Consider the following 144,179-nt stretch of genomic DNA (forward strand, 5'->3'; position numbering starts at 1 on the left):
CTGTAACCTCCTTCTGTATATGAACATTCAGAAACACTCTGTAACCAACAACTGTATATAAACATTCAAAAACACGCTGTAACCTCCTACAGTAAGAAAATATTCAAAAACTCTCTGTAACCTACTACTGTATGTAAACTGTCAAAAACACGCTGTGACCTCCTAAAGTCTATAATGATTGAAGAACACTCTGTAACCTCCTACAGTATATAGACATTCAAAAACACGCTGTTACCTCCTACAGTATATAAACATTCAAAAACACAGTGTAACCTCCTACAGTATATAAATATTCCAAAACACACTGTAACCTCCTACAGTATAAAAACATTCAAAAACACTCCGTAACATCCTACAGTATATAATCATTCAAAAACACTCCGTAACATCCTACATTATATAAACATTCAAAAACACTCCGTAACATCCTACAGTATATAAACATTCAAAAACACGCTGTTACCTCCTACAGTATATAAACATTCAAAAACACACTGTAACCTACTGCTGTATGTAAACATTCAAAAACAATCTGTAAACTCCTACAGTATATAAACATTCAAAAACACACTGTAACATCCTACAGTATATAAACATTCAAAAACACGCTGTTACCTCCTACAGTATATAAACATTCAAAAACACGCTGTTACCTCCTACAGTATATAAACATTCAAAAACACACTGTTACCTCCAACAGTATATAAACATTCAAAAACAATCTGTAAACTCCTACAGTATATAAACATTCAAAAACACACTGTAACATCCTACAGTATATAAACATTCAAAAACACGCTGTTACCTCCTACAGTATATAAACATTCAAAAACACACTGTAACCTACTGCTGTATGTAAACATTCAAAAACAATCTGTAAACTCCTACAGTATATAAACATTCAAAAACACACTGCAACCTCCTACAGTATATAAACATTCAAAAACACTCTGTAACCTCCTACAGTATATAAACATTCAGAACTCGCTGTAAACTCCAACAGTACATAAACATTCAAAAACACACTGTAACCTCCTACAGTGTGAAAATTCAAAAACACTCTGTAACCTCCAACAGTATATAAATATTCAAAAACATGATGCAACCTCCTACAGTATAAAAACATTCAAAAATACTCTGTAACCACCTACTGCATATAAACATTCAAAAACACACTGTAACCGCCGACAGTATATAATCCTTCACAAATACTCTGTAACGTCCTACAGTATATAAACATTCAAAAACACTATGTAACCTCCTACAGTATATAAACAGTCAAAAACACACTGTAACCTCCTACTCTATATAAACATTCAGAAACACTCTGTAGCCTCCTACAGTATATAAACATTCAAAAACATGCTGTAACCTCCTACAATATTTAAACAATCAAATACACGCTGTAACCTCCTACAGTATATAAACATTCAAAAACATGCTGTAACCTCCTACAATATATAAACAATCAAATACACTCTGTAACCTCCTACTGTATATAAACATTCAAAAACACGCTGCAACCTCCTACAGGAAATAAAAATTCAAAAACACTCTCTCACCTCCTACAGTATATAAACATTCCAAAACACACTGTAACCTCCTACAGTATAAAACATTCAAAAACACACTGTAACCTCCGACAGTATAAAAACATTCAAAAACACTCAGTAACATGCTACAGTATATAAACATTCAAAAACACACTGTAACCTCCTATCGGGTATAAACCTGCAAAAACACTCTGTAACCTTCTCCAGTATATAAACATTCAAAAACACACTGTAACGTCCTACAGTATATAAACATTCAAAAACACTATGTAACGTCCTACAGTATATAAACAGTCAAAAACATACTGTAACCTCCTACTCTATATAAACATTCAACAACACTCTGTAACCTCCTACAGTATAAAGACATTCAAAAACAATCTGTAACATCCGACAATATATAAACATTCAAAAACACAATATACCCTCCGAGAGGGTATAAACCTGCAAAAGCACTCTGTAACCTGCTCCAGTATATAAACATTCAAAAACACACTGTAACGTCCTACTCTATATAAACATTCAGAAACACTCTGTAGCCTCCGACAGTATATAAACATTCAAAAACATGCTGTAACCTCCTACAATATATAAACAATCAAATACACGCTGTAACCTCCTACAGTATATAAACATTCAAAAACATGCTGTAACCTCCTACAATATATAAACAATCAAATACACGCTGTAACCTCCTACTGTATATAAACATTCAAAAACACGCTGCAACCTCCTACAGTATATAAACATTCAGAAACACTCTGTAAACTCCTACAGTGTATAAACATTAAAAAACGTGCTGAAACCTTCTACAGTATATAAACATTCAAAAACACGCTGTGACCTCCTACAATATATAAATATTCAAAAGCACACTGTAATCTCCTATAGTATATAAACAATCAGAAACAGTCTTTAACCTCCTACAGTATATAAACATATAAAAACACACTGTAACCTCCTACTGTATATAAATATTCAAAAACACGCTGTAACCTCCTCCAGTATATAAACATTCAGAAACACTCTGTAACCTCGTACTGTATATACACATTCAAAAACACGCTGTAACCTCCTACACTATATAAACATTCAGAAATACTCTGTAAACTCTTACAGTAAATAAACATTAAAAAACGTGCTGTAACCTCCCACAGTATATAAACATTCAAAAACACGCTGTGACCTCCTACAGTATATAAATATTCAAAAGCACACTGTAACCTCCTATAGTATATAAACAGATAATAACACACTGTAACCTCCTACAGTATATAAACATTCAAAAACACGCTGTAACCTCCTACAGTATATAAACATTCAGAAACACTCTGTAAACTCCTACAGTATATAAACATTCAAAAACACTCTGTAACCACCTACAGTATGTAAACATTCAAAAACACACTGTAATCTCCTACAGTATATAAACATTCAAAACCAGTCTGTAAACTCCTACAGTATATAAACATTCAAAAACAATCTGTTACCTCCTACAGTACATAAGCACTCAAAAACACGCTGTAATGTCCGACAGTATATAAACGTTCAAAAACCTGCTGTAACCACCTACAGTATGTAAACATTCAAAAACACGCTGTAAGCTCCGACAGTATATAAACATTCAAAAACACTTTGTAACCTCCTACAGTATAGAAACATTCAAAAACACGCTGTAATCTCCTACAGTATATAAATATTCAAAAACACGCTGTTACACCCTACAGTATGTAAACATTCAAAAACACGCTGTAACCTCCGACAGTATATAAACATTCAAAAACACTTTGTAACCTCCTACAGTATAGAAACATTCAAAAACACGCTGTAATCTCCTACAGTATATAAATATTCAAAAACACGCTGTTACACCCTACAGTATGTAAACATTCAAAAACACGCTGTAACCTCCTACAGTATATAAACAGTCAAAAACACACTGTAACCTCCAACAGTATATACACATTCAAAAACACACTGTAACCTCCTATAGTATATAAACATTCAAAAACACTCTGTAACCTCCTTCTGTATATGAACATTCAGAAACACTCTGCAACCACCAACTGTATATAAACATTCAAAAACACGCTGTAACCTCCTACAGTAAGAAAACATTCAAAAACTCTCTGTAACCTACTACTGTATGTAAACTTTCAAAAACACGCTGTGCCCTCCTATAGTCTATAATGATTGAAAAACACTCTGTAACCTCCTACAGTATATAAACAGTCAAAAACACACTGTAACCTCCTACTGTATATAAACATTTAAAAACACTCTGTAACCTCCTACAGTATAAAGACATTCAAAAACACTCTGTAACATCCTACAATATATAAACATTCAAAAACAGAATGTAACCTCCTATAGTGTATAAACCTGCAAAAACACTCTGTAACCTGCTACAGTATATAAACATTCAAAAACACACTGTAACCTCCGACAGTATATAAACATTCAAAAACACGCTGTTACCTCCTGCAGTATATAAACATTCCAAAACACACTGTAACCTCCTACAGTATAAAACATTCAAAAACACACTGTAACCTCCTACAGTATAAAAACATTCAAAAACACTCAGTAACATGCTACAGTATATAAACATTCAAAAGCACACTGTAACCGCCTACAGTATATAATCCTTCACAAACACTCCGTAACGTCCTACAGTATATAAACATTCAAAAACACACTGTAACCTCCGACAGTATATAAACATTCAAAAACACGCTGTTACCTCCTACAGTATATAAACATTCCAAAACACACTGTAACCTCCTACAGTATAAAACATTCAAAAACACACTGTAACCTCCTACAGTATAAAAACATTCAAAAACACTCAGTAACATGCTACAGTATATAAACATTCAAAACAACACTGTAACCTCCTACAGTATATAAACAGTCAAAAACACACTGTAACCTCCTACTCTATAAAAACATTCAAAAACACTCAGTAACATGCTACAGTATATAAACATTCAAAACAACACTGTAACCACCTACAGTATATAAACATTCAAAAACACACTGTAACCTCCGACAGTATATAAACATTCAAAAACACTCTGTAACCTCCTACAGTACAAAGACATTCAAAAACAATCTGTAACATCCGACAATATATAAACATTCAAAAACACAATATAACCTCCTATAGGGTATAAACCTGCAAAAGCACTCTGTAACCTGCTCCAGTATATAAACATTCAAAAACACACTGTAACGTCCTACAGTATATAAACATTCAAAAACACGATGTAACCTCCTACAGTATATAAACAGTCAAAAACACACTGTAACCTCCTACTCTATATAAACATTCAGAAACACTCTGTAGCCTCCTACAGTATATAAACATTCAAAAACATGCTGTAACCTCCTACAATATATAAACAATCAAATACACGCTGTAACCTCCTACAGTATATAAACATTCAAAAACATGCTGTAACCTCCTACAATATATAAACAATCAAATACACTCTGTAACCTCCTACTGTATATAAACATTCAAAAACACGCTGCAACCTCCTACAGTATATAAAAATTCAAAAACACTCTCTCACCTCCTACAGTATATAAACATTCCAAAACACACTGTAACCTCCTACAGTATAAAACATTCAAAAACACACTGTAACCCCCTACAGTATAAAAACATTCAAAAACACTCAGTAACATGCTACAGTATATAAACATTCAAAAACACACTGTAACCTCCTATCGGGTATAAACCTGCAAAAACACTCTGTAACCATCTCCAGTATATAAACATTCAAAAACACACTGTAACGTCCTACAGTATATAAACATTCAAAAACACTATGTAACCTCCTACAGTATATAAACATTCAAAAACACACTGTAACCTCCTACTCTATATAAACATTCAAAAACACTCTGTAACCTCCTACGGTATAAAGACATTCAAAAACAATCTGTAACATCCGACAATATATAAACATTCAAAAACACAATATACCCTCCTATAGGGTATAAACCTGCAAAAGCACTCTGTAACCTGCTCCAGTATATAAACATTCAAAAACACACTGTTACGTCCTACAGTATATAAACATTCAAAAACACTATGTAACCTCCTACAGTATATAAACAGTCAAAAACACGCTGTAACCTCCTACTCTATATAAACATTCAGAAACACTCTGTAGCCTCCTACAGTATATAAACATTCAAAAACATGCTGTAACCTCCTACAATATATAAACAATCAAATACACGCTGTAACCTCCTACAGTATATAAACATTCAAAAACATGCTGTAACCTCCTACAATATATAAACAATCAAATACACGCTGTAACCTCCTACTGTATATAAACATTCAAAAACACACTGTAACCTCCTACTGTATATAAACATTCAAAAACACGCTGCAACCTCCGACAGTATATAAACATTCAAAAACACTCTGTAAACTCCTACAGTGTATAAACATTAAAAAACGTGCTGTAACCTCCTACAGTATATAAACATTCAAAAACACGCTGTGACCTCCTACAATATATAAATATTCAAAAGCACACTGTAATCTCCTATAGTATATAAACATTCAGAAACAGTCTTTAACCTCCTACAGTATATAAACATATAAAAACACACTGTAACCTCCTACTGTATATAAATATTCAAAAACACGCTGTAACCTCCTCCAGTATATAAACATTCAGAAACACTCTGTAACCTCGTACTGTATATACACATTCAAAAACACGCTGTAACCTCCTACACTATATAAACATTCAGAAATACTCTGTAAACTCCTATAGTAAATAAACATTAAAAAACGTGCTGTAACCTCCCACAGTATATAAACATTCAAAAACACGCTGTGACCTCCTACAGTATATAAATATTCAAAAGCACACTGTAACCTCCTATAGTATATAAACAGATAATAACACACTGTAACCTCCTACAGTATATTAACATTCAAAAACACGCTGTAACCTCCTACAGTATATAAACATTCAGAAACACTCTGTAAACTCCTACAGTATATAAACATTCAAAAACACGCTGTGACCTCCTACAATATATAAATATTCAAAAGCACACTGTAATCTCCTATAGTATATAAACATTCAGAAACAGTCTTTAACCTCCTACAGTATATAAACATATAAAAACACACTGTAACCTCCTACTGTATATAAATATTCAAAAACACGCTGTAACCTCCTCCAGTATATAAACATTCAAAAACACACTGTAATCTCCTACAGTATATACACATTCAAAAACAATCTGTTACCTCCTACAGTACATAAGCACTCAAAAACACGCTGTAATGTCCGACAGTATATAAAAGTTCAAAAACCTGCTGTAACCACCTACAGTATGTAAACATTCAAAAACACGCTGTAACCTCCGACAGTATGTAAACATTCAAAAACACTTTGTAACCTCCTACAGTATAGAAACATTCAAAAACACGCTGTAATCTCCTACAGTATATAAATATTCAAAAACACGCTGTTACACCCTACAGTATGTAAACATTTAAAAACACGCTGTAACCTCCGACAGTATGTAAACATTCAAAAACACTTTGTAACCTCCTACAGTATAGAAACATTCAAAAACACGCTGTAATCTCCTACAGTATATAAATATTCAAAAACACGCTGTTACACCCTACAGTATGTAAACATTCAAAAACACGCTGTAACCTCCTACAGTATAGAAACATTCAAAAACACGCTGTAATCTCCTACAGTATATAAATATTCAAAAACACGCTGTTACACCCTACAGTATATAAACATTTAAAAACACGCTGTAACCTCCGACACTATATAAACATTCAAAAACACGCTGTAACCTCCTACAGTATATAAACAGTCAAAAACACACTGTAACCTCCAACAGTATATACACATTCAAAAACACACTGTAACCTCCTATAGTAGATAAACCTTCAAAAACACTCTGTAACCTCCTTCTGTATATGAACATTCAGAAACACTCTGCAACCACCAACTGTAAATAAACATTCAAAAACACGCTGTAACCTCCTACAGTAAGAAAACATTCAAAAACTCTCTGTAACCTACTACTGTATGTAAACTTTCAAAAACACGCTGTGCCCTCCTATAGTCTATAATGATTGAAAAACACTCTGTAACCTCCTACAGTATATAAACAGTCAAAAACACACTGTAACCTCCTACTGTATATAAACATTTAAAAACACTCTGTAACCTCCTACAGTATATAAACATTCAAAAACACTCTGTAACCACCGACAGTATGTAAACATTCAAAAACACACTGTAATCTCCTACAGTATATAAACATTCAAAAACACTCTGTTACCTCCTACAGTACATAAACACTCAAAAATACGCTGTAATGTCCGACAGTATATAAACGTTCAAAAACCTGCTGTAACCTCCTACAGTATATAAATATTCAAAAACACTCTGTAACCTCCGACAGTATATAAACATTCAAAAACACGCTGTAACCTCCTACATTATATAAACATTCAAAAACACACTGCAACCTCCTACAGTATAGAAACATTCAAAAACACGCTGTAACCCCCTACAGTATATTAACATTCAAAAATATGCTGTAACCTCCGACAGAAAATAAACATTCGAAGCCACACAGTAACCTCCTACAGTATATAAACTTTCAAAAACGCACTGAAACCTACTACTGTACGTAAACATTCAGAAACACTCTGTAACCTCCATAGTACATAAACATAAAAACACACTGTGACCTCCTACAGTATAGAAACATTCTGAAACAGTCTGCAACCTACTACAGTATATAAACATTCAAAAACACACTGTAACCTACTGCTGTATGTCAATATTCAAAAACAATCTGTAAAGTCCTATTGTATATAAACATTCAAAAACACACTCTAATCTCCTACAGTCTGAAATTCAAAAACACTCTGTAACCTCCTACAGTATATAAATATTCAAAAACATGATGCAACCTCCTACAGTATAAAAACATTCAAAAATACTCTGTAACCACCTACTGTATATAAACATTCAACAACACACTGTAACCGCCTACAGTATATAATCCTTCACAAATACTCTGTAACGTCCTACAATATATAAACATTCAAAAACACTCATAACCTCCGACAGTGTATAAAGATTCAAAAACACACTGTAATCTCCTATAGTACATAAACATTCAAAAACACGCTGTAACCTCCTACAGTATATAAACATTCAAAAACACACTGTAACCTACTGCTGTATGTAAACATTCAAAAACACGCTGTGACCTCCTAAAGTCTATAATGATTGAAAAACACTCTGTAACCTCCTACAGTATATAAACATTCAAAAACACGCTGCTACCTTCTACAGTATATAAACATTCAAAAACACGCTGTAACCTCCTACAGTATATAACCATTCAAAAACACATTGTAACCTCCTACAGTATATAAACATTCAAAAACAGGCTGTAAGCTCCTTCTGTATATAAACATTCAAAAAACTCTGTAACCTCCTACAGTATATAAACATTCAAAACCACCCTGTAACCTCCTACAGTAAATAAACATTCAAAAACACACTTTAACCCCCTATTGTATGTATACATTCAAAGACTCTCTGTAACCTCCTCCTGTATATAAACATTCAACAGCACTCAAACCTCCTATAGTATGTAAACATTCAAAAACACACTGTAATCTCCTACAGTATATAAAACTTCAAAACCACCCTATAGATCTCCGACAGTATATAAACATTGAAAAACACATTGTAACCTCCGACAGTATATAAACATTCAAAAACACGCTGTAACCTCCAATAGTACATAAACATTCAAAAACACGATGTAACCTGCTACAGTATATAAACACTCAAAAACACACTGTAACCTCCTACGTTATATAAACATTCAAAAACAGACTGTAACCTCTTACAGAATAATAACATTCAAAAACACAATGTAACATCCAACAGTATATAAACATTCAAAAACACACTGTAACCTCCTACAGTATATAAACATTCAAAAACACGCTGTAACCTCCTACAGTATATACACAGTCAAAAACACGCTGTAACTTCCGACAGAATATAAACATTCAAAAACACTCTGTAACCTCCTACAGTATATAAACATTCAAAACCACACTATAACCTCCTACAGTATATAAACCTTCAAAAACACTCTGTAACCTCCTACAGTATATGAACATTCAGAAACACTCTGTAACCAACAACTGTATATAAACATTCAAAAACACGCTGTAACCTCCTACAGTAAGAAAATATTCAAAAACTCTCTGTAACCTACTACTGTATGTAAACTGTCAAAAACACGCTGTGACCTCCTAAAGTCTATAATGATTGAAAAACACTCTGTAACCTCCTACAGTATATAAACATTCAAAAACACGCTGTAACCTCCTACAGTATATAAATATTCCAAAACACACTGTAACCTCCTACAGTATAAAAACATTCAAAAACACTCCGTAACATCCTACAGTATATAAACATTCAAAAACACTCCGTAACATCCTACAGTATATAAACATTCAAAAACACTCCATAACATCCTACAGTATATAAACATTCAAAAACACGCTGTTACCTCCTACAGTATATAAACATTCAAAAACACACTGTAACCTACTGCTGTATGTAAACATTCAAAAACAATCTGTAAACTCCTACAGTATATAAACATTCAAAAACACACTAACATCCTACAGTATATAAACATTCAAAAACACGCTGTTACCTCCTACAGTATATAAACATTCAAAAACACGCTGTTACCTCCTACAGTATATAAACATTCAAAAACACACTGTTACCTCCAACAGTATATAAACATTCAAAAACAATCTGTAAACTCCTACAGTATATAAACATTCAAAAACACACTGTAACATCCTACAGTATATAAACATTCAAAAACACGCTGTTACCTCCTACAGTATATAAACATTCAAAAACACACTGTAACCTACTGCTGTATGTAAACATTCAAAAACAATCTGTAAACTCCTACAGTATATAAACATTCAAAAACACACTGTAACCTCCTACAGTATATAAACATTCAAAAACACTCTGTAACCTCCTACAGTATATAAACATTCAGAACTCGCTGTAAACTCCAACAGTACATAAACATTCAAAAACACACTGTAACCTCCTACAGTGTGAAAATTCAAAAACACTCTGTAACCTCCAACAGTATATAAATATTCAAAAACATGATGCAACCTCCTACAGTATAAAAACATTCAAAAATACTCTGTAACCACCTACTGCATATAAACATTCAAAAACACACTGTAACCGCCGACAGTATATAATCCTTCACAAATACTCTGTAACGTCCTACAATATATAAACATTCATAAACACTCATAACCTCCGACAGTATATAAAGATTCAAAAACACACTGTAATCTCCTATAGTACATAAACATTCAAAAACACTCTGGAACCTACTACAGTATATAAACATTCAAAAACACACTGTAACCACCAACTTCGCATAAACAGTCAAAAACACACTGTAACTTCCGACAATATATAAACATTCAAAAGCACACTGTAACCGCCTACAGTATATAATCCTTCACAAACACTCTGTAACGTCCTACAGTATATAAACATTCAAAAACACTCTGTAATGTCCTACAGTATATAAACATTCAAAAACACTCTGTAACCACCAACTGCACATAAACATTCAAAAACACACTGTAACCTCCGACAATATATAAACATTCAAAAGCACACTGTAACCGCCTACAGTATATAATCCTTCACAAACACTCTGTAACGTCCTACAGTATATAAACATTCAAAAACACTCTGTAATGTCCGACAGTATATAAACATTCAAAAACACTCATAACCTCTGACAGAATATAATGATTCAAAAACACACTGTAATATCCTACAGTATATAAACATTCAAAAACACTCTGGAACCTACTACTGTTTATAAACATTCAAAAACACGCTGTTACCTCCGACAGTATATAAACATTCAAAAACATGGTGTAATCTCCTACAGTATATAAACATTCAAAAACACACTGTAACCTCCTACAATATACATAAACATTCAACAACACACTGTAACATCCTACAGTACATAAACATTCAGAAACATTCTGTAACCTCCTACAGTATATAACCATTCAAAAACACATTGTAACCTCCTACAGTATATAAACATTTAAAAATAGGCTGTAAGCTCCTTCTGTATATAAACATTCAAAAAACTCTGTAACCTCCTACAGTATATAAACATTCATAACCACCCTGTAACCTCCTACAGTAAATAAACATTCAAAAACTCTCTGTAACCTACTACTGTATGTAAACTTTCAAAAACACGCTGTGACCTCCTAAAGTCTATAATGATTGAAAAACACTCTGTAACCTCCTGCAGTATATAAACAGTCAAAAACACACTGTAACCTCCTACTGTATATAAACATTCAAAAAGACTCTGTAACCTCCTACAGTATAAAGACATTAAAAAACACTCTGTAACATCCTACAATATATAAACATTCAAAAACTCACTGTAACCTCCTATAGGGTATAAACCTGCAAAAACACTCTGTAACCTGCTTTGGTATATAAACATTCAAAAACACGCTGTTACCTCCTACAGTATATAAATATTCCAAAACACACTGTAACCTCCTACAGTATAAAAACGTTCAAAAACACGCTGTTACCTCCTACAGTATATAAACATTCCAAAACACACTGTAACCTCCTACAGTATACAAACATTCAAAAACACACTGTAACATCCTACAGTATATAAACATTCAAAAACACACTGTAACCTCCTATAGTGGAAAAACCTGCAAAAACACTCTGTAACCTCCTACAGTATATAAACATTCAAAAACACACTGTAACCTCCTACAGTATATAAACATTCAAAAACACGCTGTTACCTCCTACAGTATATAAACATTCAAAAACACGCTGTTACCTCCAACAGTATATAAACATTCAAAAACACACTGTAACCTACTGCTGTATGTAAACATTCGAAAACAATCTGTAAACTCCTACAGTATATAAACATTCAAAAACACACTGTAACATCCTACAGTATATAAACATTCAAAAACACTCTGTAACCTCCTACAGTATATAAACATTCAAAAACACGCTGTAACCTCCTACAGTGTATAAATATTCCAAAACACACTGTAACCTCCTACAGTATAAAAACATTCAAAAACACTCCGTAACATCCTACAGTATATAAACATTCAAAAACACTCCGTAACATCCTACAGTATATAAACATTCAAAAACACGCTGTTACCTCCTACAGTATATAAACATTCAAAAACACGCTGTTACCTCCAACAGTATATAAACATTCAAAAACACACTGTAACCTACTGCTGTATGTAAACATTCAAAAACAATCTGTAAACTCCTACAGTATATAAACATTCAAAAACACACTGTAACATCCTACAGTATATAAACATTCAAAAACACGCTGTTACCTCCTACAGTATATAAACATTCAAAAACACACTGTAACCTACTGCTGTATGTAAACATTCAAAAACAATCTGTAAACTCCTACAGTATATAAACATTCAAAAACACACTGTAACCTCCTACAGTATATAAACATTCAAAAACACTCTGTAACCTCCTACAGTATATAAACATTCAGAACTCGCTGTAAACTCCAACAGTACATAAACATTCAAAAACACTCTGTAACCTCCAACAGTCTGAAAATTCAAAAACACTCTGTAACCTCCTGCAGTATATAAACAGTCAAAAACACACTGTAACCTCCTACTGTATATAAACATTCAAAAAGACTCTGTAACCTCCTACAGTATAAAGACATTCAAAAACACTCTGTAACATCCTACAATATATAAACATTCAAAAACTCACTGAAACCTCCTATAGGGTATAAACCTGCAAAAACACTCTGTAACCTGCTTTGGTATATAAACATTCAAAAACACACTGTAACCTCCTACAGTATAAAAACATTCAAAAACACTCTGTAACATCCTACAGTATATAAACATTCAAAAACACGCTGTTACCTCCTACAGTATATAAACATTCCAAAACACACTGTAACCTCCTACAGTATATAAACATTCAAAAACTCACTGTATCCTCCTACAGTATATAAACATTCAAAAACACGCTGTAACCTCCGACAGAATATAAACATTCAAAAACACTCTGTAACCTCCTACAGTATATAAACATTAAAAACCACACTGTAACCTCCTACAGTATATAAACATTCAAAAACACGCTGTAACCTCCGACAGAATATAAACATTCAAAAACACTCTGTAACCTCCTACAGTATATAAACATTAAAAACCACACTGTAACCTCCTACAGTATATAAACATTCAAAAACCCTCTGTAACCTCCTACAGTATATAAACATTCAAAACCACACTGTAACCTCCTACAGTATATAAACATTCAAAAACTCACTGTAACCTCCTATAGTATATAAACCTTCAAAAACACTCTGTAACCTCCTACAGTATATGAACATTCAGAAACACTCTGTAACCACCAACTGTACATAAACATTCAAAAACACGCTGTAACCTCCTACAGTAAGAAAACATTCAAAAACTCTCTGTAACCTACTTCTGTATGTAAACTTTCAAAAACACGCTGTGACCTCCTATAGTCTATAATGATTGAAAAACAATCTGTAACCTCCTACAGTATATAAACAGTCAAAAACACACTGTAACCTCCTACTGTATATAAACATTCAAAAACAATCTGTAACATCCTACAATATATAAACATCCAAAACACACTGTAACCTCCTACAGTATATAAACATTCCAAAACACACTGTAACCTCCTACAGTATAAAAACATTCAAAAACACACTGTAACCTCCTACAGTATATAAACATTCAAAAACACGTTGTAACGTCCGACAGTATATAAACATTCAAAAACAATCTGTAACCACCTACAGTATGTAAACATTCAAAAACACACTGTAATCTCCTACAGTATATAAACATTCAAAACCACTCTGTAAACTCCTACAGTATATAAACATTCAAAAACACGCTGTAACCTCCTACAGTATATAAACATTCAAAAACACGCTGTTACCTCCTACACTATATAAACATTCAAAAACACTCTGTAACCTCCTACAGTATATAAACATTCAAAAACACTCTGTAATATCCTACAGTATATAAACATTCAGAACTCGCTGTAAACTCCAACAGTACATAAACATTCAAAAACACTCTGTAACCTCCTACAGTGTGAAAATTCAAAAACACTCTGTAACCTCCAACAGTATATAAATATTCAAAAACATGATGCAACCTCCTACAGTATAAAAACATTCAAAAATACTCTGTAACCACCTACTGTATATAAACATTCAAAAACACACTGTAACCGCCGACAGTATATAATCCTTCACAAATACTCTGTAACGTCCTACAATATATAAACATTCAAAAACACTCATAACCTCCGACAGTATATAAAGATTCAAAAACACACTGTAACCACCAACTTCGCATAAACATTCAAAAACACACTGTAACTTCCGACAATATATAAACATTCAAAAGCACACTGTAACCGCCTACAGTATATAATCCTTCAAAAACACTCTGTAACGTCCTACAGTATATAAACATTCAAAAACACTCTGTAACCACCAACTGCACATAAACATTCAAAAACACACTGTAACCTCCAACAATATATAAACATTCAAAAGCACAATGTAACCGCCTACAGTATATAATCCTTCAAAAACACTCTGTAACGTCCTAGAGTATATAAACATTCAAAAACACTCATAACCTCTGACAGTATATAAAGATTCAAAAATACACTGTAATCTCCTACAGTATATAAACATTCAAAAACACTCTGGAACCTACTACTGTTTATAAACTTTCAAAAACACGCAGTTACCTCCTACAGTATATAAACATTCAAAAACATGGTGTAACCTCCTACAGTATATAACCATTCAAAAACACATTGTAACCTCCTACAGTATATAAATATTCAAAAACAGGCTGTAAGCTCCTTCTGTATATAAACATTCAAAAAACTCTGTAACCTCCTACAGTATAGAAACATTCAAAACCACCCTGTAACCTCCTACAGTAAATAAACATCCAAAAACACACTGTAACCCCCTATTGTATGTAAACATTCAAAGACTCTCTGTAACCTCCTCCTGTATATAAACATTCAACAGCACTCAAACCAACCACAGTATGTAAACATTCAAAAACACACTGTAATCTCCTACAGTATATAAAAATTCAAAACCACCCTGTAGACCTCCGACAGTATATAAACACATTGTAACCTCCGACATAATGTAAACATTCAAAAACACGCTGAAACCTCCAATAGTACATAAACATTCAAAAACACTTTGTAACCTGCTACAGTATATAAACACTCAAAAACACGCTGTAAACTCTGACAGTATAAAAACATTCAAAAACACTCTGTAACATCCAACAGTATATAAACATTCAAAAACACACTGTAACCTCCTACATTATGTAAACATTCAAAAACACACTGTAACCTCCTACAGAATAAAAACATTCAAAAACACTCTGTAACATCCAACAGTATATAAACATTCAAAAACACACTGTAACCTCCTACAGTATATAAACATTCAAAAACACACTGTAACCTCCTACAGTATATAAACATTCAAAAGCACGCTGTAACCTCCGACAGAATATAAACATACAAAAACAATCTGTAACCTCCTACAGTATATAAACATTCAAAAACTCACTGTATCCTCCAACAGTATATAAACATTCAAAAAGACACTGTAACCTCCTATAGTATATAAACCTTCAAAAACACTCTGTAACCTCCTACAGTATATAAACATTCAAAAACTCACTGTATCCTCCAACAGTATATAAACATTCAAAAAGACACTGTAACCTCCTATAGTATATAAACCTTCAAAAACACACTGTAACCTCCTATGGTGTATAAAACTGCAAAAACACTCTGTAACCTTCTCCAGTATATAAACATTCAGAAACACTCTGTAACGTCCTACAGTATATAAACATTCAAAAACATGCTGTAACCTCGTACTGTATATAAACATTCAAAAACACTATGTAACCTCCTACAGTATATAAACATTCAAAAACACTCTGTAACGTCCTACAGTATATAAACATTCAGAAACACTCTGTAGCCTCCTACAGTATATAAACATTCAAAAACATGCTGTAACCTCGTACTGTATATAAACATTCAAAAACACTATGTAACCTCCTACAGTATATAAACATTCAAAAACACTCTGTAACGTCCTACAGTATATAAACATTCAGAAACACTCTGTAGCCTCCTACAGTATATAAACATTCAAAAACATGCTGTAACCTCGTACTGTATATAAACATTCAAAAACACTATGTAACCTCCTACAGTATATAAACATTCAAAAACACTCTGTAACCTCCTACAGTATGTAAACAATCAAAAGCACACTGTAACCTCCTACAGTATATAAACATTCAGAAACACTCTGTAAAGTCCTACAGTATATAAATATTCAAAAACATGCTGTAACCTCCTCCAGCATATAAACACGAAAACACATTGTAACCTCCTACAGTATATAATCATTCAAAAACACGTAGTAACGTCCGACAGTATATAAACATTCAGAAACACTCTCTAACCTCCTACAGGATATAAACATTCAAAAACATGCTCTATCCACCTACAGTATATAAACATTCAGAAACACTCTGTAAACTCCTACAGTATATAAACATTCAAAAACACTCTGTAACCACCTACAGTATGTAAACATTCAAAAACACACTGTAATCTCCTACAGTGTATAAACATTCAAAACCACTCTGTAAACTCCTACAGTATATAAACATTCAAAAACACTCTGTTACCTCCGACAGTACATAAACACTCAAAAACAGGCTGTAATGTCCGACAGTATAAAAACGTTCAAAAACCTGCTGTAACCACCTACAGTATGTAAACATTCAAAAACATGCTGTAACCTCCTGCAGTGTATAAGTTTTCAAATACACGCTGTAACCTCCGACAGTATATAAACATTCAAAAACACACTGTAACCTCCTACAATATTGAAACATTCAAAAACACGCTGTAACCTCCTACAGTATATAAACATTCAAAAATATGCTGTAACCTCCAACAGAAAATAAACATTCGAAAGCACACAGTAACCTCCTACAGTATATAAACTTTCAAAAACACACTGTAACCTACCAGTGTTTGTAAACATTCAGAAACATCTGTAACCTCCAACAGAACATAAACATATAAAAACACACTGTGACCTCCAACAGTATAGAAACATTCAGAAACAGTCTGCAACCTACTACAGTATGTAAACATTCAAAAACATGCTGTAACCTCCTACAGTATATAAACATTCAAAAACACACTGTAACCTACTGCTGTATGTAAACATTCAAAGACAATCTGTAAAGTCCTATTGTATATAAACAATCAAAAACACACTATAAACTCCTACATTATAAAAAAATTCAAAAACACTCTGTAACCTCATACAGTATATAAACATTCAAAAACACACTGTAACCTCCTACAGTATATAAACATTCAAAAACACACTGTAACCTCCTACAGTATATAAACAGTCAAAAACACTCTGTAACCTCCTACAGTATATAAACATTCAGAACTCGCAGTTATCTCCGACAGTATATAAACATTCAAAATCACTCTGTAACCTCCTACAGTCTATGAAAATTCAAAAACACTCTGTAACCTCCTACAGTATATAAATATTCAAAAACATGATGCAACCTCCTACAGTATAAAAACATTCAAAAACACACTGTAACCGCCTACAGTATATAATCCTTCACAAATACTCTGTAACGTCCTGCAGTATATAAACATTCAAAAACACTCATAACCTCCGACAGTATATAAAGATTCAAAAACACTCTGTAGCCTCCTACAGTATATAAACATTCAAAAACACTCTGTAACCTCCTGCAGTATATAAACATTCAAAGACACACTGTAACCTCCTACACTACATAAACATTCAAAAACACTCTGTAACCTCCTATAGTATATAAACATTCAAAAACACACTGTAAACTCCGACAGTATATAAACATTCAAAAACACACTGTAAACTACAACAGTATAAAAATATTCAAAAACATTCTGTAACCTCCTACAGTACATAAACATTCGAAAACACACTGTAACCTCTAACAGTATACAAGTCAAAAAAACACACTGTAACCTCCTACAGTATATAAACATGCAAAACACAATGTAAACTCCTTCAGTATATGAACATTCAAAAACACAGTGTAATCTCCTATAGAATACAAATATTCAAAACCACTCTGTAACCTCCTACAGTATATAAACAGGCAAAACACACTGTAACCTCCTACAGTATATAAACAGTCAAAGACACTCTGTAACCTACTAGTGTATATAAACATTCAAAATCACACTGTAACCTCCTACAGTATATAAACATTCAAAAACACTCAGTAACCACCTACAGTATATAAACATTCAAAAACACACTGTAACCTCCTACAGTATATAAACATTCAAAAACACACTGTAACCTCCTACAGTATATAAACAGTCAAAGACAATCTGTAACCTCCTACAGTATATAAACAGTCAAAAACACACTGTAACCTCCGACAGTATATAAACATTCAAAATCACACTGTAACCTACTACAGTACATAAACATTCAAATTCAAACGGAAACATCCTACAGTATATAAACATTCAAAAACACTCTGTAACCTCCTATACATTATAAACATTCAAAAACACTCTGTAACTTCCTACAGTATATAAACAGTCAAAATCATACTGTAACCTACTACAGTATATAAACATTCAAAATCACAATGTAACCTCCTACAGTATATAAACATTCAAAAACACACTGTAACCTCCAACAGCATACAAACATTCAAAAACACTCAGTAACCACCTACAGTACATAAACATTCAGAAACACTCTGTAACCTACTACAGTGTATAAACATTCAAAAACACCCTGTATCCTCCTACAGTTTATAAACATTCAGAAACACACTGTAACCTCCTACACAACATCAACATTCAAAAACACTCTGTAACCTCCTATAGTATATAAACATTCAAAAACACTCTGTAACCTCCTACAGTATATAAACAGTCAAAAACACACTGTAACCACCTACAGTATATAAGCATTCAAAAACACACTGTAACCTCCAACAGCTTCCAAATATTCAAAAATACTCAGTAACCACCTACAGTATATAAACATTCAGAAACATTCTGTAACCTATTACAGTATATAAACATTCAGAAACACACTGTAACCTCCGACAGTATATAAACATTCAAAAACACATTGTAAACTACAACAGTATCAAAATATTCAAAAACATTCTGTAACCTCCTACAGTACATAAACATTTGAAAACACTCTGTAACCTCCTACAGTATATAAATGTTCAAAAACACACTGTAACCTCCGACAGTATACAAGTCAAAAACACACTGTAACCTCCCACAGTATATAAACATGCAAAACACACTGTAACCTCCTTCAGTATATAAACATTCAAAAACACACTGTAATCTCCGATAGAATACAAATATTCAAAAACACTCTGTAACCTCCTACAGCATATAAACAGTCAAAAACACACTGTAACCTCCTACAGTATATAAACATTCGGAAACACACTGTAACCTCCTACACTACATAAACATTCAAAAACACTCTGTAACCTCCTATAGTATATAAACATTCAAAAACACGCTGTAACCTCCTACAGTACATAAACATTCAAAAACACTCAGTAACCACCTACAGTACATAAACATTCAGAAACACTCTGTAACCTACTACAGTGTATAAACATTCAAAAACACCCTGTATCCTCCGACAGTTTATAAACATTCAGAAACACACTGTAACCTCCTACACAACATCAACATTCAAAAACACTCTGTAACCTACTACTGTTTATAAACATTCAAAAACACGCTGTTACCTGCTACAGTATATAAACATTCAAAAACATGGTGTAACCTCCTACAGTATATAAACATTCAAAAACACACTGTAACCTCCTACATTATACATAAACATTCAACAACACACTGTAACATCCGACAGTACATAAACATTCAGAAACATTCTGTAACCTCCTACAGTATATAACCATTCAAAAACTGTAATCTCCTATAGTACATAAACATTCAAAAACACTCAGGAACCTACCACAGTATATAAACATTCAAAATCACGGTGTAATCTCCCACAGTATATAAACATTCAAAAACACTCTGTAACCTACGACTGTATGTAAACTTTCAAAAACATGCTGTAAACTCCTACAGGACATAAACATTCAAAAACACTCTGTAACCTCCGACAGTAAATAAACACTCAGAACACACGTAATGTCCTACAGTATATCAACATTCAGAAACACTCTGTAACCTCCTACTTTATATAAACATTCAAAAAGACTCTGTAACTTACTAATGTATGTAAACTTTCAAAAACACGCTGTAAACTCCTACAGTATATAAACATTCAAAAACACTCTGTAACCTGCTGCAGTATATAAACATTTAAAACCACTCTAACCTCCTATAGTATGTAAACATTCAAAAACACACTGTAATCTCCTACAGTATATAAACATTCAAAAACATTCTGTAACCTCCTATTGTATGTAAACTTTCAAAAACACCCTGTAACCCCCTACAGTATGTAAACATTCAAAAACACTCTGTAACCTCCTGCAGTATATAAACATTCAAAAACACTCTGTAGCCTCCTACAGTATATAAACATTCAAAGACACACTGTAACCTCCTACACTACATAAACATTCAAAAACACTCTGTAACCTCCTATAGTATATAAACATTCAAAAACACACTGTAAACTACAACAGTATAAAAATATTCAAAAACATTCTGTAACCTCCTACAGTACTTAAACATTTGAAAACACTCTGTAACCTCCTACAGTATATAAATGTTCAAAAACACACTGTAACCTCTAACAGTATATAAACATTCAAAAACACACTGTTACCTCCAACAGTATATAAACATTCAAAAACACTCTGTAGCCTCCTACAGTATATAAACATTCAAAAACACTCTGTAACCTCCTGCAGTATATAAACATTCAAAGACACACTGTAACCTCCTACACTACATAAACATTCAAAAACACTCTGTAACCTCCTATAGTATATAAACAATCAAAAACACACTGTAAACTACAACAGTATAAAAATATTCAAAAACATTCTGTAACCTCCTACAGTACATAAACATTTGAAAACACTCTGTAACCTCCTAGTGTATATAAACATTCAAAATCACACTGTAACCTCCTACAGTATATAAACATTCAAAAACACACTGGAACCTCCTACAGTATATAAACATTCAAAAACACACTGTTACCTCCTACAGTATATAAACAGTCAAAAACACACTGTAACCTCCTACAGTATATAAACAGTCAAAGACAATCTGTAACCTCCCAGTGTATATAAACATTCAAAATCACACTGTAACCTCCGACAGTATATAAACTTTCAAAAATACTCTGTAACCTCCTACAGTATATAAACAGTCAAAAACACACTGTAACCTCCGACAGTATATAAACATTCAAAATCACACTGTAACCTACTACAGTACATAAACATTGAAATTCACACGGAAACATCCTACAGTATATAAACAGTCAAAGACAATCTGTAACCTCCTACAGTATATAAACAGTCAAAAACACACTGTAACCTCCGACAGTATATAAACATTCAAAATCACACTGTAACCTACTACAGTACATAAACATTCAAATTCAAACGGAAACATCCTACAGTATATAAACATTCAAAAACACTCTGTAACCTCCTATACATTATAAACATTCAAAAACACTCTGTAACTTCCTACAGTATATAAACAGTCAAAATCATACTGTAACCTACTACAGTATATAAACATTCAAAATCACAATGCAACCTCCTACAGTATATAAACATTCAAAAACACACTGTAACCTCCAACAGCATACAAATATTCAAAAACACTCAGTAACCACCTACAGTACATAAACATTCAGAAACACCCTGTAACCTACTACAGTGTATAAACATTCAAAAACACCTTGTATCCTCCTACAGTTTATAAACATTCAGAAACACACTGTAACCTCCTACACAACATCAACATTCAAAAACACTCTGTAACCTCCTATAGTATATAAACATTCAAAAACACTCTGTAACCTCCTACAGTATATAAACAGTCAAAAACACACTGTAACCACCTACAGTATATAAACATTCAAAAACACACTGTAACATCCAACAGCATACAAATATTCAAAAATACTCAGTTACCACCTACAGTATATAAACATTCAGAAACATTCTGTAACCTATTACAGTATATAAACATTCAGAAACACACTGTAACCTCCGACAGTATATAAACATTCAAAAACACACTGTAAACTACAACAGTATCAAAATATTCAAAAACATTCTGTAACCTCCTACAGTACATAAACATTTGAAAACACTCTGTAACCTCCTACAGTATATAAACGTTCAAAAACACACTGTAACCTCCGACAGTATACAAGTCAAAAACACACTGTAACCTCCCACAGTATATAAACATGCAAAACACACTATAACCTCCTTCAGTATATAAACATTCAAAAACACACTGTTATCTCCTATAGAATACAAATATTCAAAAACACTCTGTAACCTCCTACAGCATATAAACAGTCAAAAACACACTGTAACCTCCTACAGTATATAAACAGTCAAAGACACTCTGTAACCTCCTAGTGTATATAAACATTCAAAATCACACTGTAACCTCCTACAGTATATAAAAATTCAGAAACACGCTGTAACCTCCTACACTACATAAACATTCAAAAACACACTGTAACCTCTAACAGCATACAAATATTCAAAAACACTCAGTAACCACCTACAGTATATAAACATTCAGAAACACTCTGTAACATATTACAGGAAAACATTCAGAAACACACTGTAAACTACAACAGTATAAAAATATTCAAAAACATTCTGTGACCTCCTACAGTAAATAAACATTTGAAAACACTCTGTAACTTCCTACAGTATATAAATGTTCAAAAACACACTGTAACCTCCGACAGTATACAAGTCAAAATCACACTGTAACCTCCTACAGTATATAAAAATTCAGAAACACGCTGTAACCTCCTACACTACATAAACATTCAAAAACACTCTGTAACCTCCTACAGTATATAAACATTCAAAAACACACTGTAACCTCTAACAGCATACAAATATTCAAAAACACTCAGTAACCACCTACAGTATATAAACATTCAGAAACACTCTGTAACATATTACAGGAAAACATTCAGAAACACACTGTAAACTACAACAGTATAAAAATATTGAAAAACATTCTGTGACCTCCTACAGTAAATAAACATTTGAAAACACTCTGTAACTTCCTACAGTATATAAATGTTCAAAAACACACTGTAACCTCCGACAGTATACAAGTCAAAAACACACTGTAAACTCCCACAGTATATAAACATGCAAAACACACTGTAAACTCCTTCAGTATATAAACATTCAAAAACACACTGTAATCTCCTATAGAATACAAATATTCAAAAACACTCTGTAACCTCCTACAGTATATAAACAGTCAAAAACACACTGTAACCTCCTACAGTATATAAACAGTCAAAGGCACTCTGTAACCTCCTAGTGTATATAAACATTCAAAATTACACTGTAACCTCCTGCAGTATATAAACATTCAAAAACACACTGGAACTTCCTACAGTATATAAACAGTCAAAAACACTCTGTAACCTCCTACAGTATATAAACATTCAGAAACACACTGTTACCTCCTACAGTATATAAACAGTCAAAAACACACTGTAACCTCCTACAGAATATAAACAGTCAAAGACACTCTGTAACCTCCTACAGTATATAAACATTCAAAAACACACTGTAACCTTCTACAGTATATAAACAGTCAAAAACACACTGTAACCTCCTATAGTATATAAACATTCAAAAACACTCTGTAACTTCCTGCAGTATATAAACAGTCAAAATCACACTGTAACCTACTACAGTATATAAACATTCAAAATCACAATGTAACCTCGTACAGTATATAAACATTCAAAAACACACTGTAACCTCCAACAGCATACAAACATTCAAAAACACTCAGTAACCACCTACAGTATATAAACATTCAGAAACACTCTGTAACCTAATACAGTGTTTAAACATTCAAAAACACCCTGTATCCTCCTACAGTATATAAACATTCAAAAACACTCTGTAACCTCCTACAGTATATAAACAGTCAAAAACACACTGTAACTTCCTACAGTATATAAACAGTCAAAATCACACTGTAACCTACGACAGTATATAAACATTCAAAATCACAATGTAACCTCCTTCAGTATATAAACATTCAAAAACTCACTGTAACCTCCAACAGCATACAAACATTCAAAAACACTCAGTAACCACCTACTGTATATAAACATTCAAAAACACCCTGTATCCTCCTACAGTATATAAACATTCAGAAACACACTGTAACCTCCTACACAACATCAACATTCAAAAACACACTGTAACCTCCTACAGTATATAAACATTCAAAAACATACTGTAACCTCCAACAGCATACAAATATTCAAAAACACTCAGTAACCACCTACAGTATATAAACATTCAGAAACACTCTGTAACCTATAACAGTATATAAACATTCAGAAACACACTGTAACCTCCGACAGTATATAAACATTCAAAATCACACTGTAACCTACTACAGTATATAAACATTCAAAAACACTCTGTAACCTCCTATAGTATATAAACATTCAAAAACACTCTGTAACTTCCTACAGTATATAAACAGTCAAAATCACACTGTAACCTACGACAGTATATAAACATTCAAAATCACAATGTAACCTCCCACAGTATATAAACATTCAAAAACTCACTGTAACCTCCAACAGCATACAAATATTCAAAAACACTCAGTAACCACCTACAGTATATAAACATTCAGAAACACTCTGTAACCTACTACAGTGTATAAAAATTCAGAAACACACTGTAACCTCCTACAGTATATAAACATTCGGAAACACACTGTAACCTCCTACAGTATATAAACATTCAAAAACACACTGTAACCTCCAACAGCATACAAATATTCAAAAACACTCAGTAACCACCTACAGTATATAAACATTCAGAAACACTCTGTAACCTATAACAGTATATAAACATTCAGAAACACACTGTAACCTCCGACAGTATATAAACATTCAAAAACACACTGTAAACTACAACAGTATAAAAGTACTCAAAAACATTCTGTGACCTCCTACAGTACATAAACATTTGAAAACACTCTGTAACCTCCTACAGTATATAAACGTTCAAAAACACACTGTAACCTCCGACAGTATACAAGTCAAAAACACACTGTAACCTCCCACAGTATATAAACATGCAAAACACACTGTAACCTCCTTCAGTATATAAACATTCAAAAACACACTGTAATCTCCTATAGAATACAAATATTCAAAAACACTCTGTAACCTCCTACAGTATATAAACAGTCAAAAACACACTGTAACCTCCTACAGTATATAAACAGTCAAAGACACTCTGTAACCTCCTAGTGTATATAAACATTCAAAATCACACTGTAACCTCCTACAGTATATAAATACATTCAAAAACACACTGGAACCTCCTACAGTATATAAACAGTCAAAACCACTCTGTAACCTCCTACAGTATATAAACAGTCAAAAACACACTGTAACCTCCTACTGTATATAAACAGTCAAAAACACTCTGTAACTTCCTACAGTACATAAACATTCAAAAACACACTGTAACCTCCAAAAGCATACAAATATTCAAAAACACTCTGTAACCTCCTACAGTATATAAACATTCAGAAACACACTGTAACGTCCTACAGTATATAAACATTCAAAAACACTCTGCAACCTCCTACAGTAAATAAACATTCAAAAACACTCTGTAACCTACTACAGTATATAAACATTCAAAATCACACTGTAACCTCATAGAGTATATAAATTTTCAAAAACGCTCTGTAACGTCCTACAGTGTAAAAGCAATGACTGTAGATGCTGGAAACCAGATTCAGAATTAGAGTGCTACTGGAAAAGCACAGCAGTTCAGACAACATCCAAGGAGCAGGAGTATATAAACATTCAAAATCACATTGTAACCTCCTAAAGTATACAAACATTCAAAAACACACTGTAACCTCGTAAAGTGTACAAACATTCAAAACACACACTGTAACCTCCTACAGTATACAAACATTCAAAAACACACTGTAACCTACTACAGTATATAAATATTCAAAATTACTCTGTAACCTCCTACAGTATATAAACGTTGAAAAACACTGTGATTTCCTTCAATATATAAACATGCCAAAACACCCTGTAACCTACTACTGTATATAAAAATTCAGAAACACTCTGTAACCTCCTACAGTATATAAATATTCAGAAACACACTGTAACCTCTTACAGTATATAAACATTCAAAAACACTCTGTAACCTCCTTCTGTATGTAAACATTCAAAAACACTGTAGCCTCCTACAATATATAGACATTCCAAAACACTCTATAACCTACTACAGTATATAAACATTCAGAACATACTTTAACCTCCTACAGTATATAAACATTCAAAATCACACTGTAACCTACTACAGTATATAAATATTCAAAACCACTCTGTAACCTCCTACAGTATAAACATTCAAAACACTGTAACCTCCTACAATATATAAACATTCCAAAACACTCTGTAACCTCCTACAGTATATAAATATTCAAAAACACTCGGTAACCTCCTTCAGTATATAAACATTCAAAAACACTGTAACCTCCCACAATATATAAATATTCAAAAACACTCTGTAACTTCCTACTGTATATAAACATTCAAAAACACTGTAACCTCCTACAGTAGATAAACATTCAGAAACACCTGTAACCTCCTACAGTCTATGAACATTCAAATACCCACCCTTTAACCTCCTCCAGTATATAAACTTCATCAACACTCTCTTACCTCCTATAAATATTCATAAAACAGTGTAACCTCCTAAAGTATATAAACATTCGAAAACACTCTGTAACCTCCCACAGTATATAAACATTCAAAAACACACTGTAACCTCCTATAGTATATAAACGTTCGAAGACACACTGTAACCTCCTACAGTATATAAACATTCCAAAACACCCTGTAACCTCCTACAGTATATAAACATTCAAAAACACTCTGTAACCTCCTACAGTATATAAACATTCAAAAACACTCTGTAACCTCCGACAGTATTTAAATTTTCAAAAATACTCTGTAACCTCCTACAGTATATAAACATGCAGAAACACACTGTAACCTCCTACAGTCTATAAACATTCAAAAACACTCTGTAACCTCCGACAGTATATAAACATGCAGAAACACTCTGTAACCTCCTCCAGTATATAAACATTCAGAAACACCCTGTAACCTCGTACAGTCTATGAACATTCAAATACCCACCCTTTAACCTCCTACAGTATATAAACTTCATCACACTCTCTAACCTCCTATAAATATTCATAAAATAGTATAACTTCCTACAGTATATAAACGTTCAAAAACACACTGTAACCACCTACAGTATACAAGTCGAAAACACTCTGTAACCTCCCACAGTATATAAACATTCAAAAACACACTGTTGCCTCCTACAGTATATAAACATTCAAAAACACTCTGTAACCTCCCACAGTATATAAACATTCAAAAACACACTGTTGCCTCCTACAGTATATAAACCATCAAAATCCCACCCTGTAACCTCCTACAGTATATAAAAATTCAAAAACACTCTGTAACCTCGTAGAGTATATAATCATTCAAAAACACCCTGTAACCTCCCACTGTATATAAACGTTCAAAAACACACTGCAACCTCTTGCTGTATATAAACATTCAGAAACACCACAGCTCTCCAGTGTCAGCCCCATTATCATCCCTTATATTAATCACCCCAACCATCTAAGTCCTGAGCTTTTCTGTTCCTTCTGTAAACTTCTCCGAATCTTGACTTTTCTCACTTGCATATCTTAAAACCTCCTCTTCCATCCAATTTCCTTTGTTCACCTCTCAGATCATCTCTTCCTTTGGCTTGGCATTAAATCCAATCTGATAATGTTGCAATGAAGCTCCTTGGGACATGTTCTTATATTAAAGATGCTATACGAATGCAGCAAAACTTGAAATGTGCAGAAATTACTAAACGTATGATAGTCCAATGAATTAGGAGATCATTACCGAGTTAATGAAAAGACATTAAAAGGGTCAACGATTGAAAATATCCAACATTTATTTTAGATTTCTAACTGTTGTAATTTTTAAAAATTCTGTTTATAATATCATATAAAATCCTTGTTAACTGTGTGTCAAAGGCAATAAACAAACAGATTCCTATGCAACATTAAATGGAGAAGGGTACTTAGTATAGGGTACTTACTGCTAAATGGCCAACTGCAGGCTGTCCAAGAGTGGGTCATGGAAGGGAACCAAATGAATGGGGTCATAGAGGGGATATGAAGTAGCTCATGTGGGTTCAAGCAGAAGGGGTGATAGCAAGATAGTCCATCCGATCTGGTAATTGAGAGAATAGGGGTAATAAAAGGGGAGTCAATCAGATTGGGTAATGGAAGTGAGTTAGGCAAAAAGGGCTAAGAAAGATGACGTTAGGGTGGAAGGGATGTAGTGGGGTCAGGTACTCCAGGTCGGAAAAGTGAAAACCAGTTTATGAAATAGTTACTACACTCTTCAATGGGGTTTGGAAGATGAAGGGAGTAATAACTTATCCTGGGCTGCTATATATTATTCAGGAAAATAGTGTTTTGCTCCTTGCATGGTGATTACACTGGTGGGACTTTTACCATGAGCAGACACCTCAGAGCATCTGGTACTGATTTAGTTCTCAAAGTATTTGGGAAGGATTTTATAATTGAATGGAATTTTACACATAGTTGAGAAGTAGATGATTTGTTGATTGCCAAAACATTCCAACAATTTCATTCGCCTGATGATGAGAGATTAACAAACTCTCACGTACCTGACAATTATTGAAGACTTCCTGAAAGAAATGAATTAATACTGAAGGTGGACGACATAGAGTTTGAGATGAACCAATGGAAAATGAAAATAAATATTCTTCAATCATCAAGTTCAACCTTCCGGAGAATAGAAAATAGGAGCAGGAGTAGGCCATTCGGCCCTTTAATCCTGCTTCACCTTTCAATACGATCATTGGCTGATCATCCAACTCAGTTCCCTGTTCCTGCATTCTCCTCATGACCTTTGATCCCTTTAACCTTTAGAACTATATCCAATTCCTCTTGAAAATGTTCAACATTTGTTATCAATCACTTTCATTGGCAGGTAATTGCACAGGCTCATCGCCCTCTGGGTTAATTGCTGTTAATCTCAGTTCCATTATTTTAATCAGTTTGACTCTGGCAGTTTGTTAATTTCAGTTATAAAACTCATTGTCAGCAAAAGATCATTCAAAATAGAAACGTAGGAACAGAGGTATTAATTTGTCTAGCCATTTCTACCAGTCTACAATATTATTTGTATTTTAATGCTGTTTACCTGACTTTGAGTAAGCTGATTTTATGGTTGAAATACGTAAAAGAACAGTTTTGAAAAGAGAACGTGAGCAGCACGGTGGCACAGTGGTTAGCACTGCTGCCTCACAGCGCCAGAGACCCAGGTTCAATTTCCGCCTCAGGCAACTGTCTGTGTGGAGTTTGCACATTCTCCCCGTGTCTGCGTGGGTTTCCTCCGGGTGCTCCGGTTTCCTCCCACAGTCCAAAGATGTGCAGGTTAGGTGAATTGGCCATGCTAAATTGCCTGTAGTGTTAGGTGAAGGGGTAAATGTAGGGGAATGGGTTTGGGTGGGTTGCTCTTTAGAGGATCGGTGTGGACTTGTTGGGCCGGAGAGCCTGTTTCCACACTGTCAGTAATCTAATCTAATGTCACTGTAAAAGAGCTCCTTAGAAGGATCAAATTCTTCAAATAACATTTACCTGTCTCTGATCCTTATCACTTGTCAATTGTGCCAAATGAAAATATATTGATCACAAAGGTAATACCATTTGACCCAATATCAAACATGTTTAAGGAGAGAATTCCAGAATTTCATTCCCCTTTCTGATTTCAACTCAGAATTAAGTAACTCTCACTTTATGACTGAGCTTCTGGGCTCTTGATTTCCCACCGGAGTAAATTGTTTTGCTGCATTTTCAAAGTCTGCTATAATTTTAAACACCATTTTTTAAGATTTCTTTTAAATCCCTCTATCTCCTAAATTCAATAAAATAGAAGCTTAGTTTATGCAGGTTATGCTCACAATTCAACTCCCTTTATCCCCAGAGTAATTCTGGAGAATCTGATTTGTGCACAGGTTGACTCAATAAAGTGCAATGCAGTTTATCCGCAATAAAAACTGATCCTTCCCCCAACAAGTATCAGCAGCTAACAGTCAACAGCGGAAACCCTGGTTGATTTTGCTGCTTCCTTTATCTGGTAACAGAATTCAGGAGGTTTGGGGTCTTAAATAAGTTGTAGGACCCTTCTGTCACTTGGGTGAGATTAACTAACTCATTGCAGACAGACAATGAATAAAATCTGAGACAAAGAGAAACAGAAATCACTGAAGAAATTCAGCAGATCTGCCAGAATCTGTGGAGAGAGAAACAGAGTTAATGTTTTGAGTCCAGTGACCCTTCTTCAGAACTTGCTGGTTGGTATCTATGAGTCTTGGCACACTGCGTAATATAAAATTATCTTTTTTGGTGCCTTCCAATCATCACCATAAAGAATGTGACCACAAAGTTGGAAATGCTAACTCTCACCCTTGCTCTACATTTGTCAAGATACATCATACTTTGACACAATCTCCATTCTGCTTCAATATCTCAATGGATTTGCTCTCATTAAAACATTGAACATTTCAGAAAAACAAATTACTGGTGGGGACGTCATGTCATGGCTATAAATCTCACTTGATTTCTTTTTTCCGAGAATAAGACACCACATTCCTATTGTCCCAGATATACCCTCCTTCTTCCAATCTGAATGAAGGTTCAACACTGCCCTTGAGTCAGTCCAAATGTATCTCCAAGATGCTGTCTGTGATAAAGTGTAATTATAAATGATTGGAAAATCGCATGCAGTGAACCTGAAATTTGGATACATACAGATGCTTCCCAATGAGGGTACAGAGTCAGAAAATTGTTTCACAGTTAAATTCTTCCTAAGGATTCTTATTCGTAATTGGAGTTGAATAGGTTTCTTCTGAGTCAATATCCTTTTTGATGGAGACAATGCCAGGTTACATTCCATTTGGAGTTATGTATTTGCCTAATTGGAGGGTTGTTTATAAATCTCAGTTCAATCCCCTTCAGCATTCAGTCATTGTTCTCTCCAGCTCTTGTTTTGAGGTGGTATAAATTAGAAGAGCAATGTAATATGAGCTGGCCATTACTGGCCAACCACAAACTACATATTTGTTCCAATGAATAAAATGCTTCTAATTTGGAACTACTCGGACAAAATTCAGCTTTGATGATTTTTCATCCGCCAAAATATTTTCCTGTTAGCCAATCGCTCCGCTCTCCATCCCAACATTCCTGAACTGATTTCAAGTTAGATTTCCAACCAACAAAAAATGCTTGTGGCTGAGGCACTTAGAACTTAGTCATGATTCATAAATGAATACCTTGTAAAGTTCAGATATCATGGTTAATCTTCTGTTTATCCAAGCGAAGAGGTCAGTGGCAGGATTGGACATTTTTGGAAAATGCAGGACGTTTTGGAATGAGTCACATCATCTATCATTCTCAGCTCAATTCAAGATGAGTTAGATGCACAAGTAAAACTGTCCTATCACGACACAGTAAGTATGTACTGGTTCTGCATTCCCAAACTGACATTCTCAATGTACTTAGATATTGTAGAGTCAAGCCTGCTTGGAAGATGTTGCTATATTGGATGTTGGGAATCTGTGCCTCAGATTCCTAATGGTCTCTGTATCTCACAGAAAATATTAGCAGTAGAGGAAGATTAATGGTAAATTATCCTCTGTTATGTCTCACCTTAGAATATAAAGCAACTGGGATATATTGAATGAACCTGCTCACCCCAAGGGAGAGTGAGCCAGAAGATTAACTGTAAAGGTTTTTAACCCTACCTCAGAGGTACAGATGTTACTCCTTATAAGATCGGTGAACGTGCCCGTATGACACCATTGTCAGGTCTGTCATGGGGCTGGTAGTTGTAGAGTATAACTTTCTTTTAGGTGTACTGCTTGGCCTTATCTAAGAAAGCTAGTACTTGTGCAAGATACAGAGACATTCACAGATCGAATGGTCAACCTCATGGCACTAGGCGAAAATGAGGACTGCAGATGCTGGAGATCAGAGTCAAGATTAGAGTGGTGCTGGAAAAGCACAGCAGGTCAGGCAGCGTCCAAGGAACAGGAAAATTGTCGTTTCGGGCAGGAGCCCTTCATCATTCCTGATGAAAGGCTCCTGCCCGAAATGTCGATTTTCCTGCTCCTTGGATGCTGCCTGACCTGCTGTGCTTTTCCAGCACCACTCTAATCTAGACCCTGAACCTGATGACAATTTCTACCTTTCCAGTGTAAGATTGTTACGCTGAGGTTTATGATCTTGTGTTTAGTTGACTTCTAATTGTAAGACTTTGATCAATTGCAGCCAGATTCGGAGCTGGGAGAGCTGGTCAAAAGAGACTTTTAGTTCAGCCATCTGCAGGCCTGGTGAGTATGTGTGTATCTATGCAAACTTACAAAATTTAGTTAAAAATCACACAACACCAGGTTATAGTCCAACATGTTTAATTGGAAGCACACTAGCTTTCGGACGCGAGGAGTGTCGCTCCGAAAGCTAGTGTGCTTCCAATTAAACCTGTTGGACTATAACCTGGTGTTGTGTGATTTTTAACTTTGTACACCCCAGTCCAACACCGGCATCTCCGAATCATTCCAAAATTTATTAAGACTTTCACTGCACATAAACACGATACTTAGCAAACAGCAGTGACGAGCAATTGTGCTCACGGTGGAACTTTAGTTATTGAAGTTTGGCTGACTGTGGCATGGTCTCTTGAGTGAGGTGTATCTTCCTTCTTTCCTTCCTAATGTATGCTGGTTCCATGAGGCATTGCACTCTTACTCCTTTCAGGATACTAGTGCCTCACTGTGCGAACAGGATTAGATTTTGGTTCCACCATTGTTGTCCATCCTGACCATATGACCACAGATGTTATGATACTTTTATTAAGCAAACCAATGTGTTTCAATTGGTCTAATGCAGTTTTCTTTTGTAAATATTTTTACTGAGAAAAAAGATTTTAAATATTTTACAAAATTACAAAATCATTACAAAACAGTATAACAACCTTATAATATAACGACAATAACAGTAAACAAACTACAACTCTACTCCACAACCACTGAGGAGAGAGAGAAAAAAAACTTATAAAAATACAATTCAATAAATAACTTAAAAAATACAAAATTAAATCACGTTGAACCAAGGTAAATTAAATTACATTCCATTAAGTTACCGCAATCCCACCAAAGCTCCCCACCACCGGGAGCATCAGTAAGCAAACTCGTATTTGGTCGGGATTCTTCCTCCCAGGGGCCCCGGGACTGCCAGACATAGCCGTCATGGTTATACAAAGGCCTGATCAATATAGCCGACAAGTCTGCGACTGTATAAGTCAGAAAGCGCCGCCATGTTCTATTAAACATGTCTGTTTTCTGGTGCACCATACTCCTGAGGAAGTCCGGGGAATGTGCTCCATAAATAATCTGCACCAGCCCGAGGGTCCCGGGGAAATTCTCTGACACCCAGCTCTTAGAATGTTCTTCCTCACACAGAATGAACGAATATTAAACAGCTTCTTCCCAAGTGTGTCCAAAGAGGGGAGTTCTGGCAAACTCAAGAGGAGGGACACTGGATCCACCTTGACCTCAGTTCCCAAGACCCCTTCCAAAACATTCGCTATTGCACCCCAATACCTACAAAGCTTGTGGCATGATCACAAGCAATGAGTAAGAGTGCCGACATCTGTTTTATATTTGGGCACACTGGGGATGCTCCTGTCTTAAATTTCACAGGCTGCTCCACTGCCAAATGAGCTCTGTTGAGTACCTTCAATTGCATAACCTGCGTCCTGTTACAAATCAAGATCTTCCTTACATTCTCCCAAATATCCTCCCAAGCCTCTGCCAAGATTTCTACCCCAATTCATGAGTACAGATTCTGCATAGCCACTCAATATCCTTTAAAACATTACCTCCTAACAAGTGATAGATGGTGCTGACCAAGAGAGTGGCCATAGACCGCGGCACTCTCCTCTCCATATCCGGCTTAGAGGGACTAACCATCAATGTAGTCCTTTTCTGTATGAAGTCTCGAACTTGAAAGTAATGAAAGAGGTCCCTCCTAGATAGCTCATATTTCTGACTCAGCAGCTCGAAAGACATCATGACCTCCCCGTCAAATAAATCTCCCAAACCAGAGACTCCTCTATACTCCCAGAGCTTAAAGCCTGAGACCATCGATCCCTGCCAAAATCCTAACATTCCTACTATGGAAGTGAAACGGGAAGTTTTTGTAAGTTGCCATCACCTTGTAGCATCATTCTCCATGCTTTAACCGTGTTAAGGACAATTGGGTTTCTACAATGGCCCATAACAGTCCTCATCTTGTCCAGAAACAATGAATTAACAAGGGGGCATTCTGCCTGGGAGGCCTCAATGTCCAATCAGATTGACCGCGGGTCCTGGCAGGCTCAGTCAGCCACATAGGATAGTGAGGAACTCAATTAATATTTCTTAAAATCCAGGAAATCCAAACTTCCCCCTCCCCTGCGGAAGCTGCAACTTGGCAAGCTTAATAAGAGGCCGCCTATGGTGAAAGATCCAAGCCAACTATACAGCCTCCGTAGTGTATGCCTAGGTAGCATCAAAGGGAGCATGTGGATGGGAAAGAATAAGCGAGGAAGAACATTCATTTTGACCAGAGCTATTCTACCCACCCAGGATATCGGAAAATCCTCCCAGTGCCGAAGATCCTGTCTAATCTTCTTCAGCAACTGCTCAAAGTTAGCTTTATATAAGTGATTGAAGTCTGGGGTGATAAAAATGCCTAAGTACAAGAAACCTCCCTGTGACCACCTGAAAGGGAAACGGGTTCCATCCCCAAGATTGGATATTCTGTAAGGTCCCCCACAGGCATGGCCTCCGACTTCATAAAATTAATGTTATACCCCGAAAATGAATCAAAGAGATTAATCACTTGTATTAAACTGGGCACAGATATCATCGGATTCACATATAAAGAGAAGAATGTCATCCACGTAAAGGATAATCTTATGCCTACCTGACCCTACCTCTGGGGCAATTGTGTTGGGGTCCCTCTGGATGGCCTTCGCTAGCGGCTCAATCACCAATGTAAATAATAGCAGCGAGAGAGGGCACCCTCATTGGCTGCCTCTGCCGGTACTAAGATTGTCTGACCGTATACCATTAGTGAGAACCGCTGCTTTCTGGTCACTGTGTAACACTGCCATCCACCTGGCAAAAACCCCTCCAAGACCAAACCGCTCCAGTACACAAAAGAGATACGGCCACTCCACCCGGTCAAACACTTTCTCTGCATCCAGGCAGACTACCAAGCCCGGAATCAACGCTTGCTGGCATACCTGGACCATGTTTATTGCTCTTCTAATATTATCGGTAGACCTATGACCCTTAATAAAACCTACCTGGTCCTCCTTTGCAATGAAGGGCAAAACTCTCTCCAACCTTAATGCCAGCATTTTCGACAGAATTTTAAAATCCACATTCCGTAACGATATGGGCCTGTATGAAGTGTGATCCTCTGGGACTTCCCCTTTCTTGAGAATAAGAGAAATATTTGCTTTTCTCAGAGAGGGTGGGAGGCTATCCTGACTGTACGAGTAGTTATACATTTCCAACAGTGGCCCCGCCAGCATGTCTATTAACCCCTTGTAAAACTCACTTTGAAATCCATCTGGGCCAGGCGCTTTTCCACTCTGGAGCTGCCTCACTGCCCTCTGTATTTCTTGGATTGTCAAAGGGGCTTTCAGAAAAGACGTCGGCTCTGAAGTTACACCTGAAAGGTCCAGGGTCTTAAAAAAGGACTCCATCTTCATCAATCTGTCCTCACTGCCCTCCTACTGGCACAACTCAAAGTTGAACTTCCTAAATGCTGCATTAATCTTTTTGGCATGGCGAATTAGAGTACCAGCACTCTCTCTGGATGTGATAGATTGGGGGCATTTTCTTTCTGGCCAGGCACACTAGATATCTACCCGGTTTATCACTCAAATAACCTCTGTTTTGCAAAAGAGATTTCCCTCTTTGCTGTCTGGGTGAGCACAGCACTCTTAGTAGCCCTGAGGGCTGTAATCCGCTGCAATTACAGACGGTCTGTCAAAGTCTGCTAATTCAGCTGCCTTCAGGTGAGCCCCAAGCAAACGTTGCTGCTCTCCCCTCTGCAGCTTCCACATCGCCAAGTAAGAAATAATCAAACCCCGTGCATAGGCCTTGGCGGTCTCCCAGAGCACAGACAGATTACTGGACGTACCCAAGTTAATGTCCCAAAAGATTTTAAATTCCCATGAAAAATACTCTATAAACTTGCTATCCTTCAAGAGGAAAGGATCTATGCACCAGTGCTGTGAGCCTGTCCCGTTACCACCGAACTTGACCTCCAAGTACATTGCCGCATGATCAGAAATGGCTATCTCCCCAATTCTGTAAGACAGCATGAATTCAAAAGGTCAATGGGACAAAAAACATGTCAGTTTTGGTGTAGCACTAATGTGGGTTAGAGAAAAAAGGTGAAATCCCGACCTTCAGGGTGAAGATTGTGGGAACTTATCTGCGAGACCCCTAGGCATCCTGTCCATAAGTCGATTAAAGTCTCCCCCTATAATTGTATGAGCCATCAACCTGGAAAGTGTATCTGTTAGAAATTTGAGAGGATGTGTCGGCGGGCAATATGCATTCAAAATCCCATACTCCTCTCCATGTATTAAAGCTTTAAGAATTATAAAGCGCCTATATTCATCCTTAATTTGGTCTAACAGTTGGAATGGAAGATTCTTCTGGATGAGTAGAGCAACTCCTCTACTTTTTGAATTAAAGGATGAGAAAAACACCCATCCGAACCCTCCCTGCTGCAACTTCAGGTGCTCCTTATCGGTTAATTGTGTTTCTTGCAGCAAGGCTACAGAGACCCTCCCTTTTCTCAGGCTTGAAAGTATCTATTTCTCTTAATTGGTGAATGACCATCCTTAACATTCCAGGTGCACCACTTAAACGAATGGTTAGCCATACGAGACAGTTCATGACATCCACCCAGGAAGAAAAACCCCACTCATTGTGCGCCGAGTGAAAACAGCAAACAGTTCATATAAATTTTAAAATACAACTACCAAAATTACCAAATCACTAACACAATTTTTAACATGCATGTGAATACTCTTGAGGAGGAGGTAAGGTCTATATAACTAGCAAGCTGTGATGTTATTTAAATCTTTGAGAGAAAGTGAGGGCTGCAGATGCTGGAGATCAGAGCTGAAAATGTGTTGCTGGAAAAGCGCAGCAGGTCAGGCAGCATCCAAGGAACAGGAGAATCGATGTTTCGGGCATGGATGTTATTTAAATCCCCAACCCTTTAAAAGGCAAAAAATGCTGCCTGTGTCATTGCATGGTTAAAAAAAACCACTCTGTTCTAGCATTGACAATAACCATTTGTTGATATTACCTTAAGGACTATCATTATAATACCATGTTTTTGTGAAAGGGAAATCATGTTTAACCATTTTATTGGAGCTTTATGAGAGTAACATACGCTGTGAATGAAAGGGATCCTGGAGACAGACTATGCTTGGATTTACAGAAAGGGTTTGAGAAGGTGCCACTTCAGTGATTTTTTCCAGAAAATAAAAGCTCATGATGGAGGGAGTAATATATTAGTGTGGGTAATACGGAAAGCTGGCAAAATACAGAGTATAAATGGATGTATTTCTAATTGGCAGGGTGTGATGAGTGGAGTCTGTAAGTGTCTTTGCCCGGCCCTCAACTTTATAGAACAAAGAACAAAGAAAATTTACAGACCTCCAAGCCTGAGCTGATCCAAATCTACTGTCTAAACCTGTCGCCCAATTCCTAAGCATCTGTATCTCTCTGCTCACTACCTACTCTTGCGTCTGTCCGGATGCAATTTAAATAAATCTACCATGCCTACCTCTACCACCTCTGCTGGCAACGCGTTCCAGACGCCCACCACCCTCTGTGTGAAGTACTTGCCGTGTTTATCCCCCTTAAACTTTCCACCTCTCACCTTGAAAGCATGACCTCCCGTTATAGAATCCTTCACCCTGGGAAAAAGCTTGTCTCTATCCACCCTGTCTATACCCTTCGTGATTTTGTAAACCTCAATCAAGTCCCCCCTCAAACTCCATTTTTCTTATGATAGTTAAATTAATGACAAAAGTATCTAGGAAAGTATATTGTGAAGAGGACAGAAGGAGGTTGCGCACCAACATAGATAGGTTGGAGTGAGTGGGCGATTTGCTAAATTAAATATAATATGGAAAAATATGAAGTTGTTGTGTATGGCTGGAAGAATAAACACAGGGCACTTAATTGAATGGAGACTGTGTGTAGAATTCTGAGATGTAGGTGTTAATGGGCTTAATTCGTAAAATGTATGCAGTAATTAATGCAAGTAATTAACAAAACTAATTATGTGCTATTTTTTATAACGAAGAATTGAATATAAAAGTAACAGGTAATGCATCAGTTATGCAGAACACTGGTGAAACCACAGGTCAACACTGTGCAAGTTTGGTCTCCTATTTAAGGAAGGTTGGAAGCCATTCAGAGAAAGTTCACTAGATTGAAACCAGGAATGAGTAGGTATGTCTTTTTTGTCTTCTGAGGAAATGTTGGACAGACTGACTGTTTTTACAGGCTCTGGATTAGAGGTGCTGGAAGAGCACAGCAGTTCAGGCAGCATCCAAGGAGCTTTGAAATCGACGTTTCGGGCAAAAGCCCTTCATCAGGAATAAAGGCAGTGAGCCTGGAGCGTGGAGAGATAAGCTAGAGGAGGGTGGGGGTGGGGAGAAAGTTGCATAGAGTACAATGGGTGAGTGGGGGAGGGGATGAAGGTGATAGGTCAGGGAGGAGAGGGTGGAGTGGATAGGTGGAAAAGGAGATAGGCAGGTAGGACATGTCCGGACAAGTCATGGGGAAAGTGCTGAGCTGCAAGTTTAGAACTAGGGTGAGGTGGGGGAAGGGGAAATGAGGAAACTGTTGAAGTCCACATTGATGCCCTGGGTTGAAGTGTTCCGAGGTGGAAGATGAGGTGTTCTTCCTCCAGGCGTCTGGTGGTGAGGGAGCGGCGGTGAAGGAGGCCCAGGACCTCCATGTCCTCGGCAGAGTAGGAGGGGGAGTTGAAATGTTGGGCCAGCGGGGAAGTGTGGTTGATTGGTGCAGGTGTCTCGGAGATATTCCCTAAAGCGCTCTGCTAGGAGGCGTCCAGTCTCCCCAATGTAGAGGAGACTGCATCGGGAGCAACGGATACAATAAATGATATTAGTGGATGTGCAGGTAAAACTTTGATGGATGTGGAAGGCTCCTTTAGGGCCTTGGATAGAGGTGAGGGAGGAGGTGTGGGCGCAGGTTTTACAGTTCCTGCGGTGGCAGGGGAAAGTGCCAGGATGGGAGGGTGGGCTGTAGGGGGGTGTGGACCTGACCAGGTAGTCACGAAGGGAACGGTCTTTGCGGAAGGCGGAAAGGGGTGGGAGGGAAATAAATCCCTGGTGGTTACAGGCAATTAGAAGATCGAGAGACGATTGATTGAAGTGAATAACCAGAGTGGCCTTAAGTTGAACTTGGAAAGTTTGTTTTCTCTTGTGGGTGAGTATGGACCTAAATGGACATGGTTTTAAAATGATTGGTCTATGTTGCAGGGCAGAGATGATAATTAATATTCTTTCAAAGTGTTATTGCAACTTTTGACCTCTATACTTCAGAAGAATGTGGAGACTGATAGATTCTTGTTGGGGAAGGGAAGCAAAAGTTATTATGCAGAGATGAAAAGGTGGAATTTCAAACACAAATACATCAGCTCTAACTTCACAGAATGATGGAACAGACTTGAGGAGGTGAATAGCCTCCAGCTGGTCCCAGTTCATGTGTTGGTAAAACATTATTTATTTTGGTTGCTTTTCATAACCTTTCATTCTCTCAGCAGGGGTCTCCTACATTCTCCTAAGTTTGATTGACAGCTCAGAGAAATTATTAAAGAATTAGCAGAGCTGATTTGAGGTGATGAATAAAAACCTATTTTCCTAGGTGATTACATACTTGTGTGAATTTGAAAGTTTTGAATGGGCTTTCATAAAGTATTTTTTAATATGGTGAAGGCTGCAATAAATATTTAGAACATAATTTATTAAATCTCAGAATGGCTTGTGTGATCTCCGATTGTGTATTCTGGGTGAGTTGGATTGGATGGTGTAAGAGCAAAAGGTGGCATGTGTGCTGGTATGAGTTGATTTTAAGTTAGCATGGGGTTATAAAGGGCCCTAGGATTGGATGGTTTGGTATAGGTTGGTATCAAGTTGGCATGATAGCTGCAGAGACAGCTGAAGGAAGGTTGGGGAGCAATGTGTCTCATGAAAGGTAGGAGGAGCCATTGTGGATAAATGATGGGAAACCGCAACAAGGATAGAATTCCCCTGGTCCTCACATTCCATCCCATGAATTCCAAATCCAGCGTATCATCCTCTGCCATTTTCACCACCGACAGTCAGACCCCACCACCAAAAATATATTTCCCTCCCCACCCCTATTTGCATTCTGTAGGGACTGGTCCCATGATTCCCTTGTTAGGTCCACACTCTCCACCAATCGCCTCTCCACACCTGGCACTGTCCCCTGCCACTGTAGGAGGTGCAAACCCTGCCCCCACACCTCCCTCTGCACCTCCATCCAAGGTCCAAAAGGATCATTCCAAATCTAGCAGAGATCTATTTGTATATCCTCAAACCTCATTTATTGCAACCATTGCTCTGGATGTAGTCTCCTCTACATCACAGAGACTGAGCGCAAACTCATGGAACATTTCAGGCAACATCTCTAGTCTGTACGCACTAATCAACCCCATCTTCCTGTAGCCAACCATGCCGACTTCCCCTCCCACTCCCCCCATGACTTATCCATTCTGGGCCTCCTCCACCATCTAAACAAAGCCACCCACAAGCCAGTAGAGGAACACTTCATCTTCCATCTTGGGAGTTTACAACCACATGGCCTGAACATCGAATTCACCAGTTTCCAAATGTCCTCTCCACCCGCCCCAACCCAGTTCCAACCCTCTGACTCGACTCTGCCTTCTTGACCTGATCTATCTGTCCATCTTTTTTCCCACCTATCCACTTCACCCTTCCCACTGACTTACCAGAATCACCTCCTATCTTCACCACCTATCACCATCCCGTCTACTTTTCCCCAGCCCCATCCCCCCCATCTATTTCTCAGCTCCCATCCCCTCCCAGTCCTGATGGAGGGTCTTGCCCGAAACGTCGACTCTCCTGCTCCTCAGATGCTGCCTGACCTCCTGTGCATTTCTCTAGTGCCACACTTTATTGAATCTGACTCTCCAACATCTGGCGTCTTCATTATCTCCTATATGCTAGCAGAGTTGAGCATGGGGACTGGGTGATAGGTAGACTGTGTGTGAGAATCGGGGGATGGATGGCCTGAAAGATGAACGAACAGCTGGGACCATGGGGGTGAGTAGGAGGGATCTTTAAACAGTCCATCTTAATACTTGGAAGGTCCATATTTAATCTGTGTCCAGGGGCACAGGCCTGATTCCATTTCACCCATACCCTGGGGCTAAAATTGGAGCTGACTGAGCACTTTTCCCTAAGGCAAGTCGAGAAAGTTGGGAAATTTCCTGACTCTGTTTGCTGCCCTTTGGGAGCAAAAATCCAGCCAAACCTCTCTTTTGCTCTTCACCTTCGGACACACTGACCGTCACCTGTTTTATAACTTTGTTTTTAACTTCATAGATTCTAGTAATTTGCTTTTGGTGGTGACTGGATTGTTTTACTTGACTTAAACAAAATAATTTCTAACTGCTACTTCAGGATTTCTGATGTTAATGTTCATTGCTGACTTGAAACCGTGACTGTGTGCAGAGCATTCTGTTGGCACAGTTTCTCACTTAGCCTCTTGGTTCAATTTTATTTTAACTTGTTTGTGAGATGTGAACATCACTGGCAAAGCCAATATTTGGTGATCGACCATCTTGGACTGTTTTGTAATGCACTGAGAGAAACTCTCTATTGCTAGGTCAACTACGGGCAGCCATTATTGAACTAACTTCACTTACACCTCCTCAACAGATGGGACAACAGAGAGAGCAATATAGCAAAACGGTCAGGTCTTGTAATTTGCTACACAGTCCATATAGTATATATAATAGAGATTAAATGTAATAATAGAGCTGTTAGGCAGGTAGTTTCAGGACTTTGATCCAGTGAGAGTGAAGGAAGGGCATTATCACTCCAAGTCAGGACAGTGGTTCATTTGGAGGGGATCTTTCAGGGTTTGGTGCTTCCATGTGTCTGACACTGCTTTGCTTCTGGGCAGTAGAGATGGTAGGATTGGAAAATGCTGTTGAAGGTGGTTTAACAAGTTGTTGTAGCACATCTAGTACACACAGCTGCCGGAAGGGGATGAGTGAATGTTGAAAGTGGCGGATGTGGTGTCAGTCAAGTGGGTTGCTCTTCTCCTGGATGGTGTCAAGCTTCTTCAGTGTTGCTGCCGCTGCACTCATCCAGGCAACCGGGGACTGTTTTGTCACATAACTAACTTACAATTTGTAGCTGGTGGACAAGTCTTGGCAAGTCAGGAGGTGAGTCACTCATCACAGAGTTCCTATGCTTTGACCTGGTCTTGGAGTTCCAGTATTGATTCAGCTGGTCCAATACACTTTCTGGCTGATGATAACACCTGGGATACAGATCATGCTGAACATCAAGGCAATGGTTCGATTCTCTCTTGTTGGGTATTGCAATTGCGCTGCATGAACATTTGTTATCACTTATCAACCAATCCTAGAAGTCTTGTTGCTTACAGACACAGGCTGCTTCAGTATTTGTGAAGTTTGAAATGGCACTAAAAACTGTGTAATTATCAGTGAACAGCAACTCCATTTCTCCCCTTGCGATGGAGAGGCGGTTATTGATGAAGCAGCCGATGTCGAGCTAAAGGAACACCCACATGATCACCTCGGCTGATTGACCCCAGTCAGTGAAGTTGCCTCCCAGTTCCCATTCACTTCGGTTTACTCTGGCTCTTTGATGTCACTATCCATTTCAAAACAGTATCAGTTTTGTTTTTGTCAAATCGTTTAATTTCTGCCCAGAAACCTTCAAATCGTCCAGGGACGTGGCACCCAATAATCTCACAGTGGCTGTGAGAAAAAGCCTTCTGTGGAGGAGAAAAACACAAGACCATTAACTCACTTTAAAACAGCGATTTCAAAATAATTTGCCAATGATATTTCCGGAGAAGGATTCTGAAAAGGAAATCTGAAAAAGGTTTGCAACGTGTGCGGTCGTCATATTGGATGGTGTCGTTGTTAAAATTACAGAGCAAAGAATTTCAATTACCTTTGTTAGAACAGATTACCATGTGATTCAATGTGCAAGACACATGTATCACTGCTGTAGATGCACTACATTTACAAGGGATATGATCGGACACTGCTGAATACATTCATTTTTATTTTAAAAATTGAAGTCTATTCATGAATTAGACAGGAACCTGAGTCTGAAGGGAAAACACACTTGAACGCTGAGTAATTTTGGAAAATAGGATTAGTCAAACACAATTAGACCTTTCAATAATTATAATTTACAGATAAACTTCAGTCGGATTTTGACTTAAGCAAATTTACACTTGTCAGATTTCAGAATAAGGAGTGGGATAGAAAGGAAAAGGGAAATTTGGACAGAAATAGTGATAGACCCAACATCTCTCACCCTGTCCTCATGTGGTTGAAATTTAATCACTTTGAGTTCAGTGAGACTACAGTGATGGCTATTCATTGAAAGAGAGGGATTGTTCTGGGCAATGGAATGAAGGCTGGACTGGGAGCACTGGTTCTGGTAAAGTTTCACTGTGTTACAGATTTCACTGACAAATTCCCAAATGGTGAACGCTTAGAAGAGTTACTTCACCCTTCCCCCACTCTAGTGCTTTGCTAAGTATGTATAATTTATGAGAAGCAGACTGGACCCACTGAAATCATCTCGTTTTGTTGGTTCAGTCCCATTCATAGCCACCTTCTTAACAACAACCTTTGCTTTTCTTGCATCATATGGGGTGGGCTGTGACCATTTGTGAGTATCATTAAACTGTAATAGCGGGTTCCACCTCTCTCCAGATTTGTACTCCCATCAAATAAGCTGCTAATTAGCTGTCCCTCATTTTGTCTCATCACATAAAGTCAAAATCAACTTCCTGGCCTGTCTTGTCATTTACATCGACTCTGGGGCTGGATTTTACTGCACGCCCTCCCCTTCTTACCAGGCTTATTTTAGAGGATGTATTCCCAGCGCCCCTCCCCCAAATTCCCTCCCCCCTACCTTTTATCTCAGCCCGCTTGGCACACCAGCCTCATTCCAGAAGAAGGGCTTATACCCGAAACGTCGATTCTCCTGCTCCTCGGATGCTGCCTGGCCTGCTGTGTTTTTCCAGCACCACATTTTTCAACTCTGGTACTCCAACATCTCCACTTTCTCCTTACTTTAGAGGATGGCAACATAAAACATGGCAGATAGCTTGCCCACTGCCTTCCCACTCATCCCTGACCAAATCCCTATCATATTGTAGGTGAATGGGTGCTGAAATTGGGCTCCCAACCAGTTGAAGGTTAGCCCTTTAGCCTGTAAATGTTTTAAAACGGCATGGTCCCTCTGACCATGTTTTTCAACCATCTCATCATGAATTAATATGTCATCCCTGTGGTGTATGACACCTTCAAATTCTTGTAATACATTGGACATAGTCCTTAGTAAAGTCTCTGGGGCTGAGGCCCAAATGTCATTGAAGCAAAGTCTTCCAAATAGAGTGCTAAAGAAGGAAACACTCTTGCTCTGTTGTTGATGGCATCTGCCAGAACCCACTGATAGCTTCAAGTGTCATGAAAACCCAGTTTTAAAATAGAGTTACCCAAACGTTCATCCACTGTAGATAGAGGTTGGAGTTTCCCTCTCCACAGGTTGTTGAGTTGTGTTCGGTCGATGTGTATACTGATGGATATCTCATTAATTTGAAGCATGATGCAGGAGCAAATGTTTTATCAGATTCAATACTACAGCTGAAGAAAGAGAGGTTACAGCTCACAGAGATAAAATTATCAGGTATGGGTGGCATAACTCCCACTGAGTATGGGTTGAGACATTACCAATGCCCAAAAACTGCTTACTTGGTTTTGCTATCAGGGAATTGATGTCCATTCTGGTCATTTCCTCAAGTTACTTTGAACTTGATTTATCATTAGATAGTGAGTCTTCCTCCATGTGCTTTCTTCCACAATCTGATCCTCCTATTGAGTTTCCCTATTCTGTGGACATTTTGAGTGTCCCTTTTAGTCCTAAACTGTTCAACTTAGAGTCATAGAATTATAGAGATGTACAGCGCGGAAACAGATCCTTCAGTCCAACATGTCCATGCTGACCATACATCCCACCTGTCCACTACTTTTCGCCATTTATATAAATGATTTGGATGTGTGTATAAGAGTTATAGTTAGTAAGTTTGCCGATGACACTAAAATTGGAGATGTAGTGGACAGCGAAGGGGGTGACCACAGATTACAATGGGATCTTGATCAGCTGGACCAATGGGCTGAAAAGTGGCTTCATTGATCTTTTGAAGAAAATTGATGGCAAAGGATCCATCCTTACAAAAGAGTGATGTTTCTTGATTAATTTTGTTTACAATCAATGCTATCTTACGCCACTGTGGAGTCGCTCATAGCATACCTTTAATCTGAAGCCACTTATACGTTGAATCAAAGAATCCCTTCTGTGTGGAAGCAGGCCATTCAGCTCATCAATCCCACACCCTCCGAAGAGCATTCCACCCAGATCCAGCTCCTTTCCCTGTCCCTGTAACACTGCATCTCCCATGGCAAATCCACTTAACCTGCACGTCTTTGGACAGTGGGACGAAACTGGAGGAAATCCACATAGACACAAAGAGAATGTGCAAATCCCACATGGACAGTCGCCTGAGGCTGGAATTGAACCGGGGTCCCTGGCACTGTGAGGCAGCAGTGCTAACCACTGAGCCACCCTACTGCCCAAACCTTGTAATTTTATCTCTATAGACTATAACTTGTCTTTCTTCAGTTATAGTATTGGATTTGATATAACAGCGACACTTGCCCCGTATCATGTTTCAAATTAGTTAGATGTCCATTGATATAGATATGAGGTTCTACAAGACTTGAGTTGAAGAATGCTTTGGATATCTTCTGTGATGCTGTTGGTTCTATCATATTAATATCTTTGCATGAGTAACCATTTTACATGTTGTTGCTCTGTAACTGAGCTCTAGTCTCACAGATGTAACATTCTTCTGTCATTGCTGAGCCGCCATTGCATTTGTGAGACTTTTCTATTCCATAAAGCTGACACTGGTCCTTAGTATCCGCTGTTCAACCTACATTTTGTATTGGCTTGTCATATGTGGGTTTAAGAGTATTTATATATTACAAAGAAGATAAGCTCGACTGCTCACCAGAAATAAAGTTGTTCTTCTCCTCTCAAGATTGGTCTGCGATTCTTCCTGCTTCTAGCACAAACTGCGTAGTTTCTCCAAAGACAAAACTTCTTTGAACTTTGTCTAAATCTGACAAAGACTTATCAACAATTCTAACACTAATTTGTGTTTTTCATTTTTGATTTCAAAACTCCATTGTCCCAATTTTCCACTAATTTGCAGAGATCATTATTTAAATTATTGATGGATTCTCTGGAGTTCTGAATTACTCTGTTAAATGTTGTTCTTTCAAGATTCTCATTTGCTATCAGACAAAAGTAATTGTCAAAAGCTTGAAGAACTTCTTCAAAGATTATCGGTATCTTCTTTTATATTTTGGCTATTTACACCATTACCTGCTATACATCATATTGAATCAATAGCGTATTTATCAGTTAAGCATGAGGTTTATTATTTGATTTTGATGTAATTTTGTATTATAAGAATTGTTTTCTCCAAGATGTCTAGTTATGTGCTCTATTCACCCTATATCTGAAATTGAGTTCTGCAGCAAATATTATTCCTCCTGTCACATCTTCCTAATGAGACTATTTATTCTTCTTATTTGAAAGCTTTTAAATTCTGAAGTGTATCAATGCTGTTGTAATTTATTTCACTTGCAAAGAGTAATTATACTTTTTCCCCTTAAATATATTTTCTGCAGGTTTTCATGCGTTTTTTTTTTGCATTGAGATTTCCCTCCTCCCGCTGGTAAAATAGAAGCTTTTTTTCACTTTGAAATGAAACATTGCACGTCTTTTATTACAACTTTCCCAAATAATGTCTGGAGCATGTGGCCTTAATAAGTTCTTCCTACAGCAATGTGATTTAAATTATGGATCTTCAGCTCTTATCGCAACCTCAAAAGTCTTCTGCTGTTAGATTCTGTCTGTTGTAGGTTTTAAATTGCCCCTTTTGCTACATTCCCAAAGTATCAAATACTCTATGGCCCTTGATTTCCCTACTGCAGTTGTACCTCTGAGTGTTGCTTGCTTCAGCAGTGAAGCTTATTGTGAGTCCTAAATACACCTTTTGTTACTTCTGTCTTACCAGTCTGATGTTTTGTTACACTACTTGAAAAGCTTTCCCCTCAGTGAACAGGGATTTTCAATTTTACTTACAGAGCTGTGCTACCTAGCTGAATATTTGACTGGCAATGGTGTTACAGTTCCTCACTTTAACTGCGAGGCATTGATGTTTTGCAATTCTTATCAGGTCTGAACTAAAGATTTTAGCCTGGAGTGCTTTTACTCTCTTGAAGGTCAATATTAGTTGCATTAATAATTCCCCCATCAAGGTCAGACTGGATAGCCTCTCATTATTTGGCCTCTCCCTTGCTGAAGAAGGGCTTATGCCCGAAACGTCAATTCTCCTGTTCCTTGGATGCTGCCTGACCTGCTGCGCTTTTCCAGCAACACATTTTCAGCTCTGATCTCCAGCATCTGCAGTCCTCACTTTCTCCTCTCCCTTGCAGCCTTTTTAATAATTGTACCAGGTTTCCAGACCTCTAATCATTTGGTACCTGGCCTTTATTAATTGAGGTTTGGAAAATGATCCTCAAAATACCTACTATTTCTTCATTGGCTTCCTTTAATAGCCTGGGTGCAAATTGTCCATTCCTGCTGACTTATCCATCCTCCTTCAAGGTGAATGATTCCACCAGTAATTTATATCTCATTGCACTTATTTTATCTAAGTGTTCACACTCCTCATCTTTAACTGGAATGTCTACACATTCCTTACCTTTGTGAAGACTGAGACAAAACATTGATTTAGAACTCTGCCAAATCTTCTCTATCTATGTACAACTTATCATGAACATCTCTGATAGGGCTAATCCTTTTCCTCAGTCATTCTCTTGCTCTTAATATAGAAAATAGACAATAGGTGCAGGAGTGGACCATTCGGCCCTTTCAGCCTGCACCACCATTCATTATGATCATGGCTGATCATCCTCAATCAGTATCCTGTTCCTGCCTTATCCCCATGACCCTTGATTCCACTATCCTTAAGAGCTCTATCCAACTCTTTCTTGAAAGTATCCAGAGACTGGGCCTCCACTGCCTTCTGGAGCAGAGCATTCCATATATTCACCACTCTCTGAGTGAAGAAGTTTCTCCTCAACTCTGTTCTAAGTGGCCTACCCCTTACTTTTAAACTGCATCCTCTGGTTCGGGACTCACCCATCAGCTGAAACATGTTTCCTGCCTCCAGAGTGTCCAAACCTTTAATAAGCTTATACGTCTCAATCAGATCCCCTCTCAGCCTTCTAAACTCAAGGGTATACAAGCCCAGTCACTCCAATCTTTCAACATATGATAATCCCACCATTCTGAGAATTGACCTCGTGAACCTACGCTGCATTATATTGATAAAACAGTTTTGGAATTTCCTTAATTTCAATGGCCAATATTTTTTCGTACACTCTCTTTGCACTGCGGGTTTTCTTTCAAACTTCACCCCTGTAACTTCCATAATCTTCAAAGCTTTTCTTCAGATTCCCCTATTTTCTGCTCTAAATTACACAATTTTTTTTTCTGGATGGTGAGGGGACTTCAGGCCTGACAGGACCATTCATTTCATCTGCGGGGACACGTCTGCACTGTGGTGTACCCACCTTCCTGAATCTGCTATCCACGTAGTCCTCAGCCTCGGAATGCTCAGCAATGATTCAATGCTCAAACCTGGAGATTCAGCTTGTGACACTTTCTGCAGATGTGCTCTTTTGGGACACATAGTATGTCCAGACGTACCAGACAATTTACTCTCCACTTGGTCCACCTGGCCTGCCATGTCATTTTAAAATAAATTTATTGGCATTGGAATGGTAGGAAAAATGTACCAGCATTCAACAATCAGCTTCTTTCCCTGTACCCAAGTAACCAACTCCAGGAAGCAGCTCCCCATAAAGAGTCCCTTCTTGGACTTTTTTCCATCACTCCCACCATCCCCCTTTCATGTTGGTTTCAAACCCCTGGGCTGCTTCCTTCTCTCTGTCTCCTCCCACTCCCCGTCAATTTCTCTGCTCTCGATTTAGATTGTGTGGAGCATAGTGCAGTCTCCAACAATGACCCTTTCAGGACTGTTGCCTTCTGCAACAGTCACTGGGTGTGATGCATGGCAGGCCTCCTGTGTTTGGATTCAGAGGGATGTTCATGCTCTTCCCTTTCTCATTTCAATGTTTGGGGCGTGCAGCCCATATCTGTACAGCTGCTACAGAGACACCTGCCCTGATGGTGAAAATCCAGAGTTTCTTAACAAGTTGAAGAGTACAAGGAACAGAGAAACCCCGGGCCTGCTTTCGAAGGTATAATAGTCTCCTCTGTGGTTGATTTGTGAAGTACCCCTTCTGAGGGCTCAGTATGTGCCTGACACCCACTCTCCATGGATATGGACCTGCCATCTGTTGAAATAGGCTCAGACACTTTCAGTTCAGAATGAACTCAGACACTTTCTCAAGGTTGCTAGGAAAGGAAGCGCAACCAGGTAAGAAGCTTGGGACAGGATGAAGGATGGGGTCAATTTGAACTTCAGGATGGAGTTACGTTGTTGGAACTGACAAGGTTGGGGAAGGTTTCAGACAGCATTCAATGGTTTACTGCATCTCTTCCAGCTCCACAGTCAAGTAAACATTTAGAAAAAAATAAACCTACCTTTATGCTGTCAGCCAGCAGCAGTCCGTTTGAGGATGTCAGCTAGACCCTATTGGTCTGCATTCCTTGAAAGGAGCCAACTTTGCACAAGAGACCTCAACTAGCCATTAGGTCAATTATTTGCACATGAATTATATCCAAAAAAACAGCAGAGAGTGATTTCTAGACTGTAACTGAATGCTGAGGTTTCATGCAAGGTTTACAGAGACAGCTGAACTTCTCGATGCATGCACCATCTTATTAGTCATTTCCACCCACACAACCAAAACTATTAGGTAAATAATTCACTCCCTCCCACACCTAACTGCAATACATTACTCACATATTAACTGTCCCGCAAAAAACTGCAAGATTTGGCATCTTTTGGTATCTTCATTTCCAAAGCTCACTGCCTCGGAATGTGAGCACCTGCAGGCTTGGGCAATTACTGACCAGTGAAGTCCTTTGATTCTATACAATCCTGGTTTCTGTATGAAAAAGGGGACTGTATCTTGAATACGTGTCGAGCTTTGGAAGCCAACCCTCAGCCTCTTTTAAAGCAGATCTGTTTGTGTTATGGGGCATTAAAGTTATTGTTGCCACTTCAAAGGCATTGTGTCAAACTAAAGAACTAAATATTGGCGCAAAGCAGCTCAACTGATGGACCCTGCTTAAAGACAACATCCTCATTGCGATGGGCCCTTCAGCATGTCTGAAAAATATCTGTTTATATATGCATTCATTCCCTCATACCACAGGTAGGGTCACTTCAACAGAGAGAGACTATAATCTGCTGTCATTAATCCTCTGACATGGGAACTTGTACAGAAAACGTTTTATATCGGAATCGCATCATTAGAACGGTTAATACCATTTATCGAAGCTTGGATTTTATACTCTCAGCTGCTTCTGGGATAATGGGGATCCACCATTATTCATTATTCTAGCCATAGGCAAACATTCAAAGACTTCTGCTGGTCTCCATTGCTTTACAGTGTTTGACCCTGGGAAAACTGGCAGGTGGGACTGGATTGGGTTGGGGTGACTGGTCAGCATGGACGAGTTGGACCATAGGTTCTGTTTCCGTGCTGTACATCTCTATGACTCTATGACTATGACTCTATGACGACTTTGCTAGGACTGGAGTCACTGAAGTTCCTCTGTCATTGGAGTTCCTCCGTCAGGAAATCCAGGCATCTCCATAGACTGACAGTGAATAAAACGGTTGGAATTGCAGGTTCAGTGTTAACAAATGTGAGCATGAAGAAAATTAGCATGCAGAAGGACAAGAGTGAAAATTCTTTTTATTTCCCATCAGGTGAAATATTTTCAGGGAAGTGACAACATGGAGTTTAAGGGAAACAGCTATTATCTGATCAGTAAAAGACAAGATAAATGAGTCCAACTTCTATGAAGGAGAATTGAAGTTATTTCTCATCATTTGGTTCTGAGTAAGAATTATTGCAAGGAAAGAAGTGAGACATTACATATTGAGGTGAGGATTAAATATTGCTTTCACCATTAAAACTAACAGCATCCTGCAGTCACTACACTACTTTTTGTTCAGTCAAAAATATGTACTTTTCTTTATAACAGTATTCTGTGTCTTTAGAGGCTTCCTAGTATGGCAACTGTACAATTCAAGATCGGAGATGGTTACAGAGAGTGGTGAACTCGGCCCGGACAATCACAAAGGCCAACCTCCCATCTATAGAATCCGTCGACCAGGCTCATTGTCAAGGAAAGGCCGCCAGCATTCTCAAAGATCCATCCCACCCTGACAATGTTTTTCTACCATCTCTATCACCAGGGAGAAGGTACAGGAGCCTGAACACATGCACCAGCCGGTTTTGCAACAGTTTCTACCCTACTGTTGTTAGAATACTGAATGGACTCACAAACTTTTAACATTCGCCTGTACCTGTGTTTTTGTTTTTGCTGCTGTTTACTTATTATTTACTATCTATGCTACTTAACTCTGTGATCTGCCTGTATTGCTCACAAGACAAAGCTTTTCACTGTGCCTCGGTACACATGACAATACATTTAATTCACTTCAATTCAGTTCAATACAGGAAGTCCTTTAAAGGCGTAAAGTTGCTCAGTTACAAAGATCAGCTGAGATAAATCAGAGAGGTACACTGTGGAAATTGCAAGACTATCCCATAATCTCCAAATCCTGCTTAGATACAAGTGATGTGCCAGAGGATTAGAGAATTGCAAATAGCACACCTTGATGATAAATAGATGCAAGTGCAGGTCAATGAATTTTACTACAAAGCTGTTAGAAATAACCACACATAACAAAAGCAGCAGTTACCTGGAGAAATGAAAATTAGTGAATGAAAACCTACATAGATTTATTAAGGGCAAATTTCATTCAATCAATATGTTTGAGTTTTCTGTTGAAATAACAGATAGGGTGGATAAGGATAATGAAATTCATGCAATGAACTGGATGGTTAAAGACAGAGGGTGTTGGTGGAGGGTTGTTTTTCAGACTGGAGGCCTGTGACCAGTGGAGTGCCACAAGGATCAGTTTGGATCCAGTACTTTTTGTCATTTATAAAAATGATTTGAATGTGAACAAAGGAGGTATAGTTAGTAAGTTTGCAGATGACACCAAAATTGGAGGTGTAGTGGACAGCGAAAAGGGTTCCCTCAGATTACAACGGGATCTTGATCAGATGGGCCAATGGGCTGAGAAGCAGCAGATGGATTTTAATTTAGATAAAGGTGAGGTGCTGCATTTTGGGAAAATAAATCAGAGCAGGACGTGCACACTTAATGGTAAGGTCCTGGGGAGTGTTGCTGAACAAAGAGACTTGGGAGTGCAGGTTCATAGCTCCTTGAAAGTGGAGTTGCAGGTAGATAGGATAGAGAAGAAGGCGTATGGTATGCTTTCCTTTATTGGTCAGAGCATTGAGTATAGGAGTTGGGAGGTCATGTTGCGGCTGTGGTTCGGCCACTTTTGGAATGTTGCGTGTAATTCTGGTCTCTTTCCTATCAGGAATCCTTGATTCCTGAAGAAGGGCTAATGCCCGAAACGTCGATTCTCCTGTTCCCTAGATGCTGCCTGACCTGCTGCGCTTTTCCAGCAACACATTTCCATCTCTGATCTCCAGCATCTGCAGACCTCACTTTCTCCTCTTTCCTATCAGAATGATGTTGTTAAACTTGAAAGGTTCAGAACAGATTCATGAGGATGTTGTCAGGGTTGGAGGGTTGAGATATGGGGAGAGACTGAACAGGCTGGGGCTGTTTTTTCTGGAGCGTCGGACACTGAGGGGTGACCTTATAGAGGTTTATAAAATCGTGGGGGGCATGGATAGGATAAATAGACAAAATATTTTCCCTGGGTAGGGGAGTCCAGAACTAGAGGGCATAGGTTTAGGGTGAGAGGGGAAAGATATAAAAGAGACCTAAGGGGAAACTTATCATGCAGAGTGTGGTGTATGTATGGAAGGAGCTGCCAGAGGAAGTGGTGGAGGCTGGTAGAATTACAATACTTAAAAGGCATCTGGATGGGTATATGAATAGGAAGGGTTTGGAAGGATGTGGGCCAAATACCGTCAAACGAGAGTAGATTAGGTTAGGATATTTGGTCGGCATGGACGAGTTGGACCGTACATCTCTATGAATCTATGATTCTAATGTATAAGGACTTCCAAAAGATGTTTAATGAAGTGGTCCTTATGAAGATTTGGCAGCAAAGTCAAAGCGCAAGGAATGAACAGGACAATGGAAACTTGGCAAGGATGCCCTGAGATATGGTATTTTGGCAAGACCATGCAAACACTGTGGGAACAGGTGAATGGACACCATGCAACAATCGCCAGACTGGGATGTTCTCTCCCAGTCGGGAAACACTTCAGCGGTCAGGGGCATCCAGTCTCTGACCTTCAGGTAAGCGAGCTCCAAGGCAGACTTCGAGATACACAACATCGCAGAATCGCCGAGCAGAAACTGATAGCCACGTTCTGTACCTATGAGGACGGTCTCAACAGTGATCTTGGGTACATGTCACACTACATGTGACCCCACTGCACTGTTCTGTATCTGTAAAATTGTCCTTGCTGTCCTGTTTTCATACCATCACCTTGATAAATTGTTATGATCTTTCTACCTTAATTAGTTTGTACAGTTTTGGATTACATATTACTTTGGTTAGACCCTTGACATGCGACTCCTACACCTAACATATTATTCATGCCATTTGGTTTGTCTCCAGCACTAACTTCTTTTTAATTCTTTGTAATTATCTTATTGCCTCTTCTAATCAGATTATAAATCATCCCTTCTCTTGTTATTCAGCTGTTGACACTTTACTCACACTGTCTGACACTCTTGGTCACCTGCAGAGACCTATTATTTGGCCTGTTGACACTCCACTCACACCATTTGTAAACTCTGTGCCTGGGTGTTATCTTCACCTGATGAAGGAGCGGTGCTCTGAAAGCTTGTGAAAACTTGTTGGACTATAACCCAGTGTCACTTGACTTTTGATGTTGTCCACCCCAGCCCAACACGAGCATCTCCACAAAATGGCAACATGGTAATGAAGTTGGCTGAGTGACAGGAAACTAGGGGAAGCTGACTGATTCTGTTTGAAGGTCATTGTCCTGAAATGTTAACACTGTTTCAGCTTCCACATATCGTCTGAATACTTTTCAAATTTGCTGTCTTTATTTCAGATTTCCAGCTTTTGCATCATTTAGTTCTTGTGGAAGTGACAAAATGGGTGTAAGAATTCATGGACCTGGGAATAAATGTGCACACATTGTTGAGGAAGTAATCAGTAAGATCACTGGGCTTTGTAAACAAATACATTCAACAGAAAAGTCAGGAAGTAATGGTGAACCTTTAAAAGACACTGCAACTGGAGTTTCGTGCCTGAATCTGAGCATCGTGCTTTCGGAAGGCTGTAAAGCCATGAAAAATGGAAAAAGTTGAGGTAAAAACATGACAAGAATGGTTCTAACATGCAGTTGTGAAGATAAATTCAAGAAGCTGAGGGTGGTCTTCTCAGAGCAGAAAAGGTTGAGAGAGGATTTGATAACAATGTTCAAGATCATAATGAATCAGAGTAAAAGGAGGGAGACTGTGTCTGATGGCCCAGTAAGTGTGAACCAGACAGCAATGACTTAAGCTGATCAGCAGAGAAACCAAAGGAAATGTGAATATTTTTTGACACGGCAAGGGTTAGCATTTGGAATGCATACCCTGAAAGAGTAGTGGAAGCCCATTCAGTCATGGCTTTCAAAAGGAAACTTGATTAATTATTTAGGGCAAAAATGCAATGGCAAAGGGAAAGTCAGGGGAGTGGGATTAGCTGAACTGATCTTGTAGGGAGGTAACAAAGGCTGAATGGCTTCCCTATGTTGTGTAATCATTCTTAGATATTATCCATCTTCAGTGAATCATAAAGTTAGCTCATGAAGCACTGCCGTCACGTGTTTATGCAGCAGACTCTCTCAGATCCTGCAGCCATTGGAAGTACAGGAAAATATACTCTCAAAAACTTTAGACCAGGAAGCGATCATTAGGTCTGATAAGTGTTTCTTTTGAGATGAATTCCATTTCCACCATATCCCTCAAAGTTTTGTATCTCCAAAAGGATGTCAATTACTTTTGATCATTCTTGTAAAGCCTACACTAATATGCTGCTCCTATAAGTTATTCTGCACCGTTGTATGAAAGAAATAGCCTGTCTGACTCTTTTTCTTCCTCATATCCCTGGTCTCATTTTAAACATAGATTTTCAAAAACTCCATTTGGAGTGCACCCACCTTCTTCACAGGAAGATCAGAGCATTAGCTAAGCTTTCTCTTTGGCTGCTACAAACAAACTGGCAAACAAAAGTCAAAGCTATGTTATTGAAGGTAGTTCAAACAAACATGGAGCTTCAGTCATTTGCCTGCACCTTTGGGCTCAGACTCTCATTAACCGGATGGTTTTGACATTCTCTCATCAGAAATCATTGTGTAGTAGATAACTGGGGAGTCATTTGTACCAGGATAGGCTGTAATGGGTTTTGATGGTCTCCTTTGCACAGAACTGGTTGAGGTAGACATCTAGTCTAAGTATCCTTTGTGTTGACTTGGTGGGAATGTGCCATATTGTTGGAGGTGATGAGTTTATCTTTGCCCTCACAATTGCTGGACATTTACAGTCATATCGATGTACAACAAGGAATCAGATCCTTCGGTGCATGCTGAACAGATATCCTAATCTAATCTGGCCCCATTTGCCAGTATTTGGCCCATATTCCTCTAAACTTTTCAAATACCCATCCAGATGCCTTTTAAATGTTGAAATTGTACCAGCCTCCACCACTTCCTCTGGCAGCTCATTGCATACACGCAGATTGGTTGATGCCAATGACAGAGATAGTGCTGAGTGGGCAGCAACCTTTCAATAACATGACTGAGAATCTGAAAAAGTTAACTTCACTAAACAAACAACCACAGGTTACCTGGAAATGTCTAACCTCAGAAACACAGATTCACAAAGTGTTATGCCACAGAGGCCATTCAGCCCACCATGCTCGCGCAGGCTCTCCAAATAACATCGAGACTTCGTGCCATTTTTGTGCTTTTTGCCTGTAGCCCTGAACATTGTTTCTACATAAGGAATTAACTAATGCCCTCTTGAATCCTTCTCCAATATACTTCCAGGCAATGCATTTCAGACCGAAAACATTTGCTTCTGTTACAAACCACCTTAAATTAGTGTATCCAACTCTTGCTCCATTGACGAGTGGGAACGGTTTCTCCTTACCTCCCCTATCTAGCCTTCTTTTCTACAAACAGATCAGCCCAAACCGCCCCAGTATATCCTTCTATCTAAAGTTCCTCATAGAATCATAGATATGTACAGCACGGATATAAATCCTTTGGTCCAACTTGTCCACGCCGATCAGCTATCCCAAGCTTATCTACTCCCACTTGCTAGCACTCGGCCCAATTCCTGAAGAAGGGCCTGTGCCCGAAACGTCGAATCTCCTGTTCCCTGGATGCTGCCTGACCTGGTGTGCTGTTCCAGCAATAAAGTTTCAACTCGGCCCATATCCCTCTAAACCCCTACTATTCCATCCAGATACCTTTCAAATGTTGCAATTGTACAAGCCTCCACCACTTCCTCTGGCAGTTCATTCCATACACACAACACCCTCTGTGTGGAAAAAGTTGCCTCTAAGGTCTTTTTTATATCTTTCCCCTCTCACCCTAAACCTATGCCTATTGATAATTTTTTCCTGCATTCTCTCCAATGCATTCACATCCTTTCTGAGGCGTGGTGCCCAGAGCTGTACACATTACACCAGGTGAACTCAAAGTAGTGTTTTAGAAGTTTAGCAATAAACTCTTGTTCTTGAACTCTATGTCCCTAGTAATAAATCTCAGAATACCATATGCTTTATTAACAGCTCTCTCCATCTGCCTTGTCTCTTCATTGTCTGTGCACACATACATCCAGGTGCCTTTGCTCCCTTTAAAATTGTATCCCTGATTTCATATTGTCTGTTGGTGTTCTTCCTATCAAAATGCATCACTTCACACTTCTCTGCATTGAACTTCATCTGTCTACCCACTCTACCAACTTGTCGATGTCTTTTTGAAGTTCTAAGCTGTTCCCCTACTGCTTCCAAGTTTTATCTGCAAACTTTGAAATTATCATTTGCTCACCAAAATTGAGATCATTAAAATGTGATAAGAAAAGCAAGGCTCCCAATACTGACCCCTGGGGAATTCCATTACAAGCCTTCCCTCATCCTGAAAAATATCCATTGATCATTACTCTCTGTTTCCCATCACTCAAACAATTTGTATCCATAATGTATTCCATACTCTTATCGTTTTTCTCACAAGTGTGTCTCTGCATTGAAGTCCACTTACAACATGTCAAAAGCATTACCATCATCAACCTTTTCTGTTACCTCGTCAAAAACCTCTAGCAACTTATTTAAACACAATTTTCATATGCCTACAGAAGACATGGATTCTCCTGTACGTTGACTGCAAACATTTTCTCATAATTCATTTTTGTTTCTCTAATATGCCTCTGCCCCTTCCCTTTGGACCTTCTGTATGCTTCTTTGTTCTCAACCGTATTTTCAATCTGAAACCTGTTATTCACTCAGTTTTTCTTCTTTCTCTTAATTTCCATCTCATTTGTTATCCAGGAGTTCTAGATTGCCCTACTTTCCATTCTGAGGGAATATAGCTTGTTTGTACCTGAACCATCTCCTGTTTGAAGGTAGCCCTTTCCTCAGTTACAGATTTTCCAAATGGTGTGATTTAGAACATCATTTTTAATATTGCCCAAGACAGAACAGCTTTTATTCGAAATTTTCTTCAGGAAGTATATTTCACCATATACAGCAGGCAGCTATTTAACAGCAATACCTACCTTAATCTTGCTCTTATTTCCTTGGCTGCTCTTTCTAGTTGACACAGACTGACTCACTCAATCAGCTCTCTTGCTTCCACACTTCCATTTTGAGAATGTTCACAGCACGGCTAATATCCATTTACAAAATTCCTCAAATTTTAAGGACACCATGAACACAATTGACAAAGCTCTATCACGAGGCAGAAGTGGGCACTGCAGATGCTAGAGATTAGCTGGAAAAGCACAGCAGGTCAGGCAGCATCTGAGGAGCAGGAAAATCGATGTTTCGGGCAAAAGCCCTTCATCACTCTAATCTTGACTCAAAACTCTATCACTATTGCACAATTGTTTATTGGAATTTGGCACTACAGTGTCAGATTAGCTGGCATAGACATTTAAACCAGAGTGGTAGCTTGTTAAGTAAGAAAGAGGAAGGGATTTTGTTTACCTAGGAGCAGTAAGAGAGAATAAGACAAAGTGTAGGGATACTAGGTATGTATACCAAATGGCACCAGCACTGAGTGTTGTCTGAATTGAGGGGAGTGTTGGCATTGAGAGTTATTGAACTGAGGGGAGTGTTAGCACTGAGTGTTGTATGAATTGAGGGGAGTGTTAGCACTGAGTATTATTGAACTGAGGGAATGTAAACACTGAGTGTTATTTGACCTGTTGGGAGTATTGGTCCTGTACATTTGCTGAACTATAAGCATGTTACTAATATACATGTCATGAACTCGAGGTGTTATTCCTGTTTGTTACTATCTCATTTGTTAGAGTCTGGAGGCTGTATTGCCTGGTTGCTAATGATTCAGTCAAATTACAGAATGCTAGGGGACGACACCTTCCACATGTCTGTGTACCCGTGCTGTGAATAAATGAATTATGACGTTATAGAGTTTTGTAAATACAAACCAATCTGACCCTAGCCATATACAAAGTCTGTGAGTCAGCTGGCTATGCAGTTGTGAACTCTAAGTGGATTACAGAGAGACATAAGCAGAAGTGTAAAGATTCTTGAAGCATTAGGAAACAGATGGGGGAATTCAAGCTTAAGGGAGGAACAGTAGGCAGAGGGAACAAGTTCAAAGGGACTCTACTTAATTTACCTCTTTGCTTTGTGGAATTCTTGATTCCTCAAAATTAACTTGAGGCAATGTTTAATATTTCTGTATATAAAGAAATCTGGCTAAGAACTTGCAGCTCCATTCGAGTAGAATTCCGTGCCTTTGAGAAGCTCCCTTACAGAGAGGAGATTTGACCAGCAGAGACAAGGAGAAAATTTCTACAGAAGCCAAATACTGTGCACGCCTTCTCAACCTGGCCCCTCGACTGAGGAGTAGAGACCCTCAGGTTAAACTCACCAATAGTTGTCTCTCTGTAATGAGAGAGCAGCCCTCTGGTCCTCTGGGACTGTGGCAATTTGACCGTGGAAGGGAAGTGAGGCAGTGTAGAGATGCTGGAAGCCTAGAACTTGTGAAGAACAAGAGAACTGGTCTCCCTCCCAAAAACCTGCTGTTTGACGCTCCATCCGTACATGAAACACTAACTAGCCAACTACAGAAGCCATCGCAACAGCTGGATTCAGCTTTAACTCTTAACCTCACCATTTCAGATACAAGAACTCAAGTAACAGACCCTAACATTACACTTCAGACAATTATTGGGAATTTCTTCTTTTGTGTATTCTTTTAGCTTTTCTGCGCTTGTTTTAAACTTGGACTTTGTCAATTTTTTATCACTTTATCTTTAACCTTGAGGAAACTTCAGTAATAACTTGTTACAAACGAACTTTTAATCTATTTAAATCAAGAGCTTTACTGCTGGTCTGCTTTAACTTTTTAAAAATTCATTCATGGGATGTGGGTGTAACCAGTGAGAAATGAATAGGCGTTTACACAAGTCACTTTAACTGACAGTTCATTGCCTGTGTGGTGGTTTGTCCTGGTCATCGTGGTGCCTGCATACAGAGGGCACAACACTACCTATTAATTGGTGATTCTATAGTACCCATACCCATTGCAATATGTTCCTCATAGAGAGTACATTATCATTGAACCTAACCTGTTTCTGGGAGGGGTTAGAGTACATGGGACAGAGTATTTGGAGCTTATAGAAGTATGATAAAACTATAGGAGAAAATTCAGAGGAATGCAGACCGTGGTTCATAAAAAGAGAGAGGTGGAAGTCTGTCCTAATTCAGTGTTATCTGGCATTTATTTAAATGGAGTCAACTGCACTATGAACTGAGTTTCTCCCTGAACCAGAATGTTAAATAGCAGGAAGTGAATGCTTCATAGGAATCCACTAATTGGACTTTGCCTTAAGCAGGTCCAATAAAACCAATTCACATTTGTCTGCCATCATACAAGATTCCTTCAGTATGTGCTTTTGCCCAACTGTTTATTATCAGACTGGGAAAAGAGTTTTGCAAAGGAAGTTAGTTACTTCAAACTGCATGAGCTGACAAGAGTCCTATTCACATCTGTCAAATAAAAATTCCCTTTAGTTAAAGCTTATTTGGAATACTCACATTTTTCTTTATTTTATTAATGTTAAAAAAAAAATGTTTTGGCCTATGCAGCCTGGGTAAATTGATTATCTGTCTTTCTCCCTGTGAGCAATATCCAGTTCATTACTGATCAGAACTGCAAAAACATCGCTTAAAATGTCAGTCAGGTCAAAGTTCACCCCCTCCACCGAAAGGAAGTCTGTCACCATTTTCATTTCCCTGTCCCTGTGGAGATGTGATATTGTGTTGACACATATACTCTTTGAGATGACCCCTTTAAAAAGGGTGTCACCATTATAGCCACTCACAGAGGACCAGGGAAGTTGAAGCATTACTGTATTTTACTCATAGTGTTGGCGCTGACTTCTTGCAAGGACATTCTCAAATAAATTCCTCTGCCTTGTTCTTTCCTTGTAGTCCTTATGTTCCTTTGTTTTATCTATTTTTTCCTTAAAGGGCAAAATGGACTCTGGCTCAACTATTTTGTTGCTGGCAGGAATAGCCTAGGTGTACAGAAATGTGTGATCACTTTTCTCATTTGGTAAGTCGATGACTGCTCATTCCTGACACTCCAAACCAAACAGCTTTTTTTCCATTCTACTGAAACCAATCACTCACTTGATTAGATCTCCCCTTTAATCTTCCAGTGGAGTCTAAAAGTCTATAGCGAGTGAAGATGGAGACAAGTTTTATTGCCTGGAATGTAGAGCAGTGATTGTTTCCACCAGCTTCTAAGACATGTGACTTCCATTCTTAAAGTTGACCTGGTGATTGGCGATATGTTCCAAGACTTACCGTGGATAGTAGTGAACCCACTCATTTAATGGGAAATTTACCTTCCTGGTAGCCCCTTGGTCCCTGGTTCTGGAATGTTCCTTATAATATATTTGGGTCACAGTAAACCGTGGATAACTGAAACCGCAGAAATTGATTCCACAGACATGGGGTCACCCTGTACCTCAAGGCCACTCTCTTCACAACACAGGGCAGTGTCAGAGAGGTCTCTCTGGCTACCAGATAACTTCGACTCATTACATCCTCATGAAGACATCGAGACAACAATCTGACAGCATGAGTCCCATTGACGGCCTCAGAAAGGCCCCTGTCAGGAAAGCAAAATGAATGACTTGATTGCTTAGTGTCACAGAGCCCAGATGGTACAAAACCTGCTGTTGATGGTGAAGACGTTAGCTGTCAGCACCAGAATGTTGTCCATGGTTGGTTGAGGTGGTTGAAAAATAGAAAATGGCAAAATTAGAATTCAGTCCAAAAGGTGTGAGGAAATGTGTTTGGAGTGGACATAGGGAATACATAATAAATAGGATTCGAAGATGGCAGGACAGGTATAAAAGATGGTACAGAAAATGTATGGGGTGCTTCCCTTTAGTGGACGAGGGACAAAATCTGAAAGCAGTGATGTAATGCTGATACTATGTGATCCACTAATTTAGTCTGAGCTGAGATATTGTATGTAATTCTGGTCACCACATTACAGGAAGCACATCATTGTTCTATAGATGTGATTTCCAAGAAAGTTAACAGGGCTTGAAAATTGCAGCTATGAGAAAAGATTGAAAGGCTAAGATTGTTTTCCTGAGGGGTAACTGAGGGGTAATATTGAGGGGTTTGGATACAGTGGATAGGAAAGCCCTGTTTCCCCCAGCAGGGAGGATCATTTCCAGGTGCCACGGAGTTGAGGTGATTAGTAGAAGGATGAGAGGGGACATAGGGAAACCTTTACCACCCAGAAAGTGGTGGCTGTCTGGAACTCACTGCCCAGTTTGGCAGTGGAGGCAGAATCTTTCAATCTGTGCAAAAAGGGCCTGGGTCATCCCCTGAAGTGCTAGAAGGCAATGGGAGGAGTGCTAGAAGAGGAGATTAAAATGGCAGGCTAGATTTTGTCAGCCAATGCAAATGTAATGGACTAAATTCTTTCTGTACCATAAGGTTTAAATGGTTCTAACTCCCTTTACAGCAGTTTTAAACTTTGGCTTTGTTTCTCTTTAGTGTAGAAGTGGCTGTGAGGGATGTCAACATCTGCCAATCGATTGCAATGGTGGTCCATGACATGTCTGTACATACGTGACCCCCCCATCCCTTGATTATGCTAACACACCCATATGGGAAGGCAATACATCTTCGACATTAATGCCAGGAGCTCTGCTTTGAAGCACTTAAACTTTCAGAGCATAGCTTTTGGCATTTCAGACGACAAGGATCGAGACCTAGTCGGCAGAATCTTCTGGAAGTGGTGAGATTGGTGGGGTGCTGTGGTACTGAAAGGCCATTACATATTCACCTCCCCTGGAAGTGTGTTTGTGACAGTATGGTTCGTTGTCGATCTTCCTAGCCCATTGCCAGTTGAAGCTCTTTACTGACTGATTAAGGATCACGAAAGGGCCCAGGCTGCAGATTAACCTGGTTGCAAATGGGCCTGTAACCCACTTGGTGTCTACAACAGTTGGTCTATGTGGGCAACTTGTCGACCACTGAGGGTTCCTGCAATCAAAGGCACTCGGAACCTGACCAAGGATCTGACATAGGGCAAGTGAGAAAGTTGGGGGGGGGGGTGGTGGTGTTGCTGCTGCCTTTGATTCTGTTCCAGCAAACTCCGTTTCTCCATCAACCCTAACACCAGAAACAAATCCATCCCCACAGACAAATTCTGAGCCACTGGCTCCTGTGGTGCTACCAAGTGCAGGATCTGCAGCTGCCTATAGGGTCTTAAATACAGGTGAAGGCTCCACCAGCTTCCTCAGGTTCACTCACTGGCTCTCCAACTGTCCCCAAGATTCCCCAATCACCTCAACAAGATTCCACCATGTTACTGTGATGAACACACGAACTTCGGTACAACAAGAGAAAGAACCACAGACATTGGAGATCTGATACAAACAAAAATTCTGGAGAAACTCTAGCATGGGAGTGTTGCTGAACAAAGAGACCTAGGGGTGCAGGTTCAGAGTTCTTTGAAAGTGGAGTCACAGGTAGACAGGGCAGTGAAGAAGGCGTTTGGCATGGTGTCATCAAAGCTCAGGAGGTGGAGAGTGGGGTGAGGTGGGGTGGGGGTGGTTGAATCACGTGACCATTTAATGAACCTGACAAGGTCAGACTGCCCCATGTCCTTTTCCTGCAAAAACTGCCGGGAGTTGGGATGGGAAATCTGCAATCAGGGGATGTCTGCCATTTATAAAACCTTCTGACTCCATGAAAATCTAGGTTAAGGTACCAAAGGACTACCAAAGGTCTAGATATCTGTTTTTAATGAGCACATGGATATAGTCAATGACAGCAAAAGGCATGTGGCTAATGCTGAACAATTCCAGTGACACTGAGGAAGTTCTCACAAGGAAGTGGGTGTTTCCACTGAAATGTTTCACATGGTTTACATTTTTGAAGGGTATGTTGTACTGAGTTTGGTGCTAATTGAAGTATTATTATCAGAGGGGAGAAAACCTACTTGTATGGAGCTCTGCGAGGTATGGTAATGAGCTGACTCCTCATAAAGTTGCAAGGACAGCTCATTTAAATAGATGAATCATCTGCCAACACGTGGTACACTGGAACCTGGGAACTAGCGAGGCTAAAATGACAAGTGACAGCAGTCACTAAAGAGTTGCTGACTGCCAGAAAATTGCTGTCAATTTTCAACTCCACAAATGCTTGGCACTTAGCTCCTCTTGTTGGACATAGCTACTGAAGGCAGAAGTGTAGGAAAATGAAGACAGCGCTCTGATACAGAGAAGGTCACATCAGGAGGAAAATCCTACTCCCTTCCTCTCTACATCTGCATTGAAGTAAGCCAGGCCAAATCCTAATTCTAACCAACCTGTTCAGAGATGAATTTATTGCGGGGACAAATGGGCTTTAAAGTCAGGCCTTCAGCCTCAGAGGAGGGATACTCTATCTGAGCCACAAGGGTCCTTGCTTCAGTTATATAACGTGCTAATATAAGCACATTGATGATTCAAATGAGTCTTGCACAGATTTGTAATACTCTCCAACCTTATCAAATGACATTGAGACTCACAATATGCTGCAGTCCTCAGCAAGGCCTGGGAAAGGTTTGACATCAAGGCCCAATAACCAGAGCCTGTCACTGCCTCTGATCCTCAGCACTCAAGGAGCAGATTACGTCAGCACCAACATACCTCCCGGCAGAAGGGGGCACTGTCATATTATTCCCCCACAGTATCAGTATCCAGCATTTTGCACTTTGAGGTCCAGCTTTCTCCTCCTCCATTGGAATGTGCCAACATTTAAGCCTCAGATAAATGTCCCCTGCTGCCCCATTGTGGCATTTCCTGTCTGTTTTGGTAAACTTGCAGTTTGAGATTGATTGTTACTGTTAAATTTGGCTGATCTAGCTTTCTTTCTTTTTCAAGTAGGATCACTTGTTGTTATCATTAAGAGTTAACAAGCACTCCCTTTTTAAAAGATGATAGACAACAAACTGCAAATTTGCCACAAAGTGGAGACTCAACAAACTGTTATTGTTCCTTTCATGAATGACGTATTCCAGTTCCTTGTATCCATTGTTTTCAGGTCTCCTGTATACACAGCTGAGGTAGCCAGGGAGGAGAGGGCAAGCGTGCTACCTGCCTATTGAAGCTCATCCTGGCGATGCCCGGAAACAATCCCACAATCCGAGTCATCAGAGATATTATCCCTGCACACCTTCCATCAGGGCTCTGAATCTCAGGGAGACGGCCAGGATAGCAATCATGACCAGAGAAATTGCTGTGTGCAAATTCATTCCGACGCATTCAGCTGTTTCCACTTTGGACTTGCCTAAGATGAGATGTTAAATTGTAAACCGGAATGGAGTAATTATCATTGCCAGCACCTAGCAGCAGTGACCTCATCAGGACACTAATGTATGCTTATTAAAGGTTCCACTTCACTTGTCTACCAAGATGTGAACTCCTCCACAGTTTGTATCCTAAATGTCTTAAAAAAATGAGAATTCAGTTTGCAGGTTCCAATCAAGTGCATCTTTTCCCCAGTCATCAGCAGATCTGTGTGATTACAAGGAACTATTTCCAATGAGAGGCATTTTGAGTTTATATCTCTGGGGCAGTGTCCCAGAGTTGAAACTTTATTGCTGGAACAGCACAGCAGGTCAGGCAGCATCCAGGGAACAGGAGATTCGACGTTTCGGGCACAGGCCCTTCTTAAGAAGGGCCTGTGCCCGAAACGTCGAATCTCCTGTTCCCTGGATGCTGCCTGACCTGCTGTGCTGTTCCAGCAATAAAGTTTCAACTTTGATCTCCAGCATCTGCAGACCTCACTTTCTCCTCGCAGTGTCCCAGAGTCTTGAAGAAATAAGCTATACATCTCTCAGAGATATATGCGGTAAGCAGACTTAAATATGTGGAGTAGGTCCAAGAGGGGAGCAGGTTTGATCCACAGTTCATGAACAGAGTTCACTGGTCTCAGTTGGCTTAATGTAAGGAATCACAGTGGCCCCTGAGTTAGAGGCGAAGTCAATCCCAATTGCTACCCTGTGCCCCCTGCTGGCTAGTATTCATATGTGCAGCTGAGCAAGAATTGCTTTCGATGGTGTCAACCCCCAGAACTGAGGATTCATTGACACTTACACTTACATTTTGTGAAGGATGCTCAGTTGGCTGAGGTGTTGGGCCATACTATATAGAATGTAGCCCGCCATTAGTAACGTCCACAGACGGGGATGTGGCAAGGTCGAAGGAGAAGGTGAAACTCTGGAAAAGCAAAAGCTGGAAATGCAGCTTTTTCCTTAATTTTTTCAAAAAAAAATATTCTTAATCTCTGACATCTTTATTGTTGCAAATGAAAGAAGGCAACTAAATGAACATCCAGCTCTTTCATAAAGTTTTCGGAAAGTCAGACCCAGTAACGCTATCCTGTTCTGAGGAACAACGGACTATATTGTATCCGCATATAAACACAGGCAGCCAAAACGCCACTTCATATGTTTTCTTTTTTTGAAGAATTAGTACATTATATAGCAGCTTGTTGGGCCAAAGACAAATCTGTCCGAGCACTAACGGGCCTTGAAGACTCAAAGAGTTATAGTAAATTGCAGCAATTTAATCACTCGCACAGGCTGGGCTCTATACACGGAATGAAATAAAAAAGGCTTTTGAAATGACACAGAATGAGGTCTGAACCATACTGGAGATTAGGAAGCCAAAAATAACAGGGGCTGGAGCAGGAGCCTGGCTCCACTGAAAGAATTCCTTTATTTCTCTTCAGGAGTCTGGAAAATGATCCCAGAGCCAATCTGCTCGTGTTTATCAGATGTGAGAATCGCTGGAGGTGCCTGGAGCCTGGAAAAGCAGCTCTGTGAATGCCAAGGAGAAGTGTCAACAAAGGCCACAGATCATTTGCTGGGTCATATTCGCAGTTACTCCACTTCGGGACTTCAATGTGCATCTCCTGGCATCACTTGGCCATCGAGAATCTCATTTTGATCGCTGTGCTGAGTGCTGACTTGCGACAGGGTATGTTGACAAGCATCAGCTCTCAAATGATAGCTTATTTCCTTTGGCACCAACTTATGCCGACATGTGGCATTTACTGTAGCACTCCGGAAAAAATATCCTGTAGAATTTCAGCAGCCACCACCAGAGAGCGTGAAAATTCCTGTGGGTTTTATAGCAAGTAAGAAGGGCTCTCATAGGATCTACCCTCAAAACTGATGTTGATAACCATTGCCAATCAATGTAATTTGATTCAAGCCAAGTATTACCAACAGATCCACATGGACGACAGTACCTTCTGAACTTTTTTGGAACTTTCCATTATCATTTGCCTAATGTGTAAAGTGTTGTTTATTGGGAATACTGGTTGCAAAAGTTGCAGCACGGAAATAAAGTGGGTTCTATAATGGCTTGTCTTTAACTGGATTATAAGTGGATGGACGTTATGTTAGTTGTATAAACCTTTTGTCAGACCACTTCAGGAGTGTTGCATTTAGCTTTAGGCTCGTCACCTCAGGAAGGATATACTGACCTTGTTCAAGGCTTAGATTCACCAGAATAATGTCAGGACTGTAAGAGTTAAATTATCATGATAGGTTTTTTTTGAACAGGTTTGTATTCTCTTGAATCAGGAAGATTAGAGGAGGATTAGTTAAGGTATTGAGGATGATTAAAGAGATTAGTATCATTGATAAGATAGAGAAAAGTGTTGTTTCCTAGTGGGAGAGACTAGTGCAAAGGTAGTTTATTGAGGTATTAGCAGGAGGGGTTGTCTGTCGATTGGGCTGAGTTTACTGTTAGTGAGGAGAAAGTGAGGTCTGCAGATGCTGGAAATCAGAGCTGGAAATGTGTTGCTGGAAAAGCGCAGCAGGTCAGGCAGCATCCAGGGAGCAGGACAATCGACGTTTCGGGCATAAGCCCTTCTTCAGGAATCTGTTAGTGACTCTGGTGCCTAGATTGTTCCCATTTCATTTCTTTTTTGAGACATTTTGCAGTTTGAAATGAGGCAGTGCCTTTCAGATGAAACGTCAAACTAAGATCCCACCTACTTGCTCAGGGAGACATGAAAAATCCTATGGCATTATTTCAAAGAATGTCATGATCAATATTGTTTGCCCATCAGAACAATTTATTTGGTCTTTACCACATTGTTGTTTTTGGGGGTTTGCAAGTTGATGCTGCATCCCCTATATTATAACCATGGTAAAGTTCAAAAGTACTGAATTGTCCATGGTGTTTCTCTGTGATTATGAAAGGCATTCTATAAATGCAAGTCTTTGTTCCATTTGATCATGGCTCAAGACATCTGAGCCACTCCCTTTACCTACCAGAAGCTCAGAGGAACACAATCTGTTTAATTCCATAAAACAGTGGATATTTCACTGAAACATTCGTTGTGTGAGACTGATGGAAACAGCCAGACTCAAACAGAGGATTCCTGTCCTCTGTTGCTGAGCTGCAGAGACTGAGATCCAAATCAATAACTCTTCTTAATTTGCTATTCAGCTTGCCAGTGAGAAGTTTAGACTTGGCACCTAGTGAACCCACACAATTGTGTGTTTGTGATGTGTGCAGCTGAAATCTGCACTGGATGCACGGTGTGTTATTCCTCAGGGTTTATCAGCTGTCTACAGGAGGCTGAGGGATGATACCTGACCCTCCAGGTAGGCTATTCTTGCAACTCCCACAGCCAGCGAGGACAGCATTTCCTCAGACCATTTCAACTGAAGGACCATCTCAATGCTTGATGCTACTAATAACTCTCTCCTATAGTTGTCACCAAACTCCCACCCTCTCCTCATTGGAGAGAAACCTGATGGTGAATCTAACCTGAGGGTCACCCTACCTCAGGCAAGGGGTAAGGTTGAGCCTCTATGGTGACCATGGGAATTGAACCAGCGCTGCTGATGTCACTCTGCATCATAAACCAATAATCCAGCAAACTGACCTCCCTCTTAAATCACCAGCCTTATTTCCATACAATCACTGCAGTTTCAGGAGCAGATGCAAAAAGGCAAGATGCAACTGATCAACAGAATTGTGAAATGAACTGACAGCCAATTACTAGCTTGTTTTAAAAAAAGCCTCATTCTGCTTTCTATTGAAATCTGTAGGAAAGGTAATTGGAGGAAATCAGTGCTTCGTCAATGACCTTCTGTCCATCATAAGGTCAGAAGTTGGGATGTTCACCAATGATTGCCACAATGTTCAACACCATTCGCAACTTCTCAGCTACTGAAGCAGTCTTTGTCCCTCGGAGATGACCGAAGACATTCAAGAACATCACCATCACCGAATCCTCCATTATAAATACCTTGGGAGTTCCCATTGACCAAAGTCTCAATTGGACTAGTCATACCAATACTACAGCTATAAGAACAGGTCTGAGACTAGGGATTTTGCAGGCAGTAACTCATCTCCTAACTTGCAAGGCCTGTCCACCATGTACAATGCACAAGTCAGGAGTGTGATAGTTAACTCCCATTTGCCTGGATGAGTGCAGCTCCAGATACACTCAAGAAGCTTCACTCAAGACAGCACCTTCCAAACCCACAGATACTTTCACCTAGAAGGTTAAAAGCAGCAGATACATGGAAACGCCACCACCTGCAAGCTCCCTTCCAGGCCACTCACCATCCTGACTGGAAAATATGTCGCCGCTCCACTGTTGCTGGGGCAAAATCCTGGATCTCTCCCCCCCACCCCCCCAACAGCATTGTGGGTCTACCTACACTAAATGGACAGCAGTGGTTCAAGGAGACAGCTCACCACCATCCTTTCAAGGGCAATTAGGGATGGACAATAAATGCTGGCCAGGCAGCGAAACTTGCATCTATGAGTGAATTTTAAAAATACAGTCAATCTTCCCACTGTAAATTATTCGTAAGCTTTAAGGATTCGCAGCTAAGTAGAAAATTGCCAACTGAACAAACAATTAGGTCCAACAATGACATTGGACATTGAACATGTGTACAATTTTAGACACATTTGCATTGGGATTACATTCCTTCTTTCTGTAATCGAAATGTTTAGTTATTAGACTGCCAGATATAATCTGCTGTATTGGAAAGCAGCTGGCCAACATTGGACAAATGTCAGCAACTCATTCAGTAGCAAGTCACATGCCTGAGAAACAGGCTGACACGCAAGGTATTCATGAGCTAGGAAAATGGCCCTATCCTGTGGTGGCAGCGTACAGCCATTGACATCGATATGTTCCATTCTCTTCTTCCTTATTCTCCTGTCCCTGTATAACTTATCTGTTTCTTTTGACCTGACTTCTCTGTTCATCTGTTTGTCTTACTCACACAGCAGGTGAAATATAATCTATGTCATGGGCATCGTACCTATTTCCTGAAGAGCTGGGAAAATTTCTGTAGTTTATCTTTTTTGAAAAAGTCCACCACATAGGGTCAGGTCATTCCCCAGGATGAAGGCCACAGGAAGTCCAGCCCACTGAGTGCTGTCAGCCAATCAGAGGCTGTGCCTCCTCATTACTCATCAGCACCACCACTGAGGTGTGGCTTCTGTTGGTAATGCACCAATCCAAGGTTCACGATCATCCAGGGATGCTGACCACAGGTGAGTGATGGTGGGAGAGGATGAACATTGTGATGGAAAATGCGATGAACCAGAGTAACAAAAGCAAGGGGTAGCTCTCAGCTGTCCCTCCTCACTACCTACCTAAAGCTATTGATCAGACACCAAGTTCAATTGAATGTTGGACCCCTCCAGAAATCTGCAGGAAAACCAGACAGGGCTTGGTTACTGGGATTCCCACAGAGTGAACCCCAAGTCCATAGCTGAGTGAATATCAGCAACAATGGAATGTCACCCTGAAGTGGACAATAATTGGTGGCAGGTCAAGAAAGCTGTCCATTAGCCTTTCCACGACAGACCTAATTGGGGCAGAGATCCCCCTAGGCAGTGTTGGAGAAGCAAGTGGTAGAAGAGGTGATAAACAATGATAGTGAAGAAACACCATACTTCAATCTGAAACTGATGCTGCATGTAAATTATGGGTCATTTGAAGGTGGATCGACCTGTAGCCAGGCATTGTGTATGTGTGGTATACAAACAGTGCAGTTCCAGATGTGATGTCACACACTGGTTCTGCTACATGGGCCTCAAGTTGTAGATTATGAATCAAATTGGACCCCTGTGCTGCTCGGTACTACAGCGGACTGGCCCAGGCAATGGAAAGGTTTTTTGACAGTCCCAGTGGTCTCTGTGTCATCCATTTCTTATGGCAGCATCCTTGCATTGTAGGGATGTTGTGTAGGTGCTGACGTGTATGTAGATTGTGCACTGAATGCTTGGTGCATATTATTGTTAATGTTACTCTTGTCCTAATGTGGTGTGGACACGCTCAGAGTGGAGTGTTGACAGGCTGAATCACAAGTTACAGCAGGTGATCAAACAGGTCAGTGGATCCGCCTGCAGCCATTAGTTTGACAGTTTTGGATTATTTGTTATTTTGGTTAGACCTTCAGCATGCGACTCTTATACCTAGCATGTCATTCCAGCCATTGGGCTTGTCTGCAGCATCATCTTATTTTTAATGTTTTGTAATCATTTCTCTGCCTCAATTAATTGGATTATCGGTCATCCCTTCACTTGATATTCAGTTGCTGACACTGCTTACACTTTACTGCTACTTTTGATCAACTGCAGAGGCTCAGTATTTGGCCTGTCAATACTCCACTCACACCACTTGTACCATCTTCTGGTCTCTCTGATTATAAATTCTGTGCTTTGTGCTTCCTTTCTCTTCACTTGATGAAGTAGCTCAGCGCTCCGAAAGCCTGTGATTTCAAATGAACCCATTGAACTATGACCTGGTGACGTGATTTCTGATCTCTTTGTCCTAGCAACGGAAGACTGCAATGTGATTGCCACAGAATGAAGCCATCATAACAGCTATATCCTGGGGAATTTGAACTGTCTCAGCAGTGCCTTGGGCAGTGGGATACATCAGGGCCCAATAACTGGAGCTTGGAGCTTGCCACCTTCTCCATGGCTCCAGTGCAACGCTCGGGAGTTTAATTTGTGACACTGTTGATCTCAACGAAGACATCTTTATTGATGATTAATACTGCCCTTCTGTCTCAGAGCAGGGGGTTTGAGTGGAATCCTTGTGCTGATTTTTCCTGGCCCAATACTAGTAGGTTTGGAAGCGGAAAAACTGTGAAAATAGTGAGCAGAGAAGTGTTGCAATGGCTCGCTGATACATTTTCTATCTCCCGGAATCTTTCCCAGGAGTAGACTGGGAATCAGATCCACTACCTGGTGCACAGAGCTGACAGTCAATTGCCTCAAATAAAGCTCCATTAACAGGTGATTTTACAGCCTTACCTGTGTATGCGACCACATGCTTCCTTGTTTGCGGTCTAGAAACTGAAATGGAATTGGATGTAGGTTTGCTCGCTGAGCTGAAAGGTTCATTTCCAGACATTTTGTTACCTTACAAGGTAACATCTTCATGCGAAGCAATGCTGAAAATTCCTGCTTTCTATTTATATGTTTGGGTCTCTTTGGGTTGGTGACTAGCCACCAGGATACATCAACATCAACTAGCCACAAAAAGACATGACCCTCTCTCACTAGTATCCTCATATACGGGCGAGGAAGGACACCACTTCAATTGGGACAACACATCCATCCTAGGACAAGCCAAACAAAAGACATGCACGAGAACTCCTAGAAACATGGCATTCCAACCAGAACTTGATCAACAAACACATCGACACATCGAGTTAGACCCCCATCTACCAGAAAAGGAACAGGAAGTGACTTCACCACAGGAAATAACATCACCACAGGAAATGACATCACCAACCCAAACATAAAAATAGAAAGCAGGAATTTTCAGCACTGCTTTACATGAGGTCCACTGAAGATGTTACCAAGTAAGGTAGCAAAATGTCTGGAAATGAACCTTTCAGTTCAGTGAGCAAACCTACATCCAAAACCTCAACCTGAGCTACAAATCTTCTCAAAATTCACTGAAATGGAAATTGGCATGCAATAGCTGAAATACCAGGAGAGGTTTGCAATGTAATAGAATCAAGTGTTGCATATTGTTGAGCTGTGCAATATAATGCTGTTGCTTGAAGCTGTGAGCGAGTGAGAATTTGAGACTGAGTGGTATTGAGAATCTTTCGAGTGAAGGAACTTCTGCCTGACAACAACCACGTGATTGGCTGAGCCATTAAAAAGCTGCAAGTGTCAGGGCACCTGAAGAAAGGAACTTCTGGGCATTACTGATAGAAAGCCTCCATTCCTCCCTCCATCCATCCATTCCTCCCTCTCTCTCTCTTCATGTGGGAAAGGTCAGAAAAAAATGAGAAGACTAAAAGAAAAAAATTCTAAAACAAGAAAGACCTAGGTCCAGCTGATCCATCATCAAATCAAATGAATGATCACCATTGACAGGCAACAGCATGTCACCATTGCTTAAATCGAAAGGACAATGAGGAAATGAACTTCCACTTCATGGCTTGAACTTTGGATTTTTGGAATTTTGTTTACTCTGTCCATGTTCTATTCCCACCCATAATATCTGTATTGAACCAAATTTCTTTTGTCTGTTTTATTCATGAAGGAATGTGTGTGTTTTTGAGATTTTGGAGGAGTATTGTTTGAGTTGCATTGCAGCAGGTTAGAAATCTTAGGTGAAAACACGTACTGCAGATGCTGGAAACCAGTCGAGATTAGAGTGGTGCTGGAAAAGCACAGCAGGTCAGGCAGCATCCGAGGAGCAGGAAAATCGACTTTTAGGGCAAAAGCCCTTCATCAGCTCTTCAGCTCTATTCCTGATGAAGGGCTTTTGCCCAAAACGGCAATTTTCCTGCTCCTCGGATGTTGCCTGACCTACTGTGCTTTTCCAGCACCACTCTAACCTAGACTTAGAAATCTTATCTCTGTTTTTGCTCTGCTAAAGTTGTATTACAATAGACAGTTAGTTTTTGGTTATTGTCTGAAACCTGGTATGAATTGTGTTCATGTTGTGCAGCAGTCAATCAGGCAAATTGGCCATTTTAATGATCAAACAGAGATTTTATGCAGTTCTGCGCATTATGATGGTGAGTGAAGCAGTGGGTCATGACCATCAATAAATGGTTAAATTGTGACACCATCATCTTGCCACCCTCACCTCACCCCCTTCTACTTACACCTTCCCCCCCCCCCCCGCCCCCCTCAATCAAGTGCAGATATCATTGTCTCATTGGGAGTGGCTTCACTGTAGCAGGGTGAGGTTCCATTGGAGCCAGAGACTTCACACTCTACTGACGAATTTGTGAGCAAGAAAGCAGCCAATCCCAGTCTTCCTGGGAGGTTTCTCTTCGACCAATGGGCCAGCTGATTGAGATTCTCTTTCCCTTTTTACTTGCTGTGCAGCCGAATGAGGGAGCCTCCATGTTGAGTCACCTACGCAATCCCCTCTGTTTGAGACTTCAGCATTGAGAGTCTGCCTGGCTGATTGCTGTCCTTAATCGGGAGGCTGCCTCCCTTAATCAGCCTCACTTCCAGCAAATGTGGGATTGGGAGCTCCATGTGCTCCTGACATTGGAACTCTGAAGCCCACAGCAAAACCCCGCATTGTTTCATTGCATCATAACAATATGGTGTTAACTCAAGTATTGAGCTCTGAAATGACCACAATTATTGTCAAATCAGTATTACAAACCGATAATCGATCTATCCTACATTCATCTGACAGATATTCCCACTGTACAGCTAATGTACCAGTATAGCACTTCAGCTGTTGTATCATGACTGTGTACTTGCACTGCAGACACTATCTTTGAGCCAATGTGGCACTTGTCGTGACAACAATTCTGGGCAATAAGAAGGCAAGTTTTGCGAACATTACCTGGTCACGATCATGTTGCTGCTTGTAGAACTGTTCAGTGTTCTCTACATTAACATAGCAACTGTGCTTCAAAAGTATTTCATTGGCTGAAGAATAATTTCGGATATCATGGGAAGTTTTATGTAAATTCTATTCTTTCTTTTGATATTATTCATAACACACTGACTGATGAGAGCTCCTTAATCTCAGCCACACAGCTTTCTGGTAGTATCCATTACATCCCTGGAGCGGTTGGTGACGGTGCAGATTCGGATGGAGAGTCTGCAGCAATCAGCCTTTGAGCTTTTCTGGAAGCTGTTGTTCCCCTTTATATCAAAAGAGTAGAGGCATATTGTTCCTTTTTCCGTTTGGGCCAATTGTCCGGTTGAGTGCAAGATGAAATGATAAAATGTAATTTTTAAAAGTTCTTTCAGGTATTGAGGCGTTTGGTGGGTGAATGGGGTGGTACGGTGGCTCAGTGCTTAACACCTGCTGCCTCCAGGACATGCGTTCAATACCAGCCTCGAAGGTCTGTGTTGAGTTTGCACATTCTCCCCGTGTCTGCGTGGGCACCCTCCGGGAGCTCTGGTTTCCTCCCACAGCTGAAAGATGTGTAGGTTTGGATGTGGGATCCAGGGATGTGCAGGTCAGTTTGGGTTAGTCAGGGTAAAAACCCCAGAGGGGGTGATGGGAATGGTGTGAGGGCTGGGAAGTCCTTCAGAGGGTCTGTGCAGACTCAATGGACTGATTGGCCTAAAAGCAAAGGCATTGATTCCTGTGTTTATCCATCGTAAATCAAATAGCATTATAAACTGTTTTGTTGTTTAATTAAGGAAGCAGCACAATAATTCAGTAACTGCTAATTGACCAGAACTGACTTTACTGATTGTCCACGCTTTATTCTGAGATTGTTCTCCACCCTGAATAAGTTTTTAACACACTGGGACAAATAATCGTTTTGTTAATATTCTCATTCATTCCCTCAAAATTAAGTTAACAAGAAGGCTAATTAAGATAAGGATATCAAATCCATTGAGGAATGGATGTGGTAATTTGAATGTGGTAATGAGAAGACAGTAGGATTTGGATTCTGAATGGATGAGATTAGATGGGCCTCATCCTGACCTATGCCTCATCATTACAGTGTTACCACAGATCCACCAAACATTTGTGATCAAATTATTGTCTTTGCTGCAACAGCGCTTCCTTAAATGCAGAACTGGACTTGCCCTATAAATATGACAGCTACAAGAGCAGGTCAGAAGCTAGGAATCCTACAGTGAGTAACCTACCTCCTGACTCCCCAAATCCTGTCCACCATCAACAAGGGATAAGACAGGAGTGTGATGGAATACTCCCCAATTGCCTGAAGGAATGTAGCTCCAACAACACTCAAGAAACTTGACACCATCCAGGACATCGTAGCCCACTTGGCTGGCACCACATCCACTCCCTCCAACCCTGATGCTCAGTAGCAGTAGTGTGTGCTATCTGATGCACTGCAGAAAGTTACCAAAGATCCTTAGACAGATCTTTAGAGCAGCAATTATGTGAGAACGCCAACCACTGCAAGTTCCCCTCACCATCCTGACTTGGAAATATATCACTGTTCCTTCAGTATCATTGGGTGAATATCCATGAATTCCCTTTGAAACAGCACTGTGGCCTACCTACAGTACAGGGACTGCAGTGATTTAAGAAGGCAGCTCACCACCACCTTCTCAAGGGCAATTAGAGATGGGCAATAAATGCTGGCCAGCCAAGCACATCCATTTCCCAAGTTCCACATTTCATCGACCATGTCCCATGACTGAATTTTAAAAATAGCATGAGATGATTTTTGTAGCGACTCTTTGGGGAGAATGAAAACCATGTGGACAATGAGCTATAGAGTGTAGAAAGTGGTGAGAATGTGAGACTAGTTTATGCAGGAGAACGTTGGAGGGTAAGGCCCTTTGTAAAGAAAAAGTCAAAGGTAGCAACAACTATATCCTCACTTCACATGACAGCAAAGGATTGCCTTTGATTTTGCTTTTGCATTTAATTTAAACTGAATTAAACAGCATTCGGAACACCTTTGGACTATTATATGAATTTTAAAGCCATATTGAATAGTCAAGACCCTGCAGATGAGCAATTAGCTGTGTTGTATTTCTCCTGTAGATTCCCTGGTCCGATCATTAACCTGACAGAGTTTACGATATAAACTCTTCCTCCATTATTCCATGTGTTGCTTCTGTAAAACTGCAGTGGAAAATTGTGCTTTGAAGTATGTTAATTCTGTTTAGAAAGATAAATCATTTTCAGCTTGTTTGTCTTGTGATGGAGCAGCCAAAAACTATCTCATGTAGCATTGAGGATGTTTGGTAAGAGTACCGGGCGGAATTCAGAGAGAGTCACGCTGAGCACATTGCAGGCAACAGCTGCTGCTTATATCCCCTCACTGGAAGTGCCTACATTCAAATCTTATTTCATTCACAGAAATGGATAGAAACGTGCTGAAGCAGCTGGAAGGTGCTCTAGGAACTGTTCCAGAACAGTTTCTTCTGTTCAACAAACAGAGCTTGATAGACCTGACATTGATAAAGAGAGCTTGGTAAACTAGGATGAATTGCTCAGATTGGCAAACTGAAATGAGTAAAATAAAGTTGATGGACTGAGCTTCATAGACTGAGTTTAAGAGACTAAGATTGATTGCCTGACATTGGGAAAGTGTGAGTGATAAATTGACATTGATAGACTGAGGTTAATAGACTGAGATTGATAGACCGATTTTGGAAAATTGAGTGATAGAAGGAGATTGATGAACTGAAGTTTATAGTCTGTGATTGATAGGATTAAGATTGGTATTTTTGAGATCAACAAACTGGAAATAATAGAAGATTATTAAATTGAGATTCAGAATCTGAATTTGAAAACTTGTTTCTGATAAATTGCAATGGATGGCCTGAAACTGATAGATTGAAATTGACAGGCTGAGATTGGTAATCAGAGATTGATAGACTGGACTGAAATTGACATTTTGATATGTGAGTACAGGCTGGCCAATGGAATTGACATGCAGGTGAATGGATATCTAATTGGATGGCAGAGCAAGTGATCAATGTGGATACCCTATGTCTATTCCTAATGTCCGCATCCATCACAGTCTCTTTCTTGAGGATTGTAGATGCATATTTTCCAGTTGAACACTGCTCACAAGCTGTTCTGTGCACAGTTAGTTGAAACTTTATTGCTGGAACAGCACAGCAGGTCAGGCAGCATCCAGGGAACAGGAGATTCGACGTTTCGGGCACAGGCCCTTCTTCAGGAATGAGCAGAGAGTGTTCAGCAGGAGAAGATAAAAGGTAGGGAGGAGGGACTTGGAGGAGGGGAGTTGGAAATGTGATAGGTGGAAAGAGGTCAAGGTGAGGGTGATAGGTCGGAGTAGGGTGGAGGCGGAGAGGTCAAGAAGAAGACTGCAGGTCAGGAAGGCGGTGCCGGGCTGGAAGGATCCGGCTGAGACAGGGTGGGGGGAGGGGGGATGAAGAAACTGGTGAAGTCCAAGTTCATCCCCTGCGGTTGGAGGGTTCCCAGTCGGAAGATAACTGTGCACAGTTAGTCATTATAGTTTTATTCATTAAAATTAGTAAGAAAAGTCCTCAACTTCAATACAATTCTTGTGAATATAGAGTTAAAGCACAAAACTGATGTTAATTAATAATCCCTACAGATAGACCAGATGGTGAAATAGCTGGCAATATGGTTGCATTGCTAAAACCTGAGGTTTCTTCTGAGGTTCAGTCTGATTTTAATTGAGAGGCATCTTTATTCTGCATCTAACCCTTTACTACCAAAGCAGGCAATGCCTGACAATGTGGGATAAAGGGAAAATCATACAATTCTGGGTGTCACACTTAAAGAACAAGGGCACCAAGGAGATTAACCAGTATCTTACCAGAGATGAGGGACTTCAGTACTAAGGGGAGGTTGGAAAAGAAAGGACTGCACTCTTTAGAACAGGAGAGGTGAAGATATAACCTAACAGAGAATTTCAAGATGATGAGATGATTTTGAAAGAATAGTTAGAGAAAAACAATCAATAACTCAAGGGAATAGATTCAAAATAATTGAAAACACATTCAGAGGGAAGGTGAGGAGCACCATTCTCACGTAGTGAGCTGTCAAGAGATGGCACACTCTAAAAGGTGGTGGAAGAAAGTTCTTTAAATAACTCTATTAGAAGTTAATAGATTCCTGAGGATAGGAATCTTTAAGGAATTGAGAAGAAACAAAGCAGTACACCAGACTGAAGCATGAATGGTCTTTCAAAAACCAACACAGGGACGATGGGCCAAGTAATGTCCTTCTGAGCCTCAAGGTTCATAACTCAATGATTTTAGCAGTCTTGCTGTCGAGTTGTGCTGTTAATGGCTTGTTGGCCTGGTTTAGTATTGAAATTCTAATCCAATGCTTTGCCCTTATTAATTCAGGCAGTTGGCTCTGAATGTAATTGTGGCCCTTGTTTTTTAATAGAAATATGTGCAGTATGAGTTTAACATTGGTCTTATATAATGCTCTCATGGTCCAAAGTCAATCTCTGGATTGAGGAAAGTGTTTTTTTACTTACTCCAGCAGCTTTTTAGCTTCTCATCTACCAAGGGGCCTCTTGTGGTGCTATGTCCAGATAGTGAATGGATGTTTTAAGTCAAATCTAACTGGAACTATTTCCAATCTGATTATATTGCTTCCGATTTGGCAAATGGCATTGTTATGCTTAGCCTATAGCAAAACATAGAAGAAATAAAAAATTGAAAGGATGTGTTTTTGCTTCGGAAGAACTTAATAAGGAAGAAATCTGCCTCCAGATCCACCATGAAATTCAAAACAGATTTTGAACCGAGAATTATTCCAAGGTATAATGTTTTCACAAAAACATTCCAAAAGCAAGTATTTGTAGGATGATGTACGAAACTACAAATGAGAAATGAAGAATGTTTATACTTTCATCCTTTTTATCATCTGGATGCCTGTGTGTTTGAGACAGTCATACTTTGTGTGATGGAGTGAATTCAGCTGACTCCAGATAAGTGCAAGCCTGAACTGGGCACAGCTTTAGGGTAACAAAGAAATTGTTCTCCATTCACGTCTCTGTTGCAGGTCTTCCTTCTGTAAGGTTTAAGTGGAAAATCCCAACCCAAGTCTTGCAGTTTGCGGTTGCTACAAATTTCATGCTCCTTGAGCTAACTTTGTGTTATAAGAAGTCTGACATAACAAAAGTTTAATCTGTTCTGGGTCCCATCCTACTGCAATCTCAGTAGATACATGTGGTGATTCTTTGATCAGGTGATTGAGTGAGGTTGTTAATTTCAAATGATAATTTGACGAGTGTAAACGCAAAATACTATGTATGCTGGAAATTTGAAACAAATACAGATAATGCTTGAAAAACCCCTCCCTAGAACATCTTGACACCAAAAACAGCTACATAAGATTCCTACTCATTGACTACAGTTCAGCCTTCAACAATATTATCCCCTTGAGACTGATTACTAAACGTAGTGATCTCGGACTAAGTCCCACTCTCTGCAACTGGATCCTCAGTTTCCTGACCCACAGGTCACAATCAGTGAAGATTGAAGACAATATTTCATCCTCACTAACACTCAACACTGGAGCCTCTCAGGGGTGCATATCAGCCCCCTACTGTACACAATGTATACTCATAACTGTGTTGCCAAATACCAGACTAATGCCATTTACAAGTTCGCTGATGACACTACCATAGTTGGTCGAATCTCAGATGGCGACAAAACAGACCACAGACGGGAGGTGGAGGACCTGGAAAAATGGTGCATTGACAGCAACCTAGCTCTCAATGCCGGCAAAACCAAGGAACTCATTATCGACTTTTGGCAGGATGTTACTCATGCCCATCTACACATTAACAGCACAAAGGTGGAACAAGAGACTATCAAGCTCCTGGAAGTTGTCATCCACAACATGCTTTCTTGGATTCTTCATGTGGACACATTGGTTACAAAGGCCCAACAGTATCTCTTCTTCCTCAGGCACCTGGGGATATTTAGCGTGACAGCGAATACCTTTGCCAACTTTAATAAGTGCGCCATCAAGAGCATTCTGTCTGGATGTATCACTACCTCGGATGGCAACTGTATCATTCAAGATCGGAGACAGTTACAGAGAGTGATGAACTCGGCCCGGACAATCACAAAGGCCAACCTCCCATCTGTAGAATCCATCTACCAGGCCCACTGTCAAGGAAAGGCTGCCAGCATTCTCAAAGATCCACCCACCCTGAATGTTTTTCTACCATCAGGGAGCAGGTACAGAAGCTTGAACACACACCCCGGCTGGTTTCGAAACAGTTTCTCTCCTACTGTTGTTAGAATACTGAATGGACCAACAAAGTCTTAACATTCACCTGTACCTGTGTTTTTGTTTTTGCCGCTGTTTATCTATTATTTACTTATCTATACTCCTTAACTCTGTGATCTGCCTGTATTGTTCGCAAGACAAAGCTTTTCACTGTGCCTCAGTACCCGTGACAAGAAAGAAATTCATTTCAATTCATCTCAGCGTCTGTGGAGACAGAAACAGAGTTAACATTTGTTAATGTATTTCTCTTCTTCAGAAACTTCTCTGAGCGATGCCAACATCTGGATGGGTGTTGTACCACTAGCATTGCTATGCTGGCCAATTCAAAATGAAGAGTTTGTAGATTTCTAATAAAAATTGGTTTTCCCCATATTTTGGATTCCATCAATCCATTGCAATCAGCTGCTTGTAGCCTCTTCCCCCCTCAGTATGCAACTTATTGGTAAATTCTGGCAACCAAAAAGACTCAGTGTGTAAAACCTGAGGCTGCTGAGGACATTATCTTGGAGAGAATTGCTTTGCGAGGCAGCCTTCATCAGCAATTTAAACTTTCTGTGTTTAATTATTTCACACAGAAGGACATTCTCAATACTGCAGACACGAGCATGTTGAAAATAGCACGGGTTTAAAAGAAAAGCAGAAATTTCTGGCAAAGCTCACCAGGTCAGGCAGCAGCTGTGGAGGCAGAATCAGAGTTAAAGTTGGTGACTTTATATTAGAGCTCGTCGACCTGTAACTTGTATTGTTTTTCCTGTTTGTTACCTGATCTGCTGGATGCTATTTTTGTTTCAGATTTTCTGCATTTGCAGCATTTAGCTTTTTTTAAATAATATTTACGACCGTGACTATGTTTAAGTATTACTGTAAATTAATTCTTAATACAGTGAAATTCTGATGCATTGGCATTTTAAATTGTTAAATGCCATTTCAGTTATTCTGGAAACTAAGAACTCTGAAGTCTGTCTTAACATTCTTCATTGCCCATGATAGATAGCATGTGTACCTTTCAAAACGTGGCATATTTTCATTGGACTACTGTTAGCTCTGGGTAACACAATGCTGCAGGAGCAAGTTACACGAATGTTCACCTTTCAGAACATAAGGGAAGTGAGGGTGGGGGTGGTGGCTAGTGATAGAGGGGGGTGGGGGTGTAAGAAGGGAGGTCCGCACATAAGAATTGCTGTAAAATTGTAGAAATGAGAAATGGTATTTTAGAAATATCAACCAGAGCAATTCTCCCCTAAACACCGCATAGTGTTCCCAGACATGATTTTAGACTCTTTATATGTTATGACTGGCATTAATGGTGCCAGACAACCAACCTTCCAGATTTAAAGGACTGACTTTATTCCACGTGGAAAGATGGAATTTTCCGTTATAGATTTTCTTCCTCTAACTTCTTCTACCAAGCCAGCTTTGTGAGAGTCACTTCCAATATGTTATCTAAAAGATCAGTCCATGTTTTGTTTTATTCATTCACATTATAAAGCTGTCTCTGGCTAGACCAGCATTTACTGCCCATCACTAAATATCTAGAAGGTGCTTAAGAGTCAACCACATTGCTTTTGTCTGGGGTCACATGTAGGCCAGAGCAGATAAGGATGGCAATTCCATTCCAGTTCCATTCGTTCCAAAAACTTTAGCTTTCCACCAATCGACAATAGATTCATGTTTATCATTAGATTCTTAATTCCAGATTTTTATTGAATTAAAGTTTCACCATCTGCCGTGGCAGGATTCGAACCCAGAATATTATCTGGGTCTCTGGATTAACAGTCTAGTAATATCCCATAATGTGTGAACATTGACTGGCTATTTGCCTCAAGCTAAACCCGATCCTGACCAGATGCAGCTAGTTTACAGTAAGACTAACTGGAGAGCAAGCCTGGAGTGGGGGTGAAGAGGAGTTTCACACTCTGGAATCAGATTGCGGCTAACGTGTGCATGTGTAACGACCAGTGTCATGGCGTCGGGTAGCAAACATGGCGTCACAATGCCAGGACCCCAATAGTGTGGAAGTCAGGTGAGTGTTAAAATTCGTAGGCCCGCTAAAAACATCATGAAGAAGCAACTATATTCATTAGCCATTGACTGGTTTTATGTTATGCACACCATATTGTACAGGACGCTTGGTTGTGAGGAATTGCTTTATTTATCAGGAAGTGTGACAAAACTGGGTGTGTAAGGGCTGCGAGTGGGACTGTGGCTGACTTTGACAGTACAGTGCTGGGTAATTTGGATTTCTATTCATTTCAAAACTGCGTCAGGGCTTTCCATTGAGAGAAAGGTCCATGGAGGCCCTGCAAACAAGATTTTGCAATACGGGATTTGTGCTGGGCACCGTTGTTACCAAATGAGAATTCTTCGTTTAGTGGGAGGCTCCTGAAGAAGAGAGCAGAAGAAAAAGGTCAGGAGTTGACGGAGGACATGATGCAGTCAAATCGGCAATCCAGCACCAGCAATGGGCAGGTGCAGGAGTTTAGAGCTATTAGAGTTAACCAGCCCAGGCTCACATACCTGAAAATGACAGAGTGCCAGTGTCACTGAAAATTCTAGCTCTCCAGGGAAACAGTCATGGCAACCTGTAATGCACCGGCTGCTGAAAATGCTTCTGATTGTGTGGCATGGACTCAATACCTAGATGTTTGTGACCCAGAGTCTTTCCCCCAAAGGTTCCTCCAAGCCTCATCTGGAGATGTGTGCAGTATCTCACGGATGGCTGCACATCACTGATGCCTAGTTGAAGTGTGCCAACAAATTTATTTTATTTACTATTGACAATGCCAGACAGGTTAGGAGAGACAGAGGCTTTGACAGTATTGTTGGTTTTCCAAAGGCATGGGGAATAGCAGACCTCCCATATGTGGCTATTAACATGCCTTCTGGATCTCCAGGGGTTCTGGAAACAGGAAAGGATTTTGTTTCTTTGATGTGCAGTTGGTAATTCAGATAGCTGCCACAATGCCCAAATACTGAGACACTGTCAGGTGCCAGGGATATTCAATGGTTTGCAAGTTTTGGAAGGTTGGCTTCTGGAGGACAGAGAATTCCTCCTAGGAAGAACACACCAACAGAGCTCAAGAGGAGTGAAAACCATTCATTCACCAAGGTCCTCACTGATCAGACTATTGTTCTCCTCAAAATGCCATTGAGGTGCCTGGACAGATCAGATGGTGCTTTGTAATACCCACTTGTCTCTAATGGTCATGTGATGCTGTATGTTACACAATATAGCCCTACATTGAAGGGACAGGATGGCAGAGAAAGACTGGGTGGATACTGCCCTTTTCTCTGATGGTGAAGAGGAGAGTGTTCATGCCAATCAGGTGAACATGCTGGGCCAAGGGAAAATCTGGATGCCAGGGCCACAAGAGATGATCCCATTATTGGTGTGTACCAACACAACAATACTGACTTGGCCTTGCCACTTTCTTGTGTTAGCTTCTTCTCAGGAATAGTGGAGTCATGCCCATTAATAGCTATGGAGTGTCAACACATATTATCTCAGAGAGGGACCTCATGAATGCAAACTATTCTCAAACATGATTTGGAGATAAGACCATAAGACCATAAGACATAGGAGTGGAAGTAAGACCATTCGGCCCATCGAGTCCACTCCGCCATTCAATCATGGCTGATTGGGCATTTCAACTCCACTTACCTGCATTCTCCCTGTAGCTCTTAATTCCTTGTGACATCAAGAATTTATCAATCTCTGCCTTGAAGACATTTAGCGTCCCAGCCTCCACTGTACTCTGCAGCAATGAATTCCACAGGCCTACCACTCTCTGGCTGAAGAAATGTCTCCGCATTTCTGTTCTGAATTTACCCCCTCTAATTCTAAGGCTGTGTCCACGGGTCCTAGTCTCCTCACCTAACGGAAACAATTTCCTAGCGTCCACCGTTTCCAAGCCATGTATTATCTTGTAAGTTTCTATTAGATCTCCCCTTAATCTTCTAAACTCCAAAGAATACAATCCCAGGATCCTCAGCTATTCTTCGTATGGTAGACCTACCATTCCAGGGTTCATCTGTGTGAATCTCCGCTGGGCACGCTCCAGTGCCAGTATGTCCTTCCTGAGGTGTGGGGACCAAAACTGGACAGAATACTCCAAATGGGGCCTATCTAGAGCTTTATAAAGTCTTAGTAGCACAACGGTGCTTTTATATTCCAACCCTCTTGAGATAAATGACAACATTGCATTCGCTTTCTTAATCACGGACTCAACCTGCATGTTTACCTTTAGAGAATCCTCGACTAGCACTCCCAGATCCCTTTGTACTTTGGCTTTACGAATGTTCTCACCGTTTAGAAAGTAGTCCATGCTTGTATTCTTTTTTCCAAAGTCGTGCCGGTGTTGGACTGGGTGTACAAAGTTAAAAATCACACAACACCAGGTTATAGTCCAACAGGTTTAATTGGAAGCACACTAGCTTTCGGAGCGTCCCTCCTTCAGCAGGTGATAGTCTATCACCTGATGAAGGAGCGAAGCTCCGAAAGCTAATGTGCTTCTAATTAAACCTGTTGGACTATAACCTGGTGTTGTGTGATTTTTCACTATTCTCAAACAGTTTCTCAACCATCACATCACATTCTGACAATCCATCAATACAGCTGGAACATCCATGTTCAAATATCATTTATTTAATCATATACTTAAGTAGGATTAATCAAAATTACAACGGAAAATCATCCATGCAGACCCAAGTGTAACTCCTGGGAGTTCTTGACTCATTTCCAGTTGGGGGAGCAATTCTAACATTCTACAACTTTCACTCATCTATTCAACTTTCTTTAATTCCTTACATTGGGACTGGGAGGAGTGTGCAGTAGTCAGTATCACTGTGAAGCAGATCACCGCTCTTTGACATTCAATGCTGTTACCATCACTGAATTCCCCCATTGTCAACATCCGGGGGGGTTATCATTCACCAGAACTTGACTTGACTCACCACAACACAGTGGTTATAACAGCAGGCCAGAGGCTAGGAATACTGTGGCAAGTAACGCACCTTCTGACTCCCCAGAGCCACCATCTATAAGGTACAAGTCAGAAATTATCCACTTGTCTGGATGAGTACAGCTCCAACAACACTCAAGAAGGTTGACACCATCCAGGATAAAGCAGGCCACTTGATTGGCACTACATCCACTCCCTCTATTCAGTAGCAGCAGTGTGTACTATCTACAAGACGCATTGCAATTCACCAAAGATTCTGAGACAGCACCTTCCAAACCCATAACCACTTTCATCCAGAAGGACAAGGGTAGCTTTTTAATAAAAGAAGGTACCAGTGAAGTGAATATTGATATAGGTGCAATAGATCATGATGTGATTTGGATGTAAATAAGGAATTACAGGGAATAGGTGGAAGTTGTCTGTGGACCCCTGAAGAGTTGCCTCACTGTAGGACAATGTATAAACCAGGAAATAATGAAGCCATCGAAGAAAGGTCATACAATTTGCATATTGATGGACAATCAGGGAGCAGATAACATGGAACTGAGTTTCTGAAGTGTATTAGGGATTGCTTCCTGGGCACAACCTACCCAGGGACAACCTAATTTATTTTAGGGCTTTATTTTAGATCTAGTAATGTGTAATGAGGTGGGATTAGTATGAGAGTTCGCAGTTAAGGGTCCTGTAAGGATCACAACATAGTAGCATTTCAATTTCATTATAAGAGAGAGCAACTTGAGTCTCAAACCAGTGTCTTAAATAAAGATAACTATGAAGTCTGAAGAACAGGTTGTCTAAAAGGGGCTGGGAAAATAGATGAAGGGCAAAATCAGTGAATGAGCAGAAGCAAATATTTAAGCAAATACTTCGTAATGTTCAGCAAAATTTTATTCTGGTCACATGAAGGACTGGATGAGAAGGATAAATGACTTATGGTTAACAAAAATCATCAAGGGGTGTATCCAGTGAAAAACTAAGGCAGACAACATGGTGAAAACTAGTGGTAGGCTGGAGGATTGGGAATTTTTTAGAAACCCACAGTGGATGGTTAAAAAGCTAATAAAGAGGGAGAAAATTGATTGTGAAACTAAATTGGTTAGAAATAGAAAAACAAAAAAAAAGCTCAGGGAAGTGTGGGCCCCTCCCTTCTAGGATGCCACTGTGGAATAGATAACTGGCAAATGACAGAAAAGTTAACCAATATTTTACATCAGTCTTCCCTGACCCTGTAAGCATCACAAACATAACAGATAAGCAAGATGCTAATGGGAGGAAAGATCTTGTGATAGTCTCTATGATGAGGGGAAAAGTTTGTTAAACTAACAGGATTAAAGGCAAATAAGTCCCCAGGATCTGATTGTCTGCATCCAAGAGTATTAAATAGCTGGAGATATAATGGAGGCTTTGGTTGAAATATTCCAGAACTCACTGGATTCTGGGAGGGCTCCACAGTGGGAAAACTGCTAATTGGACATCCCATTCAAGAAGGAAAGTGAACCACAGACCAGTTAGTCTCAAATCTGTCATTGGGAAAATGCTGGAGTCTATTATGAAAGAAAAAAATAGCAGAGTATTTAAGGAAAGCTTTATGCAGTCAAACAAAATCAGCATGGTTTTATGAAAGGGAAATTATAGTTGACAAATTTGCCAGAGCTCTTTGACAAGCAGAGTTGATAAGGGGAACTAGTAGATGTAATACATCTTCCAGAAGGCACTTGTTAAGGAGCCACATTGAAGGTTATACACAAGATCAGAGCTCACAGTAGCGGGGGTAATGTATTGGCATGGATTGAGGACTGGTTAACCCACAGAAGATAGAGATTCAGGATTAATGGGCCTTTTTCAGATTGGACTGACCTATCTCATGAAGTGTCATAAGGAACAGTCCTAAGGATATGGTATTTAATATTTCTTCTCTCAGGGAGTAGTGAATGTGTGGAATTCTCCACCCATGAGAATTGTGGAGGGAAGGTCACTCACTGAAGGTCTTTAAACAAGAAGTGGATAGTTTTGTAATATTGAGGAGTTGAGGGCGATGAGTAACTGGCACAAAAAAAAGTGAGGCCTGGGGCAGATCAGGCAAGGTTTTGTAGAACGTTTGGACAGGCTTGAGGGGCTGAATGGTCTACTATTGCTCTGATTCCAACAAGCCCATCACACAGGAGACTAGGACTGAATTGCTGAAACTGTGGATCAACTGGGAAGCACAAGCCAATATTCCAAAGGGAGCTTTTTTTCAGGCTGTGTTCATTTATACCTAGGGACAATTCTTCCCTGACACATTCTCCACCAGCCTGTCCGAGACTGATTGAAGTTGCCACAGTGCGTTGGTGGATACTCTCGGGGGATAGAGAGCCCCTGGTTTGAAATTAAACTGGCTCCATTTGGAAAAACAAAATTACAGCCAGTTTCCTCATCAAAGGAATCTCTTTCTGCATAAACAGCACAGCTTTTGGATTTTACAATAATAAAGTTAAACAAATACTGAAGGACCGGGAATCGAAAGATTAATAACATTCAGGTGTGTAAAGCAACTGCGAGCTCACATCTCTGCAGTAGGTTAGCACTGTGGACAGAAAGACTAGGCTCAGGTGTCCTCTGCGGCTCTATGGGTAAATACTTCTCATGGTTTGGTGCTGTGCCAGACAGACCAAGAGATTCCAGGTTTATTCAACAGAAAGTGTTTGATTGTCTGACACCAGCCTGCAGGGCAATCAGGAGAGCTGTAATTAACCTTAGCAACTTGGGCCAAGTGAAAAGTGACTGTGATTCTCATGTGAAGTATAAGTAGGAACACAGATAAGAACGTGATCACATTTCACACGCCTCTTCTAGTTAGACTGGGAGGTGAAACACGCTGCTTACTTGGAATAAATATTAAAACCTCAGGGCGCGATTTATGAAGGTGAATGGGGGTTTTGAGTGGGTTCAAAGCTTATCTTCAGCAATCATAGAATCAATCCCATCCTTGCATTAGAAGCTGGAAGAATGTCTGTATCCCTGACTGAGTGTCCTCGGCTCGGGGGGAACATTCAAACTCTCAGAATTATATCCCAGTAAGGATTGGAGAACTGTGTGTTATCTCTGAATTGTATTCCAGCTTGGGTTCAGTACTGGGGGACTGCCAATAACATGGATTTGTACCCTAGCTTGGGTTTAAGCCCTGAAGCACTGTACATTGTCTTGGAAACAGTTTTGGTTCAGTACTGGAGAACAGCCAATACTGTTGAGCCACAGCTTAGTTTGAGTCAGCGCCCTCAGGCAGACAGCAGTAAATTGGAAAGAGAAACAAAGGTTGCGATCTATAGTCTGCCACCTCCTGGTCATCTGTCACCTGCTATCAAATCAGAAGTGCGTTTTCTTCCTTAGTGAAACTGTATTTATGTATATTTCTTACATATGTAGTGACGGCAATTCTTTCTGTTAATTACTAAAGGTTAATATTGGTAAGATGATGTCTACTCTAGATTCAGTATCAAGAGCTTTGAGACCACAAGTTAGTTGCAGGGTCAAGCTTCCTCTACATTTGTTAATTTAATACTTCACACTACCAGTAGATCCCAAGTTATTCTCCCTCAATGTGGTTTAATATGTGGGGCCCAGGTTACTTTCCCTGGTACCTCCTCTAAGAACTCCAATAAACTGGTCAAATGTGATTTCTCTTCACAAAATGATGTTGACCCTGCCTGATGACCTTGAACTTACCTAAATGTCCTTTTGTAATTCCATTAATAAACCAGCTAATATTTTCCTTGTGACAGATGTTAAGGCTGACTGGCTTTGTAGCTTCCTGCTTTCTGTTTTAAAAATAAATGAGTCACATTTGTTATCTCCCAATCCGATGGGATTTTCCTGAAATCAAGTTTTACAGAATTAGAATCAATGTACTACGACTTCATTTAAGATCCGAGTCTGAAGTCCAACTTGTCAGCTTGCAGCTCCAACCCTTTACCCAGCATTACTTCCATGTTGACAGTGGCTTATCTCAGTTCCTTCTTCACTTACATTTCCTAATTTGTCGCTATTTCTGGGATTTTACTTGTACACTCTCTAGTAAAGGCAGGTGCAAAATTTCTGTGCAATTTATCAGCCATGTCCTGGTTTCCCAGTATTAAATCTCCTAACTCACTTTCTAGAGGACCAGTGCTCACTTAGTTAACATTTTTTATAAGAGTATTACAATATTTCGGGCTAGCTATCGTTCGTGCGCTAATTACTCTAATTAATGAATTGGACTAAGTGGACTTCAACTTAAATTCTCTTAATTTCCTTTATTTTCCTTTATTATGTAATTGTGGAAGAACTGTTATTCTGAACTTTTATCTTTTTATTTTTGTCCTTTTGAAGGCTTGTAATGCTAGACTTTATGTTTCATTATTTTCTAATTTTTTTTGTCCAAAGCATTTGCACCCAGGTACCTTGGTACCTAAGATGGTGCCGCGAGTAGCAACTTGTAAACCTTTCTCTGTACTCATGTGAGTACATGTGACAATAGAACTAATTTTAATTCTAATTATTTCCTTTTTTGATCACACTTTGCTCTCTTTTAAACCCTGTTCAATCTCTAAACTATCATTTATCTTTGCACAGTTCTGTACTTTTTGTTCAAATTAGATACTGTCTTTAACATTTCTAGTGAACCACAGTTGGAAGCTCCATTCCTTGGAAATTTTCTTCCTACTTGGACTGTATCTAATCGGTCTATTCTGAAAAAAAATTGTTAAATGTCTACCATTGCATCTCTATTGACCTATCTTTTAACCTAATTTTCTAATTCACCTAAGCCAGCTCCACTTTCATCTCCTCATAATTAACCTTATTTAATGTTTTAATAAAAATCCTAGGACTCCTCTTTCCCTTTCAAATTGAATGTTATATTTAATCATACTATGGTCGCTGCTACCTAAGTGGCATTTTCATTAAAAAATCGTTAGTGTGCTGAATCTCCTTCATTGTTCGGCCTTTGTTGTTGCTATCTACAATGATACAATGTTGTTGCTATCTACAGTGATACAATGTTGTTGCTATCTACAGTGATACAATGTTGTTGCGATCGACAGTGATACAACGTTGTTGCTATCTACAATGATACAACGTTGTTGCTATCTACAATGATACAACGTTGTTGCTATCTACAATGATACAACGTTGTTGCTATCTACAATGATACAACGTTGTTGCTATCTACAATGATACAACGTTGTTGCTATCTACAATGATACAACATTGTTGCTATCTACAGTGATACAACGTTGTTGCTATCTACAATGATACAATGTTGTTGCTATCTACAATGATACAACGTTGTTGCTATCTACAATGATACAACGTTGTTGCTATCTACAATGATACAACGTTGTTGCTATCTACAATGATACAACGTTGTTGCTATCTACAATGATACAACGTTGTTGCTATCTACAATGATATAATGTTGTTGCTATCTACAATGATACAACCTTGTTGCTATCTACAGTGATACAACGTTGTTGCTATCTACAATGATACAACGTTGTTGCTATCTACAATGATACAACATTGTTGCTATCTACAATGATACAACGTTGTTGCTATCGACAGTGATACAACGTTGGTGCTATCTACAATGATACAACGTTGTTGCTATCTACAATGATACAACGTTGTTGCTATCGACAGTGATACAACGTTGTTGCTATCTACAATGATACAACGTTCTTGCTATCTACAATGATACAACGTTGTTGCTATCTACAATGATACAACGTTGTTGCTATCTACAGTGATACAACGTTGTTGCTATCTATAGTGATACAACGTTGTTGCTATCTACAATGATACAACGTTGTTGCTATCTACAATGATACAACGTTCTTGCTATCTACAATGATACAACGTTGTTGCTATCTACAATGATACAACGTTGTTGCTATCTACAGTGATACAACGTTGTTGCTATCTATAGTGATACAACGTTGTTGCTATCTACAGTTATACAACGTTGTTGCTATCTACAATGATACAACGTTGTTGCTATCTACAATGATACAATGTTGTTGCTATCTACAGTGATATAATGTTGTTGCTATCTACAATGATACAATGTTGTTGCTATCTACAGTGATACATTGTTGTTGCTATCTACAGTGATACAACGTTGTTGCTATCTACAGTGATACATTGTTGTTGCTATCTACAGTGATACAACGTTGTTGCTATCTACAGTGATACATTGTTGTTGCTATCTACAGTGATACAATGTTGTTGCTATCTACAGTGATATAATGTTGTTGCTATCTACAATGATACAATGTTGTTGCTATCTACAGTGATACATTGTTGTTGCTATCTACAGTGATACAACGTTGTTGCTATCTACAGTGATACATTGTTGTTGCTATCTACAGTGATACAATGTTGTTGCTATCTACAGTGATACATTGTTGTTGCTATCTACAGTGATACAATGTTGTTGCTATCCACAGTGATACAATGTTGTTGCTATCTACAGTGATACAATGTTGTTGCTATCTACAGTGATACAATGTTGTTGCTATCTACAGTGATACAATGTTGTTGCTATCTGCAGTGATATAATGTTGTTGCTATCTACAATGATACATTGTTGTTGCTATCTACAGTGATACAATGTTGCTATCTACAGTGATACAATGTTGTTGCTATCTACAGTGATACAATGTTGTTGCTATCTACAGTGATATAATGTTGTTGCTATCTACAATGATACATTGTTGTTGCTATCTACAGTGATACATTGTTGTTGCTATCTACAGTGATACAATGTTGCTATCTACAGTGATACAATGTTGATGCTATCTACAGTGATATAATGTTGTTGCTATCTACAGTGATACATTGTTGTTGCTATCTACAGTGATACAACGTTGTTGCTATCTACAGTGATACATTGTTGTTGCTATCTACAATGATACATTGTTGCTATCTACAGTGATATAATGTTGCTATCTACAGTGATACAATGTTGTTGCTATCTACAGTGATACAATGTTGTTGCTATCTACAATGATACATTGTTGTTGCTATCTACAGTGATACAATGTTGCTATCTACAGTGATACAATGTTGTTGCTATCTACAGTGATACAATGTTGTTGCTATCTACAGTGATATAATGTTGTTGCTATCTACAATGATACATTGTTGTTGCTATCTACAGTGATACATTGTTGTTGCTATCTACAGTGATACAATGTTGCTATCTACAGTGATACAATGTTGATGCTATCTACAGTGATATAATGTTGTTGCTATCTACAGTGATACATTGTTGTTGCTATCTACAGTGATACAACGTTGTTGCTATCTACAGTGATACATTGTTGTTGCTATCTACAATGATACATTGTTGCTATCTACAGTGATATAATGTTGCTATCTACAGTGATACAATGTTGCTATCTACAGTGATACAATGTTGTTGCTATCTACAGTGATACAATGTTGTTGCTATCTACAATGATACATTGTTGCTATCTACAGTGATACAATGTTGCTATCTACAGTGATACAATGTTGTTGCTATCTACAATGATACAACGTTGTTGCTATCTACAATGATACAACGTTGTTGCTATCTACAATGATACAACATTGTTGCTATCTACAGTGATACAACGTTGTTGCTATCTACAATGATACAACGTTGTTGCTATCTACAATGATACAACATTGTTGCTATCTACAATGATACAATGTTGTTGCTATCTACAATGATACAACGTTGTTGCTATCTACAATGATACAACGTTGTTGCTATCTACAATGATACAACGTTGTTGCTATCTACAATGATACAACGTTGTTGCTATCTACAATGATACAACGTTGTTGCTATCTACAATGATATAATGTTGTTGCTATCTACAATGATACAACCTTGTTGCTATCTACAGTGATACAACGTTGTTGCTATCTACAATGATACAACGTTGTTGCTATCTACAATGATACAACATTGTTGCTATCTACAATGATACAACGTTGTTGCTATCGACAGTGATACAACGTTGTTGCTATCTACAATGATACAACGTTGTTGCTATCTACAATGATACAACGTTGTTGCTATTGACAGTGATACAACGTTGTTGCTATCTACAATGATACAACGTTCTTGCTATCTACAATGATACAACGTTGTTGCTATCTACAATGATACAACGTTGTTGCTATCTACAGTGATACAACGTTGTTGCTATCTATAGTGATACAACGTTGTTGCTATCTACAATGATACAACGTTGTTGCTATCTACAATGATACAACGTTCTTGCTATCTACAATGATACAACGTTGTTGCTATCTACAATGATACAACGTTGTTGCTATCTACAGTGATACAACGTTGTTGCTATCTATAGTGATACAACGTTGTTGCTATCTACAGTTATACAACGTTGTTGCTATCTACAATGATACAACGTTGTTGCTATCTACAGTGATACAATGTTGTTGCTATCTACAGTGATATAATGTTGTTGCTATCTACAATGATACAATGTTGTTGCTATCTACAGTGATACATTGTTGTTGCTATCTACAGTGATACAACGTTGTTGCTATCTACAGTGATACATTGTTGTTGCTATCTACAGTGATACAACGTTGTTGCTATCTACAGTGATACATTGTTGTTGCTATCTACAGTGATACAATGTTGTTGCTATCTACAGTGATATAATGTTGTTGCTATCTACAATGATACAATGTCGTTGCTATCTACAGTGATACATTGTTGTTGCTATCTACAGTGATACAACGTTGTTGCTATCTACAGTGATACATTGTTGTTGCTATCTACAGTGATACAATGTTGTTGCTATCTACAGTGATACATTGTTGTTGCTATCTACAGTGATACAATGTTGTTGCTATCCACAGTGATACAATGTTGTTGCTATCTACAGTGATACAATGTTGTTGCTATCTACAGTGATACAATGTTGTTGCTATCTACAGTGATACAATGTTGTTGCTATCTACAGTGATATAATGTTGTTGCTATCTACAATGATACATTGTTGTTGCTATCTACAGTGATACAATGTTGCTATCTACAGTGATACAATGTTGTTGCTATCTACAGTGATACAATGTTGTTGCTATCTACAGTGATATAATGTTGTTGCTATCTACAATGATACATTGTTGTTGCTATCTACAGTGATACATTGTTGTTGCTATCTACAGTGATACAATGTTGCTATCTACAGTGATACAATGTTGATGCTATCTACAGTGATATAATGTTGTTGCTATCTACAGTGATACATTGTTGTTGCTATCTACAGTGATACAACGTTGTTGCTATCTACAGTGATACATTGTTGTTGCTATCTACAATGATACATTGTTGCTATCTACAGTGATATAATGTTGCTATCTACAGTGATACAATGTTGTTGCTATCTACAGTGATACAATGTTGTTGCTATCTACAGTGATATAATGTTGTTGCTATCTACAATGATACATTGTTGTTGCTATCTACAGTGATACAATGTTGCTATCTACAGTGATACAATGTTGTTGCTATCTACAGTGATACAATGTTGTTGCTATCTACAGTGATATAATGTTGTTGCTATCTACAATGATACATTGTTGTTGCTATCTACAGTGATACATTGTTGTTGCTATCTACAGTGATACAATGTTGCTATCTACAGTGATACAATGTTGATGCTATCTACAGTGATATAATGTTGTTGCTATCTACAGTGATACATTGTTGTTGCTATCTACAGTGATACAACGTTGTTGCTATCTACAGTGATACATTGTTGTTGCTATCTACAATGATACATTGTTGCTATCTACAGTGATATAATGTTGCTATCTACAGTGATACAATGTTGTTGCTATCTACAGTGATACAATGTTGTTGCTATCTACAATGATACATTGTTGTTGCTATCTACAGTGATACAATGTTGCTATCTACAGTGATACAATGTTGTTGCTATCTACAGTGATACAATGTTGTTGCTATCTACAGTGATATAATGTTGTTGCTATCTACAATGATACATTGTTGTTGCTATCTACAGTGATACATTGTTGTTGCTATCTACAGTGATACAATGTTGCTATCTACAGTGATACAATGTTGATGCTATCTACAGTGATATAATGTTGTTGCTATCTACAGTGATACATTGTTGTTGCTATCTACAGTGATACAACTTTGTTGCTATCTACAGTGATACATTGTTGTTGCTATCTACAATGATACATTGTTGCTATCTACAGTGATATAATGTTGCTATCTACAGTGATACAATGTTGCTATCTACAGTGATACAATGTTGTTGCTATCTACAGTGATACAATGTTGTTGCTATCTACAATGATACATTGTTGCTATCTACAGTGATACAATGTTGCTATCTACAGTGATACAATGTTGTTGCTATCTACAATGATACAACGTTGTTGCTATCTACAATGATACAACGTTGTTGCTATCTACAATGATACAACATTGTTGCTATCTACAGTGATACAACGTTGTTGCTATCTACAATGATACAATGTTGTTGCTATCTACAATGATACAACGTTGTTGCTATCTACAATGATACAACGTTGTTGCTATCTACAATGATACAACGTTGTTGCTATCTACAATGATACAACGTTGTTGCTATCTACAATGATACAACGTTGTTGCTATCTACAATGATATAATGTTGTTGCTATCTACAATGATACAACCTTGTTGCTATCTACAGTGATACAACGTTGTTGCTATCTACAATGATACAACGTTGTTGCTATCTACAATGATACAACATTGTTGCTATCTACAATGATACAACGTTGTTGCTATCGACAGTGATACAACGTTGTTGCTATCTACAATGATACAACGTTGTTGCTATCTACAATGATACAACGTTGTTGCTATCGACAGTGATACAACGTTGTTGCTATCTACAATGATACAACGTTCTTGCTATCTACAATGATACAACGTTGTTGCTATCTACAATGATACAACGTTGTTGCTATCTACAGTGATACAACGTTGTTGCTATCTATAGTGATACAACGTTGTTGCTATCTACAATGATACAACGTTGTTGCTATCTACAATGATACAACGTTCTTGCTATCTACAATGATACAACGTTGTTGCTATCTACAATGATACAACGTTGTTGCTATCTACAGTGATACAACGTTGTTGCTATCTATAGTGATACAACGTTGTTGCTATCTACAGTTATACAACGTTGTTGCTATCTACAATGATACAACGTTGTTGCTATCTACAGTGATACAATGTTGTTGCTATCTACAGTGATATAATGTTGTTGCTATCTACAATGATACAATGTTGTTGCTATCTACAGTGATACATTGTTGTTGCTATCTACAGTGATACAACGTTGTTGCTATCTACAGTGAAAGATTGTTGTTGCTATCTACAGTGATACAACGTTGTTGCTATCTACAGTGATACATTGTTGTTGCTATCTACAGTGATACAATGTTGTTGCTATCTACAGTGATATAATGTTGTTGCTATCTACAATGATACAATGTCGTTGCTATCTACAGTGATACATTGTTGTTGCTATCTACAGTGATACAACGTTGTTGCTATCTACAGTGATACATTGTTGTTGCTATCTACAGTGATACAATGTTGTTGCTATCTACAGTGATACATTGTTGTTGCTATCTACAGTGATACAACGTTGTTGCTATCTACAGTGATACATTGTTGTTGCTATCTACAGTGATACAATGTTGTTGCTATCTACAGTGATACAATGTTGTTGCTATCTACAGTGATATAATGTTGTTGCTATCTACAATGATACAATGTTGTTGCTATCTACAGTGATATAATGTTGTTGCTATCTACAATGATACATTGTTGTTGCTATCTACAGTGATACATTGTTGTTGCTATCTACAGTGATACAATGTTGCTATCTACAGTGATACAATGTTGATGCTATCTACAGTGATATAATGTTGTTGCTATCTACAGTGATACATTGTTGTTGCTATCTACAGTGATACAACGTTGTTGCTATCTACAGTGATACATTGTTGTTGCTATCTACAATGATACATTGTTGCTATCTACAGTGATACAATGTTGCTATCTACAGTGATACAATGTTGCTATCTACAGTGATACAATGTTGTTGCTATCTACAGTGATACAATGTTGTTGCTATCTACAATGATACATTGTTGCTATCTACAGTGATACAATGTTGCTATCTACAGTGATACAATGTTGTTGCTATCTACAGTGATACATTGTTGTTGCTATCTACAGTGATTCAACATTGTTGCTATCTACAGTGATACAATGTTGTTGCTATCTACAATGATACAACATTGTTGCTATCTACAATGATACAACGTTGTTGCTATCGACAGTGATACAACGTTGTTGCTATCTACAATGATACAACGTTGTTGCTATCTACAATGATACAACGTTGTTGCTATCGACAGTGATACAACGTTGTTGCTATCTACAATGATACAACGTTCTTGCTATCTACAATGATACAACGTTGTTGCTATCTACAATGATACAACGTTGTTGCTATCTACAGTGATACAACGTTGTTGCTATCTATAGTGATACAACGTTGTTGCTATCTACAATGATACAACGTTGTTGCTATCTACAATGATACAACGTTCTTGCTATCTACAATGATACAACGTTGTTGCTATCTACAATGATACAACGTTGTTGCTATCTACAGTGATACAACGTTGTTGCTATCTATAGTGATACAACGTTGTTGCTATCTACAGTTATACAACGTTGTTGCTATCTACAATGATACAACGTTGTTGCTATCTACAGTGATACAATGTTGTTGCTATCTACAGTGATATAATGTTGTTGCTATCTACAATGATACAATGTTGTTGCTATCTACAGTGATACATTGTTGTTGCTATCTACAGTGATACAACGTTGTTGCTATCTACAGTGAAAGATTGTTGTTGCTATCTACAGTGATACAACGTTGTTGCTATCTACAGTGATACATTGTTGTTGCTATCTACAGTGATACAATGTTGTTGCTATCTACAGTGATATAATGTTGTTGCTATCTACAATGATACAATGTCGTTGCTATCTACAGTGATACATTGTTGTTGCTATCTACAGTGATACAACGTTGTTGCTATCTACAGTGATACATTGTTGTTGCTATCTACAGTGATACAATGTTGTTGCTATCTACAGTGATACATTGTTGTTGCTATCTACAGTGATACAACGTTGTTGCTATCTACAGTGATACATTGTTGTTGCTATCTACAGTGATACAATGTTGTTGCTATCTACAGTGATACAATGTTGTTGCTATCTACAGTGATATAATGTTGTTGCTATCTACAATGATACAATGTTGTTGCTATCTACAGTGATATAATGTTGTTGCTATCTACAATGATACATTGTTGTTGCTATCTACAGTGATACATTGTTGTTGCTATCTACAGTGATACAATGTTGCTATCTACAGTGATACAATGTTGATGCTATCTACAGTGATATAATGTTGTTGCTATCTACAGTGATACATTGTTGTTGCTATCTACAGTGATACAACGTTGTTGCTATCTACAGTGATACATTGTTGTTGCTATCTACAATGATACATTGTTGCTATCTACAGTGATACAATGTTGCTATCTACAGTGATACAATGTTGCTATCTACAGTGATACAATGTTGTTGCTATCTACAGTGATACAATGTTGTTGCTATCTACAATGATACATTGTTGCTATCTACAGTGATACAATGTTGCTATCTACAGTGATACAATGTTGTTGCTATCTACAGTGATACATTGTTGTTGCTATCTACAGTGATTCAACATTGTTGCTATCTACAGTGATACAATGTTGTTGCTATCTACAGTGATACAAAGTTGTTGCTATCTACAGTGATACATTGTTGTTGCTATCTACAGTGGTACATTGTTGTTGCCATCGACAGTGATACATTGTTGTTGCTGTCTACAGTGATACATTGTTGTTGCTATCTACAGTGATATAATGTTGTTGCCATCTACAGTGATATAATGTTGTTGCTATCTAGATGATATAATGTTGTTGCCATCTACAGTGATACATTGTTTTTGCTATCTACAATGATACAATGTTGTTGCTATCTACAATGATATAATGTTGTTGCTATCTACAGTGATATAATGTTGTTGCTATCTACAGTGATACATTGCTTTTGCTGTCTACAGTGATACATTGTTGTTGCTATCTACAATGATATAATGTTGTTGCTATCTACAATGATACAATGTTGTTGCTATCTACAGTGATACATTGTTTTTGCTATCTACAGTGATATAATGTTGTTGCTATCTAACGTGATATAATGTTGTTGCCATCTACAGTGATATAATGTTGTTGCTTTCTACAGTGATACAACGTTGTTGCTATCTACAGTGATACATTGTTGTTGCTATCTACAGTGATATAATGTTGTTGCCATCTACAGTGATATAATGTTGTTGCTATCTACAGTGATATAATGTTGTTGCCATCTACAGTGATATAATGTTGTTGCTATCTACAGTGATATAATGTTGTTGCTATCTACAGTGATACATTGTTTTTGCTATCTACAGTGATACATCGTTGTTGCTATCTACAATGATATAATGTTGTTGCTATCTACAATGATACAACGTTGTTGCTATCTACAGTGATACAATGTTGTTGCTATCTACAGTGATATAATGTTATTGCTATCTACAGTGATACATTGTTTTTGCTATCTACAGTGATATAATGTTGTTGCTATCTACAGTGATATAATGTTGTTGCTATCTACAGTGATATAATGTTGTTGCCATCTACAATGATATAATGTTTTTGCTATGTACAGTGATACATTGTTGTTGCTATCTACAGTGATACAATGTTGTTGCTATCTACAGTGATACATTGTTGTTGCCATCTACAGTGATACAACGTTGTTGCTATCTACAGTGATACATTGTTGTTGTTATCTACAGTGATATAATGTTGTTGCCATCTACAGTGATATAATGTTGTTGCTATCTACAGTGATATAATGTTGTTGCTATCTACAGTGATATAATGTTGTTGCTATCTACAGTGATATAATGTTGTTGCCATTTACAGTGATATAATGTTGTTGCCATCTACAGTGATATAATGTTGTTGCTATCTACAGTGATATAATGTTGTTGCTATATACAGTGATATAATGTTGTTGCCATCTACAGTGATATAATGTTGTTGCTATCTACAGTGATACATTGTTGTTGCTATCTACAGTGATACAATGTTGTTGCTATCTACAGTGATATAATGTTGTTGCCATCTACAGTGATATAATGTTGTTGCTATCTACAGTGATACATTGTTGTTGCTATCTACAGTGATATAATGTTGTTGCTATCTACAGTGATATAATGTTGTTGCTATCTACAGTGATATAATGTTGTTGCTATCTACAGTGATATAATGTTGTTGCCATTTACAGTGATATAATGTTGTTGCTATCTACAGTGATATAATGTTGTTGCTATCTACAGTGATATAATGTTGTTGCCATCTACAGTGATATAATGTTGTTGCTATCTACAGTGGTACATTGTTGTTGCCATCTACAGTGATACTTTGTTGTTGCTATCTACAGTGATACATTGTTGTTGCTATCTACAGTGATACAATGTTGTTGCTATCTACAGTGATATAATGTTGTTGCCATCTACAGTGATATAATGTTGTTGCTATCTACAGTGATACATTGTTGTTGCTATCTACAGTGATACATTGTTGTTGCTATCTACAGTGATACAATGTTGTTGCTATCTACAGTGATATAATGTTGTTGCCATCTACAGTGATATAATGTTGTTGCTATCTACAGTGATACATTGTTGTTGCTATCTACAGTGATACATTGTTGTTGCTATCTACAGTGATACAATGTTGTTGCTATCTACAGTGATACATTGTTGTTACTATCTACAGTGATACAATGTTGTTGCTATCTACAATGATACAATGTTGTTGCTATCTACAATGATATAATGTTGTTGCTATCTACAGTGATATAATATTATTGCTATCTACAGTGATCTAATGTTGTTGCTATCTACAATGATACATTGTTTTTGCTATCTACAGTGATACGTTGTTGTTGCTATCTACAGTGATATAATGTTGTTGCTATCTACAGTGATACATTGTTGTTGCTATCTACAGTGATATAATGTTGTTGCCATCTACAGTGATATAATGTTGTTGCTATCTACAGTGATATAATGTTGTTGCCATCTACAGTGATATAATGTTGTTGCTATCTACAGTGATATAATGTTGTTGCTATCTACAGTGATACATTGTTTTTGCTATCTACAGTGATACATTGTTGTTGCTATCTACAATGATATAATGTTGTTGCTATCTACAATGATACAACGTTGTTGCTATCTACAGTGATACAATGTTGTTGCTATCTACAGTGATATAATGTTATTGCTATCTACAGTGATACATTGTTTTTGCTATCTACAGTGATATAATGTTGTTGCTATCTACAGTGATATAATGTTGTTGCTATCTACAGTGATATAATGTTGTTGCCATCTACAATGATATAATGTTTTTGCTATGTACAGTGATACATTGTTGTTGCTATCTACAGTGATATAATGTTGTTGCTATCTACAGTGATATAATGTTGTTGCTATCTACAGTGATATAATGTTGTTGCTATCTACAGTGATATAATGTTGTTGCTATCTACAGTGATATAATGTTGTTGCTATCTACAGTGATATAATGTTGTTGCCATCTACAGTGATATAATGTTGTTGCTATCTACAGTGGTACATTGTTGTTGCCATCTACAGTGATACTTTGTTGTTGCTATCTACAGTGATACAATGTTGTTGCTATCTACAGTGATATAATGTTGTTGCCATCTACAGTGATATAATGTTGTTGCTATCTACAGTGATACATTGTTGTTGCTATCTACAGTGATACATTGTTGTTGCTATCTACAGTGATACAATGTTGTTGCTATCTACAGTGATATAATGTTGTTGCCATCTACAGTGATATAATGTTGTTGCTATCTACAGTGATACATTGTTGTTGCTATCTACAGTGATACATTGTTGTTGCTATCTACAGTGATACAATGTTGTTGCTATCTACAATGATACAATGTTGTTGCTATCTACAATGATATAATGTTGTTGCTATCTACAGTGATATAATATTATTGCTATCTACAGTGATATAATGTTGTTGCTATCTACAATGATACATTGTTTTTGCTATCTACAGTGATACGTTGTTGTTGCTATCTACAGTGATATAATGTTGTTGCTATCTACAGTGATACATTGTTGTTGCTATCTACAGTGATATAATGTTGTTGCCATCTACAGTGATATAATGTTGTTGCTATCTACAGTGATATAATGTTGTTGCCATCTACAGTGATATAATGTTGTTGCTATCTACAGTGATATAATGTTGTTGCTATCTACAGTGATACATTGTTTTTGCTATCTACAGTGATACATTGTTGTTGCTATCTACAATGATATAATGTTGTTGCTATCTACAATGATACAACGTTGTTGCTATCTACAGTGATACAATGTTGTTGCTATCTACAGTGATATAATGTTATTGCTATCTACAGTGATACATTGTTTTTGCTATCTACAGTGATATAATGTTGTTGCTATCTACAGTGATATAATGTTGTTGCTATCTACAGTGATATAATGTTGTTGCCATCTACAATGATATAATGTTTTTGCTATGTACAGTGATACATTGTTGTTGCTATCTACAGTGATACAATGTTGTTGCTATCTAGAGTGATACATTGTTGTTGCCATCTACAGTGATACAACGTTGTTGCTATCTACAGTGATACATTGTTGTTGTTATCTACAGTGATATAATGTTGTTGCCATCTACAGTGATATAATGTTGTTGCTATCTACAGTGATATAATGTTGTTGCCATTTACAGTGATATAATGTTGTTGCCATCTACAGTGATATAATGTTGTTGCTATCTACAGTGATATAATGTTGTTGCTATCTACAGTGATATAATGTTGTTGCCATCTACAGTGATATAATGTTGTTGCTATCTACAGTGATACATTGTTGTTGCTATCTACAGTGATACAATGTTGTTGCTATCTACAGTGATATAATGTTGTTGCCATCTACAGTGATATAATGTTGTTGCTATCTACAGTGATACATTGTTGTTGCTATCTACAGTGATATAATGTTGTTGCTATCTACAGTGATATAATGTTGTTGCTATCTACAGTGATATAATGTTGTTGCTATCTACAGTGATATAATGTTGTTGCCATCTACAGTGATATAATGTTGTTGCTATCTACAGTGATACATTGTTGTTGCTATCTACAGTGATACATTGTTGTTGCTATCTACAGTGATACAATGTTGTTGCTATCTACAGTGATATAATGTTGTTGCCATCTACAGTGATATAATGTTGTTGCTATCTACAGTGATACATTGTTGTTGCTATCTACAGTGATACATTGTTGTTGCTATCTACAGTGATACATTGTTGTTACTATCTACAGTGATACAATGTTGTTGCTATCTACAATGATACAATGTTGTTGCTATCTACAATGATATAATGTTGTTGCTATCTACAGTGATATAATATTATTGCTATCTACAGTGATATAATGTTGTTGCTATCTACAATGATACATTGTTTTTGCTATCTACAGTGATACGTTGTTGTTGCTATCTACAGTGATATAATGTTGTTGCTATCTACAGTGATACATTGTTGTTGCTATCTACAGTGATACATTGTTGTTGCTATCTACAGTGATACAATGTTGTTGCTATCTACAATGATACAATGTTGTTGCTATCTACAATGATATAATGTTGTTGCTATCTACAGTGATATAATGTTATTGCTATCTACAGTGATATAATGTTGTTGCTATCTACAATGATACATTGTTTTTGCTATCTACAGTGATACGTTGTTGTTGCTATCTACAGTGATATAATGGTGTTGCTATCTACAATGATACATTGTTTTTGCTATCTACAGTGATACATAGTTGTTGCTATCTACAGTGATACAATGTTGTTGCTGTCGACAATGATACATTGTTGTTGCTATCTACAATGATACATTGTTGTTGCTATCTACAGTGATACATTGTTTTTGCTATCTACAGTGATACATTGTTTTTGCTATCTACAGTGATACATTGTTTTTGCTATCTACAGTGATACATTGTTGTTGCTATCTACAGTGATACATTGTTGTTGCTATCTACAATGATACAACGTTGTTGCTATCTACAGTGATACATTGTTGTTGCTATCTACAGTGATACAACATTGTTGCTATCTACAGTGATACAACGTTGTTGCTATCTACAGTGATACATTGTTGTTGCTATCTACAGTGATACAATGTTGTTGCTATCTACAATGATACAACGTTGTTGCTATCTACAGTGATACAACGTTGTTGCTATCTACAGTGATACAACGTTGTTGCTATCTACAATGATACATTGTTGTTGCTATCTACAATGATACAATGAACTACAATTATCAGACCCACCGCTCGCACTTCAAATTCCTCTTCTGAGCCTGGGCAGATAGCCTGAAGCTGAAAATGTGTTGCTGGAAAAGCGCAGCAGGTCAGGCAGCATCCAAGGAACAGGAGAATCGACGTTTCGGGCATAAGCCCTTCTTCAGGAACAACTACCAGATACCAGATAGCCTGGAGCCTGACATAGGGTAATCTGAATTTGTGCAATAAGCAGTGTAATCTCCCCTCACCATACCACCATTACATTCCCTCTAGCACCCTCCCTCCACTTGAATGGCTTCCTGTACCATGGAGTGATGGAGCCACAAACTGGAGGCACATTTTCCACTTGCTTTTGCCAGTAGTATTCCAACAACCTGGCTCCAATTGGCCAACAAACACAAAGAACTGGGGGACCACAAACCTGACTTATGCGCAAAACCACTTATGCTTGTTTTTTCAATGATCTTTTTAGCTGATTCCAAATTAAATGCAGCTGAATTGGAATTATGCTCACTCTACTAGTTTGATAAAGCTCATCAAATGCCTCTGACCTTCTTCAGTGCCCAGACATTGGTAGACAAGTTTTAAAAGCTTTTCCATATTAAAATATATTGAATTTTGAAGAAATTGACAAGTGTCCACCGAAGAAATTGTTCAGTGGCTCAGTATAGATTTTTTTATTTACTTGCAGCAATTTTAAATTGCATTATTCACAGGCAGAATACTGATCACTTTTATATATTAAACTGTATTAAGTTGTCACTCTTTTGCACAACAAGCAATGTATCTTAATTCAAAACAAAACAATTGTGTACAATCTCATCAGTCAGTGCATGAACGATTTTATGCTTATGATTGTGCCAATGAGTTTACTGGAAACTTGAACTGCAAACTGATCTTGTCATGACTTTGCTTCAAAAATTAACTCTTAAATTTTGCAATAGTTCATTGGAAATCATTTCAATTTGAATATGACAGGAAATGTAGTAACATTTTTCTTCATACTATTGTGATCAGGTAAGGAGGGGTGATTGGGTTATGTCTTACTAACCTCTGCTCCACAACATAGTTTGATAGTTCCTGCACTCATTCTACATCAGACATACAAGCTGAGGGGTTCAACATAGTTTCCAATTCAAAAGTAGTTTCAAGGCCATGGGTAACAGCCTTTTGCCATGGTGACAGATCCAATCTTTAATGTTTCTCTTTGTCACAACTCAGAAAGCCAGGTAATGAATGGTATAATGTGGGATTACGGTCCTTATATGTATACAAGCTTTTCTATATAGAGACAACACTACACAGTACGTATCTTCATCAACAGCCTTTCTTTTAATCTGACCCTATATTTTTCAGCACAAGTGAGCTCCAGCTAATATCCACCATATCAAATCGGCGAAACATCCAAATGATCTACAATGAACATTTATTTTCAGCCATCTTCCTGAATAGATCAAAAGTGGAAATGAATCCTTTGTGTTCTCACCATCAATCCCGCCCCCCCCCCCACCTCCCCCTCACCTCATGTATAGCTGCTCCATGGTAAATTGAACCAAAAGAGAATCCTCATACCCTCTCCACGTTCCCATAGCAGGGGCCTGTTAACTCACTCTTAATTCCTCCATTTTTCCACCTTATGCTTGGCTAGTCTCTTACCATATCCCTTCAAGGTGCACTAGCATGACACCTGGATTGCTACTTGTGGCCTGGTGTCAACTCAATTAGAAATAAAAGAAAGAGAGATGAGCTCCCCACATCCTAAAGGACATTGCTACTGAAGTGAGATCTGCTGTTCTAATGTGGGAAATGGGAACTTAAGACTATGTGTAATTTATGCACAAACAAGTAATGCTAATTATCAGCTCCTGCTAATTACTAACTCAGGCCCTCCCTTGGTGATGAGCCAGTACTCCTCCATGTTGAACACCATTTGGAGGAAGCACTGAAGGTGGCAAGAAAGCAGGATATACTCAGGGAGAGGAACTTCAACAACACCACTGACCAAGCTGGCTGTGTCCTACGAGACAAAGCTGCTCAACCTCATACTCACCAATCTGCCTTCCGTAGATGCATCTGTCCATAACAATATCAGTAAGAGTGACCACTGCACTGTCCTTGTGGAGACAAATTCCTGCCTTCACATTAAAAATATACTACATCATGTTGTTTGCTAAATAGGATAGACTTCAAGAAGATCTAGCAACTCAAGAAAGGGCTATGGGCCATTAGCAGAAGCAGAATTGTTTTCCAACATAATGTAGCTTAGCACATCACCCCAGTCTACCATTAGCATCAAGTCTGGTTCCATGAGCAGTGCAGGAGGCATGCCAGGAGCAGCTCCCAGACATCTCTGCAGGAGTTTCTCAGGGCAGTGTGCTAGGCCCAACCATCTTTAGCTGCTTCCTCAATGACTTTCCCTCTAATATGAGGGCAGGATTGGGGATATTCACTAATGATTGCACAAAGTTCAGTACCATTTGTGACTCTTCAGACACTGAAGCGGTCCATGTTTAAATGCAACAAGATCTGACAAGTAGTAAGTAATATTTGCACTTCAAAAATGCTAAGGAATAGCGATCTCCAAAAAAAGTGAATTTAACCATCACCGTTTGATATTCAATGGCTCTAACATTACATTGGGGGGCACAGTGGTTCAGTAGTTAGCACTGCTGTCTCACAGCATCAGGGTCCCAGGTTCGATTCCAGCCTCGGGCAACTGTCTGTAGATTTTGCATGTTCTCCCCGTGTCTGCGTGGGTTTCCTCCGGGTGCTCCGGTTTATCCACACAGTCCAAAGATGTGCAGGTCAGGTGAATTGGCCATGATAAATTGCCCATAGTGTTAGGTGCATTAGTCAGGGGGGCGGGTCTGGGTGGATTGCTCTTTGGAGGATCAGTGTGGACTGGTTGGGCCGAAGGGCCTGTTTCCACACTGTGGGGAGTCTAGTCAAAACAACCCCCACTATCAACATCTAGGAGGTTGCTATTGCACAGAAATTGAACTGGACCAGCCATATAAACACTGTGTCTACAAGAACAGGTCAGAGGCTAAGCATCCTACAGTGAGTAATTCACCTCTTGACTCCTAATGTCTACCCACTCTCTACAAGGCACAAGTCAGGAATATGATAGATTGGACGAAAGCAGCTCCAACACCACTTGATATCATCTGGTACAAAGCAGACCACTTGAATGGCACCACATTCACAAATATCCACCCCCTCCAGCACCAACGCTCAACAGCAGTGTGTATTGTCTACAAAATTTATCTAGGCTCTTTAGATAGTTCCTCACAAATTCATGACCACCGCCATCTGGAAAAACAAGGACAGTAGATACATAGGAGCAGGTTCCCCTCCAAGTCACTCACTTGATTTGGAAACATATTGACCCAGTGTTGCTTGGTCAAAATCTTAGAATTTCCTCCCTAAGGGCATTGTGGGTCTACTGCAACAGTAGGAGAAGGCAGTTCTCATGGGCAATTAGGGACAGGACTGGGTCAGACAGCAATGCCCACATCCTGTGAATTAATTAAAGAGAACATTGACCATGGTCTCTTTTATACCCACCTACAAGGGCAATTGGGGTCTGAGCTTATCACATGATCCAAAAGATTGTCCTTCAGATTTGGCAGGAGTCCCCAAGTGCCACACTAAAGTGCCAGCCAACGTCCTCTGCTCAATACCCCAGAATGAAACTTGGGCATTGAGCCTTCTAATGTTAAAATGACAGGATGGCACAGATGATGTATCAGCTTCCCAAGGTCAAACTCCAGTTGAACTGTCTAGTATTTATAAAATATAATCTTTCTTGTGAAAATGTCTTTACTGAGCTATGGTAATGATGTAGCAATATGAACACATATGACAGAGAACAGTGTCTTTAAGATGAAGAGCAAATTCTAGCTCTGGTAAATGTAGAAGCCTTTAATCATTTGCCAATCTTCCCTCAAAGCTTTCAAATTAAAATTTCTACCACCAGTAAGCTATGATTTTGGACATTTTCTCCTGGGATCTAGCTGATCCGGTTTCTGTAAAGTTGACGTTATGTCTCAGCCTGAGGTTGCTCCAGGATTTCCACTGGTTCCTCTATGAGTCTGAGAGAATATCTCCCAGAGTGTCCCTGGGTCCGCTTGTGATCGAGCCCTGTCAGCCACAGGAGCAGAACAGGTTGGTGAAGCACTCTGCACAATTGCTCTTGACACATGGTGTGAAAGATTGGCCATAAGTATTTGACTGGAGAAAATCAATGAGACATGTAAAGAGAAATTTTGGCAGTAATACACAGACATCCCTTTTCACGTATGACAAACAATGTCTTCAGAAAGTTATCACCAGTCCGTTTCAACATCTGGAAAGCACTAAATGAAGGAACACGTGGAGAATTTCCACAACATCGCCATTTCACGGTGGGGCCAAGGGAAGGTCTATCGAGAGGCTCTCAAAATCAATCGTATCTTTGTGGGCTGAATTCTTGCAAAATTTGGCAAAGTGTCAATTTCAGGGAGTTTAGTGAGGGATTCCCTCTGTGAGCTCGAGTGAGATTTCTCACATAGTTTTCCACTGTAAACCTCATTAACCAGGCTGCTTCCGTGGCCTCTGCTCTCAGTTGCTCCACTGCAGCGGCCTTTTTATCGCAGGAGCTATCTATAAACTCCAAGTGCACACCATTTTCAATGCTCCAAGGCTGGAATTGCCCTTCACAGAATGGCACAGCTTCAGAAGGAAAATTGTCCCCCCCCCCCACCCAGAGGCAAATTGATGCCTTGCTTTTGTAGCAGGATCTGAGAGTCTTGGTGATGAGGAGGCCATGGTACCAAACCCTGCCAGCTTTAAACAAATCGACTCTGGAGGGATGGGCAGCAAGGTCACAAGAAGATCTGTGACCTTTTGTGCTGCTTAAGAATAAGTGGCACTGTCTTCACTCTCTGCCCCATACTCACTTCAACTCTGTTAACTCCCCACCTCCCACTGTGGCTAAAGGTTTACCAGTCTCACTATTGCATGCAGCATCTTCCCTCAATGGTTCTCCACCACCCCATGCCCCCCAATCTACTAACCCTTCATGCCCTCTGCGCTTCCTTCTCGTTCACTCACTGCCTTCCCTCTACCTATGCCAATACTAACAGCTGAGCCAGCCATTTTCATCTCCCTCTTTCCCTCCCTTTCTTCCCCAGTCTGGGTGGTTGGGTGGCTGACATTAGTCACTTTACCTCAGATGAGGAGAGGATTCTCGAGTTCTGTGGGAGAGGATAGAGACCATTCCTGATGGACAGCTGAGATCTCCATGTCCTGGCAATCAAACAAGCTGTACAGTGCTGTACTGCACAATCCCCTGTTACCACCATGGTGAATGAGTTCACAAGATGCTCAATCCGTCAGCCCTCTTGGGCAGCTCATTCTCTTCCTGGTCTTATGCATCCCCATGGCTCTTGTCCACAAGAGACCAGTCCCTCCAGACGTTGGCTCCACTTCCACCTCAGAGGAAGTCCTGGCAAGGCTACGTTCTGCATCCTTCACCAGATTAAGTTCTGACACCTCAAGTACTCTGGCTAGATTAAACTCAGGAGCACACCGCTGGCATGCTTCCATAGCTGGCTGAGGAGGAAACAACCCAGATCATTGGCACTCAGAGCACAGCCAGCATCAGCCCAGCCCCTAGGCAGGAGAGGATCACATGACAGCAGTCATTCATAACTTCATCAAAATGCACAAGCAATCACAGGAACTGCAGGCAGGTTTGTCAGAAACACTCAGGAAACTGGATTGAATGTTGAAGCAGTCTCCTTTCATTTGCTGTCCCATGCTGGCCCTGGCATGTGAATGTCTGACTGTGATCATGGACACCTTGGTGGTTTCCATGGAGAGTCAGGACTAGTAGAATGCTGTTTGGTTGCCAGATAGGCTTGCAGACATGAACTCAATCATTTTAGCCATTGTTGCTCTCCATCAACAACAAGGTAAGACCTTGACCTCCCATCAGGTGCGCCCTCTCATGAGGAGACAGGGTACTGCAAGCAGGCATCCAGCCAGAAGAGGAACCACATATAACACCACCCTCACCCCTCTCAGTGGTCACCTCTCAGTAACCTCCAGAGAGTCCTGCTCCTCCACCTCCCTATGATCTTTGGGCCCCAAAACAATTGAAGCTCAGGCTGAGGAGGGTGAGCCTGAATCTGACCAGGATGTTCTCAGCATGTCAGAGCCCTCTGACCACAAATACCCCCAGAGTCAACTCCGAGGCCAATGTGTTCCACTGTAGGGCAGCCTCCATCCTACCCAGCTACTGACCCCTGCATTGTACCGCAATATAGAAGAGAGGCCAGGATAAAGAGCACTTTCTGAAGGTAGATAAATGGCCCAGATGACACTTAGTTGTAAATAGAAGATCACCTTTGCAAATAAATTAGCTGTTTACATCATCATCTGTCTGACTGACTGTCGTTTTAGCTGAGGCTACATGAATTAAGCTACAGTGAATTCACTCCTCAGGGCTCCATGATATTAAAATGTGGCCTGCCGGAGGGCTACTCTTTCCCTAATACCCACTGCAACATAACCTCTTGCCATTGTTGAATATGAGTAGACAGGCAGGAGGCTGGAAGAACACAGCAAGCCAGGCAGCATCAGGAGGGGGAGAAGTCAACGTTTCGGGTATAACCCTTCTTCAGGGCTACACCTGAAACATTAACTTCTCCAATTCCTGATGCTGTCTGTGTTCTTCCAGCCTCCTGCCTGTATATCTAGGATTTCAGCATCTGCAGTTTTTTGTCTCTAACCATTGTTGAATATGGGAGCATCAGATGTTGTAAAGCCTTCAAATAATTGACAATGTTATCTTTTATTTGACATTTGCATTCAGGAAAATGCAGGGCTGTGAGGGCTGCGAGCCTTCCCAACATCAAGGCATTTATAATCAAAGATTGATAACCTCACCCAGCTCAGATCTATTTGACCTGGCTGTTAATTAGGTCCTGCCTCTCTGACTGTGCTCTGCTCTATTACTATGGAGGCATGTTCCTCCTGCTCAATGTCTTCATGAAGTCTAGAGCTGTACAGCACAGAAACAGACTCTTCTGTCTCACTCGTCCATGCTGATCAAATATTCTACAGGAATCTAGTCCCATTTGCCAGCATTTGGCCCATATCCTTCTAAACCCTTCCTATTCATGTACCCATCCAGATGTCCTTATTGTAATTGTACCAGCCTCCACCACAGCCTCTGGCAGCTCATTCCATACACACTCCACCCTCTGCGTGAAAAAGTTACCCCTTAAATTCCTTCTAAATCTTTCTCCTCTCACCTTAAATTTATGACCTCTAGTTTTGGACTCCCCTACCCTAGGCAAAAAAAAACCTTCTCCACCCCTCTCACCCACTCCAACCTCTCACCCTCGGAACGTGCAGCCCTCCATTCCCTCCGTTCCAACCCCAACCTCACCATCAAACCAGCAGACAATGGAGGCGCGGTAGTAGTTTGGCGCACCGACCTTTACACCGCTGAGGCTAAACGCCAGCTCGCGGACACCTCCTCCTACTGCCCCCTTGACCATGACCCCACGTCCCACCACCAAACCATCATCTCCCAGACCATCCATAACCTCATCACCTCAGGGGACCTCCCATCCACCGCCTCCAACCTCATAGTCCCACAACCCCGCACCTCCCGCTTCTACCTCCTGCCCAAAATCCACAAACCTGACTGCCCCGGCCGACCCATTGTCTCCGCCTGCTCCTGCCCCACCGAACTCATCTCCGCATACCTCGACACGGTCCTGTCCCCCTTAGTCCAAGAACTCCCCACCTACGTTCGGGACACCACCCATGTCCTCCACCTCCTCCATGATTTTCGCTTCCCCGGTCCCCAACGCCTTATCTTCACCATGGACATCCAGTCCCTGTACACCTCCATCCCCCATCACAAAGGACTCAAAGCCCTCTGCTTCTTCCTTTCCCGCCGTACCAACCAGTACCCTTGCACTGACACCCTCCTTCGACTGACTGAACTGGTCCTCACCCTGAACAACTTCTGTTTCCAATCCTCCCACTTCCTCCAAACCAAAGGAGTAGCCATGGGCACCCGCATGGGCCCCAGCTATGCCTGCCTCTTCGTAGGATATGTGGAACTGTCCATCTTCTGCAGCTACACTGGCACCACCCCCCACCTTTTCCTCCGCTACATCGATGACTGTATCGGCGCTGCCTCGTGCTCCCACAAGGAGGTTGAACAGTTCATCCATTTTACCAACACCTTCCACCCCGACCTCAAATTCACCTGGACCGTCTCAGATTCCTCCCTCCCCTTCCTAGACCTTTCCGTTTCTATCTCGGGTGACCGAATCAACACAGACATTTACTATAAACCGACCGACTCCCACAGCTACCTAGACTATACCTCCTCCCACCCTGCCCCCTGTAAAAACGCCATCCCATATTCCCAATTCCTTCATCTCCGCCTCATCTGCTCCCAGGAGGACCAGTTCCAAAACCGTACAACCCAGATGGCCTCCTTCTTCAAGGACAGTAATTTCCCACCAGACGTGGTCGACGATGCCCTCCACCGCATCTCTTCCACTTCCCGCTCCTCCGCCCTTGAGCCCCGCCCCTCCAACCGCCACCAGGACAGAACCCCACTGGTCCTCACCTACCACCCATGTACAGCGTATCATCCGCCGTCATTTCCGCCACCTCCAAACGGACCCCACCACCAGGGATATATTCCCCTCCCCTCCCCAATCAGTGTTCCGAAAAGACCACTCCCTCTGTGACTCCCTCGTCAGGTCCACACCCCCCACCAACCCAACCTCCACTCCCGGCACCTTCCCCTGCAACCGCAAGAAATGCAAAACTTGCGCCCACACCTCCCCCCTTACTTCCCTCCCAAGGCCCCAAGGGACACTTCCATATCCGCCACAAATTCACCTGCACCTCCACACACATCATCTATTGCATCCGCTGCACCCGATGTGGCCTCCTCTATATTGGGGAGACAAGCCGCCTACTTGCGGAATGTTTCAGAGAACACCTCTGGGACACCCGGACCAACCAACCCAACCACCCCATGGCTCAACACTTCAACTCCCCCTCCCACTCCACCAAGGACATGCAGGTCCTTGGACTCCTCCATCGCCAGACCATGGCAACACGATGGTTGGAGGAAGAGCGCCTCATCTTCCGCCTGGGAACCCTCAGATTTCTCCAGTTTCCTCATTTCCCCTTCCCCCACCTTGTCTCAGTCAAATCCCTCGAGCTCAGCACCGCCTTCCTAACCTGCAATCTTCTTCCTGAACTCTCCGCCCCCACCCCACTCCAGCCTATCACCCTCACCTTGACCTCCCTCCACCTATCGCATTTCCAACACCCCTCCCCCAAGTCCCTCCTCCCTACCTTTTATCTTAGCCTGCTGGACACACTTTCCTCATTCCTGAAGAAGGGCTTATGTCCGAAATGTCGATTCTCCTGTTCCCTGGATGCTGCCTGACCTGCTGCGCTTTTCCAGCAACACATTTTAAGCTCTGATCTCCAGCATCTGCAGTCCTCACTTTCTCCTCGAAAAAAAAACCTTGTCTATTTACCTTATACATGCTCCTCATGATTTTATAAACCTCTACAAGATCACCCCTCAGCCTCTGACGCTCCAGGGAAAACAGCCCCAGCCTGTTCAGCCTCTCCCTATAACTCAAACCCTCCAACCCTGGCAACATCCTTGTAAATCTTTTCGGAACCCTTTCAAATTTCACAACACCTTTCCTATAGCAAGGAGACCAGAATAGCACGCAGCATTCCAAAAGTGGCATCATCAATGTCCTGTACAGCCGCAACATCACATCCCGACTCCCATGCAAAGTGCACTGACCAATGAAAGTGTGTGCCAATCACCACCTTCACCACCCTGTCTACCTGAGACTCCGCTTTCAAGGAACTATCTACCTGCACCCCTAGGTCTCTTTCTTCAGCATCATTCCCCAGGTACCTACCGTTACATGTATAAGTTCTGCCCTGGTTTGCCTTTCCAAAATGTAACACCTTTCATTTATCTGAATTAAACTCCATCTGCCACTCCTTGGCCCATTAGCCCAGCTGGTCAAGGCCCCTTTGTAATCTGAAGTAATCTTCTTCACTGTCCACTACACCTCCAATTTTAGTGTCATCTGCAAACTTACCAACTATACCTCCTATGTTCACATCCAACTGATTGAATTAAATGACAAAAAACAGTGGACCCAGCACTGATCCTTGTGGCACACCGCTGGTCACAGGCCTCTAGTCCGAAAAACAACCCTCCACCACCACCCTCTGTGTTCTACCTTTGAGCCAATTTTGCATCCAATTGGCTAGCTCCTCCTGGATCCCACGTGATCTAACCTTGCTAACAAATCTACCGTGTTGAACTTGTCAAACACCTTGCTGAAGTCTATCTTCATCAATCCTCTTTGTGACTCCTTCAAAAAACTCAGTCAAGTTAGGGAGACACAGGTTCCCGTGCACAAAGCCATGCTGACTATCCACAATTCAGGTTGGAGCCACCCTCTAAACGCTTTAGAGTTCATCACATCCCCTCTTTGCCTGCTCTAGTTGTACACATCACAATGTGCAATGATTATGAGGAGGCAGAAGGCTCAGTGGTTCGCACTGCTGCTTCACAGCACCAGGGATCCTGGTTTGATACCACCCTCAGGCAACTGTCTGTGTGGAGTTTGCACATTCTCCCCGTGTCTGCATGGGTTTCCTCCGGGTGCTCTCGTTTCCTCCCACAGTCCAAAGGTGTGCAGGTCAGGTGGATTGGCCATGAGGAATGCAGGATCATAGGGATAGGAAGGTGGTTTGATGCCCTTTAGAGGGTTGGTGTAGATTTGATGGACTGAACTGCATGCTTCCACACAGTAGGGATCCTATGATTCTATGTAGTAGACTCTTGCATGAAGATTCTGGTGACAGAGAGGGGTGCATCGTACCTGCACCTATCCTCAGCTTGGGGCTTTTTTAATGGAGTCATCAGCTGGTGGTTACAGAGGGTACTTTTGTGTTCCTGCAGATACACATGTAAAGCACAACCAGCCCCTTGAAATGAAGTAGGAAGATGGGAGTTACTAAGGATTTAGGCATCAGGGCAGTTTCCAGGATACCTGCTACAGGCTCACAAGGTGTGGAAGGTGATGATCACAGATGACATGGTCATTGACTGAATGGAGCCCTTCCATATTAATGAAGTGAGCTGCATTATGAACTGGTGATCTTAGTCCAATGTGGGTACAGTCTGTGGCAGCTTGGCCCTTGAGTGGTCTAGCAGTTGACACAGTTCCACAATAGGATACCCTCATTTGGTGATGACAATACACTGTGCTCACTGGATGAATGACATGATGGGTGAAATGCCTGTCTCTGTGTGAAAAGTGGCCTGGCAGCAGCTTTGCCATGTAAGCTGTGGGTGAGCTCCAAAGTGCAGCATTGAAGTGGTGAACTGTACAATATGGAGAGCCAGAGACATGCCATCGAGGCTGGAACCAAAAATGTTAAAATAGTAAAGACACGGACTCTTTATGAGAAGATGGGTAACTTCAGGTCGATGGAGAGCGGAGGACTGAGGACATGGGTACAAAATCATAAAATGTTATATTGGTTTAAATGCCAGATTTTGTGGATCATTACCCACCGAGTGTGCCATGCAATGTTGGGGATTGCTGGCTAACATGGAGATCTGGGGGAACAAGTCATATGTTGGAGCTGCCAGTAATCTCAAATTAGGAGTTGCCATTATTTAGTGTCGCTCCACAACCTGGGAAACAGTAACTTGCATGGAAATAAGGTGAGATTAGGCAATAATGAAATGTCAAGGCAGGTTAATAGGCCCCTCATTGTTTACCAGTGAGACCCTCACCTTACTATTAAAACCTTATGCTCAAAACACACTTCTGTTGCTCAATGTTGAGAATTTTATTATTTCAATCTCACCATATTTTCCCAACCATCTTTCAGAGGTTGGGAAAATTCCACCCAGAGTTACTATGACATTCAGGGAACTGTGATCCTTTCACTGGAGATCTGTTGGGGTTGTGAGGAATGGAACCAAAACTGTTAAAATAGTAAAGACACAGACTCTTTATGAGAAGATGGGTAACTTCAGGTTGATGGAGAGCGGAGGACTGAGGACATGGGTACAAAACCAGAAAATGTTATATTGGTTTAGATGCCAGATTTTGTGGATTTGTTGACTTCTGGAGTAGGTTAAGAGAGAGCAGTTTACTTGCCCTCGGCCTTCAAAGAAGTGCACAAGTGATTGAATGGAGCCAACATTGACCCATATTATCTGGTACTAAAGTCGCCAGTAGTTAGCATCCTTTAAGGGTCAGAAGAGAAGGTTCTAGAATTCCTTTCTCCCTCACATTGACATAAAGGATTTCCTCTATAATTTGCATTTCCCAGGAGATCAATAGGAGGGGGAGAATTGAGTGTACATTTTGGCTGTATCGTGTCTGCATGTGACTAATTGGTTCCCATTGACATTTTTTTCATATGGCCAAACCCTTAAACCCCAAATTACTGGCAGACAATGCTTTCCCTGGCTAATTATCTCTAATCACTGATAATCAGTAAACACTAATATTGTAATTACAAAATGACTCAAATGCCACTAATGGCTGTATAGTCCCCCTAACTGTAGAAGTATTTAAATCGATGCACAATAAGTGTAATTCTACACTGTCTTTCCTAATCTGGTCACAATAGTTCACAAAAGTGAACTGTCAATATTTGAATTCCATAGTTTGGTTTTATTACCTGGGACTTTGATGGACTGAAATTGTTTCAAAGAGGAAAACCACTGATATAAACTGACCACAGTAAACACTTGACTACAGGTTGAACATGAGACTATCGGTGAATAAGCACCATTCTGAACTGAAATTAACACTCCCACGATGAGAGACTGAAACCAATCAGATGTGAAAAAAGATGAACTCCTGCTTGCTTTACAGTTTTATGAGTTCACATTTTGATTATAAAAGACTTACCTGCAATTATCCAGCTTGGAGACAATGAACGCAGACATGGGAATATGCTAATGAGTTATATTTCACACTGTTTTTGGCAGGGCTGGGGTGAGGATTGTAACTTTCACTTGAGAAGGATCTGTCTATCTCCCTGCTTGGTCAAGAAGGACAAAGCAACCAGTGGCAAAATAACTTGGGGAAATATTCAAACACTAAGAGCTCTGATATTTTCAATATTCACAGCTTCTGTTGATCCAGGATATCCTGAACTGAACGTGGTCTCAGATTAAAGTCTAATATTGTGAGAATGCACAAAAGAATTTAAACTGCATATTCTTTTATCTTCCATTTTGTAGTTGACACTATACCCTTTTGAACTATCCACCTGTCTGTGGCTGACATTACTTCTTTATTATTTTTCATGGGATCAGCAAGTAAGAAAATTACTTTAAAAGTGGAGTGCTAATTCTCTCCTTCTCAACTGGCCGTAACAATCTTCACACTGCCTCACCGTTCAACTTAATATATGCTCCCCTTTCCAGTTGTTTTTCCCTGACCTTGCCTTGTCCTCGCTGCAGCTGCTGGCTCCTTGCTGAATTACAACTCTTTGGGATCTGTAAGTCTACTGGCAGCTTACTCAAAGTGACCTCTTATTAATGACAGAGCTGAGACGGTGTAGTGAGATTCCAGACTGGGGGGAGAATGGAATGGGTGAATATGGTAAGGATGGGATCAAGCCAGGTAAGAAGAGCTTTTGAACTTAACGTCAATTCCTTTGCTCCTAAAAACCAAAAGAAACAGTATACAATATTGAAAGGTGAAAGGTGAAAGATGGAAGGTGAGCTTTGTTCTTTCGAACAGATTCATTCCAGAGCAAAACATTGGGTTGCATCCCAGGATAATAAAGGCTGCTCTTTGTTACCTGCACATTATTGGTTTTGGAATCTGGATTTCCATCTACAAGGCAACAGAGTGCAGTTCTTCAATCAACGAAGATGCATCAGCCAACAAGGTCTGGCAACTGCTTTCAGTTCCCTAAAAAAAACCCAGCATAAACAATTCCCCTGTCACCGATTTAATTGATGCCTCTTGTACTGAATTACCCATAGGAGAAAGAATTCCATTAAATCTGTTTGAGAGTTTCTAAACCCGGCACGTTACCAGTATAATTATGATCATAGCCTCCCCTGTGTAAATGTACTTCAGTGGATTTTAAGCCATGCTTCATTGGGAAGCAAGCTGCTGCATGCCAACATTACGCCTTAGTGGGAGCAGCCAGTTATTGGCTGGCTTTATCTTCTTGGTACGGATATTTCCAAAACCCGGGAGCAACAAACTAGAATACCAGTGCAGGATTCAACATTACCAAGAGATTTTGAACAAATGGGTGAATAAGCTGAAAAGTGGCAGACCAAGTTCAGTCTGGATAAATGTGAGGTATTGCATTTTGGTAAAACAAACAGGGATAGGGCTAATACAATTCATGGTAAGGCCTTAGGTAGTGTTATGGAAGAGAGGGACCTAGGGGCTCAGTTACAGGATTCTTTGAAGTTTGCATCACAAATAGACAGGGTGTGGTTAAGAAGGTCTTCATTGCTCAGTCCTTTAGTATAGGAGTTGGGAAGTCATGTTGAGGTTGTACAGGATATTGGTGAGGCCTCCTCTGAAATACTGTGTTCAGTTCTAGTTGCCCAGTTCTAGGGAGGATAATATTAAGCTGCAGAGGATTCAGGATAGATTTACCAGGATATTGCCGGGTATAGAAGGTTTGAGTTATAAAGAGAGGCTGGATAGCTGGGACTTTTTTTCACTGGAGCATAAGAAGTTGAGCGGTAGCCTTACAGAAGTTTATAAAATCATGAGGGGCAGAGATTGGGTTAATGGGAGGTGTTTGACCCCAAGGATGAATATTTTCAAGACTCAAGGGCACATTTTTAAGGTGAGAGGAGAAAGATTTAACAAATACAATGAGGGGCATTTTTTTTACACAGAGGGTGGTTCACGTGTGGACTGAATTTCCTGAGAAAGGGATGGATGTGAACACAATTATAACACTTAAAAGGCATTTGGATAGCTACATGAATAGGAAAGGTTTGAAGGGATATGTGTCAGGAGCAGCCAGGTAGGACCAGTTTAGTTTAGGATTACATTCTGCATGGACTGGTTGGACTGAAGGATCAGTTTCTGTGCTCTTGGACCCTATGACTCTAACCTGCAAAAACCAAGATTCCTGAAATTGACTGTCCAGCTGTCACCTATCAACTCTACGTAAGCTACCCTTGGAGACTGATCTGGGTATCTTTTAAGTTCTAGGAGCAGAGAGGTGGGGAGGTGATGGCTTAATGGTATTATCACTGCACTGTAATCCAGAGACCCAGGGAATGTTCTGGGTCAAATCCTGCCATGGTAGATGGTGCAATGTGAATTCAACAAAAATCTGGAATTAAGAGTCTAATGACCCATCTGGTTCACTAATGTCCATGAGGGGAGAAAACTGCCATCCTTACCTGGTCTGGCCTACATGTGACTTCAGACCCACAGCAACGTGGTTGACTCTTAACTGCCCTCTGGACAATTAGGGTTGGGCAATAAATGCTGGCCGAGCCAATGACGTCCTTATCCCATGGATGAATAAATAAAAGCTAGTTTGAGATTATGTTCGGCATGGACTGGCTGGATACAAGGGTTTGCTTATTTCTGTGTTGTGTGACTCGGTGACTCTATAACTGAAGTCGGAGCGGCCAGGAGCATGCACTCCAGTGGAATACTTCCGATTGCATTCATCAGTACATTGGGTAAAAGAACTTCCACTCGGGTGGGGTCGGTGCTGTGGTATGGCTGGGAAAGCTGGAATTTCTCCCATTGCCCAAAGTAAAACCATAGGGAACAATCAGGCAAGCAACAGGGAGTCTATTTATGTGGAGTTGGAAAATGTTAGCAGTGCTACATTGAGACTTGGCTGGAGAGTGTTGCACAAAAGATAGTAACATAGGTTGGAGTATTCCCAAAATCACACCAGGCTGCAGTATGTATGACTCAGGTTAGAATAACACGTGAGAAGGTGTTGCACATGGACTGGAGTTGTTTTTATACACAGCATGTCACTGTTTGCACAACTCTTATTACAATGTAGATAATTAAAATCGGAAATATGCTCAAGTGTCTACCTCACGTAAATACAGCATAATCACTACCCTCTCACATACCAGTACAAAAATAGCAGAGCGATTTATGCTCAGGCAGGCTTAACTTTGAATGTTTGGACACAGGAATGGTGTGTTCCAGCTAAAGCTCAGAGCAAAGTTTAGTTTTGCTAGTTTGTTCTTGAGAAAAAGTTCAAAACCTTTTTCAGAGCTGTCAGATAATAGAGTTGAACCATCAGCAAGTACTCGTGTTCAACAACACCATTCTTTGCTTTGAGAAAGAGTTTTGTTGTTAAAGCAGTGGCCCTTTTGATCAAACCGCAGCCTTTCGGCATGATTCACCCAGCACAGGGTCTTTGCTTTGTTTGACTTGGCTGTGGAAGTGCTGAAACAGTCAGAGGAAACATGTTCGGCCACAATAGTTTGTGCAACCTGAGGGGCTCTCACACAACTTTTCACACCAGATTGTCACGCTCAGAGCAATCCAGCCAGCCCTCAATCCATATGACCCACAATGTCACCTCTTTGGCATATAAAACATTTGTAGCAAGTCCAAGAATTGAACAGAAATCCATGAAAATTTTAGTTCATCATGCTTTGTCATGTCAGCCTCATGCAACCTTTCCCAAATTCAAAATAAACACTTCATTCAACGACGACTTAGGTGAAACCACATTTAGTAAACAGTCTAACAACGCAAACTACATGTGAATGGCAGCATAGGCAGAAGGTAGGCCTGTAATATTGCAGACGTAATCATTACACCTCCAATGTAGGTAAAAGTATAATTGTATCTACTATGCTGAATGGTCATGTGAACTCAATTAGATACAAGTGCTTTGTAGTGAATGGAATAAGGGTCATGAGATTCTTGATTGCAGTTGCTAATCTGGACAAATCAGGGAGCCCTGGCTGACAGACATAAACAGCAAATTCACGGACTCCCAGCCCAACTGCTTGTTCTGTGGCGCTGTGGAGTCCGTGGACCATGTATATATTGGGTGTGAGCGTTTGCACTCCCTCTTTGATTTTCTTAAAAACCTCCTCCTCTGCTTTTGGCTGCACTTCAGTCCCACGCTCCTGATCTTTGGGCACCTAACAGAGAGGAAGGAGGGCAGGTCTGAAGACCTCCTCGTGGGTCTGCTCCTGGGCCTGGCCAAAATGACCATTGACAAGTCCAGGCAGCGGGCTGTGGAGGGGGTCGTTAGGGCCGACTGCCTGCCCCTCTTCCGCGGTTACGTTAGAGCCCGGGTGTCCTTGGAGAAGGAGCACACGGTGTCGACCAACACCCTGGAGTTGTTCAGGGAGAGGTGGGCGCCGCAGGGAGTGGAGTGCATCATTTCTCCCTCCAACTCTATTTTGATTTAGTCCCTACCCTCCCCTTCACTGTTTTTGATCACACAGCACTGTCCCTTGATGTGAAGGGCAGTGTTGTCACTGGCCACCCGGGTGTTTTCCTATCTTCTTGGTGGTGGAATTTGAATAAAGATTCGTGCACTTTGTGTCTTTCACTGTGTCTCACACCGGCACACACACACCATGGGTGCTGGGGAAAAAATAAGCACTACCGCACTTAGGTGTAGTGTGGGGGTTAAAAAAAAAGAAAAAAAAAAGAAAAAAAATTAACCAAAAAAAAAATAATCAGGGGATTGTCAGGTGGTAGTGTGGGAAGAAAAAAAAGAAAAAACACAAAAGAAAACATAATCGGAGCACTGCCCTTTGATGTGAAGGGCAGTGTTTGTAGAAAAAAAAGGAAAAAAAAATAATAATCAGGGGATTGTCAGGTGGCAGTGTGGGAAGAAAAAAAACAGCAAATTCCTGGTGGTGGAAATTTGAATAAAGATTTGTGCACCTTGTGTCTTTCACTGTGTCTCACACCTGCGCACACACAACATGGGTGCTGGGAATAAAATAAACACGACCGCAGTTAGGTGGTAGTGTGGGGGTAAAAAAAAAATAAACAGGCAATTCAGAGAGTCTCCTCATTCAAGGGACTGGCTTGAAGCTGGCTGGTCTGAGGCCCCGAACTGTGTTCATGTAAATAAAGGGGGATTTGGTGTGGGTCACTGGTCCTTCTGCTTGTGTTAGTTCATGCTTGAAGATTCACCTTCTGTGACAGTGTCTTGCTGACCCACCATGCAGCCTTTCTCTTTATCATGATCTTGAGCATGTGACTCAGGCAGACTGTGAACTATTATCGGAACAAAAGACACTTAACTACATTCTCCCCTTTCAATTCAGAAAAAAAATCATTGGACTTGAAATGTTGCTCTCACCACAGATGCTGTTTGACCTGCTGAGTTTCTCCAGCACTTTCTGTTTTCAAATATATATCCTTTAAGCTCAGGAAGAGCTGCTAATGAAATGCATATACATCCAAAGCTCGAATTAATTGCAGGGGAATAGCTGTAATTTTAATAAGTAAGAGGATTTTCTCTGTAAGTGTCAGAATCACAGATGGTGACCCCTGTGGTCATATGTGTTTCCTTCATCAATAGTTAGATACATGTCGGCTGGAAAGAACAGAACTTTTTCAATGTGTAGCTGATTTTGACTAGCCTTAGGCATCATCCAGTGAATGTGTCATGTTACCCTCCTTTTAAAGCACTCCAAAGTGCTTCTTAACCTTGAAAAGGTTGGTGTGAGGGGGGAAAGTACAAAGGGAGTTTGATTCCTGAGGGGTGACAGTTCAGTCAGGGTCAGGGGCTGGTGTCTGGTCTGACAAATGGACGGGGTTGATCTTGTCAGGTCCAGGATTGGTTAGACCAGAGGGCTGGTGGGGTGGTAGTGACTGGGCAGAGGGGAAGAGGTTTTGGGGGTTTCCAGGTCCAGTGTGGGGGGTGTGCAGAGGGTCAGGTTAGAAGGCTGGAGGGGTAGCATGTCGGTTGGGTGCTTCGATGAATCTCTGGTAATAAAGCGTCCTGTAGAAAAGTCTAGCTAGACTCACAAATCAAACATATTTCGCATAACTTGCTCTTAAAAGGATGGAAACGTTTGAAGGATAAATAGCCCCAATTAGAAATGAAGGTTCCAATAAGGCAAGCAGCATACTGAAGGAGAAGAAGCAGAGGGTAGACATCTATTTGCAGCAACTCAAGTTGTCAATCTGCCACTGCTTGCTCCCTCTGACATTACTAAAACCTATTCATCTGCCAACATCATCAGTCCCAACTCAGGTATACATCATTACCGTCTCGGTCTGGTACATATATTTGGGAACTGGTCTTTGAGATTCTTTTTGACTGCAGCCTTTCACAGTGAGTCTTGATTTATGAAGAAAGAGAAGGGAGAAACATCCAGAAACTGTAAGTCTGGTTCTTGTATTAAGAACAAGTGTAAGCTGTGTAGTTATTTCAAGTGAAGCGTTTTTAATTGGCTATCAGCTCACAGCAGGATCACACTCACAAGGGCATCGGTAAGCAGTGTTCTCTGAAAAGATCCATTTTTGCTGTTGCCAGTATTTTATGATCTCATTGGAAACTTGGCTGTGAGTTTTACTCTATATTTATATTATCTGTATCCAATTGAAGGCACAAACCAGGTATGCAACCTCGCATCGGTACACAGTATAATCAATACTGGACCAATCCTTCTGACATGAAACTATCTGCAATAACATTAAAAATATGAAAAATAGAATGGTGCATTTGGCCAATAGTGATAGCCAAGAGGTGGTGATATATGTCTGTCTTCTGCTTGAAAGCAAAAGGAAAATTATAGGAGGTAGGGAGAGATAGGAGGTCCACCTCAGTATTCATAGATGTCCTTTCAGTTTAACAGACGATGTTTTTATTGAAATGCATCTTGGGATATCCTGCCTCCACAGTGTCCTCTTGCATCTGAAAGTAAAATATTGGAATTTGGAGGTACAGTACACACTCAGGTAAGGTTGTAATTCAGAGGCTGGATGATAAGCTATAAGAGTTCGCCATTGAATATAGGAGAGTCATTAACCATGCTTACAGTTTATCCTGATGATCAGAAGTTCACCTATGGTGACTTGGGTAATAAATGCTGGCATAACCAGAGAAACCTGTGCCCCATGAATGAATAGCAACGCATCTTACAAGGAAATGCGAGGTAACCACATGAGCTTCGTGTTGAAAGAAGTTACAGATTGGTTAATGAGTTTGTCCATGAAAACAAATGCTTTGCCTCTAAAAGAGTCAATGAAATCATGAAATGTTTCAGAATTGAAGCAAACCAATCTGTACTGGTGTTCTTTCTTCAATAGACCAGTCTTATCTAGCTGCCTACTAATCCTACTTTTAAACTTTCCTCTTTCTCAACCATTGCCAGTGGAGGGGCATTGGTTGAGAACAAGGAATAATGTAGAGTCAGAGCAACTCAGGGGGTGCTGATTTTCAGTGACATTGTATACTTCACCACAAGGATGTGCCTTTAACACTTCTGTGCAAATTCTGGGAGAAAGAAGAGCAAACAACTTCAAACATTTTACAACTTTGAATGAATATTATAATTGGATGTAAATTCATCAGGATTAACTACAAATAGACTTTCCTTGGTATGTCCACTTACTAATCAATCAGCACTCTCTTCTCAATCAGTCTCAATATTGGTTTTTCCCTTCAATTGGTATTTCTTGCAAATTGATCAGATGAGTTAAAAATAAAAAGTTTCAACAAAATGTATTTTTTTTTATCAGCAACACTGTATTCTCACTCTTCTGGTCATTCCCATATACATTAACCTTCCTCAATTTTATTAAATCATAGTCATTATGGCACAGAAAGAGGACACTCAGCTTGTTAAGTCCATGTCTTTTTATATATCTTTATCTAATTCTCTTGTACACTTAATTTGGGATTATATTCCATTCATATTGGAGAATTCCACATTTTACCAGACTCTTGAAAAAGGCACCTTTTCTCCCCTGCCTTCCTCAGTGGCACAGTATACAGCCTGGAATCTGAGATGCCAGAAATTATGATTCACAACAATAATCTTATTTTCCGAATTCAGAAAACATACAGTGTACAAATGTCTCATTGCAAGGTCTCTAAATTTATCACAAAATATAATCATTTAATAACTGGGGAAAGCAGATTTAATCATTTCCAGGAAGAGCTGTCATATTTCCCTTCAGATATGGTGTTGCCTTCTGTTGGACACAGTGCAGGTCTCCCTTTACACTATCCTGACAATGTGTCTAAACCGCAGGCTCACGACTCTACGCACTGCCAAGAATGTTCTGGAGTGTATCTGGGATTGCTTCCAGTTTGGAGAAGACAGATAGTATAATCAACTGTCTTCTCCTCTAAATCAGGGATGTATTGGGCAGCCTTTTTATCTTTTGCACTTGGACATGATCGTGTTCTGGGTGTAACGCATAAAACTGTTAAAGGTCTCTTGTGGATTTAAATATCACTTGCTCCAATCCGAACAGATTGGATTAAAAACCTTTATTAAGGAAATTAAAACTGCTCAATTTTCCTCCAGCTGAGGTTAGCTCTAGTGATAATTTGCACTTACCCAAGTACAAAAGAAGAAATGTCAACTTTTTCTCTCAAGCCTTCCTTGCTTCTTAAAATCTTTGGAATCTAACCTTATGTCCCTTTATTACTATTTCGTCGTTCATCTCCTTTCTCACTGTCCTTCAGTTGCTCTCACACTGTAGGGGTTGGTAGCTCAGTTGGGTGGATTGTTAACTGCAGGGTTTAATTCTTTGCGCCAACTGAGGTTACCATAAGATCCTTTCCTTCTGAACCCCTCCACTTGCCTGAGCTGTGGTGACCCTCAGGTTAATCCACCACCAGTTGTCTCTCTCTCTCTCTCTCTCTCTCTCTCGTGTCAAATTAGCCCAACTGTCCAGCAGGAATGTAACAATTCACCTTTTTAGTCTCGATCCTTCGGCTGAGTTCCAGGATCAGATAACGAGACATGTATTTCCTGAATTGTGATTCTCAGTGATATTTGCTATTGTTGCAAGAAAGGCGTTTGTTAGGAGGAAATATATTGCTGAGGGCAAAACAAATACTGACACAATGTCTTTTTGAAAGTTACTATAAAAAAAACAGAAAGCAGAATTGTCCCAGGCCCTAAATGACAGACTTTCAATTTTAAGGCGAGAGGGGAAAGATTTAGAAGGGACCTGAAAGGCAACCTTTTTTCACACATAGGATAGTTTGTATGTGGAATGAACAGCCAAAGGAAATGGGCGATGCTGGTACAGGTTACAACATTTAAAAGACATTTGGACAGGTACATGAAAAGGAAAGGTTTAGAGGGATATGGGCAGAGGAAGCCTGGCACAGACAAGTTGTCTGACTCTATGACTGTCTAACATAGGCTATGGTATCAAGAACAAAAGGTTGCATTTTTCAGCAAAGTCTTGGACTTTGAGAAGAGATTGTCACTAGCAAACGATGAGAGGCCTATTAATTGGGCATTATCGCTCATTATCAAGCTCATTATTACCTAATCTCACTTCATTAACATGCAAGCTCCCAGCGGCCAGATAGAAACTGCGATGTCAAGAATTCCTCGTAGGAAGGTTTTAGCTCATTTTTGGCTCCACCAGATCTCCATCATGGACAGCCAAAAAGCCTATTCAGAGAGATGTCAAAGTCCTTCATTTCCCATTGATGTTGATATTGAGGACCAGTGGCTCGAGCAATGAAGTGCATGTCCATGCTCATACCCAGCAGACTCGAGGACTCCTGTACCTGGTGCTCTGCCATTGCATGCCACCCTTGAAGTGGCTGTGGAGGGGACAAGAGTGTCATACACCTCCTTCTGGAATGTGCCTCTGCAAAACAATTCTGGAGAGGAATGTAGTGGGTTTTGCTGAGGTTCGTCCTGAGCAGCGCTATGACACAGGACGCTGTGCTCCATGGTCTGTTTCCTGGGACGCACACTGAAACAACCATCAACTACGCTCGGAGGACCATCACCTTGGTGAAAGACGCTCTTTGTTCTGCCCAAAACCTGTTGATCTACCAATTGAAGAAGTTGACCCTGACTGTGTTGCAGACTGGCACATTCCAAGGTCCAGGGCAACATCGACACACCAAAGCTTGAGGCAGCCGCTGCCAAGATGCCAAGTGGGGAAAGAGCACCATGTAAGGTCCTTCTGCTAAAGAATAATGGGGGGACAGTCAGTAATTGGGCTCCGCTGTTGCCTCAGCTAAATGCCAAGAGGTTGACTGTAAATGCCAAGAGGTTGACGTGGGCGGCACGGTGGCACAGTGGTTAGCACTGCTGCCTCACAGCGCCTAAGACCCGGGTTCAATTCCTGCCTCAGGCGACTGACTGTGTGGAGTTTGCACGTTTTCCCCGTGTCTGCGTGGGTTTCCTCCGGGTGCTCCGGTTTCCTCCCACAGTCCAAAAATGTGCAGGTCAGGTGAATTGGCCATGCTAAATTGTCCGTAGCCTTAGGTAAGGGGTAAATGCAGGGGTATGGGTGGGTTGCGCTTCGGCGGGTCGGTGTGGACTTGTTGGGCCGAAGGGCCTGTTTCCACACTGTAATGTAATCTAAATATAGAGAATGGTAAATGTCAGGACTTAATTTGTTCTCTGTAAGCAAACAAATCATAGATCTGAATGGCTTCATTAACTTTACATGTACATAAAGATTTGTTTTTATGAAGAAAGTTTTGCAATAAGCCTCCATGACAGCTGCAAACCTTCCTGGGGAGCCATCCGATGTACCTGAGGCACCAGGGTCTCAATGGCACTGCAGCAGTATGTATGCAGGGTTTGTGCCCGTGTTCCCAGTGCCTCTGACACACCTGCCTGCTGCACCTCTGTCTGCTGTGTATATGTTAGGAACCACTGAAGAAGTGCCGATACAGTGGAGTCTTCTCACGCCTACGACTGAACAGGAATCATTGACCTTCCCCCTACCGTGCTGGGCATTACTCCAGACTGTGGAGATCATATTAACCCAGATACTGACCACAAACCAGGCTGGCAAGCTCCAGTCTTCCGGCTTGCTTTGCTGGTGCTGAGGGAAGTATTAAACCCTTTCTGCAGCACCCCTTTTCCCACAGGGTCTCCCAGGCCCTACCCATAAAATGAGGTGACAGTGTTAAGTTTGGGGAAATAGGGTGGTAAAACACACTGGGCCTTGTGGAGGGAAACCTTCCCGACAACTTGATAAAATTGACACTTAGCCAAAGTATGGGAAAATGCAACCCATGACAATCAATTGAACATATTGAATAGCAGTAACAAGTCCTTAACCATTGTCTTCATGTAAACACAGTAGGGGCATGGAACAAGTGCAGAAACCTAACAGCAGAGGACATTAATTCCTTTCAAAGCTGCTGTCCAGGAGTAATAGCATTACACGTGGAGGAGGGGGATACAGCACAGTAATCAGAGAGAAAGTCACTGTAGAAGGGTGCACAGGTTAACCTCTTTTATCTTTATTGTTCCTTAAGGAATGGAAATAGATAGAGAGAGTCATAGAGGGTATAGCAAGGAACTAGACCCCTAGGTCCAACTCGTCCAGATATCCTAAATTAATCTAGTCGCATTTGCCAGCATTTGACCCATACCCCTCTAAACCCTTTCTATTAATGTACCTGTAAAATGTTGTAATTTTACCAGCCTCCATCACTTCCTCTGGCAGCTCATTCCCTGGATACAAGATTAATATGAACACTGTAACATTTTGCAGCTTTGCTTCAAATGTACTTGGCACAGTTCTACGACGAATGAGGAAGGCAATCATTAGCCAGAGTTTCTCCTTCCTACTGTTGTTTGGTGACAGTCTGCTGGGAGACTACAGACATCGATTATGGACAGCATTGATCTTGCTTCTACTGGTTTCACAGTCTCCTGGACGACTCATACGAATGGTCAAGTGGGTTTAACCACAAAACTCACAGGATCTCTGCACTCACATGGTGTCAGTGCCTTCAGGAAAGAAGGGCAGGCAATCAGAAGGTTAAAAAAGAACACTTACAAACTGAAGGCATGTAGGACGCAGTGTTTATTGTTGATTGCCACGATCGTTGCTGCAGCTGTGTGTGGAATGGTATCCACCTGCGATAGGCATCATGTGGGATCTCAATCACAAACTGCATCTATCAGTCAACCTGACCCCACTTCAAAGCCTACTGTTATCGTGCAGCAAATACGCAGGCGTTTGTTCAGGAATTTCTCCCTGACTGTGGGTAAAAGGAGAACAAGCTCCCTTATTCAGTGCACATTCTGCTCCACCAAACATAAAAGCACCAGGCACACAAAAGAGATGTGGACCTGCATTGAATTTCAATTCTGAAGGCAGGAGTCTTTATCACGGAACTTCCTTCACAACAAAACAAAAATATTAACTCAGCCGAATCACCCAGACCCTGAAATTACAAACAAGTTTGGACATTATTTACTTGGAATCTGGGCAACCGAGGAGAATTCTGGGAACTAAAGAGGACAATTTAAGGAAATTGTGCTTCTTTACTTCTGAAAAGAGAAGTCTTTGAGGTGGTCTAATGGAAGAATTTGAGACTGAAAGGTGACTGTGAATATTAGCAAAGTTTTCTTTCTGGTGAAGAGTTCAAATACCAGAAGGCATGTCTCTAACCTGAGAAGACTTATTTTGTTTGGTACATTATTTGGTGGTGGAAAGATCAATTGCGTGGAAAAGCAATCAAAGAGATAATTCCTTCTTATCTCAGTTTTCCTTAGAGTCTGACATGAGATTAACGAATGAGGGAAAATACTTGCTTATTTAGGACTTTGCTCAATGGTGTGATTTTGCCTCAAACTGAGTGTTTACCTTTTGTAATCATGTTTATGTTATCTCCCAAAGCAGAAGAAACTGGGTGTGGATATTGTGCTATTGAAGGATCTGACTGATATTTATTACAGCTAACTATTATGCACTGACATTACATTCTTCTGATTTCTATATGTTTGGACTAATATCAAGCTGTTAAATTAACAGAGTAGCATGCTTCCAGCAGGTAATCCCAGAGTAAGATGGAGAATGAGGCCTTTATACCATTGAGTCACATGCTTTGATACAATGCTGATATTTTAAGAATATCTCTGAAAGGTGTACCAACACGCTGACAGTGAGGCATAGTACACCAGTTGAGGCTATAACATTAAAGAATATGGAGAATGTTTCTCAATTGAACGCCATAAATGAAGAAGCTGCCTGGAGGCGTCAAGATTTGGAGATGCCGGTGTTGGACTGGGGTGTACTAAGTTAAAAATCACACAACACCAGGTTATAGACCAACAGGTTTAATTGGAAGCAGGTTTAATCTGAAAGCTAGTGTGCTTCCAATTAAACCTGTTGGATTATAACCTGGTGTTGTGTGATTTTTAACTTTGGAGACGTCAAAGTAGACTGATTGTGAGCTGCCAGAGATTATCAGTGTTGAGAGTGTGTTGCTGGAAAAGCACAGCAGGCCTGATTCCTGATGAAAGGCTCTGGCCCAAAACGTCGATTTTCTTGCTCCTCGGTAAATGCCTGACCAGCTGCGCTTTTCCAGCAACACACTTTCAACTCTGATTTCCAGCGTCTGCAGATCTCACTGCCTCCTGCCAGAGATTATTATACTTTCAATAAAAAGCGCCCTAATTTGGAGGTAGGAATTTATTGCAGATGACTATGAGGAGCCTGGAACAGCGCATTAGGGAGTGGACTTTTCATTGCAGTATTGTGGAGCAGCAGGTAATATGGGTTCAGAATTTACAAAAGCTCAAAACAAAAGCTTTCAGATCCATTCAGATGGAAAACTCTGAAACAGGTTTGGAAAACTGTCTCCAAAATCTTCATCCAGAGATATATGTGAGGAGCTAAGGATCTCTTTAAATAGTTGGCCTCCCAACTCGTTTTGCTGATGCGTGTTTAGCAGGTGCTGCTTGTCAGGTATGCAGGAACACTCTTTTGCATGTATTGTCATGGCGGCAGATTACAACCCTGAATTACTAACAAGCATATTGAACGTTTAGATTAAACATTTTTGTTTAGAGCCAAAACTGCAAGCCAAGCCTGACTGATAAAGTGACTTCTAAGAATGAATTTCACCAACTGCTGGAAGATTCCCTTAAGTGATGCACTTTGTAAATTATCAAAAAAGCTTCAAAGAGAAAGTCTTCAAAAGGCAGAGGTGAAAGGCCATCTGATTACCTCGTCTCAGCCGGCACACATCTCCTGTGAGTTATATTCAAGATGAGTTTTAAGACTAATATTACTATGCTACCCTTCCAGGAATATACAAAATATGGTTAAAAACCTGTAACTGTCTCTGTGTGCTCATGGGCTCATATGCTGGTATGGACTACTGTCCAGTGAAGGTCACAGCTTAAGAATAGCCATTAAATACCCCTGTGCTGCATGGAAAAAGAAAAGATGCTTTCTTGCTCTGAGTGCTGGACGTTAGTCAGTAAACCAATCATGGTTGAAAAGGAAACAGAAAAAGAGAATTTCAGCTAACTTACAAAAGCACAAATCTCAAAATCAACTGGGAACAACTAATAGTAACTTCCATTATCTGCTCTTCATAAAGAAGCGAGTGAAGGATTAGTGCGTCCATTAAATTTTACTTTTTTTGGGCTAATTTCTTATTTCTAATCTGTCTGTCTGCGTGCTGCACTATCATTCCTTCTCATGTTTATTAACTAATAATCCCACTCTTCCTAAGCTCAAGGAACCCCACTTAAATGGGCTCCTTTTAAAACCCACTTTCATTTGTGTTTGGGAGAAAGGTAACTGTGATGGTAGGATCTTTGCTGTGACCAACTCTGGGGAGGGGTTGGTGGTGAATAAAGAAGCCATGATTAACAATTTGGGTATCCTGTTTGGAATCATAAAAAAATAGGAAACCTCATTTGAGAGCTGGCTGTAGAAGCATGTATGAAATTGTCACCTTTATTGAAAGGATCTTCCTGATTTCAATTCATCCCAAAATAGGAATGTGTAACAAAGCTGCTATATACCAGCACCCTTTCTACACTGTGACTAATACTGTCACACTTCTGAGGCAGTGTTTACTGGAAATCATGACATTCATAAGCAGGACCAAATCAATACATCCAGCAGATGCCCATTGTGATTAAGGCTACTGTGGGATGTGGCTTCTCCTATTTAACATAACTCCTAACAAATTGGTCCAATATTCAGTATCATCCATCAATCCCAAAAACTGTCACCTCCTGACCCAATAGACACAATCCTCCTCAAATCGCTCAGACACTATCCTCACCCAAACCCAAAGACCACTCTTACCCAAACACAAGTACTATCCTCACCCAGCGAAAAGAAGGTTTGATATAAATTTACTTTGTATGAAGGACAGGACCATAGTAGCTGGAGTATGCCAGTTAACCCCTCCAGTCTGTTTGCTATAACATTTACTTGTTCTGACTTTAGTTAATACCTTTGGGCTGGTTAGTGGCATCTATCAAGTTTAGATTTAACAACATTCATTGAGCTAGCATTTGCTATTCTTGGAAGAAGGAATTGAAATCTTCTACCAGGAAGAAATGTTTCCTAATGTCTGTGCTGAACTGTCTGGCACTGATCTTAGTGAATCCCTGTCCTACACACAGCCAAAACAGTGGGTGAAGTTTTTCTCTACTGGCCTCTCAGTTTCTTTCAGATACGAAAAGTCTCAATCAGTTTAGACATCTCCTTAAAGACACCTAACTCACAGAGTTAAAGGGAAAATACTGAAATGTGGGGCTCAAACCTGACCAACTCTTTCAAAGAGCTATCACGAGGAAAATGGGTTGAATGGCCTCTTTCTATGCTTCAAGATGCTAGGACTTAAAAATTCCTTCAACTTGCTATATTCCACTGCAAGCACTTCCAGTCAATATAAGTTACAATCTAACTCTTTGACCCTTGGTAACATGCTTTTGAATTTGTACTGTAATTCCTCTTAAGGTGTGCACTCCAGATGTGATCGAGCCAGGGGATTTGTAAAGAAGTAGGAAAACATCCTCTCCTTTATATTCTAGCCTTTGAGATGTTAAGGCAAACATTCCATTTGCCTTTTTGATTATTTTTTTGTATCGGACTTCTAACTTTCTTTGGACCTCCAAAGTTCCTTGCTATTCACAATGTTAAAATAATACTCTGATCTAAACACTCCGAGTATAAGATGGATAATTTCACATTTATCTGGATTTAAATCCATTCATTACAGGTTTTCCCAGATGAACATTGTGTCTGATGCCACCTGAACCCAGGCTCTTTATTGTACAATTAAGGTGGTTAATAATCTAGCAAATAATTGAGGCCCAGCAGAGATTCTTGTGGGTCTATTTTTGCCACCATGTTTGAATTTGAACATATGCCTATTATTCCTCCTAAACTAATCTCCTAATTTAGCTGAATAATTTTAATTTCAAAGCTATAATATGAGCTGCCACTTCTGTTGAATCTATCTGAATGCCTCCCGTAAGTTCATGTAAACCAGCTAGTCATTTCTACATTGCCGATTGTTGTACAATGGCACCATGTGGATATTCCGCCTGTTTCCACAGGAATTGCCTGAGATATTAAATATAGTGAGGAGAAATTGAGGTCTGCAGATGCTGGAGATCAGAGCTGAAAATGTGTTGCTGGAAAAGCGCAGCAGGTCAGGCAGCATCCAGGGAACAGGAGAATCGACGTTTCAGTCATTCTTCAGAATGACTGAAGAAGGGCTTATGCCTGAAATGTTGATTCTCCTGTTCCCTGGATGCTGCCTGACCTGCTGTGCTTTTCCAGCAACACATTTTCAGCCCATATTAAATATAGTTCCTTGGGACAACGACCCTACATTGGGAACCCTCCAAAAGGTTGCTGAGAGACCAGGAGTTCAGAGGGCTTTCAATCACTTAGGCTAAATATCAATTTAGGAAAAGTTACAGGATTAAGACCTACTCTAATTCCAGGGTAACCATTAAACTGAAACCCCAACTCAGCATCATATCTGCAACTACATCTCTCTATGTGAGGGGGTGGGGGTTGGTGGTGTGTAAGAGGGTGGGAGGTAGTGGTATGTGAAGGGGTGAGGGTGATGTGTGAGGGGGTGGGGGTGTGTGAGGGTGTGTGTGAGAGGGTGGGGTGTGTGAGAGTGTGGGGGGTGTGTGAGGGGGGTGTGAGTGTGTAAGAGAGTGAGGGCGTGTGTGATGAGATGGGGTGTGTGGGGGGTGGTGGTTGATGGTGCGTGAGGGGGTGGGGGTGTGTGAGGGGCTGGGGGTGTGTAAGGGGGTGGGGGTGTGTGATGAGGTGGGGGTGTGTAAGGGGGTGGGGGTGTGTGATGAGGTGGGGTGTGTGAGGGGATGGGGTGTATGTGATGAGGTGGGGTATGTGAGGGGGTGGTGGTTGATGGTGTGTGAGGGGCTGGGGGTGTGTAAGGGGGTGGGCGTGTGTGTGATGAGGTGGGGGTGTGTGAGGGGGTGGTGGTTGATGGTATGTGAGGGGGTGGGGGTGTGTGACGGGGTGGGAGTGTGTGTGAGGGGGTGGAGTTGGGGGTGAGTGAGGGGGTGGGGGTGTGCATGTGGGTGAGAGTGTGTGAGGGGTGGGGGTGTGTGTGAGGGGGTGCTGTTGGGGATGTGTGAGGGGGTGGGGTGTGTGAGGGGCTGGGGGAGCATAAGGGGGTGGGGTGTGTGATGATGTCGGCGTGGAGGTGTGTTAGGGTGTGGGGTTTGTGAGGGTGTGGGAGTGTGTGAGGGGATGGGAGTGTGTGAGGGTGTGGGGGGAGTGTGAGGGTGTGGGTGTGTGAGGGTGTTGGTGTGGGAGTGTGTGAGGGTGTGGGGTTTGTGAGGGTGTGGGAGTGTGTGAGGGTGTGGGGGTGTGTGAAGGGGTGGGTGTGTGAGGATGTAGGTTGTGTGTGAGGGTGTGGAGGTTGTGATGGTGTGTGAGGGTGTGGGGTTTGTGAAGGGGGTGTGTGTGAGGGGGTGGGTGTGTGTGAGGGGTGGGGATGTGTGAGGATGCGGGGTGTGTGTGAGGGTGTGGGGGTTTGATGGTGTGTGAGGGTGTGGAGTGTGTGAGGGTGTGGGGTTTGTGAGGGTGTGGGAGTGTGTGAGGGTGTGGGGGTGTGTGAAGGGGTGGGTGTGTGAGGATGTAGGTTGTGTGTGAGGGTGTGGAGGTTGTGATGGTGTGTGAGGGTGTGGGGTTTGTGAAGGGGGTGTGTGTGAGGGGGTGGGTGTGTGTGAGGGGTGGGGATGTGTGAGGATGCGGGGTGTGTGTGAGGGTGTGGGGGTTTGATGGTGTGTGAGGGTGTGGAGTGTGTGAGGGGGTGGGAGTGTGTGAGGGGATGGGAGTGTGTGAGGGTGTGGGGGGAGTGTGAGGGTGTGGGTGTGTGAGGGTGCAGGGGGAGTGTGAGGATGTGGGGGTGTGTGAGGGTGTGGATGTGTGTGAGGGGATGGGGGTGTGTGAGGGTGTGGGGGGAGTGTGAGGGTGTGGGGGTGTGTGAGGGTGTGGGGGGAGTGTGAGGGTGTAGGGGGAGTGTGAGGGTGTGGGGGTGTGTGAGGGTGTGGATGTGTGTGAGGGGATGGGGGTGTGTGAGGGTGTGGGGGGAGTGTGAGGGTGTGGGGGTGTGTGAGGGTGTGGATGTGTGTGAGGGGGTGGGGGTGTGAGGTGTGTGAGGAGATTGATTGAGTGAGACGGTGGTGTTGGGGAGGTGTGAGGGTGTGGGGTGTGTGAGGGGCTGTGGATGCATAAGGGGGTGAGGTCTGTGATGGTGTCGGGGTGGGGGTGTGTGAGAGTGTGGGGGTGTGTGAGGGTGTTGGTGTGGGGATGTGTGATGGTGTCGGGGTGGGGGTGTGTGAGGGTGCGGGGTGTGTGTGAGGGTGTGGGGGGTTGCTGGTGTGTGAGGGTGTGGGGTTTGTGAGGGGGTGGGAGTGTGTGAGGGTGTGGGGGTGTGTGAGGGGGTGGGTGTGTATGAGGGGTGGGGGTGTGTGAGGATGTGGGGTCTGTGTGTGATGTTGTGTGAGGGTGTGGGGTTTGTGAAGGGGTGGGTGTGTGAGGGGGAGGGTATGTGTGAGGGGTAGGGGTGTGTGAGGGTGTGGGGATTTGATGGTGTGTGAGGGTGTGGGGTGTCTGAGGGGGTTGGAGTGTGTGTGGGTGTGGGGGTGTGTGAGGGGGTGGGTATATGAGGGGGTGGGGGTGTGAGGGTGTCGGGGGTGTGAGGATGTGGGGCTGTGTGAGGGTGTGGGTGTGTGTGAGGGGGTGGGTGTGTGGGGTGTGTGAGGAGATTGGTTGAGTGAGGGGGTGGGGATGGGTGTGTGTGTGTGGGATGGTGGTGAATGAGGGAGTGGAGTGTGTGAGGGTGTGGGGGGTTGATGGTGTGTGAGGGTGTGGGGTTTGTGAGGGTGTGGGAGTGTGTGAGGGTGTGGGGGTGTGTGAGGGGGTAGATGTGTGAGGGGGTGAGGGTGTGTGAGTGGTGGGGGTGTGTGAGTGTGTGGGGTGTGTGAGGGGGTGGGGGTGTGGGGTGTGTGAGGAGATTGATTGAGTGAGGGGGTGGGGATGGGTGTGTGTGTGTGGGATGGTGGTGAATGAGGGAGTGGAGTGTGTGAGGGTGTGGGGGGTTGATGGTGTGTGAGGGTGTGGGGGTGTGTGAGGGGGTAGATGTGTGAGGGGGTGAGGGTGTGTGAGTGGTGGGGGTGTGTGAGTGTGTGGGGTGTGTGAGGGGGTGGGGGCGTGTGAGGGGTGGGGGTTGTCAGGGAGTGGGGGTTGTAGTGTGTGAGGGGGTGGGGTGTGTGTGAGGGGGTGGGGGGGTGTCAGGGGGTGGGGTTGTGGTGTGTGAGGGGTCGGTGTGTGTCCAGGGGTGGGAGTGTGTCAGGGAGTGGGGCTGTGTGAGGAGGTGGGGTTTGATGGTGTGTGAGGAGGTGGGGGTGTGTGAGGGGTGGGGTTTGATGGTGTGTGAGGAGGTGGGGGTGTGTGAGGGTTTGGGGGTGTGAGAGGGTGTGGGGTTCTGGTGTGCGAGGGGGTGGGGTGTGTGTGAGGGGGTGGGGATGTGTGAGGGGGTGGGGGGTTGTGGTGTGTGTGTGTCAAGGGGTGGGAGTGTGTCAGGGAGTGGGGATTGATGGTGTGTGAGGGGGTGGGGCTGTGTGAGGGGGTGGGGATTGATGGTGTATGAGGAGGTGGGGGAGTGTGAGGGGGTGGGGATTGATAGTGTGTGAGGAGGTGGAGGTGTGTGAGGGGGTGGGGATTGATTGTGTGTGAGGAGGTGGGGGTGTGTGAGGGGGTGGGGGCTGATGGTGTGTGAGGAGGTGGAGGTGTGTGAGGGGGTGGGGGCTGATGGTGTGTGAGGAGGTGGGGGTGTGTAAGGGGGTGGGGGATTGATGGTGTGTGAGGAGGTGGGGGTGTGTGAGGGGGTGGGGGCTGATGGTGTGTGAGGAGGTGGGGGTGTGGAGGGGTGTGAGGGGGTGGGGATTGATGGTGTGTGAGGAGGTGGGGTGGGGTTGTGTGAGGGGGTGGGGATTGATGGTGTGTGAGGAGGTGGGGGTGTGTGAGGGGGGTGGGGATTGATGGTGTGTGAGGGGGTAGGGGTGAGTGAGGTGGTGGGGGCTGATGGTGTGTGAGGAGGTGGGGGTGTGTGAGGGGGTGGAGATTGATGGTGTGTGAGGGGGTGGGAGTGTGTGAGGGGGTGGGGATTGATGGTGTGCGAGGGGATGGGGCCTGATGGTGTGTGAGGAGGTGGGGGTGTGTGAGGGGGTGGAGATTGATGGTGTGTGAGGGGGTGGGGGTGTGTGAGGGGGTGGGGGGTTGTGGTGTGTGTGTGTCAAGGGGTGGTAGTGTGTCAGGGAGTGGTGATTGATGGTGTGTGAGGAGGTGGGGGCTGTGTGAGGGGGTGGGGGCTGATGGTGTGTGAGGAGGTGGGGGTGTGTGAGGGGGTGGGGCTGTGTGAGGGGGTGGGGATTGATGGTGTATGAGGAGGTGGGGGTGTGTGAGGGAGTAGGGATTGATGGTGTGTGAGGGGGTGGGGGCTGATGATGTGTGAGGAGGTGGGGGTGTGTGAGGGAGTAGGGATTGATGGTGTGTGAGGGGGTGGGGGCTGATGATGTGTGAGGAGTTGGGAGTGTGTGAGGGGGTGGGGGCTGATGGTTTGTGAGGAGGTGGGGGTGTGTGAGGGGGTGGGTGTGCATGAGTGGGTGGGGGTGGGGGAGTGGGGTGTGTGAGGAGGTTGGGTGCGTGAGGGTGTGGAGGTGTGTGAGGATGTGGGGTGTCTGAGGGGGTTGGAGTGTGTGAGGGTGTGGGGGTGTGTGAGGGGGTGGGTATATGAGGGGGTGGGGGTGTGAGGGTGTCGGGGGTGTGAGGGTGTGGGGCTGTGTGAGGGTGTGGGTGTGTGTGAGGGGGTGGGTGTGTGGGGTGTGTGAGGAGATTGGTTGAGTGAGGGGGTGGGGATGGGTGTGTGTGTGTGGGATGGTGGTGAATGAGGGAGTGGAGTGTGTGAGGGTGTGGGGGGTTGATGGTGTGTGAGGGTGTGGGGTTTGTGAGGGTGTGGGAGTGTGTGAGGGTGTGGGGGTGTGTGAGGGGGTAGATGTGTGAGGGGGTGAGGGTGTGTGAGTGGTGGGGGTTTGTGAGTGTGTGGGGTGTGTGAGGGGGTGGGGGCGTGTGAGGGGTGGGGGTTGTCAGGGAGTGGGGGTTGTAGTGTGTGAGGGGGTGGGGTGTGTGTGAGGGGGTGGGGGGGTGTCAGGGGGTGGGGTTGTGGAGTGTGAGGGGTCGGTGTGTGTCCAGGGGTGGGAGTGTGTCAGGGAGTGGGGCTATGTGAGGAGGTGGGGTTTGATGGTGTGTGAGGAGGTGGGGGTGTGTGAGGGGTTGGGGGTGTGAGAGGGTGTGGGGTTTTGGTGTGTGAGGGGGTGGGGTGTGTGTGAGGGGGTGGGGGTGTGTGAGGGGGTGCGGGATTGTGTTGTGTGTGTGTCAAGGGGTGGGAGTGTGTCAGGGAGTGGGGATTGATGGTGTGTGAGGAGGTGGGGGCTGTGTGAGGGGGTGGGGGCTGATGGTGTGTGAGGAGGTGGGGCTGTGTGAGGGGGTGGGGATTGATGGTGTATGAGGAGGTGGGGGTGTGTGAGTGGGTGGGGATTGATGGTGTGTGAGGAGGTGGAGGTGTGTGAGGGGGTGGGGATTGATTGTGTGTGAGGAGGTGGGGGTGTGTAAGGGGGTGGGGGATTGATGGTGTGTGAGGAGGTGGGGGTGTGTGAGGGGGTGGGGGCTGATGGTGTGTGAGGAGGTGGGGTGGGGTTGTGTGAGGGGGTGGGGATTGATGGTGTGTGAGGAGGTGGGGGTGTGTGAGGGGGTGGGGCTTGATGGTGTGTGAGGGGGTGAGGTGGTGGGGGCTGATGGTGTGTGAGGAGGTGGGGGTGTGTGAGGGGGTGGAGATTAATGGTGTGTGAGGGGGTGGGAGTGTGTGAGGGGGTTGGGATTGATGGTGTACGAGGGGATGGGGCCTGATGGTGTGTGAGGAGGTGGGGGTGTGTGAGGGGGTGGAGATTGATGGTGTGTGAGGGGGTGGGGGTGTGTGAGGGGCTGGGGATTGATCGTGTGTGAGGGGGTGGGGGCTGATGGTGTGTGAGGAGGTGGGGGTGTGTGAGGAGGTGGAGATTGATGGTGTGTGAGGGGGTGGGGGCTGATGGTGTGTGAGGAGGTGGGGGCTGATGGTGTGTGAGGAGGTGGGGGTGTGTGAGGGGGTGGAGATTGATGGTGTGTGAGGAGGTGGGGGCTGATGGTGTGTGAGGAGGTGGGGGCTGATGGTGTGTGAGGAGGTGGGGGTGTGTGAGGGGGTGGGGATTGATGGTGTGTGAGGAGGTGGGGGTGTGTGAGGAGGTGGAGATTGATGGTGTGTGAGGAGGTGGGGGCTGATGGTGTGTGAGGAGGTGGGGGTGTGTGAGGGGGTGGGGATTGTTGGTGTGTGAGGGGTTGGGGGCTGATGGTGTGTGAAGAGGTGGGGGTGTGTGAGGGGGTGGGGTGTGTGTGAGGGGGTGGGTGTGTGTGAGGGGGTGGGGGTGGGGTTGTGGGGTATGTGAGGAGATTGGGTGTGTGAGGGTGTGGAGGTGTGTGATGGTGTGGGGGTGTGTGAGGGGGTGGGAACTGATGATGTGTGAAGGGGTGGGGGTGGGTGCGGGGGTGTGGGCTGATGGTGTGTGAGTTAGTTGCTGCATTAGTTCTGAAAGTCTCTGACATGCCCTTTTCAGGGTGTGTCCAGCCTCTGACTGAAGACTAGAAGACCCGGGGCATTCTCTCTATCTCTTAAATTTATTGACTTGCTCAGTCACTGCATCCTTTGTTACAGATTCCAAACAATTCCATTTCAGATGTAGATTACCTGGTCTAGAATTTCCAGATTTCTTCCCCTCACCTTAAACATTGGAGCTACATGCCCCAGTCAAAGGGATGATTCCTGAGTTGAGAGAATTTTCGAGAATTATGACTAAAACATCTGCAATCTTCTAATGAC

Source organism: Chiloscyllium plagiosum, unplaced genomic scaffold (genome assembly GCF_037043375.1).
Source record: "Chiloscyllium plagiosum isolate Xiang-an unplaced genomic scaffold, Cpla_swu_hap1 HiC_scaffold_31, whole genome shotgun sequence".
Taxonomy (NCBI): Eukaryota; Metazoa; Chordata; class Chondrichthyes; order Orectolobiformes; family Hemiscylliidae; genus Chiloscyllium; species Chiloscyllium plagiosum.